A 144,179-nucleotide genomic window follows, 5' to 3' on the forward strand; every position below is an offset into this window, starting at 1 on the left:
ACTTGTACAGGGAGCCCAATCCATACCTCACCTCCAAGACAATCAGGGACCTGGGGTCAGTGGGCACACCGTTCAGGGGACACAGGCACAGGGGAACAGGGACACTGGGAGGACAGCTCTGCACCAGGGGAGGACAGGACCAGGGAACCGACTCTCCAGGAGGTACTCACTAATGTCCTGGGGGCTTACCAACAATCCCAGGACAAGATGGGTCAGATCCTTACCAACATGCAGGAGAACAAGCGGCTGCAGGAGGTACACTATCAGAGGATCAGGGAAGATTTGCAGGCCCTCAACACCACCATGGTCTCCATAGCGGGGGTGCTGGCAGATATGGCCAACATCATGAGGGAAAATACAGCACACCAGCAGGCCCCTACCACTAGCCAGTCTACTAACCAGCCCTCCACTTCTGCTGCAGCTAGTGGTCAGGAGGCCCTGCCACAGGACCCACAGGCCACCAGCACCCCACCCTCTGCAGAAGGTGAACCACCCCCCAAACGTTCCCTGCAACCCAGACAGAAGTCAGAGACACTTACCAAGACCACCGCTAGGAAATGAGACTCTCTTGATTGTCCCCCTTGTGTACCACTCTGTCACCTTGTCCACTCTGAACTGCTTTTGCTCCCCTCCCTATGGCCCCTTGGACACTGGACCTGTGCTACAAACAGACTCGACCAATGCCCTGGACTTACCTCTACCTTCACCCCATTCCATTTCACCTTACCGTCTATAATTTGCACTGCAATGAACACCCCTGAACACAACATGAGTGATAGTGTTTTATGTTATGAAAATGTGCAATTATGGAAACAGTCACATCTAGTGTAAATGATCTGAACACTGTGATAGCACACAAATGAAGACCTGTAGTTGTCTGTAGTCATCACATCAGTATACAGTTGTTATAACACCAACATCTGCAAAATTAGAAGGCATAGGTGACAGTCAGTTGAGATGCAAAGGAAGTGAATGCCATCCTGCTACAGCCAAAAAGAAAACATCAATAGTCAGAGGAATGGCCAGTTACACTGTCTCACCTGTGTGTCATTGGAAGTATTGATCTATAACTGATGTTCTGTTGTCCACATCCTCATTCTGTGCCTCCTCATCTTCACTGTCCTCAGGGTCCACTGCTGCCACAGGGGCATTTCCAGTCTCCTCCTCCTTTAGATAAGGCACATGTTGTCTGAGGGCCAGGTTGTGCAAAATGCAGCATGCCACTACTATCAGGTGAGTAGCACAGGGTTCCACCTGTGAGATGGATGCATCGGAACCTGGCCTTCAGGAGACCGAAGGTCCTTTCAATAATTCTTCTGGTTCGCCCATGTGCATCATTATACTGATTCTCAGCCCCTGTCCTGGCATTCCTCATAGGGGTCAGGAGCCACAATAGGTTTGGGTAGCCAGAGTCACCTGCAAGTATTGAGGGACAAACATTAGCCTTACATGGGTTAACTCTTGAAGGCATACACTGACAGACATTGGGCGGGGACTCAGGCTCACCTATTAGCCACACCCTGTGCCTCTGTAGTGCCTCTGTAGTTGTGCCGTCACATTTGGGATGCTGCTATTCCTCAGGACGAAGGTGGCATGCACTGACCCAGGATATTTGACAGTGACGTGGGAGCTGTACATGTCAGCCAGGCACACCATTTGCACATTGAGTGAGTGAAAACACCTCCGATTCCTGAACAACTGTTCATTGTGGCGGGGGGGGGCAAACGCTATATGTGTTCCGTCAATCGCCCCAATAATATTAGGTATATGTCCCATTGCATAGAATCCTGCCTTCAGAGTGGCCAAACCTTCCACCTGGGGGAAAGCAATGTAGCTGCACATGTGTCTGACCAAGGCAGACAAAACCCTTGCCAGCATGATTGAGAATATTGGCTGTGACATTCCTGCTGCCAAGCCACTGTCGCTTGGAAAGAACCAGCTGTCAGGAAATGGAGCACAGATAGAAATTGCACAAGAGGGGGGATCCCAGTGGGATGACGGATAGCTGTTATCAGATCAGGCTCCAATTGAGCACACAGCTATGTTTGTCCACAAGGGGTCTGTACATAGGGTCTTGTCTCCTCCTCCTATTCATCCGCAGTGGTAGGTATCTAAGGGACACAAGAGTGAGTAGGGTGTCACAGTTTGAACAATGGAACTGCCACCTCAGTGTACATTTTGCATTAATGTGTTGGCACTATGGGAATGGCAATGTATGTGCAAATCATAGCAAAGACGCAGTTCTCGACTATCTGAATATTGTCCACCACCATAAAATGGCGACTCCTGTCCGGTATGTAGGGACAGGTGGAAGTGAGGTAACGCCGCCAACATTGGGTGTCATGGCGGAAGGCAGTATTGCACTGCCGTGCTATTCCTCATTGGCTAATATGGGGCTCTATGGAGTACAGTGGCCAATGGGGATCACCAGCGGCGGTGACGGTGTACACCGCCACGGACGTGACCGCCATTTTCTGTCTATGACCTCACTTGATTCCTGACTTTCCACAGGACAACACCTATACTGAGTTTGCTGCTGTGACCTGTGTCTGTATCCTGCCATGGCCCCTTGTGACTGGGGAAAGGGCCCCTGCCTTCACTTCGGAGGAGTTGGAGCGCTTGGTAGATGGGGTCCTACCCCAGTATGGACAGCTGTTTGGGCCTCCAGACCAACAGGTGAGTACACCATGGGCACGATGCATGTGACAAGGTTGCATGCAGATGTGTGTGCAAGCATTGTGTTATTTAGGGAGTGGTATGTCTGGTGATAGTGTACATGGTGGGCGCCAGGTGATGTGTGTGCCAATGGAAATGGGATTTGTGGGCAATATGTGTGACAGGCTAGATTGTATGTGTAATGTTGTCCTCCTGTCTGTATTACCTCTGCATGTCAGCGCCCATCAGAAGAAGGGATTGTGGTGTGCCATCGCCAAGGACATGCGAACCCTGGGGGTCTACAGCAGGCGGAGCACCCACTGTAGGAAAAGGTGGGAGGACATGAGACGCTGGGCCCGGAAGACCACGGAAGGCCAGCTGGGGATGGCCTCCCAACAAGGGCAGGGTGCTTGTCGGAACCTGACCCCCCTGTTGGCCTGCATACTGGCGGTGGCCTACCCAGAGCTGTATGGGCACTTGAGGGCATCACAGCAGCCACAAGGGGGTGAGTACAGTGGGCCTTACAACTATAATTGGTAGGTGGCATGGGATCCAGGTGGTAGGTGTCAGTTAGTGGGTGTACTTTAATGCCAGGTCAGACATTGCAGCGTGATCCAGCTCAAGGGTAATGGGTGTATTGCAAAATCTGGTAACCTAGCTAGGTTGCATTCCATGTCAGACAGGGCTTAGTGGGTCCCAGGAGGGGTGCAGTTGGCGGTGTTTGGCCCTCATCTTGCTGTGGTACCTAGCCAATGGTACTCAATCCTGATCCCTGTGTGTGACGGTAATGTGTATACCATCTGTGGTACTGGTGCTGTAATTGACCCAGTGCTCCCTTTCTCGCCCCCTTTTTTCTTCTGTCATCCTGTCCATGTGTGCATTAGCATCATCTGGCAGAGGAGCAGGAGCACCGGCGTCAGTGGGATCTGCATTCCACAAGACCCAGGAGGCAGAGTCCACTGACGCTGAGGGAACCAGTGGGACCGAGGGCGAAGGGAGCACCACGGCAGAGACAGGAGGTGACAACACTGACTCTGATTCCTCCTCCGATGGAAGCTCTCTGGTGGTGGCGGACACCTCTGTGACCACCCCAGCTACAGGTACAGCCACCCACCCTGTACCAGTGCTGCCCTCCCAGTTGCCCCTCACCGAGTTTGCCGTGCCCGCTCACCCAGGAGGGTGGGCATCTCCTTCGCCCCAGGCACCTCAGGCCCTGCCCCAGTCAGCCCTGCTGCCCTCACTAAGGAGGCTATTGACCTCCTGAGATCCATCTCTGTAGGGCAGTCAACCACTGTGAATGCCATCCAGGGGCTGGCATCCCAGATGCGGCAATGTAGTGCATTCCTGGAGGGCATCCTTTGTGGGTTGGTGGCCCAGCAGAGATCGTTTCAGGCTCTGGCCCCCTGTCTGATGGCAGCCATCGTCCCTGTTCCTACCGTCCCCCCTCCAAATGCCACTTTCCAGTCCCAGTCTCCTCAACCCCAACCCATCCCATGCACACATACAGACAAGCATGCACACGAAACACCACACAAGAGTGGCACAGACAAACACAGGCAGCACACTTCAGGCCACTAGCACTCACACAAACACTAGACAGTTGCACACACAACATCCACTGCCTCCACTGCCTCCCCCTCCTCCTCCCTCACAGTCACATCTGCACTCACACCTGCATGCCCTGCATCAACAGCCACCACCACCATCACCACACCAAGCAGCACACACACCTCACTTGCAGATACCTCCACAACAGTCATCCATGCGTCCCGTGTCCTCTCCCACCCTGTCTTTCCCCCCTCCTAAGGGATATAAACACACACACTCAGACTCCCAACAGCCATCCACCTCACATCAGCACACTGCCTATGCACCTGCACCCAAGTCCAGCAGATGTATACCTCCAACAACCACTCCCTCAACCTCCACTCCCATCCCTCCTCCCTCATCCCGCCCCACCATCCCTAAGAAGCTTTTTCTTGCCCAACTTGACCTCTTTCCTCCTCCTCCACCCCCCATCCTGCCCATAAGAGCAGGGTCCCAACGACCCGCCCCAGCACCTCAGCCAAACAGTCCATGGGGACAGTGGAGGCACCTCCTAGTCGTGGAGGCAAGAAAGGGAAGGATCCCACTCCACCACCCAGGAAAGGGAAGGTTCCTACTCCGCCAACTAAGAGAGGCAAGAGGCCCATACCAACAGCAGTGGGCAAGGAGCCCTCACCTCCAGCAGAGGCTGGCAGGGTAACACCTCCAACAGCAGTGGGCAAGGAGCCCTCACCTCCAGCAGAGGATGGCAGGGTAACACCTTCAACAGCAGTGGGCAAGGAGTCCTCACATCCAGCTGGGACACAGCAGCCCTTACCTCCAGCTGGGACACAGCACCCCTCAACTCCAGCTGAGACACAGCAGCCCTCACCTCCAGCAGAGGGCATGTAGCCCACCCTCCAGGGACTGTTTTACAAGGAGCCCCCTCCAGAACCAGTGGGCAAGTTACCCACCTCAGGGACTGCAACCTTGCCCTCCCCAGCAAAGGAAGATGGGCATGGATCCCCCTACAGAACCAGTGGGCAAGTTCCCCACCTCAGGGACTGCGACCTTGCACTCCCCAGCAAAGGAAAATGAGCATGGAGCCCTCTCCAGACCCAGTGGGCAGGTTCCCCACTTCAGCTGAGGTGCCCCCCATCCCTCTTCCCCCTGAGGTGTCTGCCCATTTCAAACATGATGCCCCTGCACAGTGTAGTGCAGATATTGTCAGGGAACAAGTTGTGGCTTGGATTGTGCCCTGTGGCCATGTGGGCCTTTTGTACTTTGGACTGGCCATTGGCCCTTTCTAAACATTTACTCCAATTTCTTGTATCACATGGACAATATGGTGGCAGTTGGCATCAAATTACAATATTAGTTATACCTATATGTTGTCCTTGCATTATTATGACGTGGGTCCTGTGACATTGGTTTTCCTCTGCAGCTGATTGTGTGTATGGTATGTGTGAATGGTGTGCGTTGTGCATGTGTGTGTCACTTTCCTTTTCCTCCCTCCCTCCCTTGTGTGCCCAGCAGCTGTACTTACCATCGTCGTCTTCGTTAGCGTTGGTGTTGCAGGTGGAGCATGGCGTAGAAGAGTATCGGAAGACTTGAAGTTCCGGTTCCATGGCGGCGTTGATCTTCTCTGTGTCTCTGATGTTGAGTCTTTCGTCTTCTGTGCAGTGTTTCTGCCAGGCTTTTGATGGCGTTGGTACCGCCCGGGAAATTGTGGCTGTTTGCTATGTCATAATATGTTGGGCGGTACCTTGGCTTCCGCCTGGCTATTGATGGCTGCCGCCGTGGTCAGTGGTGTTAACACCCTGGCGGTTGGTGTGGTACATTGGCTGTCTATGGGAGTTATCACTGCCATGGTCATAATTTGGCGGTAATTACCGCCAGCCTGATGGCTGTATTAGCACCACTTTAACAGTCACCGCCTCTGGCATAATGACCACCATAGTTGCCCCCCTCACAGAGCTCACCTCCAAAAAACTGCCCAGAAAAATCAACTGGAAAGTGAGTTGTCAAGAGGTCTTTGACACTCTGAAGAAAGCTATGTGCTCTGCTCCAGTTCGACAAGCACCAGACTATTCCAGGGAATTCCTAGTCCAGACAGATGCTTTAGAGATGGGAATAGAAGCAGTCCTCTCCCAAAGGAATGATGATGGACATGGCCAGCCAGCAAAAAGCATATTAAAGGTGACTGTCCATTGACTCCTATGGTGCGTAATTCCGGATAGAAAGACTAACTTTATTAAAACTTTGAAAATTGATATCTCAAAAAGTACTTAACGTAGCTTAAAGATCTTGGTCTTAAAATGTATATAAAAGTCTGAAGTATTTTTTATAAATTCTGGTCTTGAGTTATTCATTGAGTGTGTGTGGTGCATGATTGGATTTGTGAGTACAGCAAGTACCTAGCACATAACCTGGATTAGCCTAACTGCTCGACCAGCTACCATACAAATTGGAGCATTAGATGGTCTAATTGTGACCTCTGGAAACCAACGTGTGGTTGCCTGGACCCCTCGCACAGTGTGCCTAGTTTTGGACACTACATAGAGGGCCAGCCTCCTACACTGAGGGTCCCACTAGGACTCCCCCTGTTGGTTGAGTCCTCCTGGACCCTGCTGGTCCCCTGCAGCTCCACTTTTGCTTCAACACGACTTCTGCCTTTGCCAAGGCTTGATGGTGGCTTTTCCACATCACTGCCAGACTGCACTCTTCCCTCCGGTGTGGGATGTCGACTACAATCTCCGGGAACTCTTCACCTGCTCCAGTGCTGGATTCCTGACCGTCTTCGTCTCACCGTCAACCAACTCCTGCATCCACACCTGGGTGAGTAGTAGCTCGTACTCCTCCTGGACTCTTCTGTGCCTTCTGGACTTGGTCCCCTTCTTCCACAGGTCTTCCTCTTCAGGAATCCTCTGCTGGTTTCTTGCAGTCTTGTCTGAGTGTTGCATTTTCTTACTTTTGGGTGGTTTGGGGAAAATCTAATAATGTACTCCTTTCCTTCTGGTCACTAGGGGGCACTGTGGTACTTACCTTTGGGGTCTCCTAGTACCATCAGCTCCCCTCTACACATTTAATTTACCTAGGTGAGGGTCCTGTGTCCTCATTCCATTTTTTAGTATATGGTTTGGGCTCCCCCTAGGGTCACTATTGTGTATTTGCATTTGCACTGTTTCTATCACTTTCTATGCCTATTGCTGATAACTAGTGTATATATTTAGGGGCATATTTATACTTTTTGGTGCAAAACTGTACTAATGCAGTTTTGCACCAAAAAGTTTAGCACCAGCTTGCGCCATTCCTGAGCACAAGCCGGGTGCCATATTTATGGAATGGCGCAAGCCGATGCAAAGGGTGGGCTAGCATTAAAAAAATGATGTTAGCTGGGTGGGTCTGGCGGTATGGGAGAAGGAGGTTTTGCACCAAAAAATGACGCTAGGCTGGTTAGAGTAAAAAAGATGACTCTAACCATCCTAACGTCATTTTCATGATGCAAAACCATCCATACCACATGACTCCTGTCTTAGAAAAGACAGGAGTCATGCCCACCAGCCCAATGGCCAGCACAGGGACCAGTGTCCCCTGGGCATGGCCATTGCACCCTGTGCCATGCAGGGGCCCCCACTTTGGGCCTCCGATGGCACTTTTTTTAAAAGTACCTATACTGACCCTACTTACCTGGGATGGGGCCCCCCATCCTCCGGTGTCCTTCTTGTTTGTGTGAGGGGTGATCCTGGGGCTTGAGGAGGGCACCTGTGGGCCCATTCCATGGTGTTTAACCAGAGAAATGGGTCCACAGGTCCCTTAACACCTGGTCTGAACCAGGTGTTATTTAGCCTCTCCTCCCACCCGTGTGTCATTTTAGCACAGGGGATAAATATGGGGCTATTGGGTTAGCACTGTTTTTTAGATGGAAACACCTACCTTGCATCTCAGTGACGCATGGTAGGTTCACACATCTAAAAAATGGTGCAAACTCTAATATTTTGATGTTAGACTGGTCTAATGTCAAAATCTAAATATGGAGTTCGTTTTGCGCCAAATTTGTGTAAAAAAAAAAATGACGCAAATTCAGCGCAAATGGGGTATAAATATACCCCTTAGTGTTTTACTTTCCTCCTATTGAAGGGTTGCCTCTCTAGTACTTTTTGGTATTGTGTCACTAAAATAAAGTACCTTTATTTTCGTAACACTGAGTGTTTTCTTTCATGTGTGTGAGTGCTGTGTGACTACAGTGGAACTGCATGAGCTTTGCATGTCTCCTAGATAAGCCTTGGCTGCTCATCCACTGCTACCTCTAGAGAGCTTGGCTTCTAGACACTGCCTACACTACACTAATAGGGGATACCTGGACCTGGCATAAGTTGTAAGTACCTCAGGTACCACCCACACACACGCGGTCAGCGTCCTACATGTGGTTGCTCCGGAATCCAGATTGGGATGGGTCCAAGATTTTGTGTGTCTCATCATGTTTCAATGTCCACAGAGGACCATACCTCATCTGGAGTGGACTATCATCCTGCTTCAGGACCTGGAATTGTCATCAACTTCCAGAAATCAATACTGATTCCATCCCATTGTCTGGACTTTCTGGGATTCCAGATAAATACTCAATTGATTCTTCCACCTCAGAAGGTGAAGAATATCAAGAGAGTTGAGATCAGTTTTGTCCAGGACAACCACATCCTTTAGATATATAGCCCGCCTAGCAGGTCTCCTGGCATTGTCTATACAAGTGATATTTCCGGGACCACTCCACTACCAGGCCCTCCAGTGCCTAAAAATCCAGCATTTGAACAGGGGCCCTTCCTATTTTCAGAAAAGTTCTCTATCAGAGGATGTCAAAACAGAAATCTCTTAGTGGTTAGAACACATGGAGGCTTGAAATGTCAGTGCCATCTTTGGCTCCACTCCAGAGATCATAATAGAATCGGAAGCTAGACAGTGAGACTGGGGAGCCCAGTACGGGCAGATCTCCATGGGTGGTCGGTGGTCCTCAACAAAACTGGACCTACACATCAACTGCCTAGAGCTTCTGCCGGTTCATTTGCGGTTCGCGGTTTTGCAGCTGGGAAAGCAAAGTGTTGCATTCTACTCCGCATGGACATTTCAGCAGTCGTCTACGTGAACAAACTGGGTGGGACCAAGTCCAACCTTTTGGTAGAGATAGCCAAAGTTTGTTGGCACTTCTGACTGCAGAACCACATCTCTGTGACCGCTGCATATCTTCCAGGTCAGCGCAATATAATACCAGACTGGCAGTATCTCCACCTTTGAGTCTTTAGCAACTGGAGACTTCATTCAAAAGTCTTTCACGCGCTGCTTTGCAGATGTGGGCCCGGTGAGATAGATCTGTTCGCTTTTTCACCTGAACTGTCAACCAACAACGTACTTCAGTTGGAGACTGGATCCGGAGGCTTACACAATGGATGCATTTCTTCAAGACTGGCATCTGTTCCAAGCCTATGCCTTTTCCCCGTTCATGATGATACCCAAGGTATTGGCTCAGCTGAGACGTCAAAAGTGAAGATGATTTTAGTGACTCCCCTATGGAGAGCACAGGCCTGGTTTCCAAATGTACTGGAGCTAGCCTGTGCCCCTCCAGTTCTTCTTCCACTGCGTTGAAACCTTTTGTTAGATCCAGGGGGTCTTCATCATCCGTTGATCCAGACAGGTCAACTGTCATTGATAGCATGGCAGGTTTCGGTAAAAGGTGGAGCATCCCAGGGCTTTTTCGAAAGGCTCAAGAATACATTAGTCATGTATGGTCTTCAGGGACCCATAAGAGATTTGCCTCTGCATGGAAACGTTGGTGCAGTTCACGGGGTACAGATCCTGTTAGAACAGATTGCAGCATGATTTTAAATTTTCTTTCTTCACTCGCTACATCAGGCATGGCCTATAGATCGCTAAACAATTTCTGGTCAGCCATTTCAGCTGGGCACTCCTTTATAGATGGTAGTCGACAAATGCCCCTTGTATGCAAATTACTCAGAGGCATCCAGATGTTACATCCTCCCCAGCCAAAATATTCAACTTTATGGGATGTGATTATAGCCCTCAGATTTTTAGATTCTTGGCCTAGCAGTAAAAACCTATCTAGGAAACAGTTATAAGCCAAGTTAACCATGTTGCTGTATCTCATCTCATGGAAGAGAATAACGAATTTGAGCCCGATTCAGAAGATACCAAAGCTCCATAACCACACTCTTAGCAGCCACCAATGACATACGCATCATCCTGGACCACAGAGGCACTGCCGTACTCATCCTCCTCGACCTCTCTGCCGCATTTGACATCGTCTCCCACTTCACCCTCTGCGACAGACTGCATGACGCTGGCATCCGAGACAAAGCCCTGAACTGGATCAGGTCTTTCCTCACCAGAAGAACACAGAGGGTCAGATTACCACCGTTCACTTCAGAACCTAAAGACACTTGCTGCAGAGTGCCCCAAGGATCCTCACTCAGCTGGACACTTTTCAGCGTCTACATGACCTTGCTTGTTAAGATCAACAAACAACACGAGCTAAACATAGTCTCCGATGCCAAAGACACCCATCTGATCCTCTCCCTGTCCGAGGACTCTGCTCAAGCCAAGAGGAAATTCCACAACAGGATGAGAGCAGTCACCTCCTGGATGCAGGCCAGCTGCTTCAAGCTCAACTTGGACAAGACAGAGATCCTTGTGATTGGTTCTACTCCTTCTGCCTGGAACGAATCCTGGTGGCCCACCGCTCTGGGTAATGCCCCACCCCCACTGAACATGCGCACAACCTGGGCATCATCCTGGACTCCTCTTTATCGATGACCCCCGCCAAGTTAACATTGTCTCTTCATCAAGCCTCCATCTCCTGCGGAAAATCTTCAAATTGATTCCCTCCGACACGAGGAAGACAGTCACCCACGCACTCATCACCACCAAACTGGACTACAGCAATGTACTCTATGCCGGCATCCCCAAGAATCAAGACTACAAAGAGTCCAGAATGCAGCAGCCAGACTCATCCTGGACATCCCCCGACACAGCTGAATCTCCTGCAACCTCTGAGACCTTGTAGGAAGTTGGCTCTGTATATACTATCTCATAGTGAGAGATAGTGTGCACAGAGTCCAAGGTTCCCCTTAGAGGTTGATAGTGGTAAAATTAGATAATACTAATGCTCTATTTTGTGGTAGTGTGGTCGAGTAGTAGGCTTATCAGAGGATGGTCTTAAGCATTTGAAGGTGCAAGGAAGCTGCCTCCGGTTGGAAGAAGCTTGGAGTTCTGCAAGAAAGAAGAGGACTAGGAACTTCTCCTTTGGAAGACGGATGTCCCACGTCGCGATGAAGCTTGCAGAGGTGTTCCCACGCAGAAATACTGCAAACACACCTTAATAGCTGCAAGGGTCGCGGTAGAGGTTTTTGGGTGCTGCTGAGGACCAGGAAGGACCAGGATGTCGCCTTTTGGAGGAGGAGACAGAGGGGGCGCTCAGCAACTCAGAGATCCCTCACAGAAGCAGGCAGCACCCGCAGAAGTACCCCAACAGGCACTTGGAAGAATAGTGAACCGGAGTCCACGTGAAGTTACAAAAGGGGGTCCCACGACGTCGGAGGACAACTCAGAAGGTTGTGCACTGCAGGACGGAGTGCTGGGGACCCAGGCTAGGCTGTGCACGAAGGAAATCCTGGAAGAGTGCACAGGAGCCGGAGCAGCTGCAAATCACGCGGTACACAGCTTTGCAGTCTAGCGTGGGGAGGCAAGGACTTACCTCCACCAAACTTGGACTGAAGATTCACTGGACTGTCGGAGTCACTTGGACAGAGTTGCTGTGTTCCAGGGACCACGCTCGTCAGGATGAGAGGGGACCCAGATGACCAGTGATGCAGTCTTTTGGTTCCTGCGTTAGCAGGGGGAAGATTCCGTCGACCCACAGGAGATTTCTTCGGAGCTTCTGGTGCAGGGTGAAGGCAGGCTAGCCCCAGAGCATGCACCACCTGGAAACAGTCGAGAAAGCCAGCAGGATTAGGCACTACAATGTTGCTGGTAGTCGTCTTGCTATTTTGTTGCAGTTTTGCAGGCGTCCTGAGCAGTCAGCGGTCGATCCTTTGGTAGAAGGTGAAGAGGGAGATGCAGAGGAACTCTGGTGAGCTCTTGCATTCGTTATCTGAAGAATTCCCCAAAGAAGAGACCCTAAATAGCCAGAAAAGGAGGTTTGGCTACCAAGTTAGGAGGATTGGCTACCAAGAGAGGAAAGAGCCTATCGGAAGGAGCCTCTGACGTCACCTGCTGGCACTGGCCACTCAGAGCAGTCCAGTGTGCCCCCAACACCTCTGTTTCCAAGATGGCAGAGGTCTGGGACACACTGGAGGAGCTCTGGGCACCTCCCCTGGGAGGTACTGGTCAGGGGAGTGGTCACTCCCCTTTCCTTTGTCCAGTTTCGCGCCAGAGCAGGGCTGGGGGATTCCTGAACCGGTGTAGACTGGCTTATGCAGAGATGGGCAATATCTGTGCCCATCAAAGCATTTCCAGAGGCTGGGGGAGGCTACTCCTCCCCAGCCCTTCACACCTATTTCCAAAGGGAGAGGGTGTAATACCCTCTCTCAGAGGAAATACTTTGTTCTGCCTTCATGGGCCAGGGCTGCCTGGACCCCAGGAGGGCAGAAACCTGTCTGAGGGGTTGGCAGCAGCAGCAGCTGAAGTGGAGACCCCGGAAAGGCAGTTTGGCAGTACCCGGATTCTCTGCTAGAGACCGGGGGATCATGGAATTGCCCCCCCAATACCAGAATGGTATTGGGGTGACAATTCCATGATCTTAGACATGTTACATGGCCATTTTCGGAGTTACCATTGTGACGCTATACATAGGTAGTGACCTATGTATAGTGCACTCGTGTAATGGTGTCCCCGCACTCACAAAGTCCAGGGAATTTGCCCTGAACGATGTGGGGCACCTTGGATAGTGCCAGGGTGCCCACACACTAAGTAACTTTGCACCCAACCTTCACCAGGTGAAGGTTAGACACATAGGTGACTTATAAGTTACTTATGTGCAGTGGTAAATGGCTGTGAAATAACGTGGACGTTATTTCACGCAGGCTGCAGTGGCAGGCCTGTGTATGAATTGTCAGAGCTCCCTATGGGTGGCAAAAGAAATGCTGCAGCCCATAGGGATCCCCTGAAACCCCAATACCCTGGGATCCTCAGTACCATATACAAGGGAATTAAATGGGTGTACCAGTATGCCAATGTGAATTGGTAAATTAAGTCACTAGCCTGTTAGTGACAAATTTGGAATGCAGAGAGAGCATAACCACTGAGGTTCTGGTTAGCAGAGCCTCAGTGAGACAGTTAGGCATCACACAGGGAACACATACAGGGCACATACTATGAGCACTGGGGCCCTGCCTGGCAGGGTCCCAGTGACACATGGACTAAAACAACATACATACGGTGAAATATGGGGGTAACATGCCAGGCAAGATGGTACTTTCCTACACCGCGGACTTCAGGACTGACATGAAAGGTCAATTATTGATTGCACTGCATAAGCCCTTTCGTCCAGTGACATCAGCTACTTTGTCACGATGGATCAAATGGGTACTGGCTGAAGTTAATATCCATATTTCTAAATTTGGGGCACAGTCGGCAAGAGGTGCTATGGCTTCTAAATCTTTTTCCTTAGGATCTCGGATGGAGGACATTTTGAAAGCCACTGACTGGCCTCTGAGTCTACCTTTAAGACATTTTATTACAAACCTATGATAGATGTATCTTCAGTAGTAATGGGTCAATCAATCAAGGCATTTATAGAGCGTGCTACTCACCCGTGAGGGTCTCAAGGCGCTACGGGGGGGGTTACTGCTGCTCGAAGAGCCAGGTCTTGAGGCGCTTCCTGAAGGCGAGGTGGTCCTGGGTATTCCTGATGTGGACAGGAAGGGAGTTCCATGTCTTGGCTGCCAGGTAGGAGAAGGATTTACCTCCAGCGGTGGTTCTGCGGATGCGAGGGATGGTGGCGAGAGCGAGGCTAGTTGAGCGAAGTTGACGGTTGGGAGTGTAGAAGGCGAGGTGACTGTTGAGGTATTCGGGGCCCTTATTGTGGAGGGCTTTGTGTGCGTGGGTGAGGAGCCTGAAGGTGATCCTTTTGTTGACGGGGAGCCAGTGCAGGTGTTTCAGGTGGGTGGATATGTGACTGTGGCGTGGTACGTTGAGGATGAGGCGTGCAGAGGCGTTTTGTATGCGCTGAAGACGTTTCTGAAGTTTTGCGGTGGTTCCTGCGTATAGGATGTTCCCGTAGTCCAGGCGGCTTGTGACCAGGGCGTGGGTAACAGTTTTTCTGGTATCGGCGGGGATCCAGTGGAAGATCTTTCGGAGCATTCGAAGGGTGTGGAAGCAAGAAGACGAGACGGCGTTGACTTGCTTGGTTATGGTGAGAAGGGAGTCCAGGATGAATCCGAGGTTGCGTGCGTGGTCTGAGGGGGTTGGTGCGGTACCCAGGGATGTGGGCCACCACCAGGCGGACGGGGAGTTTCCAAGGATGAGGACCTCCGTCTTGTCTGAGTTCAGTTTCAGGCGGCTGAGCTTCATCCATTGTGCGACGTCTTTCATTCCATTCTGCAGGTTGGCTTTGGCGGTGGCTGGGTCTTTGGTGAGGGAGAGTATCAGCTGGGTGTCGTCGGCGTAGGAGATGATGTTGAAGTTGTGTTTGCGAGCGATGTTGGCGAGGTGGCTCATGTAGATATTGAAGAGAGTAGGGCTGAGCGAGGAGCCTTGTGGGACGCCGCAGATGATCTCGGTGGGTTCTGAGCGGAAGGGCGGGAGGTAGACTCTTTGGGTTCGGTCCGAGAGGAACAAGATGATCCAGTTCAGGGCCTGTCCTTGGATACCAGTGGAGCGGAGGCGGGTTATTAGGGTGCGGTGGCAGACGGTGTCGAAGGCAGCCGAGAGGTCAAGGAGGATGAGGGCGGTTGTTTCTCCATTGTCCATCAGGGTTCTGATGTCGTCTGTGACTGCGATGAGGGCTGTTTCCGCGCTGTGGTTGGCCCGAAATCCAGACTGGGATGGGTCGAGCAAGTTGTTGTCTTCGAGGAAGTTGGTCAGTTGCTTGTTGACGGCCTTCTCGATGACCTTGGCCGGGAAGGGGAGGAGCGAGATGGGGCGGAAGTTCTTCAGGTCGTTGGGGTGCGCCGTAGGTTTTTTCAGGAGAGCGTTGACTTCTGCGTGTTTCCAGCTCTCGGGGAAGGTGGCAGATGCAAAGGAGCTGTTGATGATGCTCTGGAGGTAGGGGGCGATGATGGCGTCGGCTTTGTTGAAGATGTGATGGGGGCACGGGTCCGAGGGGGCGCCGGAGTGGATGGTGTTCATGGTGGTTCTAGTCTCTTCGGAGCTGATGGGGGTCCAGGCGTTGAGGGTGATAGTTGGGGCTGTGAGTTCAGTGGTGGTCGGCGGGATCTGGGGTCCGAAGCTGTTGTGTAGGTCGGTGATTTTTCGGTGGAAGAAAGTAGCGAGGGAGTTGCAGAGTTCTTGTGAGGGCGTGATGGTGTTGGAGCTGGTGCTGGTGCTGGGCTTGGAGAGCTCTTTGACGATGTTGAAGAATTCTTTGCTGTTGTGGGTGTTCTTGTCCAGTCTCTCTTTGAAAGATGCCCTTTTGGTGGAGCGAATCAGCTGGTGGTGTTCACGGGTGGCGATCTTGAGGGCTGACATGTTCTCTGCAGTGTGTTCTTTGCGCCAGGTTTTTTCGAGGGTGCGGCAGGTTTTCTTGGATTCTTTGAGGGCGTCTGTGAACTAAGGAGGTTTCCTGATGTCGGTCTGTCTTGGGAGGTTTCTGTGGGGGGCGAGGTTGTCGGCGTAGTTGGTGATCCACTGTGTAAGGCTGAGGGCTGCGTTGTTGGCGTCAGGGATGATGGTAGGTTGGTTATGGTTGAGAGTGGAGAGTAGCTGTTCTGTGGAGATTTTGTTCCAGGGTCTGTGGGTGATTAGTTGTGTGCGAAGGTGGTGGGTCTTGTGTCTGAAGGTGAAGTGGACGCATCTGTGGTCGGTCCAGTGTATCTCGGAGGAGTGGTTGAAGGATACGTGGTTGCTGGCGGAGAAGATGGGGTCGAGCGTGTGGCCGGCGGTGTGGGTGGGGGTGTTCACCAGTTGCTTGAGTCCGAGGTTGGCGAGGTTGTCGATCAAGGTGGCAGTGTTGGTGTTGTTGTTCTTCTCCAGGTGGAAGTTCAGGTCCCCGAGGAGGATGTAGTCAGGCGAGGCTAGGGCGTGCGGGGTGATGAAGTCTGTGATGGGTTTGCTGAATAGGGTGCGTGGGCCAAGGGGCCTGTAGACGAGAGTGCCTCTGAGGGTGGTCCTGGGGTCAGTGTGGATCTGGCAGTGCATGTGTTCAGCGGCGAGGAGGGTGTCTTCGGTGGAGGTGGTGACATTGATGGAGCTTTTGTAGATGATGGCGATTCCTCCTCCGATTTGGTTGGCGCGGTCTTTCCTGGCGATCTTGTAGCCGTCTGGGATGGCTAGGGCGATGTCGGGAGCCGATGAGGCGTTCATCCAGGTTTCTGTGATGAAGGCGATGTCAGGTGCGGTTGAGTCCAAGAGGTCCCATAGTTCAATGGCGTGCTTGTGGACAGAGCGTGCGTTGAGGAGGATGCACTGGAGGTGGTTGTTGGAGCGTGGGCCGGTGGACGGATTGCAGGCGCGGTGGAAGGTATACTTGCAGGTTTGACAGGCGAAGGGTCCATGAGTGCGTTTGGGGCTGGCTTGGTAGCAGGTGGTAGTTCGTCCGGGGTTCAGTGCGTGGAGGGAGGCGGCGTCGTATCTGAGCTGGGGGTTTTGGGAGCGCTGGGGGCCAGGGGTTCTGGCGCTGGGCGCGGACGGGCGCAGACGTGCTTGCCTTTGGCGCGCCCGCACAGCGGCCGCCATAAAAGGGAAGGGGGGGGAGGAGGGGTCAGCTGGGAGGCGGGAGGGAGAGTAGCGAATGGGAGCAGGGGGGGCGGGACGCACGGGACGCAGCGGCAGGAAAGCGGGAAGGTTGGAGGCGGGAGAGCGGGGGCAGGGAAGCGTCAGGAGAGCGGAACGGGAGGGAAAAAAGAAAGGGCACAACAGGAAAGGCAGAGGAGAGAAACAAAGCGCAACAGGAGAGGCAAAGGAGAAAAGCAGAGTCACAACAGGAGAGGCAAAGGAGAAAAGCAGAGTCACAACAGGAAAGGCAGAGGAGAGAAACAAAGCGCAACAGGAGAGGCAAAGGAGAAAAGCGGAGTCACAACAGGAGAGGCAAAGGAGAAAAGCGGAGTCACAACAGGAAAGGCAGAGGAGAGAAACAAAGCGCAACAGGAGAGGCAAAGGAGTCAGCTTTAAACAAGCATAATCTGAGTCTCCGGTCCTGACATAGAATAAAACATTTTCTAGTATTTGCAACAAAGTATTTTCAATTCTATTAAGGTCACTGAGGCGAAGATTATCCCGCCCAGATAATATAACCCCTGATTCCATATGTTATACTACAATGGACAATGAAATTAAATGTATTGATGTTTTATGTGTTGCCCTCCCTAATCCTGTGAAATTGATAAATGATTTAGATGAGTACAAAACAGTGTTTATGGCTCAGTATTTTCCTCCTTATAGGGCAAGGTGACAAGTGATCAGAACACGAGTAATCTGTGTTCAAAACCTGGTGCTTCTATGTCATCTGGGCAAGATGACAATGATTGGAACATCATCGGTTTGCCCTGGGTTCTGGGAATCGATTGGAACTTGGTGACTTTTGTCTTCTTTTCAGGAGTTTCTGAGTTTAGGAACTGGTGACTATACGTTCTTAAAGTTGGGGGGGTGTTCCCCATTTCGAGTTCTAGACTTGTTTGATTTTGGTTGGTTATTGTCTCTAGCGAGCAAAGAAAGAGGAAAAGTCAGGATCAGCTGTGTGGTTGGTCATGTGACTGAGGAGTTTTATTGGGAAATTTAGTGTTTATTAAACTTTATTGTGATTGGCTGCCGAAAAAATAAAGCACAGAAAGAAAAGCATAATCCTCACCTTCGTGTCTGTAAGGGTGTGAAGAAGACGCCAGTAAATCAGGAAATGTTCTTTAAAAAGAAACAGGTTTATTCTCAGAGACGTAGGACCCACGACAGCAGGGGCACGACCATCCGATCCGAGGGTCCTACGCCAACTGTCAGGCTTCAGAACCTCGAACACAGATTGCCAAGCAGAGCTGCCTGGAAAAGAACACAAAATCAAAAGAAAACATTACGCGTGAGACATTGCGCGTGAGGAAGAACGGTGAATGTGAAGAACATCAAACATAACGAGTGTTTAAAATACAAATAGGAATACATAACATATTACATCACCTCCCTCTCATAACAACACAAAAAAAAAAAAGTAAATTCATTATGAACTCATCAAATCTAGAAGGCATTTTGATGGTACGTTTGTGCTTTGTATTTTGTTCTTTTTCTCCACATTCCCTTGTGCTAAACTCTACCTCAGTCTCTTGAGTTATAGCATTGTCGGTTTGTACGACAGTACTTGTCGAAGTATCTGGAAAGGTCTGTTCCGAAGTAGATGGCATGGGGTCAACCCGCACACAATTTCCATTGATAAGAAAGTCTGATGAATTCGAGCTATTAGCACATGAAGGAATGCCCGAATCTGGCTCAGAGTAAACTTTACTAAATATTTCAGTTTGTTGTTTAGATACTGGAACAACGTTGTTCTTATTCCACCATCCCTTCCCTTCTAACAAAAGAGAATTTTTGTTAACCTTGATGACTTTGACAGGTAAAGAGAACTTGGATTCCCCTTTCAATGTTTTATAAGGTTTTTTGATTGGAACAAAGTCCTGAGCAGCTATATTAATATCTTTAACATTGTGCCTGAGGTCATAATTTTCTTTCTGTACCAACTGTTTCTTTGCAACCGTAGATCTTAATTTATCCAAGTCTATCAAACAATAATTTCCTTCCTTATGCTTCCTGTTCTGTAAGAGCCATGAGGGAGTCAAATTGGTCGTAGCTTCCCTCCCTCTGAGAAGTAAGAAAGGAGTAAGTTCCGTAGTAGAATGAGGGGTGGTATGGTATGCCCAGATCTTTTCCTGGAGGAAATGAGCAACATCAATGTTCATGGCAATAGCTGTTTGTATACCTTCTTTTAAGATGCGGTTGGCCCTCTCTACCAAACCATTAGATGAGGGACTATAGAGTGCCACTTGTGAGTGTCTAACACCAAATTTCTTGAAAAAAACTTCCATTTTATGAGATGAAAAATGCACTCCATTGTCAGAAACAATAGTAGTAGGAGTGCCTTCATCATGGAAAAGTTTCTCCAGGAACTTCATAACAGATTCAGAGTCAGCTGACTCAACAAAAGAGTAATATATCCACTTTGAATAGTAGTCAATAAGTACAATGAGAAACTTCATTTCTCTGGGTAAAATAAGGAAAGGACCAGAACAATCGATGGCTAAGTTATCCCACGCTTTCTTTGGAAAAGGAACGGGATGCAACGGTTTGGCAGTACTCCTCCAATGTTTGTCTGATACAACACAATGTTCACAATTATCAATAAAATGTTCAACTTGATCATATAAACCAGGCCACCAATAAGACATTTTCAATTTCTTAAGTGTGGCGGAAACTCCTAGGTGACCTGCAGGAGCAATTTTGATAATTTTATGGCGTAGATCAAAAGGTGGAATGAATAGGTTTCCCCTCATGCAAACCTCATTATTGTATGACAATTCCCCTGACACTTGTTTGAAAGACCTCATGACTTTATCAAGTGTTTTCTCTGCGGGCCAACCACATTTGATGAAATAAGCTACACAAGACAATGTTTTGTCTGAAAGCATGGCTGCCTTCCATTCATCCATAGTGACATTCCCGGCACAAGCTGAAACAGCCTCTATTAAACCAATTACACACTCATCCTCCTGACAATCCAGCTCATTACCAGAATTCTCCAGTGGCATGCGAGACAGACAATCAGCCCGAACATTCAAGCCTCCTTGGATGTACTTGACACTTAAGTTGTATTCCTGTAATTTGGATAGGATGCGCACTAAGCGGGCAGAAGCCTTTCCCAAGCCATTACCACTAAGTAAATAAACCAACGGTTTGTGATCAGTGAATACGTCACATTTCCTGCCCCATATATAAGTTTTAAACTTTTCAACAGACCACGCACAAGCAAGGGCTTCCCTTTCTATGGTACTATAGTTTTTCTCTGCATCAGAAAGAGATCGAGAAGCAAACGCAACAGTATTCTCCCTACCATTGACAATCTGCCCAAAAACAGCTCCTAAACCTTTTAGACTGGCGTCTACTGTTATAAAAGACTCACCACCAGATATAAAAGGTTTAAGTGATGGTGCTGATAACACTAAATCTTAGATTTTTTGGAAAGTAGTATGCACCTTGGTATCCCAGACAAATATCTGTCCTTTCTTGAGTAAAGACCTCAATGGTTGTACAATCAAAGCATACCCGGACACAAAACGGGCATAGTATTCGCAGAGACCCAGGAAAGAGCGTAAGGCATCTTTATCACAGGGTGGAGAAGCATTTTTAATAGCTTCTAGATTACAAAGTTTAGGTCTTATTCCTTCCGCTGAGATGGTGTGGCCAAGATACTCTGGGGCATATTTATACTCCGTTTGCGCCGAATGTGCGTCAAAAATTTTGACGCACATTCAGCGCAAACGTTGCCCCATATTTAAACCCTGACGCCCGAGCCGGCGCAAAAGGAAAATGGCGCTATGTGCGTCAGTTTCTGGAAGCGGCACCCCGCCCTGCGTTAATGACATGCAGGGTAGGCGTTCCCGTCCAAAAAACGGCGCACACAGCGGTGCGTCGTATTTATGGTTCCGGGCAAAAATGACTCCCGGGCCGTAGGCGGCGCAAAAAAATGACGCAAAGCACGAATAGCGTGAAATTTTAACGCCTGGGTCAGGGCAGGCGTTAAAATGGGGCAAACACACCTGTACTTAATCAGAACACACAGAACAAACAACAGAGCAGCAGAGCAGCTACAGGGAGACATGGAGGTGCTTTTTCTTCAGCGTGCACGTAGACGCAGAGCCCTGCAGTAACAACAGCAGCTACAACAACAACAGCAGGGACCCCAAAGACAGCGCAGAAGGCAGGAGAGGATATTCCGCCCAAGAACAACCCTGCATGGCCTCAGGGAACGGGACATCATCCAGAGGTACCGGTTGAACTGGCAGGCCATTCAGCAGCTGCTGAGAAATATTGAACAGCAGTTGGCCCCCACTTTAGTGACTCCCCGCACTATCCCAACAGAAACAAAGCTGCTTGCCGTACTTCACCTGCTGGCAAGTGGCTCGTTTCAGACAACTGGTGCCCTGGTTGGTGGAATATCACAACCATCATTCTCTGCATTCCTGCCAAAAGTACTGGATGCCATCATTCGCCTGACACCCCGCCACATCTGCTTCCCTAACACACTGCAGAAGCAGCAGGAAACTAAACAGGGGTTCTACGCCATCAGTGGCTTCCCGCACGTCCTTGGTGCAATCGACTGCACATACGTACGCCTTGTGCCACCTGCTGCAACAGAACACCTCTACCGCAACAGGAAGCACACACATTCAATCAACGTGCAGGCCATAGTCGATCACCAAGGACTGATCACCAACATTGTGGCTAAATATCCTGGGAGTGTACATGACGCATTCATCTTCCGTCACTGCACCATCAACCAACACTTCCAGGATGGACGATATGGCAATGGACTACTTGTTGGTAAGGACAAAAACCAAACTCATATACACACTGAACAGAAACCCTCTAGGACAAACAACACATACACCACAATAGCAACACCTAGCCAGGAACACACTGAGGTACTCACATCACTAGCCATGTTTCAGAAGTCACCATTGAACCTGTCACACATTGGAATTTACTCTACAGCTTAATGTGAAGACATTAATGACTGTGGTTGCCTAAATGTCACCTTGCAAATTGGAAGTCACACAATAACCTGTACACTAATACAATGCATAGGTTTAAAGGTATGGGATGGCCTGGGTATGTTCATATGAACGTTTCAAATACACTTTCATGTTTCAACTCTGCATGGAACTATCATCACACCCCCAGTGAGGACACACGGACACCTGTATCACAAGTCACAATGCTAGGGAGGGCACACTGTACTGGAAAAACCAATACATCCTGCTGACAAACAGTTAGCCAACAAATACTTGCTCAGCCAAGGAAAAAAACTCAATGCAAAAGTTTTCACCAACAACCATAGGTTGTCACATTAGTACACAAAAGAGTCACAGACAACACAAGACAACTACTGCCATCAAAGATCCGTACAACAGTGCCTCCTACATCTAATTGATCCCATTCTGTGTTTCTCTTTCAGCTGATCAGGGGTATGGCATCCAGCCTTGGATAATGACACCATTTGGGAACCCAAATACTGCTGCTGAGCGGGCATACAATGACACCCACAAGAGGACACGCAGCATTGTGGAGCGGACCTTTGGGATCCTAAAGTCAAGGTTCCGCTGCCTTGACATAACTGGCGGTAGCCTACTCTATTCCCAAGAGATGGTCTGTAAGATCATACTCACTTGTGCCATATTGCACAATATATGTGTAAAAAGGAATATTCCCCTCCTTGAACTGGACCCAGACATGCCTGAGGATGACGAACAGGAGGATGCTGGCCTGCAACAGGAGGGGGAACAACCTAACACGGCAGCAGGAGTGCGTAGGCGCCAACAGCTTGTCAATATTTTTTTTTCTTAATGTATCATAATAACTTGTATTCCACACTTGTAAATAAACACAGATAACAAACACCACATCATGCTTTGGCCTATGCATTTGTGACCACCTTTAGTTTGAAATTGCTGAAGAAGAATTTCGTCTCATTGAGCAATAATGCTATAACAATCATGACAACCAAAATTAACATCACAAATGTATGCACAGAGGGTAGGATGTGACATGATACATTACCATACACAGAGGCCAACAGGAGTACAAATGTGGCAATTACACATGCCGGATCCAAACACCTGAGACAGTCTCTCACCCAGCCCAAAAATTTAGATCATTTGAAAGTCACATCACACGTGTTCAGAGACAGGGTGGGACCATCCATGTGTACGTGACCATGTCATCAATGGCTTCTCTCAAGTGTGTGATATGAGCAATACACAATTGGAACAACATTAGCTGCCACTAACTCAGGAGGAGACCATGAAGTCACAGTGACAACATACACCCAGACAGGTGATAGTGGATCCACATTCCAACACACATGTACACATATGTCATACAATCAACCTAATATTTGAAAGTAGACCATCACAGTTGTGTCCCAGTTTGAACCTAGTAGGAAGAATGTAACATGCCACTAAACCAGTTAATGCAGAAAGGGACACAGACAACAACTAAATAATTTTCATCAGCACATCAGGAACGCTGAGAGTCTTGCAAACATAGTCATTGGAAAATGGTATGCAAGTTTGCTCCAAATCATCATTACTGCAAACGTCAAATGGGCTAATGAGATGAATGAATGGTCAACAGTCATTCATACCATATGGCCTTACATTAGCCTGCTGCTGCAGGTTTGCCATAAGATAATAAATAAAACCCATGGATACAGTAGCTATTCTGGATGGTCAAATCCTAGGGTGCTGGGGGCCTAAGTCCACCTCTACCGCCCCCCAAACATACTAGAATTTTGTACTTGTGAACTAAACACATGCATAAGGCACATGTGTGGGCTACATGTCAAAAGTCCAACACAAATCAGAAACACAAAATCATAATGGGACATGGTTAGCCCCATAAAAACTGTAAGTGACTATTGCACTCCCTGTTAGGACTACAGATAAAAGCATCACCATCATAATTGTGGACACATTTTGGAGAAGGAATACATCATGGTATCCCATCCATCATTTCAAAATAGACATCAGCAATTACCCAAAATATGTTGACAAATATGGTCAATACATTATTTAACGTATCCTAAACATTACAGTGTGAATGCCTTCTATACATACAACAACGGACATGTGTCATATCCAACCACAAATGTGTATCACATAGCACCGTTTGACCATGACAAATCACCTTCCCCAAGTTAAAAACATGAAGACATAATAAAAGAATTTGGTCAAAATTCTACGCATACAGCATGGGCGTCATAATTTGTTCACGTACATGAGTGCACAGAATGCAGAGTCAAATATAAATGTATCCAAAAGTTTCACATATTTAGCCATCAAAGTATAATTTACATCATATATTTTTTTGACTCAGCATCATGTGCACTCTTGTATGTGGAAAAAAATGACGCCCATGATGTATGCGTGTTAAAATTGATGCAACATGGACAATATGTTGGTCATCTCATGTACATTCAAAAATTATTAATATTCATATCATATTTTTTGACTCAGCATCATGTGCACTACTGTACGTGGAAAAAAATGACGCCCATGATGTATGCGTGGTAAAATTGACGCAACATGGACAATATGTTGGTCATCTCATGTACATAAAAAAATTAATAATATTCATATCATATTTTTTGACTCAGCATCATGTGCACTACTGTACGTGGAAAAAAATGACGCCCATGATGTATGCGTGGTAAAATTGACGCAACATGGACAATATGTTGGTCATCTCATGTACATAAAAAAATTAATAATATTCATATCATATTTTTTGACTCAGCATCATGTGCACTACTGTACGTGGAAAAAAATGACGCCCATGATGTATGCGTGGTAAAATTGACGCAACATGGACAATATGTTGGTCATCTCATGTACATTAAAAAATTATTAATATTCATATCATATTTTTTGACTCAGCATCATGTGCAATGTTATGCGTCAAAAAAAATGACGCACAATTGTGTATGCGTGAAAATATGACGCATAACGGGAAAATAAAAACGGCGGCCATTTTCTGCAGGAAGTGATGTAATAGGATATCCTGTTTACAAAATCTGTACTGGGAGTTAACTTTCACTTTCACTTTGCAGTCTCAGATTTATCTAGACTGTGTGGTTGTGTGAAAGGTGTTGTCCTGTGTTTTACTGCTTTTGTGTCCTGTGTACCTTGTATTTTGTCTTTTTGTGAATCTATTCTTGTTGCATAACATTGTCTCAGTCTGTTTAGTCGAGTTTTGTCTATTCCTGTTTTTGTTTCTATTGTCTGTGGGATTCTGTTGTGGGTAGCATAGTTTTTGGGGTTAGTTGGGCTATTTTTCTCCTTTTTCATTTTCATTCACACCTCTACCTTTCCCCATTTCCCACTTTTACTTTCTTATTTCATTTGTCAATTACTCTTGCTGTCAATATGTCAGGTAGGCCTCGCCTGTCCAGGATGGGTGAGGATGAATTGGGGGGATTCATATGGCTAGTTTGCCATTTCCTCCCACTGATGCTGGAGGCTGGGGGCCGTGTGATACAGGGGTATCACACGGAGGCAAGGAAAATCCGGTGGGAGAAGGTGCGCCATCACCTGGTCCGGGTCTACGGGAGCATGCGCAATGTCCATCAATTGAAGCACCGCTCGGCAGATCTGATAACCAGGGAACAGGACCTGCTGGACCACCTGGGAATCAGGATTGGTGGCCATGTTGGTAAGTACAAATCAATTACATGGGAATAATAGAAATCGGTGTGGGAACATGTGATGATTGTTACCCAATCTGCTAGATAAGTAGCTGACTGTGTGTAATGCTAGGGAAACCTAGGCCCATGTTTATACACATATATCCCCATTTTTTCACCACATTTTCACGCAAAAACAGCAGCAACTTACAACATATATCTGTATTTTGCAAGTTTGCCCCCTCTCTGCGTGACAAAATGATGCAAATGCTGCCCTACAAAGGTATACATATGTGCCCTAATGTGTATTTGTTGCACAATGTGTATGAAGACCAATGCTAGCAGTCAGATGGCTCATTTTTTCAACACATACCAGATGCCTGTAGCTGTATGTAATGTAGTGTTGCATTTGTGTCAGACAAGAAACACGTTAACGGCTCTATTTGTACTCTACAGGTCATAATAGCCAGTGAGTAAGTCATGTAGAAACAACATACCTACATATGTAGACGCCATAGCTAGACAGAAAATTTGAAACCCATGATGATGCTATACATGTGTGTTGCCTTCACGTCACATGAAGTTAGATATGTTGTCCACAGATATGTCACATGTGTGTGTGGTTGCTGTGTGTTGAACATGTCCACCTAGCCTGTTTGATTGTGAGTAGTCATGCAGTCCTCATTGAACCAGTTTTGGGATGTCTCTCTGGGATGCACATGCTGAGATGTATGGATAACATTATAGTTGGGGCATACTAACGGAGGGTTAACTTGGACGACACCTGACTGTCCTGGCCACTGCATGTGTGTAGTAGGGTGTGTAACTGTAGCAGGAGACTCATCCAATGTTAATGTTGAATACAAAGTCATCCATGCAGTATGAGCATGTGGGAAAGTGTATCATTACCATGTCATATTCACACAGTGTCATTGTAACTGAAATTATTTGTCAGTTCACCCAGTCTGAGTAAATTCTTCCTTTCATGCTTTACAGGTGGACCAGCTCCGTACACTGTGGGAGAGGTGGCACATTTTGAGGACCCCGATACCTACAGTGAGTGTCGCCTGAGTGCTATTTTCATTGTTTGGTAATGATGGACTACTGTGTGCTCAAGAGAATTCATGATTTGATGCGCTGGCCGTTCATTGGCATTGTTGTTTTAGTGTGATATCAAATAGGACTTCTGTTTCTGTAAAGCAATACCTAGCCATCTCTCAGATTGAGGGGCTGTAGGTCATTCCAGTTGGGCCGCAATGGGGAATGGGATGACTCATTTGGAATACACTGGTCAATGTAAGACTTGGTCGGGGACTTGGCATGAACTGAGTCTGCATATCAGACTGACAGTCTCCCACATAGCTTAGGCACATGGCTTTGAGGACAAGTGCTTCTTCCTAGTTGAGGATGGACTGTGTACACTGTAGGTTGGATCTTCCGGGGGCATGTACTTCCACAAGGTGAACTAGAAGTGTGTGTGATTTGAGTGCAATGGCCTAGGTGTTCTGTCGAATCATGAGAATGGGTGTTCTACCTCCTCTGTGTGTGTTGTAAAACATGCCTCACTGATAGTATGTCATGTTGGCCTAAGTCATATCATTTTGACATGTGTGGACCTTGGATGTGACAATGTTTGGCTGACTCCAACGTGTTGCTAGCCATTCATAGGTGTTGTGTGTGAAGGAACATACTTGTTGAACTTTCCATACACTCCTGGGTGTGCATTGAACATGGGATTGTTGGTTGTTCTTCCCACACCACCCTCAAAGACTGGGATGTTAATGTGAAACAGGGTACCTAGGACTGTAGCAACCAGTATGTTACACGTACTTGACACCTTTTTTGAGTTAGTACCTAGGGCCAGATGTTGCAAACTGTTTACAAGTTGCAAATGTCATAAATTTCTGTTTGTGAGTTGCAAACGTCCGTTTCCTATTCCGAAATGTATTTGGTGATTATGAACATATTTGCAAAATGCTTTTCCCAATCCAAAATATGAAGGGGTTTTCCAGACCTATTTGCAACTCACAGTGGTATGCAATTCCATTTGCAACCGAGTACGTGGTTGCAAAGTGAGTCGCAGTTATCATACACTTGAAGTGGATGGTAACCCGCTTGCTAACTGGAAGGGGTCCCCATTGTAACCCTTCACCTTTGTGAGTGGACCTAAATAATCCTGTACAAAACAGCCAGTGGTCCAAGGGACCACAAACTGACGTGAAATTATCCAAGATTGAAGTTGTTGTAATTTATTTCTAAGTGCAGCTCATTTTCCTTTCAGGTAAACGGCCTACACTTGGGGAAAAATAACCTGCTTTATTTAAAAGCAGTCACGGCCATGGAGGTCTGCTATTCCCAGCAGGCCTCCATCCCCGTGAGTGCCCATAGTCGCTAAGGTGGCGCAACTTGGAACCCACATCATTGATGTTAATGAGGTGGGTCTTAGCGACCCCATAGCGACTCGCAGACGGTGTCAGAGACACCGTTCTGCATTGCAAATTGCTAGTCGCAGTTTCCAACTTCCTACATCTGGCCCCTAGTGTAGACATTTGGTTATGGCCCATGGGTTCAATCTTAGCACACAACTAATTCCAAATGGCATTGAGTGAGGAGTGTGATTGTTATCACATAACATATGTAGTGAAGTCAGTATGCGGAAGAGGTGCTGCCATGATGTCAAATGCCTTAGGTATGATTTGGATGAGTAGTTTAGGGTGATGTCATCCATCATGTAGAGACATGGATATGCTAGGTGTGATATGCCCTTATGTATGCATGCTTCACATGTACTTCCTCTGAGCCCTTCCGTGAACTATGTTGTGACAATTGCTGCAACAAATACATTTCTAGTAATGTACAAATAACCCATTGTGCTATTCCACCCAATGCAAATCCAAAGGTAAATATTTGCCTTTTCTCTTCACAGCTGCAAACATGAGTGCCGCAGATCGCAACCATTTCGAGCACCGTGCCATGAGATACAGGCACATCCTGCAGGTGCAGTGTGGGTATCGGAGGATGGGCCGCAAGTACCATTCTGATCGGGCCTCCGGGGCGTGGTGGGCCACACCACAGGCTCCCCCGACATTGCCACCAACAACCACCAACAGCACATCCACCAGGTCTGCCCAAGTGGACCCAGCAACGTCTGCAGCAATGGACCCTGCATCTTCCTCCAGACCTGGACCCAGCCGTGTGGTGGTAGCAGGACTGTCCCGTGGCCAACCAACTCCTGCCACAACATCTACCTCCGCCGGCACGCAAACCAGCACAGACCCTCCTGTGGACCCAGCTGCCTTCCTGGCATTGACCAGAAAATTGGACAAGTTAGTGAAAAAGGTGGACAACCTGAGTGAGGACATGAGTTACATCAAAAAGAGGGTCCGCTCCATCAGGCGCACACTACGGAGGGCAAACCTGTAGCACGTTTGTCCTCTTGAACTTTTACCCCTCCCCTCTCACCTCTTTCCTATTTTCTACTGTTAGTTGGGTTTTGGGGATTAGTATTAGGATAAGTATAGGTAATTAGCTTAGTTAGTGTTAGGGAAGAGGGTGGGGGGTCCTTATTCTTTCTATCTTATTTTTTTGTGTGGGTGGGTGGGTGGCGGGCAATGTTGGGATTCATGTTTAAAAAAAAAATACAAAAAAGAAAGAAAAATTCCGAAAATTACAAAAAAATATATGTTTGTTTAGGATAGTATAGTATGTATGTAGGTTAGTTAGTGTTGTCCTGCATGTGTCCTGTCTCATAATGGTGGGTGGAGGGTTGATGTTTAGATCGTTTCGTTACATGTGTAGAGTAAGTTTAGCTTAGGTTAGTTAGGGACAGTTGTGGGTTATTAGTAGTCAGGTTAGATTAGTGTAGGTTTACCTTTCCCTTAGTTGCCTCTTGTATTACTCGATTTAAATAAATATATAGTTAACCCTTTACATGATGCGCTAGGTGCTACTTTATCATGGCCTTGACATCAGTGTAGCAGAATGTTTTAGTATGACATTTGTGTCCTATGCTCACCATCCCCAGGAAATGGAGGTTTAACATCCCAGCTACCCGTGTGCTAACTTGTTAAGTATCCACCATTTGGGCGACCCACCATTAGTAGTGTGCATTGATCACCAAGGTTTTGTTTTGGTATGTATCCTACTTCACAAAGAGTGCTTCCAGACTTGTTAATGTGGGTAAATTGATAGGTCGGACAGCAGTGTGAAGTTCAGGGAGATCTTTGTAGATGAGGAGTTGTTCACACTCTTGTATTGTTGCTTTCATTGCTGACCTACATCATGTGTGTACTGATTCAGCTTGACTTTCCTTCATGGACGCATAGTCCGTAAGGGTGATTGATGCAGTGTAATTTGTTCATGATTCCTTACATTATGCGGCATTAATTCTTATTTAAGTATTGCATGGTGCCTACATTTCTCAGCCACCATTTGTTCTCTGGAATAGCGATAGATGGTGCATCATTCTGTCCAACACAGCATGATTGTGTGTGCTTAGTTCCTTCATCAGTGATTTTACTCAGTATGGTAAGGCTATGTAGTGCTTTTCTCTTATTTTAGTTTCTAAGCACTAACATAACACAACAGAAATGCACTTCTGAGTTCAAAGAAGACTTTTATTGTTATTTTATTCTTCCCCAACCACAATGTTTATGAATGAATGACGAATTAGTAGCTTTCAAGTCCGCGTTAATCAAACAAAATATATCAGTTTGCAATATACACAGCAGGTTATATTTATAAGATATTGTATGCAAAGCAAAACAAATACTTCACCGTGTGGGAACTATTCACAGCTTCATCTTTCTAAGGTCTGCAAGCTGAGGACCCCTGTCAACCGCGAGAAAGAGAGATTCATCTACCCACACGGGATTGCTGGCAGCCTGCGCCAAGCTCCAGCACGAGGTCCGGCAGATTCGAATCTGACTCTCTGCAGCCTGTTACATTCGTTACAAAGGTGTGCCCCCTCCTCTCAGACCTGGGAAACTGAGCAAGCCTTTTGGAGACTGGCCAGGTCTCCAAGACTACTCCTGTTCCCAAGCTCAAGGGAAGAGAAACGACGCCCATGTACTCTCTCTTATCAGGTCTAGTCTACTGTGAGAGCAAAACATCTTGGTTCTCTGGTGCAAAAACACAGCTTGGAAAAATACAGAACTCCACGTTAAAGGCAATGGGCAGCTAACCTAAATATCAAATGCAATGTCATGTTAAAGGCAATAGGCAGCTAACCTAAATATCAAATGCAATGTCTAGTGTCATGTCAAAGCCAATAGGCATCTAAGCTGAATACAAAATGCAATATATAATATCATGTCAAAGTCAATAGGCAGCGGAGCTGAATACAAAATGCAATGTATAATATCATGTCAAAGCCAATAGGCAGCGGAGCTGAATACAAAGTGTAATATATGATATCATGTCAAAGCCAATAGGCAGCGGAGCTGAATACAAAATGTAATATATGATATCATGTCAAAGCCAATAGGCAGAATATCTAATAGCATGTCAAAGTCAATAGGCAGCTAAACTGAATACATCATGTCAAAGCCAATAGGAATGCAATGTCAAAGCCAATAGGCGGCTAGACTGGATACAGCATGTCAAAGCCAATAGGCAGAATACAGAATGTAATGGCTAATGCAATGTCAAAGCCCATAGGCGGCTCAACTGAATACAGAAAGTAATGGCTAATGCCATGTCAAAGCCAATAGGCGGCTAAACTGAACAAAACATACCATGTGCTACTGGTGAACATTGAGCAACTAATATGCGCAGTGGTGAAACACAAAGTCATTGGTCAAAACAAACTTTATCAAATGGCAGGACATTCCGCCCTTTGACCAATGAATTTTTGTTTCACATATCTCATATTTCAAACAAAAAAAAAAAAACATCAGCACAAAAAAAAACATTATGATCAAAGCAATCCCTGTAAAGCAATAGAAGTGAATTAACACATTGATTTCATAACCTTTCACATCAGATACATCTACATAGAAAAGACTGGGCAATTTTTTTTTTTTTTTTTCTGAATGAGTCTCTAATTCAACAGTGTTAGCAATTTGATGTGGCATGAGTTCTGCTCATGTAAAGGTGCACGGTCCACCTGAAAGGTTTTCTGGAAGGTAAGCAAAAGTCAGAGTTCCATACGAGAGGGGAAAAAAAAAAAAAAACACAGCAAACAAGTTGAACTTGAACTGTAGGCGCAGTTTGCGCAAAATGGATCCATGGTGCTGGCACTTTACTCAGCCAGGTTCAGGTTGGGGATTCGGTCCCTTCCCCGACCCCACACGCACACACCGGAAGGGGGACCACACAGCGCACTCAGGGACAGTGGCGAAACGTGGTAGGATCTGCAAAAGAAACAAGTATGACTTTTCTTGCAAATAACATTTTTCATTTAAACTGCACCCTTTCTCTTTCTTTCCCTGTTTTATTATCAGGACGTTTTTGGGGCCCTTTGTTATATTTTCTGCAGGTTCTGGAGGATCACTTGGGGCGTCAGCCCACACATCAGCACTGAGGTTTTTATCTGCTGCACCACAGCTTCCCTTTTCTTGCACTGTCAGAAGGGCTGGGGCAGACTCCTTCTTTACCAAACCTCCATTCACTGCATTTTTGTCAAGTTGGGCCATTCTGTCTCCAATTTGTATGAATGAATCAGATTCTTTTCTAGGTATCAGCATAATTTCGATTTTTCCTTGGTAATTTGCAGCAATCACTTTCCCTAAAACCTGATCAATTTGCCATTTCTGTTCTGGTAACTTTCCTCTCCCCAACTGCTCTGTGACTGCTTGCATGACAGATTGCTTTTGTGCGTGCTGCACAGTTTTTATCAAATCTAGGGGAATGGGCATCTCTCTCATCTCTGCCCACCTGTAAGTGGCCTTTTCACATTTCTGGGGCACCCACATAGCCATCCCCACTAAGGCAGAATTCTGGGTGAACACTTCTCTCTCTGCATTTTTCTCATTAACATCTGCAAGGTAATTGAACCAGTTAGGTGCTAAAACATTATCAAAGAACCAAAAATCAGCATAAAAATGACACATCTCACGTAGCTCTTGCTTTAAAATCTGACACACATTATACAACGCTGTTTCTTCTACTGTGCCAGAAAGCAACATTTCAGTCAATGAATCATTAGTAAAACAAACATGCTTTTTATCTTCAGTAGACACAAATTCAAATGGTGCACACAACTTCATTGGTAATTCTTTTATCTGTGGTACTCTAGCCCTGTCTTGCAAGTACCAGATCCATTGTATGATTCTAGCTAGGGGCAGTATTTTCTTCCCTTGTTCTTGAATTACATGTACATAAGTATTTCCTTCTTGCACTGCGCAGAAACCTAAAGTCTGCATTATTTCATTTGCCAAATCACAAGCGCGCAGCTGCATATTATTTTTCACAGTGACCATATACAAAAGTGTTAGGATTTCACTCAAATGAGGGCTATTCTTTTTCCAAAAATCAAACAAGCTAATGAAACTCGCAGTGTCTTGCTCTAAAATCCTTCGTTTGCAACGGTAACTCATAAATCACATTCTGGTCTCTCTCCTCCCTGTTATCAGTTAAGGAATGCATTTTGGCTGCCAAAAACCCTGGCTCACACGGAAACTCAGTGCAGCTCGGAGCTGTCTTAACCCCCTCATTACTGGAATGGGACAAGAAAGATTCTTCAAAAACAGCCCTTTTATAACTTTCAGTCGGGCTAATTTGCTCACGTAAATTCCTATTTTCATGTTCCAACTTCCTACATTTCTCCTGCATTTCTCTGTAAGCAGATAAAGGTATCCAGACCTTTCTGTCATCATTACTTCCAAAACACACGTTTTCTACATATATACAACGGGAATTATTTCTCAAAACAACATCAGGCATTTTATCTACACATGTATTTTCTTCTGTAATTCCCCAAACAGAAAACAATTCACAGTTTTTCTTAGCACCATCAGGCAGTTCATCAACACATGTATTCTCAGACATGGTCTGCCGTGCTACTGTGATTCCCCAAACAGAAAACAATTTCTGTAATTCTCCAAACAACAAAAAAACAATTACACTTTTAAAGTGTGCACTTAGAAATCTACTAACTCGTCAAACCCCTTTAATCACCTCTTAATGACCGACCCCACGACTCCAGGTACCAATTGTAGTGCTTTCCTCTTATTTAGTTTCTAAGCACTAACATAACACAACAGAAATGCACTTCTGAGGTCAAAGAAGACTTTTATTGTTGTTATATGAATGACGAATTAGTAGCTTTCAAGTCCGCGTTAATCAAACAAAATATATCAGTTTGCAATATACACAGCAGGTTATATTTATAAGATATTGTATGCAAAGCAAAACAAATACTTCACCGTGTGGGAACTATTCACAGCTTCATCTTTCTAAGGTCTGCAAGCTGAGGACCCCTGTCAACCGCGAGAAAGAGAGATTCATCTACCCACACGGGATTGCTGGCAGCCTGCGCCAAGCTCCAGCACGAGGTCCGGCAGATTCGAATCTGACTCTCTGCAGCCTGTTACATTCGTTACAAAGGTGTGCCCCCTCCTCTCAGACCTGGGAAACTGAGCAAGCCTTTTGGAGACTGGCCAGGTCTCCAAGACTACTCCTGTTCCCAAGCTCAAGGGAAGAGAAACGACGCCCATGTACTCTCTCTTATCAGGTCTAGTCTACTGTGAGAGCAAAACATCTTGGTTCTCTGGTGCAAAAACACAGCTTGGAAAAATACAGAACTCCACGTTAAAGGCAATGGGCAGCTAACCTAAATATCAAATGCAATGTCATGTTAAAGGCAATAGGCAGCTAACCTAAATATCAAATGCAATGTCTAGTGTCATGTCAAAGCCAATAGGCATCTAAGCTGAATACAAAATGCAATATATAATATCATGTCAAAGTCAATAGGCAGCGGAGCTGAATACAAAATGCAATGTATAATATCATGTCAAAGCCAATAGGCAGCGGAGCTGAATACAAAGTGTAATATATGATATCATGTCAAAGCCAATAGGCAGCGGAGCTGAATACAAAATGTAATATATGATATCATGTCAAAGCCAATAGGCAGAATATCTAATAGCATGTCAAAGTCAATAGGCAGCTAAACTGAATACATCATGTCAAAGCCAATAGGAATGCAATGTCAAAGCCAATAGGCGGCTAGACTGGATACAGCATGTCAAAGCCAATAGGCAGAATACAGAATGTAATGGCTAATGCAATGTCAAAGCCCATAGGCGGCTCAACTGAATACAGAAAGTAATGGCTAATGCCATGTCAAAGCCAATAGGCGGCTAAACTGAACAAAACATACCATGTGCTACTGGTGAACATTGAGCAACTAATATGCGCAGTGGTGAAACACAAAGTCATTGGTCAAAACAAACTTTATCAAATGGCAGGACATTCCGCCCTTTGACCAATGAATTTTTGTTTCACATATCTCATATTTCAAACAAAAAAAAAAAAACATCAGCACAAAAAAAAACATTATGATCAAAGCAATCCCTGTAAAGCAATAGAAGTGAATTAACACATTGATTTCATAACCTTTCACATCAGATACATCTACATAGAAAAGACTGGGCAATTTTTTTTTTTTTTTTTTCTGAATGAGTCTCTAATTCAACAGTGTTAGCAATTTGATGTGGCATGAGTTCTGCTCATGTAAAGGTGCACGGTCCACCTGAAAGGTTTTCTGGAAGGTAAGCAAAAGTCAGAGTTCCATACGAGAGGGGAAAAAAAAAAAAAAACACAGCAAACAAGTTGAACTTGAACTGTAGGCGCAGTTTGCGCAAAATGGATCCATGGTGCTGGCACTTTACTCAGCCAGGTTCAGGTTGGGGATTCGGTCCCTTCCCCGACCCCACACGCACACACCGGAAGGGGGACCACACAGCGCACTCAGGGACAGTGGCGAAACGTGGTAGGATCTGCAAAAGAAACAAGTATGACTTTTCTTGCAAATAACATTTTTCATTTAAACTGCACCCTTTCTCTTTCTTTCCCTGTTTTATTATCAGGACGTTTTTGGGGCCCTTTGTTATATTTTCTGCAGGTTCTGGAGGATCACTTGGGGCGTCAGCCCACACATCAGCACTGAGGTTTTTATCTGCTGCACCACAGCTTCCCTTTTCTTGCACTGTCAGAAGGGCTGGGGCAGACTCCTTCTTTACCAAACCTCCATTCACTGCATTTTTGTCAAGTTGGGCCATTCTGTCTCCAATTTGTATGAATGAATCAGATTCTTTTCTAGGTATCAGCATAATTTCGATTTTTCCTTGGTAATTTGCAGCAATCACTTTCCCTAAAACCTGATCAATTTGCCATTTCTGTTCTGGTAACTTTCCTCTCCCCAACTGCTCTGTGACTGCTTGCATGACAGATTGCTTTTGTGCGTGCTGCACAGTTTTTATCAAATCTAGGGGAATGGGCATCTCTCTCATCTCTGCCCACCTGTAAGTGGCCTTTTCACATTTCTGGGGCACCCACATAGCCATCCCCACTAAGGCAGAATTCTGGGTGAACACTTCTCTCTCTGCATTTTTCTCATTAACATCTGCAAGGTAATTGAACCAGTTAGGTGCTAAAACATTATCAAAGAACCAAAAATCAGCATAAAAATGACACATCTCACGTAGCTCTTGCTTTAAAATCTGACACACATTATACAACGCTGTTTCTTCTACTGTGCCAGAAAGCAACATTTCAGTCAATGAATCATTAGTAAAACAAACATGCTTTTTATCTTCAGTAGACACAAATTCAAATGGTGCACACAACTTCATTGGTAATTCTTTTATCTGTGGTACTCTAGCCCTGTCTTGCAAGTACCAGATCCATTGTATGATTCTAGCTAGGGGCAGTATTTTCTTCCCTTGTTCTTGAATTACATGTACATAAGTATTTCCTTCTTGCACTGCGCAGAAACCTAAAGTCTGCATTATTTCATTTGCCAAATCACAAGCGCGCAGCTGCATATTATTTTTCACAGTGACCATATACAAAAGTGTTAGGATTTCACTCAAATGAGGGCTATTCTTTTTCCAAAAATCAAACAAGCTAATGAAACTCGCAGTGTCTTGCTCTAAAATCCTTCGTTTGCAACGGTAACTCATAAATCACATTCTGGTCTCTCTCCTCCCTGTTATCAGTTAAGGAATGCATTTTGGCTGCCAAAAACCCTGGCTCACACGGAAACTCAGTGCAGCTCGGAGCTGTCTTAACCCCCTCATTACTGGAATGGGACAAGAAAGATTCTTCAAAAACAGCCCTTTTATAACTTTCAGTCGGGCTAATTTGCTCACGTAAATTCCTATTTTCATGTTCCAACTTCCTACATTTCTCCTGCATTTCTCTGTAAGCAGATAAAGGTATCCAGACCTTTCTGTCATCATTACTTCCAAAACACACGTTTTCTACATATATACAACGGGAATTATTTCTCAAAACAACATCAGGCATTTTATCTACACATGTATTTTCTTCTGTAATTCCCCAAACAGAAAACAATTCACAGTTTTTCTTAGCACCATCAGGCAGTTCATCAACACATGTATTCTCAGACATGGTCTGCCGTGCTACTGTGATTCCCCAAACAGAAAACAATTTCTGTAATTCTCCAAACAACAAAAAAACAATTACACTTTTAAAGTGTGCACTTAGAAATCTACTAACTCGTCAAACCCCTTTAATCACCTCTTAATGACCGACCCCACGACTCCAGGTACCAATTGTAGTGCTTTCCTCTTATTTAGTTTCTAAGCACTAACATAACACAACAGAAATGCACTTCTGAGGTCAAAGAAGACTTTTATTGTTGTTATATGAATGACGAATTAGTAGCTTTCAAGTCCGCGTTAATCAAACAAAATATATCAGTTTGCAATATACACAGCAGGTTATATTTATAAGATATTGTATGCAAAGCAAAACAAATACTTCACCGTGTGGGAACTATTCACAGCTTCATCTTTCTAAGGTCTGCAAGCTGAGGACCCCTGTCAACCGCGAGAAAGAGAGATTCATCTACCCACACGGGATTGCTGGCAGCCTGCGCCAAGCTCCAGCACGAGGTCCGGCAGATTCGAATCTGACTCTCTGCAGCCTGTTACATTCGTTACAAAGGTGTGCCCCCTCCTCTCAGACCTGGGAAACTGAGCAAGCCTTTTGGAGACTGGCCAGGTCTCCAAGACTACTCCTGTTCCCAAGCTCAAGGGAAGAGAAACGACGCCCATGTACTCTCTCTTATCAGGTCTAGTCTACTGTGAGAGCAAAACATCTTGGTTCTCTGGTGCAAAAACACAGCTTGGAAAAATACAGAACTCCACGTTAAAGGCAATGGGCAGCTAACCTAAATATCAAATGCAATGTCATGTTAAAGGCAATAGGCAGCTAACCTAAATATCAAATGCAATGTCTAGTGTCATGTCAAAGCCAATAGGCATCTAAGCTGAATACAAAATGCAATATATAATATCATGTCAAAGTCAATAGGCAGCGGAGCTGAATACAAAATGCAATGTATAATATCATGTCAAAGCCAATAGGCAGCGGAGCTGAATACAAAGTGTAATATATGATATCATGTCAAAGCCAATAGGCAGCGGAGCTGAATACAAAATGTAATATATGATATCATGTCAAAGCCAATAGGCAGAATATCTAATAGCATGTCAAAGTCAATAGGCAGCTAAACTGAATACATCATGTCAAAGCCAATAGGAATGCAATGTCAAAGCCAATAGGCGGCTAGACTGGATACAGCATGTCAAAGCCAATAGGCAGAATACAGAATGTAATGGCTAATGCAATGTCAAAGCCCATAGGCGGCTCAACTGAATACAGAAAGTAATGGCTAATGCCATGTCAAAGCCAATAGGCGGCTAAACTGAACAAAACATACCATGTGCTACTGGTGAACATTGAGCAACTAATATGCGCAGTGGTGAAACACAAAGTCATTGGTCAAAACAAACTTTATCAAATGGCAGGACAGGCTATGATGCAATCCTGGCCACTGCACAGATGTTTCAGTATACATGAAATCAGGACAGTAGTATAGAGAATCAACATGGTTGCCACACAGCCACTTTGGAGTTAGGTGCTGCACAGTTGAAGTGTGAAATGACACAGAGACACAATAGGTGTGCAAGTGCTATTTATTTATGGGTGGTGTAGTGCAAATTGTCCATTCACCATATTTGCTGAGTCCGTTCTGGTGCATTCTTACATGGTGATCCTACAGAAGGGGTGTGGATGATGCTCATGACATGCTGGGGTGATGTCACAGACAGTGCAGAGGGACAGGAATTGGCAAATAGTAGGAGAGAGACATTCACTGGCAATGGGGACAAGTCATACAGTGGATTGCCAAACAGTCATTGAGTGTAGTTGTAGTGAGACTGGCCTTTGACAAAACATAGGACCTTGGTCAGAGTAGGCCATGGTGCAGGGACTAGGGCTTCCGGGTACTCTTCCGTGTGAATGTTATCTGTTCCATGTCTTCTTCTTCTGATGTGTGTGTTGCCTGGTGTGTCCTTGTTGGTGTTGGTTGTGAAGGGGCAACACACACCTCAGTGTTAGAAGACATGGAGGCAGACATCCCGGGGGCTGCTCCCTGTGGAGTTATGAAGGGCAGTACTGCAGCAAGGAGGGCCTGCTGGTTTTTCAGAATGGCAGCCACATCACGATGGTAGGCAGCCAGGTCGGCCCGAGGGGTTCTATGTTGCATTCGTGCACACGTTGACTGGCTTGCAGTTGTAGTTGTTGTGTCAACTGGATGACAGCTGTGCAGATTTCCTTCTGTGTTTTTAAAAGTTCCTGCAAGAGCGATGTTCGGGCTTGCATAGCAGCTGCCTGATCAGCAGTAGACATCATGCACGAACGCACCCCCTCAAGGCTGGCTGCCATAGTTTGCATCCCCACCCGCACCTCCTTGGCCAGCTCCCGCTGTACCCCAACGACGGTTCTTTCGAAGCTGGTGCCAGTGTCGTCAGAGTCCTCAGCTGTGTTGGAGCTGGCAGGTCTTACAATTGGGGTGGCGGGTGGTTCTCCTGTGGTGGCTGCTTCTTCTGTGCTCCTCCTTGTGACTGAAGGTGGGGTTTGGAGGCTTTCAAGGACCATTTGAATGGTCTCCTGTGGGATGTTTATGGGCTCGTCATCCATGTCTTCAGGGAACTCAGGGACAGGCATATCGGCAGGAGATCCGTGTTCCTCTGCAATGAAACAGGGTACAATTAGTGTGTCTGTGTTGTGACAATTTTGACTAAGATACAAGCCTTTGGATGCCTTAACTTTGTGCTCTGTGTTTGTCTTGGTATCTGCTGTCCGTCATAGGGCATTGTTGTAGGCCTATGGCCCACCTGTGTGTCACATGTATGATATGGAGCTATCAGACATGTCTGCCTGATCGCCTCTAGGTGTTGCTTTGTAATTATTTAGGAATAGGCGTGTTTTTGTCCTACTCCTCCCTCGGTGTTTTACTATTGTTATGGAGGGACATTTTGTTGGGTGGGCTCTCATTATCCTACATGTGATTACTGGCTTTCTAGGCAGCAGGATAGCTAATGGTGTGGTGGACTAAGTCTGACCCACTTGTAAATAACTCTGTCACCCTGATATTTCTTTTTGCTCAGACTAACTAGCAGTGCCTCTGGTCTCCCACAGCAAAGGAATGTTTAGACATCCGAGCGCATGACATTTTTGAAACTTTTCAGGGAAGTCGTGGTCACTCAGATCCTACACAATTGTCTCTTTTCCGGTATGTTCCCTTACACAAATGACAAAGACAGTATTTGTTTAATATGAGGTTTCATTGTACAACTGACTTGTTGATATTTAGGTGTGAGCCACAATAACCCAAACAATACACACTGTTAGAATTGAAATAGTCTGCAGGAGAGTAATACATTAGTACACAGCTATCATGGTGCCTAACAGTTTCTACTCTCCCTCTGCTTGTTCTATGTATAGCACAGCATGTTACGTTTGGAGCTTGCCTGTCGGAATCACTGGGGAGACATCATCCCTCATATCAGAGGAATGGCCTGTGATCTGGTTGTGCATCAGCAGCAAGGCAGGCAGCATCTAGTTGTGTTTCTCTGTTTGGAAACTCCCTCATGCGTGTCTTGGGACAAGGAAGTGATTTTATAAGTCATATGTCATTGTGATGACAAAGTTTCCCTACGCAGGAATGCCAAATCTTAACCCCTACCACATCTATCAGCAATGTACCAGACTGTATCCTTGACTGGGGCACAGAGTGAATATGTTCTGGCAAACTCCAGTGCAGAAGTAGGCAAAACAGTGTGATTTGACTAATTAACAACACCCTAGGACTGGCTATTTGCTATATTAACTGATAGGAAGGCCAATGAGAAGCATTTAGTGCAAAGTGCTCTGAGGCTCTTAGATGTGAGCAAATGAGTAAAAGTACATTCAGGGTAAGGTGCACAAAGGCCTACAACCTGAGGCTAATGCGCAATGTATACGTTACACTTGCCACAATACACTTTGACTGACTGTGGGTGTTGTGACTGCCCTGCCAGCACACTTGCCTCTCAGGACCTGCCCCATACACTTTTTATTCACATTGCATGAACTGTACATGTTACGTGGCATTACCTATGCATGTTAATGTTAGGATGTGGTATGGATGTAAACATTGTTGATGTTTGAAGATGATGTTGGGTCATGTGTGTTTAATTGGATTGGCCTGTTTATCGTATGTAGGTCCTATTTGGTTGTCAGACTTTGCAGGTGTGTTTCAGTGACCAGTTGCCTGTGTCCCCTCCTCAGGTGTTGTCTGAGCAGTATGACATTAGTGATGTAGCCTTGTTAGCCAGGCACGTGAGGGACCCTGACGTATGCAGCATGTGTGTGTCGTTAGTGCTGTGTGGCTCCTATTGCTGTTTACTTTGGCTTATGTATGTGTCAGGTATGGACATTCGGCATTTGAGTGTACTGGTGCCTTTGTCTTATTTCTATGAATTGTTGCGGATGTCATCCTCACCCCCTAATTTGGGTATGTATATTCCATGGGGAGGTTCCTGCCATTTGGTACTGTAGCTGCACAGAGATGAGAGGTGTTATTGTAAGCTGTTGTGGCAGTTACATTGCAGTTGTTGTTTTGGCTACTGGATTACTGATAGGGACCTAGTTGATGTGGGATAGATTTTACAAAACAAGTGCCTGGATGTGAGTTTGAGGTAGTTGCCTTCCCACCTGTCGCTGCTTTCCCTTGGCTTTATTGTTGTCATTACAGGATGTCCCCATGGGACTGTTGTTGTTGCTGTATTTTGTCGTGCCCCAGCTTCAGTCTGTGCTGGGCATGCCCCCCTGCTGTGCCCCTTTACCCATGCCGGTTCATATATGTGCAGACTTACATGCATTGTGTAGTAGGTATTTCCCCCCCTGTTACAGTCTACATTATTGCAATTTAATTCCCCATGCGACTTACCCTGCATGTGCGTTGTGTCGTGGTAGTCTGCGCTGTCCTGTCCTTGAATCCCTGTGACGATCTCCTCCGGGATGACGGCTGCGACCATCTCCTCCATGTGGTCCAGGGCCTCCTGTTGTGCTGGACTCCCCCCTCCAGTCTGCATTGCTGCCTTCCTGTTCCTGGCCATTTTCTCTTTTGTCCTACGTTTGCAGTCATGCCAGCGTTTCTTACACTCAGTGACTGTGCGGCGTTCTTCAGCCACACTGTTGATCTTGTCCACTATTTGTTTCCATATGGCCTCTCTCCTACTGAGTGGCAATTTAGAGGAGATGAAAAGTTGGTGCTGGTGTTCCGTCACCTCTTTCACCAGGATTTCCTGCTCCTCTTCACTGAAGCGACACTTTCTTTTTTTCCTGAAAATGTCCTGGTTCCTGTATGGATCCTCCTGGCTGGTTCCTGGTCTGCTGTAATCCTCCTGGGGTCTGTAGTGGCATCTGGGATCCATTTTGGCTCTCCTCTGCTGAAGGGCAGTTTTCGCGCAAAAATTTAACGCAATAGCGTGAAAAAAAACAGTGCTTTCCGGATTGCGCTGTCGTAAATCGACCCAAAGTGATGTGCGTCGCCTTTACGTTGGTTTCCTTTACGACGGAACGCCGCTGTGTGCGTCACGAAATAATGACTCCCACCTGTTGGTTGCGCCGCCGTACGTCAAAGTATAAATTTGACGCCCGCACGGCGCTTCAAAATGGTGTTAGACGGCGCTCATTTTTTTGACGCAAAACTGCGTTAGCGCAGTTTTGCGTCAAAAAGTATAAATATGGCCCTCTATTGTTCAGCTAGAATCCTGCACTTATCCGCTTTGACAGTCATACCATGAGATTGCAGAATGTCGAAAACTTTGCCTAAAAGAACAACATGCTCTTCTGATGTGACACTGTGAACTAAAATATCATCCTGGAAAGCTACCACATTATTCATCCCACTGAACAAAGAATCCATAATTTTTTGGAAAACGGAGGCTGCGGGCGCCAGGCCAAATGGAAGTCTGTGATATTTATACGCCCCAAAAGGAGTGATAAAAGTAGTGAGCGCTTGAGATTCCTCACTTAAGGGTATCTGATGATATGCTGAATGTAGGTTAATGGTAGAAAAATACTTTGAATTCCCTATACTAGCTATGAGCTCCTGTATGTGGGGTAGGGGATGACAATCTACTAATATGTTTTTGTTGAGTGACCTCAAATCAACACATAATCTCAAGTCCTCTGATCTTTTCTTTGTGAGAACAATAGGTGAAACCCACTCAGAGGAATCTGTGGGAGTAATTATGCCTTCAAACATTAATTTGTCCAAAAGCTCTTTCAACTGTTCTCTAATACTTAAGGGTACTGGCCTGACTTTGTGAACCACAGGTAGAGCTTCTTTCTTCAACTTAATACTATGTTCAAATCCTTTTACGTTTCCCACTTTGTCCTCAAATACCTTAGAAAATTTCAGTTTAAGATCACTGAAAACTGACTCTGAAGATACCACTGACAAAACAGAAGTGGAGCTCGTCGGTAAGTTAGCTAACATAATGGGTGTACAATGACCCGGGCGTAGTATAATACCAAGCTTAGCTAAATCCCTCCAACCAACAATATCTCTGCCTTTGATAGCTACATAGATTTTAGTATGTATTAATCTTCCTAAAATAGACAGATTTGACCAAAGATACCCCAATAAGTCTATATCCTGATCACCAAAAGCCTTTGGATTAATATCCGGACACTGCAACTTAGGAGGATCTTGCCATAATGCATAATAAGTCCTGTCAGCAATGATGGTCACAGGTGCCCCAGAGTCTGCTATGATCATTAATTGCTTCTCGCCTATACTGGCCTCACAAAGGGGTCCTTTGATTTTCCCTTCGTCAAAACTTTGATCCTTGTGTGTACCAACAGTCAACACAACATTAGAGAGTCTATTCATGCATTCGGAAATGTAATTCTCTGATTCTGTAGTGTAAACATTACTGACACGCATTTTGGATGTATTGGTACTGGGGCTTAATTTAAATTTACCCATTCTGCATACTTTTTGGAAATGGCCAATTTTTCTACACTTCAGACATCTTTTGTTCAGAGCAGGACAGGAAGAGCAATTCCCTAAATGATTATAAGACCCACATCTAAAACAGACAGGCATGCTCATATTTTTACCGAAATTTTTCTTACTTCTCTGGGATTTGTCAGAAACAGTGCAGACAGTATCTTCCTCTACCAGCGAGCTAACACCCATGTGATGATTCAAACTAGATAGAGCTTTGGAAGATACAATGGACCTTTCAATACTTTTTGCAATATCTATGGTCTCTATTAAGGTCGGGTTTCAGCACGCTAGAAGGCGTTCCTGTATTTTTTTTTTAAAACAGTAGAAAACAAATTGATCTCTGATGTAAAGATCAACATTGGCACCAAAATCACATTTGGCTGCAAGAACACGCAATGTAGCCACATACTCCTCTACTGACACATCAGCAGCCTGCTTGCACATGGCAAAGTTAAACCTCTCTAATAAAACGCTGGACTCATCTGCATACTGCTTCATCATTCTAGCTTTACCCTCTTCATACTCATTCCACAACATACCATCGGAAAGGGGAGGAGAAACGGGTGGCAAATTGTCAAAGACACGTTGCCCTGCTACCCCCAAGCGATTAAATAACAGGGACATTTTCCTTGCAGGAGAGAACGCATGGGCATCAATGGCTACAAGGTAGTTCTCAAATATTCTTAACCACTCTGACCACTTCAACTCTGGCTTCCCATTTTTTGGTAAGAAGGACGGAGGTTGGACAACATTTTGATAGGAAGCCATCGCAGGAATATTTGATAAATCTAAAACACAGGCGTGCTATATTTACATAAAACACCAGTTGCACCACTGGACAAAAGGCAACAAACTAAGACATTTGTAAATGCTACCTAAAAAGTCTGTGTGAATGATATCAAACCAAGAGAAAACTAGAACTCTAGCTGTTTAAATAATAGGACACAGAATACAACTGATGACAACTAAAATAAAAACAAATTTTCTACGTGCCAGCAACAAGTAAAAAAAAAAAAAAAACGAAATTTCCCCATTTCTAGCAATGACAGACGGCAAAACTAAATTTCCCCATTTCTAGCAATGACACAGACGGCAGGCAATACAAGTAACACTTTCACAAAATAACAGAAGAGTTTAAGTGCAGTTGCTATGAAAACATTGTCTTCTAGGTAAGTGACTCAGAACGTGGAGAAACGTAGGAAAAGCGTAGAGATTCAGTGCCTGTGATACCAGGCTCACTTCTCCTGCAGTCTAGTCGTTGACAACCGATGACGCGCGACAGCACATTCATGCAAGTTGTTCCGGTGCCAAGACGCGCGCAGTTTGAATATTAATGCGGAAGATCATGAGCAGGACGACGTGCGCACGCAGAAACCTGGAGGAGCCTATTCCCTGTTAACATCAACTGCACCTTCAAAGCGAAGCTGAAAGACGTCCGCGCTTCCTCCCACGACAGTTCACAGGGTGGAGCCAGCTTTTGCCTTGCGCTAACTGCGCTAACGCTCCGGTGGACAAAAATCTCCAGAAGATCCGCTACGCTCCTCTGAGGTATGCCTTGCGCCAGCTGCGCTAACGCTCCGGTCGGCAAAATCTCAAGGAGACCAGGAGACAAGTACCCTCACGCTCTGAGAAGCCTCTGCGCTCCGGTCAGCAAAATACAGAAGGAGCATATAAGTCGGTGGGTCCCAAATGCGACCTCTTCGCCCCACTCCTGGTACCAAAGAATGTAAGGGTGTGAAGAAGACGCCAGTAAATCAGGAAATGTTCTTTAAAAAGAAACAGGTTTATTCTCAGAGAAGTAGGACCCACGACAGCAGGGTCACGACCATCCGATCCGAGGGTCCGACGCCAACTGTCAGGCTTCAGAACCTCGAACACGGATTGCCAAGCAGAGCTGCCTGGAAAAGAACACAAAATCAACAGGAAACATTGCGCGTGAGGAAGAACGGTGAATGCGAAGAACATCAAACATAACGAGTGTTTAAAATACAAATAGGAATACATAACATATTACAGTGTCCCTAATAGATTTGAAAATTATTTGTCGCGAATGCTAGAAAATGCTACATTACACATGGGCAATTCCAAATATTTTAGGTGGGCTGAGCTTCCAGGCAGGGTGGACAGCATCCACCCTTCACAAAAAAGCCTATGCAGCTTTATTATGCTTGAGACCTAACTGGTGGCTGCCGTCATCAAGGACAATAATGGCCACAGCGCCTGACCTAAGTAGGGCACGATTGTTGTCAAAATGTACGTTTGTGCGAACACCACTTGCCCCTATATGAATTGCACAATGGATAGTTCATCTATGCATTAAAACACTTACAAAGAGTACGATTTTCGGAGCCTCTAATGCCAAACACAAGAGAGGTTTTCACTTCAAAATGGCGTTGCTCGTCGCTATATATTGGCTTATGGTGCAAAGAGCACCCTGCGACGTAACTCGAGTCCTATGTCTGTGTTTATTGCTCGTGTTACTTTACAAAGATGGTGTATAGGGTGATGTCACCATAGATGTTGGTGGGTAACTTCCTGTTTGAAGATTCACTATACATTTCTGTGGTTGCCGGTCTTGGAGATGTCGCTAGAGACAGTCCCAAAGGATCTTCGGCACCTACGTGCCTGCCTGCTCTGTTCGTTGGTAAAGGTAAGGCTTTAACCCAGCAACCAACACTGCTCCTCCAAATCCAGCAAACCACCTGTGCCTGCATTCGAATTCCCCCGTCACGAATCCGTACATTTCAGCGTTTTGGAAAATCAAAGGGAGATTTAGAGGGAAAAACGGTTTCATGTACTAATTCATTTCCTCCTCACGTCACATTCCATGATATTGGATGGAGAAACGGACAGAGAAAAGTAAAATAACAAAACGTTTAGCTGTACAATTGGGATACTTCGCACGGTAACCCACCGGCAGCGCACAGAATGATAGGAGCACACGCCGACTCTAGTTAGTTTCTTTATTAACCTCACGCACGTGACTCCACTACTGTTTATCGCCTTTTCCACGTTAAGGGTCAAACCCTAAACACAAGAGGCAGGAGGTGTTTATTTCTTGGTACGCACCCAGCCCAAACAAGGACTCTACAGTGCTGGGCTCAGACTCATCACCCCGACGCAGCCACTGCCAGATACCCCTCAGTAGCCACGCCGCGTCCAGTCTGTAGCGACCTTCCATTGCCACTTCAGTTAGGCCAGATGACTGGCTGGCATGGCAACTTGCATTTTCCAGTGTAGGGTTTTCCGCTTACATATCTTTGTATTGAGGAGTGTTATTCCTATTGGCTTACTTAACATGAACAAGGCCTAAAGTGCCAAGAATGTAATAGGTTAGAGAAAGACTCAGGATTGTAAATTTGGTTCCTGTGTAATATGAGGTTATCTAGTAACTTAACACCCCAGGGGAGTGTTCAGTTCTAGAGTGCAAACGTATTTAAAGCGCCCATCCACTACCAGATCCACCACATACCACTGCCCTTCGAATAATCACAGAGCTCACCTTAGTGCTGCTTATAGTTGTCAACAGTGTAGTGAAGGCATTTTATTTGTGTTTTTGGGCACGTTATTTTAGCAAATAGGCCTGCTGTTTGTGCCCTTTAACCTAGCTACATTTCATTTTATTCTTTTAGAAACAATCTCGTTTGTGGACATTTCTAAGCGCAACTTTCTTTCACTCTATGCTTTGTTCGCAGCTGCAACAATATAGGGTTGCCGGCAAAAAGTGGTGTTTCGCGTCACTAACATTTCACAGAAACATATGTATTTTTATATGGGGGCACTTTTCTCAGAACACTAGCAGTTTTATCATATAGCATCTCTCTGACCCTTGTATGAAATGTAATTAGGCTAAAGGGCACAAGCAGCAGGCCTATTTGCTAAAATAGTTCTGTGAGCCTGCCTTGGAGGTGACCCTCAGAAAGATATCCCAAAGTGCCGATCTCTGTAGCTGCCTTAACACAGGAAGAACTGGCTACACTTCCCAAGAGAGACAGGCAAAGATCCTGGATCTGGCACTGGAAGGAGGGGGTTTGGGTTAGGAGCGTTGATGTTTTTCAGAGCCTAGATGGTGATTATTATTATTATTATTTTTTTATGGGACAGAACTGTCCCCGCACCTCTCCAACAAACCCAAGAACCTCTTCAGAGCCAGGCCAGATGCTTCATCTTAGCAATACCACTGCTGCCAAAAACTCATCTACCCTAGAATGTCGCCCACGTGCCAACCCCTATGCTATCTTCAAAAGTCCAGGAGCCAGGCTTTCAGCGCATTTCCCAAAATAGCCCTCCATTTAAAAACAAAAAAAACATCCCTTGTAAGTCAACATACCACGTCGTACTTCTCCAATCAACAGAACAATCGTAGTAACTCCAGCAGAAGGCGCAAGTCACCCAGCAGACTCAACACAAACCAGTCAAACATGTTATCCACTGATTGTGTCTTGGGCCTTAATTCTGTATAGGGCTCTGCTGAGTTTAAGCTGGTTAATGCTATATAAATCTCATGCATACATCCCCATAAATGGCCGAGCAAAGTCAGAGCCAATTCCACTGGAAAGCTGTCAGCCACCCATTTACCCAGACATTTTCCGGTGTGCCATGATAGAGCTAACAAATCCACCAGACTCTCTTCTACATCCACTCCCCACCAAGAGCCGTCTAAACAACAAGCCTTCCTTCAAGTATGAAGCATGCAATAGTGTCCCATGTAGCTACCCTAGTCCCCCCACCCCTCGGTACTGGGTCACTCACAATCTCCCCTCTAAAACTAGCATGAACAAAAAATGACAGCCTTTCTATTCTGTCGCAACACTGCACAAACGTTCATGTTATCCAGAAATCCACAGTCTGTTTCCTTACACCAGTGCAAATTAGTGGATCACATTCACAGTATAGGCCAGACACCAACAAGTTCCTAGGCATACTACAGCAGCACCACCAAGTCAACCTTCAGTGAATTGCCATCACACAAGCCCTTCACCGTACATGATCAGCACTCTAGCTACTGTCTCTGTCCGTGTATTTGGCATCTTTGTTAGTGCCCATGCATCCCGCATAATGCATCTCTTCCATGAACAACCATAAACCCAGCACTGTTTAATCCAAAATTAATTTGGCTGTTTCCATTGGCAGAACTACGTTTTTTAGATTTGTATAGTGCACGTTCTGCCATTGTTTTTACCTATCTTTCAGTAGTCTGGTGATTCTGTGCATATTTCACTGGTAACGGTTACAAACAGGAGTGTCTTATTTATTGAGCTGTTGGTGTGCGATCTTTGGTATAAAAGGGCTAAAACAAGAAGACTTTGCCAATTGTTTATGACTCATCTAAGTTGGTTGGCATGCCCAGAGCATGTAGTGTGGCTCTTTTTAGGGTAGAGTGCTCTAGCCTGCTGTAATCTCTCTGTGGGCTTTTAACCACGCCCATCAGTTTTGCTGGGTTGTGGGCTTAGCTTTTAAAATTCGCTTGATTTCACTTGTGAAAGGCATGCATACGTCATGCCTTTTCCGCTGTTCAGCTCTCCTCAAGTGCTCCAGCCAACTACTGAAAACATACGAGGCTCCATATTTTCAGCATCGTTTCTGGACTACTTTTTCTTTTTATTTGCTTCGCAGCGCGATCTCCCTGGGCAGTAGCCATGCACTTTGCATGACATCAACCCTGATACATGGATAATTGCACTTTTGCTGATATGTTTGACTGCAAGCAGACTTATGTTTTCTTTTGTGTGTGTCTCCTTCATCCTCATGATGGCTGTCTGCTAAATTATCTAAAACTGTACTACTATTCATTTTCGTTTTTGGGGCAATAAAAGTCCGGTTAGGACTTTACCACTCTAATAGCTCTAAGTCGAGCAAATGCAAGACCCATTGCATTGTAAATGCTTGTTTTGTTTTGTTACACTGATACAATACAGTCCAAAAGGACTATATATAGTGCTATGTATGTTGGAAGTTCTGTCCACATTGTTCTTTTGGCTGTTGCTGTGTGTTGGTTTTGGTGAGAAATGCTGTTGAGTATGTTTATAGCTAAGTATATGGCATACTGGTTCTGTGTTGGATGTACATAAGGTCTTCAGTGTAATGTTTTTGTTGGTTTGTTTCTTTGTGATTAGTGGTGCTGTGTGCCACTCGATGGGTGTCTATGATACACTTGGGATATATTTAGGTGTACAAACAGTGTTCTGGTTAATAGAATCTTTTGAGCATCTTGGCTCGTGTTGCCACTTGTGCTGCAGCATTAATTACTGTACTCGATGTACCTACAAAGGAGAAACTTATCCAGAAGGGAATCGCATTGTGTGTGTTTAAGCAAGGTGGCGTACTCCCAGTAAGGCAAGTAATCCAGTGACATGAACCGAAACTATCAATTTTTAGGGTCAAGCGCTCTGTTGTAATCTCTCTTTGGGCTTGTAACCAGGCTCATGTTATGCCTGTCACTATCATTGGTTCGTGGACTTGCCTTTTAAAATCAGCTGGCCTTCATTAGTGAAAGGCATGCATACGTCATGCCTTTTCCGGTGTTTAGCCCTCCTCGAGCGCACCGGGCAACTACTGAAAACTTACGAAGCTTTATGTTTTCAGCCTGGTTTCTGCAATACTTAATCTTTTTATTTTCAACGCTGCGCGATCACGCATGGTTTTACATAGCATGATCGCGCTCCGTGTTTTTTTTTTTTTTTTTTTTCTTCAATTTGTGTGGCAAGAAAAGTCCGTTTAGGAGTTTACAATGCTAATAGCTCTAACTTGAGCAATTGCGAGACCCGTTGCATTGCAAATACTTGTTTTTAAGGATGTGGTGTTGCCTACTGAGAGCAGCTTAGTTCCTTTTATCTAGAATACAATCTTTTGTTGGTGTAACTTCCACTTTTGTGCTTCTTATAGGCTCATAGCCGTTTTAAACACTGACACAAAATAGTAAAAAAACATTTAACTAATATTTTTCAGCATTTGATGCCAAGATTGGCAGGTTTGGACCATGCCACCTTTATTAAAAATAGAAAGAGGAGTGACTGCGACAGTTGCATGGCCCAAATGATAGAGGTCAGTAGAAAGAGCCTTCATGCTTTACTTTTACTATATGCGGGGAAAGCATTAGATCAGGGAGTTTCTGGAAGCCGTCCTTGACAACATAGGTTTTGGAGTGAGAATAAGGGAGTGGATCCTTGCAGGATAGAAATGCCAGATGATCACTATCCAGAAAAATGCATAGAAGTCCCCCCCCCAACCTCCCTGTCGAGTGGGGTACTAGGTGGGAGTACCTATACTCTCTCCCCTTCAATTTGCCTTGGTGGTGGGGCCATTGCTGAATATGAGGTTTGTGACCTTGGCCGAGATTCAGTGAAGTGCTAGTGAAGAACACAATCTCTGCATTTTCATTGACTATTTCTTTGCTGGGCCCACATATCTCCCGGACACTGTTTGTAGAGAAACTTGCCTCATTTGAGAGCTTCTGTGTCTTCAGAGTCAGTGAGCAAAATTAATAATTCTGAACTTGACAGTCCTACCAGACATAGCAACTAGACAACAATCCCTTTCTAATTTTCTCTAATTCTGAAGCTAACCAACTGATTGGAAGACAGCTGAAGGGGCATTTGACCTCTACTCTGAAATCAGATTTGTGAAGATGTGAGATGATGGCAGCCAGTCTAAATCTCCTGTTTCGGCATGTATACATATTTTAAAAATGAACTTTCCATCAGGGGTCCTGTATATCTTCTGATCACTCCCCATTAATATCCCCAATCCATGTATACAGGCTATGCACAAGCATTTGAGAGAATTTGTTTGGGATGAGGGGAGAGCATGAATTGTTAAAAATTCTTATGTCCTCTATATCTGGGTGGGTAAGGGAGAGTGGCTTGCCCCGATTTCCTGCAGTATTACAGGGCAGTATACCTCTGCATTTTCCTTTACGGGAAAGTGAGAATAAATGTCTCGTCATGGACTTGGTATTGGGCTGGTCTCTGTGAGACTTGGCTTGGCTGAGGAAGGGACAGTGCTGTAGGAAGCTGGCTCTGTATATAGTATATCAAAATGAGATATAGTGTGCACAGAGTCAAAGGGGTCCCCAAGAGGCTTGACAGAGGCCATAATAGATAATACTAATGTTCTATTTGTGGTAGTGTGGTCGAGCAGTTAGGCTTATCGGAGGGTAATGTTAAGCATTTGTTGTACACACACAAGCAATATGTGAAAACACACACTCAATGATTTAACTCCAGGCCAAAAGGTTTTTATATAGAAAAATATTCTTTTGTTATTTTATTTTTAGAACCACAAGATTCATTTAGCAGGTAAGTACATTAAATGAAAGGTACTTTGCATAGTAATAGTTGAGACTTTGAATATGTTCAATATTGTACACAGTTTTCATTAAAATGGCAAAAAGATATTTTAAAAGTGGACACTGCAATTTTCAAAAGTTCCTGGGGGAAGTAAGTACAGTACTGTTTCAGAGGCAAGTACCACACCTACAGGTTCAATCTCCTGGGTATAGGTAGTCCACCCTTAGGGTTTCAAGGCAACACCAAACACCCAGCAACACAGGGCCGATTGGGTGCAGAGGTCAAACAGGAGCCAAAATAACATGGGCGCCTATGGAGATAGGGGGTACTCCAGTTCCAGTCTGCTGGCAGGTAAGTAACTGCGTTCGCGGAGGGCAGACAAGAAGGATTTGGAGGAGTACTGGAGGGGCCCCAAGTAGACACAAAAACCACACCCTCAGCAGCACTGGGGCGGATGGGTGCAGTTTGCCACAGGGCGTCGGGTTCCCAATAGAACTCTATGGAGGGACCCGGGAGTCACTGAGGCGCTGCAGGCAGGGCACAGGGTGTCCTCTCGGGCAAGCCACCGACTGGGCAAAGGTGAAGGCCGCCTGCTTTTCATTGCTGCACCGGTGGTCGGTTTCTCACGGGCCTGGGGGCTGCAGCTGCAGTACTTCTTCCAGACATCCGATATCTTCATCCCAGGCAGTCACGGTCAGGGGGGTCCTCGGAATTCCCTCTGCAGGTGTCGTCGTAGGGGTGCAGGGAGGTCAGCACAGGGTGGACACGTCGTTGTAGTCGCCTGGGGGTCCTCTGGATAGTTGGTTTCTCTGGACATGGGCGGGGATGTTGGGTGCAGAGTGTTGGGGACTCACACTTCTGGAGTGAGGTGGGAGTCCATTTAAAGATGGTTACCTTTTTCTTGGTTGGAGAGGTCTGTGGTCCACAGGAGTTCTTGAACCTTTTTAGGTGCAGGGCAGTCCTCTGAGTTGGCAGAGGTCACTGGGCCTAGAGAATGCGTCGCTGTGGTGCAGGTTCTTGGAAGTAGGAGACCGGCCGGTAGGGCTGGGGCCAAAGCAGTTGTCGTCTTCCTTCTTCTCCGCCAGGTTTTTCAGGTCAGCAGGCCTTCTTCTTTGTAGGTCATCAGGAATCTAAAATCCTGGGTTCAGGTTCGCCCCTAAATACTGAATTTAGGGGTGTGTTAGGGTCACAGGGCAGTAGCCAACGGTTACTGTCCTTGAGGGTGGCTACACCCTCCTTGTGCTCCCTCCCTTTGGGGAGGGGAGCACATCCCTATCCCTATTGAGCTAAATCCTCCAAAACAAGATGGAGGATTTTCCAAGGAGGGGGTCACTTCAGCTCTGGTCACCTTAGGGGTGGACCTGGCTGAGGGGGTGACTCCTCCTTGTTTGTCTCCAGGGGAACGGGCATCTCCACTAGTTGGAGTGCCCGGGGCATTGTAACACCAGGCTTCAGCCTTTGAGGCACACCGCCAGGTGTTACAGTTCCTGCAGGGTAAGGTGTGAAGCACCTCCACCCAGGACATGCTTTGTTTCGGACCAGAGTGCAGAAAGGCACTCACCCCATGTGGTCAGTAACTCGTCTGGAATTGGCAGGCTGGCACAGACCGGTCAGTCGCACACTAACGGTAGGGATAACATACAGGGGGCATCTCTAAGATGCCCACTGTGTGCATTTCTCAGTAAATCCCACACTGGCATCAGTGTGGGTTTATTGTGCTGAGAAGTTTGATACCGAGCCTCCTACTATTCAGTGTAGCCATTATGGTGGTGTGTTGTTCGTTTTTCACAAACTCCCAAACCATATACTCGGTATGACTACCCTGTACTTTCAATGTCTAAGAATTGACTTGGATACTGTAGGGGCATAGTGCTCATGCAGCTATGCCCTCACCTATGGTATAGTGCACCCTGCCTTAGGTCTGTAACGCCTGCTAGAGGGCTGACTTACCTATGCCACAGGCAGTGGGTTGTGGGCATGGCACTCTGAGGGGAGTGCCATGTTGACTTGTCTTTTCTTCTCACCAGCCCACACAAGCTGCAAAGCAGTGTGTATGCACTGAGTGAGGGGTCCCTGAGGGTGGCTTAATACATGCTGCAGCCCTTTTGGACCTTCCTTGGCCACAGGGCTCTTGGTACCAGGGGTACCTTTTACAAGGGACTTAACTGTGTGCCAGGGCTGTGCCAATTTTGGAAACAAAGGTACAGTTTTAGGGAAAGAACACTGCTGCTGGGGCCTGGTTAGCAGGGTCCCAGTACACTTCCAATCAAAGCTGGCATCAACAAAAGGCAAAAAGTTAGGGGGTAACCATGCCAACCGTGGTATTTTCCTACAAGCGCTGAGAGATGCTTACTTGTCACATAATGCAAACTGTTCTGGATGTGTGGGACCAGATTCTGCAAACATCCCTCTTCACCCCAATTCTAACTTCACCCCAGCAATAAAGGGAGACTACTTTCAGCCCTGGGGTAGGAGTGTAGGATTCTTGCCGACTTATTTCACTAGTGTCATATAAAATCATTTGGACAGAGTAAAACTGGTTACGCTACACCTGAAATGGATAGGCTGTCATAGCGCTATCTCTCATACTAGGTTCTTTTTTCCCCTTGACATGAAAGTGGCCTCTAGACCACAAGCCTACTTTGGGTGGGGGGGGGAAACTCTCCTATTTCTGCTGTTCACAACTTATTTCCAGTGCCTACTAGACATTGCAGTGGAGCAAACCAATAAATAGCCCTTGACAGAGCTCTCACCAATGAAGTATGGGTGCGCTATGTTTTCACATCCACGAGCCATACAGAATTATACTGCTGGGAGTTGACGTATGAAATAATGTAGCAATGGTACTTGACTATAGTGAGCTTATGTGACACATTTCTTCCCACACCGGACGTTTGCTGGTAATATTTTGATAACAGGAGTCTCTTCTCCATATTTGGTGGCCCTTCTGTGTCATTCAGCCGTTTTGGAAGAATGTTCTTGGTCATTTCAAGATTGTCCTGGGGTTCTCCATTCCAACGGATCTGACAGTTACCGTCCTGGGCTTACAATCTGAATTACTGGAAGGAGTGAAATTATTGATGAGAAACCTGTGCATGGCAGGGCACGAGTTATAGTTATCTTAGAGCACCAGTTTTATATAGTGTCTTGAGATAAGTATAATTATAACTGTTTTATTTCTCTGGTTTTATGCATGTAAAATCTGATCCTAACTGTCCTTGTGACCTATGTATTTTTTTCAGTGAATATAGAGTGTGTGTGTATATATATATATATATATATATATATATATATATATATATATATATATATATATATATATATATATATGCACAATACCTTGAAATGGAGAAATGATAGTGAGCATGCTGAAATGAATGTAATTTGAAAAACGTAACCCATTGGAGGACTATAATGTTGAACTCAGTAGTACTAAGACCAGCATGCACTACATTAGGCATAGGTAAAATAAAACATGGACAGACCTGTATAATTAAGAGGCCACGAGAAAAAGGGAATCTCATTTGCACCTGTGATCAAGGACTGAAACACAGGTTTTACTGCTGTTGTGATTTGAAATTAAAGGTTAAAGATTGAAAAGTATCTGCACCGCGAGAGTGACTCTTTTCTGAGATAGATAGATACACACACACACACACACGTTTTTGTTTTCAAGGTATGTAGATGTGGAGTTAAGGATAGTAATTCTTTACATCTCTGTGCACCTACCTTTCAATATGTTGTCCCTTGATAACATTTTTAAAGGAATTCTGACCCGTTGGTATTTGTGATTCGATGTTCCGTACTACAATCCTTCCCAAGACTCATCATAGAATTTATTGACATTTGGTGATGTCTGGAACAGTACTGGATGTTTGCAATAAGCTGAGTTGTATACTAAAAACGGACATTTTGCTGACAGAACTGATGTAAGGGGAAAAAGGGTGGCCGGGTGAACAAAATAAGTTTAAAAGCAAAAAAAATTGATGGCTGTGGAGGATAATGACAATTTTCCTAGCTATTGTAATAGAAGGTTTTAACACTATTATGGACACAGGTGAGGATTAGGCTTATTCTTTCTTCACTTTATCAACCAGCAGCCCTTAAACACAAATCTAATACTTTTCAATAACAACTACATACCCGGCGAAGTATAGGGAATGGCAGTAGTTGAATAGGTCAACCAGTCCCCGATGAGTGTGCCCTTCAAGATCTTCTGATGACGCTCCTTCCTTCTCTTTCTTCCTGTGACCACAGCCAAGGTAAGTGAGATTAAATCTTGTTTACTGAATCCGTCCCTAAGGGAAAACCTACATGGATGAATGTCTCAATTCTCTAAAGGTATATCTACATACATTAGGCCTAAAGGTATTCGTTAAGAGACAAGTTTGCAACATAGGAGCAAAACCATTAGCCAGTAAAATACACAGTTGCTTGTAATTCATTGAGTCTCACATGGAAGCTAAAATGATAACGGGAGAGAACAGTTTAGTAGGGCGGGCACAGGTATATAATCTGAAGTGTGTACTAATCCTCGCCTTAGTGTCCTTAAGAGTTTAAACTTTCCATTATGAAAGCTAGGACATTTTTTCATTCTGTGTTGGGTCATGAGGCAAGGATTAGGCTAGTTCAAAGCTTCTCTACTACAAGCATTGCCAGGTTCTGAACTGGTTTAAAATAGCACTTCTTTAAAAGTAGAATCCAAACACCACTCCACTGCCTTTAGAATATCCTCTATGTACACCTAAAGCTTTAGAGGCCATGGACCCCATGATAGAGTGAGCCCTAAATGTGGAAGTGTCTACTCCAGCTTCTTGCATGGCCCACCAAACCCACCTGGCAATGGTGGAGGGGGAAACCGCCGTATGGGATCTCGTGACAGCATTTAGCAGCTCTCTCTCTCCCCTTGGTGACAGAGCTACTCTGTCATGGCCTCATAGGCTTTTATTGCTTTGGCAACACACAATTTTGGGGATTCTGTGAACATAGGATATTAAACCATTCTTAAGTTGCATTTTGTTCACCTCAGGATATAAAAAGTCACTCCTTCCGAAGTGAATAGCCTACCTGTTGCATACAAAGCTCTTGTCCGAAACTCTGCTGCAAAATACAAGATGCTGCAGGGTAGCCAGTTTTTCTGACATTGTTTTCGGGACAGATACTTATTCGAAGGCCAGGAGCTGAAGAGGCATAAAACATTATTAATGACCCAACTCGTATAATATCTAGGCTCTGGAGTTTGCATACGAAAGGGTGCTCCTCTACTGGGTAGTCGTCTGCAGGAGAGTGGCCTGCCGATATAGCAGAGCAGAAGGTGTTGATAGGTCTATATGCCAGACTGGCTGATGCCAACAAAGCCAGGATAAACAGGATATGGACACTGTCTGCCCCCACAGGATCAGCCTGTCATTGATGACACAAACCCATCCATCGAGTCCAGGCCGAGCGATAGTGTTGGAAAATGGCCCACTTTGAGGGGTCACCCCAAACTTTTTGCCTTCCTCCTCTTTTTCTGACCTAGTTTTTGTTGGTTTTAAGACTCTTGGTACTTCACTACTGCTAACCAGTGCTAAAGTGCGTGTGCTCTCTTCCTAAAACATGGTAACATTGGCTCATGCCCGATTGGCATATTTAAGTTACTTGTAAGTCCCTAGTAAAGGTCACTGCATGTGCCCAGAGCCTGTAAATTAGATGCTACTAGTGGGCCTGCAGCACTGATTGTGCCATCTACATAGGTAGCCCCTTAACCATGCCTCAGGTCTGCCACTGCCAGGCCTGTATGTGCAGTTTCACTACCACTTTGACTTGGCATTTAAAACTACTTGCCAAGCCTTAAACTCCTCTTTTATTACATGTCACCCCTAACATAAGCCCTAGGTAACCCATAGAGCAGGGTGCTACGTAAGTAAAAGGCAGGTCATGTACTTACATGTTTTGCATGTCCTGGTAGTGAAAATCAACAGTGAGGCCTGCTCCTCTAATAGGCCAGCATTAGAACTGCTATTCTATACTTTTAAATGGTAGATTCTGATCTGAAAGGAGTAGTCCTGTTATGTTTAGTATGGCCAGAATGGTAATAGAAAATCCTGCTTATTGGTGAAGTTGTATTTAAGATTGCTATTTTAGAAATGACACTTTTAGAAAGTGGGCATTTCTCTACACTTCACTGCCTTCTGTGCCTTATAGTCTGTCTCCAGTCCACGCCTGGGTTGTGCTGGTTGACAGCTCCCATTGTGCATTCCACCCAAGGAGCCATAAACAAAGGACGCTTAGTCGCATCTGCATACTGAATGGGTCTTCCTGGGCAGGAAGGGTGGAGGGGCTCTCACTTACATTTTAAAGGCCAGTGGCATGACCCCACATAAAGGACTGATAACTCCCCACATTAATCCTGGCAGACAGGGCTGGGTTAAAAGGGGAACTTGTGCACTTCACAACCATACATATATATGGTCTCTGAACCCCTGGATTTACCCCTGGACTCTGTCAGAGGGACTACCTGGCTTCCCAAAGGACTCATCTTAACTGGTTTGCTTTGAAGGACTTCTGCCCGCTGGAAGGACTTTGCCTTCCCCACAAGTGCTCTCCAAGGGCTTGGATTGAGCTTGCCTCCTGTTATGAAGTCTCCGGGCCACAAACACTTAATCAAAGAGAAGAAAATCCCCATATGTTGAAAAATGTATGCAGTGCCTGCAGAAATTGAAGTGGTGCCTGCCTCGCAGGTGAAAAATCACTGCATTGCCTAATATATTGACGCATCGCCTCCTTCTTCGTAACAGCGCGTCAGGGATTTTCAACGCATCGTCCCACTTCGCAGTTAGGAAACAAGACTGTTCTCCTGAAAAGCGACTCCTCCCCCTGCAGCATGGAAAGAAATGCCACATTGTCTGTGCTGTGCGGGAACATCTGATGCAGCACCTTAGTTTTCAGCGCATTTCCTGGGAACCCAGGCTGCGCTCCTGTAAATCGACACATTGCCTTGCAGCGTAGAAAAAAGCAACGCGTCTGTGCCCGGCCGGAAAATTGGAATCGGTGCCTTATTTTTCACTCTCTCTCCTCATCCTTTGTGGCCCCGTGCGCCGTTATTTTTTATGCATCTCGGGTACTATGTGTTGAAAGGATACAACCAATGATTCTTAAGGTTTGAGACTCATTTAAACCTTTAAAAAGTGAAATCCTGACTTGTGCATCTTGCTTTTGTTGTTTTGGTCTTATTTAATGCAGATAAATATTTATTTTCCTAAACTGGTCTGGAGTATTTTTATGTTTTTTTTTCACTTACTGTATGAGTTATTGCACAAATACTTTACACATTGCCTTCTAAGTTAAGCCTGCCTGCTCTATGCCAAGCTACCAGTGGGTGAGCATAGGAGAATTTGGATTGTGTTTTGACTTACCCTGACTGGGACTGTGGTCCCTACATTTACAAGGGTGTATAAATCTGCCAACTAGAGACCCAATTTCTAATAGCTAGCGTTTATTGGTGCCTTCTGACTAGGCGAGCAGGGAGGCAGCCTCTTGTGTAATGCCCTGGACTTTTCAACGTTTCAGGTAATCCCTCAGCCCATGAGGTGATGAGCCTTCCATGACTAGGAGGTGAGGGTTCCCACTGTAGGATCCAAAAGTATATCGGGAACTCGGGATAGACGGACTGGAAAATCCCAAGAAAGTTCCATCAGAACTGGAAACCAAACTTGAGACCGCCAGACCAGGTTAACAGTCACCAGGTTCGCCATTTGTCTCCAAACCTGTGTTGATACTTGCTGATCATTGCATGATCGGGATCCCCAACCTGACCCGTTTGCGTCCGATACTATCACTAGATCTGGTCGGTAGCTGAATTGTCCATGCTGTTCCAGGCTTCCATGTGGGAACTCCACCATTAGAGTTCCTCCCTTGCTTCCTCGGAAAGGGGAATGGACTGAGAATACGTGAGACCTCAGTGTAGATGAGAGGATTTGAAGTGTTGTAAGGCCCGATAGTACAAAGGACCTGGGAATATGGCTTTTATATGGACTAGGACAGAAGACCCACGATTTGGGCGAGGTGCCGTAGAGAGATGGTGGGTCTGACCAGGGTCAGTCTGATTTCGTGTCTGAATTTGGATAGCGTCCAAGATGGTCGACTCAGCGTGGCTTGGACAGAATCTACCATGAAGCCCACAAATTGGAAAGTTTGACACAGAACTAGAGATGACTTCATTTCATTGATCACGAAGCCCAAAGATTCCAGCAGTTTGAAGGTGGTTCGCCAATTGTACTAGAAATTGGTCCATAAGGAGAATGTCATTGAGGTGTATAATGAGCTGAATACCTCGTTTACCCAATTGCGCAAGAAATGCGATAGTCTGCCACCAAGTTTGATCCATGAGAGGGGTTGTACACTCACCTTGGGAAGTGTTAAAGGAGCTGTTCCCCCTGGAACTGTTTCTGGTGCCTCAATGACAAGGCTATCTCCTGGTGGGGTAAAAGTTTTTTAAGTGGGAGGGGTTTTGCCTTTGCCCCCGATGTGGACCTGATCCTCTAGAGGCTTGTTAGCTGGATGCACGCCCCCTTCTGCGGCAGGCTGGGGCAAAAACACAGGGTGTAAAAAATCCCTTGATGGATGTTTGGGCCTGATCCAGGGAATAGAAAGTGTTAATGAATCTGCCTAACTCTCACCTAAATGGGTCACTGAAGAGGCCCGATTTGGTAATGGGGCCTACCTCGGACAGCGACAGTTCCCCCAGTTTAGTCTAGCTTCATTAAAAGTGACTAGTGTCGCTCCATGGAAATTGCACTATTGGCATTCCCCAGGAAGATTATTGCTCGTTGAGCCCAGCCTGACAAGTCCTCTGGAGAGATCAGGGATCTGGATGACTTAGCATCTTTGGTCATGTCTAGGATTTTAGATAAGGGCCCTTATAACATCTAGAGGCTTATCCTTACATGAACGTCAGGATCAATGTATCTTCTTTTTGTGGCTCCTTACAAATTTGGCATGAAAGGTGGTCATTCTGGCATTGATTTCCCGGGGTCAATGCAACTTTGTCTCCAATGAGGGCCGAGGACATCCTGCCTTGAAGCAGTTGAGGACTTCTTTATCAAGGGGCTTGTGTAGGTGACTTGCTGCATACGAAGGCACCTTGGGGGCTGGGGACTACTCCACTGAGCGCGGATGTAGCCAGTCATCTGGGGTCAACATATCTGAGCCTAGGTCTTGTTTGGAGTCAGGCGCAGGAGTCTGGATTTGCCTATGCTTCATGTTTTCATGTTTACATTTGATTTTTAAAGGCTGCTGGTTCATTAAGTGAAGATAGAATAAGCCTCGTCCTCGCCTCCAGTCCCGAATTTGTGTATTTTCATAAAGCAACATGCTGACATTACCTAGCCGGCAATACAACATATTCCAAGTTTGTAATTGAATAGTGTTTATTACTGATTTGGTTTCATTTTTTGTTGTTATAACATTTTCCTTAGTCCCAGATGACACGTCACTCTCCCTCCCAGGGATCGAGAGAGAGATCCCCTGCCATTGACCGTCAATCTCCCTTAGGCCTAGTATGAAAGGAGTATAGCAATTATTGACTTAATGGTTGCACAGTTTTGAGTGCACCCCTATAAAGAAGCAGCGGGCTGAATATCCAAGTGAACAGCAATTTGTTGTAGGAGAAAAGAGAAAACCCTTCTTGCCACCAGACCGCCACACACCATGGTTCAGCAAAATCATCCGTGCATCGTGTGCAAGGCCATTGATGACCTCCAGCATAACCTCAATTAAGGAAGACCTAACGATATAACAACAAAACGGTGTTAATGTGATAATGTAGACTGTGAAGCCTTAGGCTGTACTTTTGAAAACAGGAAAAAACACTGAGCATCTTGCGTGGATTTACAGCATGATAAAAAATGTAAGAGCTGCTTTCAGTAGCCCCATGCTTAATCTCAGGTATGTGTTTTCATGGGAGTGACTAAGGTAGGACTTTCGAATTAGAGGAAACTAACATTGCCTCTTCATGCTCATAGAGTATCGGGTGTAATTCAGATCGTAGGTGTGCGGTGATTGTATTGTATGTATTTCTTTCTGTTGGGGAAACAAATGTATATATTCATTTAATTTATGAAACTTTACTTTTCAGACCATTGACCAGTTTGAGTACGATGGATGTGATAACTGCAACGCCTACATCCAAATGAAAGGCAACCGTGAGCTTGTGTATGAATGCACTAGCTCCTCCTTCGATGGGTAAGTGCAAAACAGTGTGCTGCCACAGCAGTCCTGTCACTGACCAATTCCATCGATGACAGTTTGATTTCTTTTTCAGTTGTGGCACTGCTGGTATTTCACGTTCTTGTCGCACTATTTTGGGATTTCTTGTTTGTGGTGGAAGTGACAAGGTGTTGTGGTGCGGGTAGGATGTTAGGTCCTGTGGCATACCGCTGTGTTGACAAAGAAGCTTGTGGCACACCATGAGGTAGCTTATGGCATAGGTAGGTACCAAGGTCACTAAAACAGCGTTTGTTACTTCTGGGATAAGTGGGTATTGTGTCATGGCAGGGTATAGTGATTGCACAGAGCAATCCAAGTCTGGTGCTGTGCAGGATTTGCTTTGAGTCGGATGGATAGGTGTTCCAAAAACGGTCTCTATGCACTAAAGAGAGAATGCTAATTAACAACAGGAAACAGAACTTTTTCAGTGTATTCATAATATGAAGCAAAATAGTTTCAGATTTGTGTAATGATACAAGAGTTGCGCAATTATGCTTTAAAAATATCTAAAGCTATGCACAAGCATGGGAGAAAGTTCTTGCAGGGGCATATTTGTTGTAAAGACAGTGGGAATACTGCCGAATAGCTTCATGAACTATGCAGGCATCTGTTAAATAATTATTTTTATGCACGAGCGCAAAGCGCTTCGTCCATTCTGTAATCTCTCTTTGGGCTTCAAACCACGCCCATGGCACGTCAGTCACTCACATTAGTTCGTAGGCTTGCCTTTTAAAATCCGCTTGCTATCATTCGTGAAAGGCATGCATACGTCATGCCTTTTCCGGTGTTTAGCCCACCTACACAGCACCGGTAAACTACTGAAAACATCAGAGGCTCGATGTTTTCAGCCTGGGGTCCGGACTACTATATCTGTTTATTTTTCACGCAGCGCGATCGCGCTGCATTATATATAGTGCGATCGCTCTGGGTTTTTTTTTTTTTTTTTTTTTTTTTTTTTCTTTCTGTAATCAGCTAATTTTTTCCTGTGGCCATTGTGCTTTCTAGAAGCTGCAGGCAAGTGGCTGGTCTGATTTGGTCTGAACCGGTGCAAAGATTGAACCACTTAGGCGAGGTAACGTGTTGCACGGTCCCACAGCATTTACTGCTTGAAGGGACAATTTTGCTGGTTCTGCCTGTTGATACAGTCTAGTACAGCCAGATCCAGTCTTTGATCACATAGCACCCAGGGAAAACCAAATTTGGTGCACCTTCTGAGTTAGGAAGGCCCGTGCCTCGCCGCTTTCACTGCTCCTGACCCTGTTTTTCCCCCGTGCTACTGCAGATGATCTTGGCAAGGGGCACACGCCAGCCTGGTCCTGGCTGATTACCTTAGTATTGACCTGCCTGCGGGCACACCTCCCCCCACTTTCGCTCACCTGAACCAACTATTAACATGCCATAGTGGAGGTGAGAGGCCACGGAAGGGGCGAGTGAGATTGAGGGTGCTTCTCTGCCCTCTTTCCTCCCCCGTGCTGCTCTGTCTTGTGGTATACTTCTCTGCCTCTGCCCCGGATCTCTGTGTTGCTCTGTCTCACTGTGTGCTCCTGAGTCTAACTCCTCCCCCCAAATTACACCTCTCAATATTGCTCGTCACGCCGTGTGCTTCTCTGCCCCTCCAGTGTTGTTTACGTGCTCCTGTTGCTTCCCACATTTCTGTGAGGTTCCGTGTGTTGCTTTCACTCTGTGTGCTTCTCTGCTGCTCCTGTGTTTTTTACGTCCTTGTGTTGCTTTCCGTGTCTCTGTGGTTCTGTGCTCTCCCCGTGCTGCTGTCTCATGTGCTTCTCTTCCCCACCACCTGCATCCCCTGTTGTGCTTCTCCTTACCATCAGGGATGATGTGAAGCATGGCCAACACCCGTAGGCAAAGCTGATAGGTCCCAAAGGCAGGACATATTGGCTTTGCCACTGTTTGTTATTAGGTCTGGCTGGTCAGTGATGCTGTCTTAACCGATTTCCCTTTTTTAAATATACATTATGGGGGCTCTGGCACCACACACAGAAGTATTACTCTCTCACTGCTGGCTTTTTGGTGCATCATTCAACCTCCTGTGGAGTGCTTGCACTACAATGCATGAGAGACTTTTGTACATTTCAGATGTTCAAATCATCACACATTAAATTATTTATCCCAAAGAAGAGTTATATCCAGAACATCATGGTGTTCTTTTTGCATTTTTCCCACTGCAGATGCCTTTTCTTAAATATTTTAGTAAGAACTCAAAGCCAGTATTACCTTTGCCAGTGCTTGTCTTTTTTTTTTTTTTTTTTTTTTTTTTTAAGGATTTAGCTTTCTTTTTTGGCAAAGGTATCTGTGGCACATAAAGATAAAGCAAAATAGCAAAGATAACTTAATTTGGTCTAATGGAGAAATTGTGACTTTTAATACAGATCGCTGATAATCCAACTGGCTATGCTTCACAACCCCAGAATATTTTTGTGTAAAAATAAAAACATGCATGAGCATTTAGGTAGATTTCCAGAGCGCTGCAATATTCTAACTTTTTATTTACTCCATTTTGAGATGCCATAGAATTGATTTGTCCCGAACTGGGAATTTTCAGCTCCTAATAAAATATTCAGTATTTACTGTAACCTATGTTTATGGGTGAGCGCAAAGCACTCAGTCCCGTGTTGTAATCTCTCTTTGGGCTTCAAACTACACCCATGTCATGTCAGTGTCTTTCATTGGTTTGTGAGCTTGCCTCTTGAAATCTGCTTGCTTTCATTAGTGAAAGGCATGCATACGTCATGCCTTTTCCAGTGTTTAGCCCTCCTCGAGTGCAGCGACCAAGTACTGAAAACCTAAGAGGCTCCACGTTTTCGTCCGGTTTCTGGACTACTTTTTCCTCTTTTTTTCACAGCACGATCTTGCTGGGCAGAAGTCGAGCGCTTTGCATGACATCGACCCTGTTACATAGTTAATTGCACTTTTGCCGGTTACATGGATAATTGCACTTTTGCCGATGGGTTTCACTACGAGTGAACTTTTATTTCCCTTTGTGTGTCTGCTTTACACTGATGATGGCCGTCAGCTCGCTTATGTGAAGCTTTTACTTTTCATTTTATATGGCAAGAGAAGTCCAGTAAATGTGTTATTTTCATTTTCAATTTATGTGGCAAGAAAAGACCGGTTAGGAGTTTACAATGCTAATTGCTCTAGCTCAAGCAAGCGTGCGATCTGTTGCATTGCAAATGCTTGTTTCCATTTGTAGCTAATGGAGTGCTTGGAGGTAATGGAGTTAGAAGGCAGGCCTAAGTGGACTACGTTGCGTAATCTAAACCTGAATGTATTAAGGCGTTTACAAGCCACATTTGAAGTGAAAGAGAACAACATTGAATAATGTTTTGTATTATTAGCAAGTAATAGAAGCATGATCTGATGGTATCTGTTCTAGAGGTTGTAGGAGGCTGGCCTGACTTGTAATGGTACCAGAGGTACTTACACCTTGTGCCAGGTCCAGTTATCCCTTATTAGTGTAGAAGAGGTGTTTCTAGCAGCCTCAGACTGATAGAATGTAGCTATGGCAAAGCAGCTTAGGCTGAACTAGGAGACATGTAAAGCTCCTACTATACCACTGGTGTCATATGCACAATATCATAAGAAAACACAATACACAGAATTACTAAAAATAAAGGTACTTTATTTTTATGACAATATGCCAAAAGTATATCAGTGAGTACCCTCAGTATGAGGATAGGTTATATACACAAGATATATGTACACAAACCAAAATTAGGTAAGTAATAGCAAGAAAAGTATTGAAAGCTGTGTAGAATTACAGTAGATTGCAATAGGAGCACATAGGTATAGGGGCAACACAAACCATATACTCCAAAAGTGGAATGCGAACCACGAATGGACCCCAAACCTTATCGTTATCTGGTGAGATCCCCAAAGCAGAGACCCTAAATAGCCAGAAAAGGAGGTTTAGTTACCTAGGAAGGAGGATTGGCTACCAATGGGGGTAAGAGCCTATCGGAAGGAGGCTCTGACGTCACCTGCTGGCACTGGCCACTCAGAGCAGTCCAGTGTGCCCCCTGCACCTCTGTTTCCAAGATGGCAGAGGTCTGGGACACACTGGAGTAGCTCTGGACACCTCCCCTGGGAGGTGCAGGTCAGGGGAGTGGTCACTCCCCTTTCCTTTGTCCAGTTTCGCACCAGAGCAGGGCTGGGGGATCCCTGAACCGGTGTGGACTGGCTTATGCAGAGATGGGCACCATCTGTGCCCATCAAAGCATTTCCAGAGGCTGGGGGAGGCTACTCCTCCCCAGCCCTCACACCTATTTCCAAAGGGAGAGGATGTTACACCCTCTCTGAGGAAGTCCTTTGTTCTGCCTTCCTGGGCCAGGGCTGCCTGGACCCCAGGAGGGCAGAAACCTGTCTGAGGGGTTGGCAGCAGCTGCAGTGGAGACCCCGGAAAGGCAGTTTGGCAGTACCCGGGTACTGTGCTGGAGACACAGGGATCATGGAATTGTCACCCCAATACCAGAATGGTATTGGGGTGACAATTCCATGATCTTAGACATGTTACATGGCCATGTTCGGAGTTACCATTGTGAAACTATACATAGTTATTGACCTATGTATAGTGCACGTGTGTAATGGTGTCCCTGCACTCACAAAGTCCGGGGAATTTGCCCTGAACGAAGTGGGGGCACCTTGGCTAGTGCCAGGGTTCCCACACACTAAGTAACTTTGCACCCAACTTTCACCAGGTGAAGGTTAGACATATAGGTGACTTATAAGTTACTTAAGTGCAGTGGTAAATGGCTGTGAAATAACGTGGACGTTATTTCACGTAGGCTGCACTGGCAGGCCTGTGTAAGAATTGTCAGAGCTCCCTTTGTGTGGCAAAAGAAATGCTGCAGCCCATAGGGATCTCCCAATACCCTGGGTACCTCAGTACCATATACTAGGGAATTATATGGGTGTACCAGTATGCCAATGTGAATTGATAAATTTAGTCACTAGCCTGTTAGTGACAAATTAGAAAGCAGAGAGAGCATAACCACTGAGGTTCTGGTTAGCAGAGCCTCAGTGAGACAGTTAGGCATCACACAGGGAACACATACAGGGCACATACTTATGAGCACTGGGGCCCTGCCTGGCAGGGTCCCAGTGACACATAGACTAAAACAACATATATGCAGTGAAATCTGGGGGTAACATGCCAGGCAAGATGGTACTTTCCTACAGAGGTAAACTGGCATCAAGAAGAACTCTGTTTCTAACAACCCTACTTGAGTAAAAAGACAAGGCTACAGATTTCACCCGCTTATTGGGGAGGTTTTCAGTCTCCATTATTTCTGATTTTAAGAGATTCAGTTATAACTGATTTTATTAGTCCATTTTCTTACAATGTTTAGGGCCAAGGTAAGTTCCCAATTTGCCACACCTTCTCTGGTTCTGTTAGTATATTGAGCCTAATTGCAGTGTTTCGGTAGCATTTTAAATTGTGGTGTGTTCTAACTGTGTTTCTTTCTTTACAGCGTAGTCGCGATGATGACTTCTGAAGACAGCTGGGTTGCTAAATGGCAAAGGATTGGTGAGTTTTTCAGAGATTGAGCAACTTCATTGAGAATATCTCTGTGCCCTATGAAGCAGAGAATTGGTGGCTTCTGATACAAATATAGCTTTTCCTATATATGAAGCAGAGATTGTGGTGCTTTGGAGAAGGTAGCGGATTGCCAGTTACCTTTGATGTGAATTGTGGCGGACCTCTGACATGGCGAGGAGGAATTATTCAGAGATCCCACCAGTAAAGGAACAAATTAAAGGCTTTCTGGGGGCAGGGTTTTCATTTTACTAATGATGCAGTGAATTAATATCTGTTTAATGGTACTTAAAGATCTCACCTATGGTGTTTAGAATGAATGGTTTCTGAAGGAATGGAGGCAGGTTTTTGCAGCTCTCATCCTTGGAGCAGAAAGTGGGTGATTTACGAGGATGGGGAGTTCAGAGATTTCTCTTGAAAGAGAGAAGAAAAAGCTACTGGCACACAGCATCAGTTCTTTTTCATATGTTTCTGCCTCAGATTAATTCCTTCAAGATTGCTTCTTTATACCGGTATGGGTGGAAGTGTGGGATACTGTACCATACTTTAAACCTCACTTACGAAATACCCCCTAACCCGCCCTTCACACAAAACAAGCTCTTTGGAAAGAGAGCTCCATGTCTTTAAATTTATGTGCCCTATCTTTAGTGAGCACCCCAGTTTAAACTATCTTTTAATTTTGTGACTACAGCCGAGTCCGAAAAGCCCTGCTGCCGATGGAGTAGTGAGTTACAAGTTTCGGGGCCCTTCTAGATAATGTTCATTCTAGTTAGAATGTACGACTACCTTTGTTCTGGAGCACATGTGCCACAGGATATCAAGAGTGGCATGGCATCTTACATGTTTTGTCCATCTAAGGAATAAAGCAGATTCAGCTTGCCATGAAAAATATGTAGACACTACACAGCAGATATAGGAGGCTTACAAAAGAAAAATTTGTAGGCTGCATAGAATGAAAATCTGCAGCATTCTGTTTGAACACATAATGGAGTGTCTCTTAGTACGTGTGCAAAACATTAAATCATTAACCCTTTCGTTGCTGGGCCTTTTTCTCTCTAGAATGCTAAGCCCTTTTTGTGCTGTTTAGGGTAGTTTGTGCTTAGGCCTCTAACTTTTCCACATAAGGTAAACCACACCAAACTTACTTTTTTTTTCTCCAATTTTCCAACATGCTGGGGATTCCAAAGCTACCCAGGGTTTTGGGGGAATTCCCCTGGAGAGAACTGACAATTGGTGCTTTCAACCTTCTTCTAGTTTGTGGTGGAAAACAAGGAGGGGAAAAAACCGTCAGTGATCCCGGAAAACTATAGATTTTAGAAAAGTAGACAAAATACTGAATTCAGAAATGGCTCATTTTTGTAGCTACCTCAAGGTTTTCTCAGGGAAACTAACCGGTGAAATAAAAAACATTGAGTGAGTAGGAAAAATGTCCCTTCGTGACAGCGGTTTCATTTGTAACTTCTAGTCACAATGGCTGATTTACAAAAGCAATATTCCATTACTAGATCTTTCTGGTTACAGGGTATATAGGTTTTTTGGCTTGTAGATTCTACAAGAACCTGAGGTACCCAGTGCCAGTAACTGAACTGAACCTTATTGTTTTCTTCATTGTGCACCAGGTATAGAGCAATTCTTATGGTTAAATATAAGGAGTGAAAAATGGATAGCAAGGTAACCTATGTATTTCTGAAATAGGCACCAGATAGTTTCTTAGGGGCTAAATGCCCATCTACTTTGTGGGTACCCATACTATGAATATGATTCAAAGGGCATTTTTCAAAATGTCTGGCTTATGTTTGGAAGGCACAAATGCAATTAATAATAACAAATGTGTTAATGTTCTGTATTCCCACATGTTTCCTGATAAGAAGGGTACCTCTTTTGTCTGGGTAGGCCTAATGCCAGTGCCAGGAAAGGCCCCAAAACAGAACATGGACATGTAACATTTTTTTTACTGAAAACTGACTTTATTTTCCCCCAATGTGGCTAGCTGTGGATTTTGGGCCCTAGCTCAATAGTCATCTATGGAAACATGGACATTTTTTAAAGCTAGACACCTGGGGGAAATCCAGGATGGGATAACTTGCATGGCTTGCATCAAGTTTTTGTACCCAGAAACCCTTACAAACCTCTAACTTTGATTAAAAAAAAAAAAAAAAAAAAAAAAACTCAACTTTCTGTGATGGAAAGTTCTGGAATCTACGGAGAACAGTACATTCCCTACCATCAACCATTCCTCTAAGTCACTTGATCACATTGATTTCTCACTTCTGTAGGTAGGCCTAGTGCCCACAAAAGGATAGGCTCCAAAATAAAATGGGGCGACATCAACATTTGCTGTTGCAAAAAATGATTTGGTTTGGCAGTGGGGATAGTGGCGTTTTTTGGATGGCGATCGACAGCCACCCAGGGAAACCTACAGAACCCAAATGTTTCTGAAAACTAGACACCCAGGGAAGGCCAGGATGGTGTGCCTTGCGTGGATCATACAAAGTTTGCTTACCAACAGTGCCCTGCAAACCTCAGACTTTGCTTAAAATTGCGCATGTATTTCTGTGACATAAATTTCTGGAATCCACTTAATTCCTACCACCCAGCATTCCCACTTGTCCAGATAAAAATGCTACCCCAATTGCGTGGCTGGACCTAGTGCACGCACCAGACACACATTAAGCCAAGGTGAATGGAATTGTCGCAGAGTGACTCTCATTGACCCTGGTTTGATTTGTGCCTGTCAGGCAGGGCATTGTGAACCCTTGTTGGGCATCATGTGAAGTACGGGGACACAGCCTGCCAACCATGCTAAAGGCCATACCAAGCAACTAGCCATATGGCAAGTAGGGCACAATACCATGTGTTTTTTACGCAACTTATGGTTTGCAAGTCCGAGATCTAGATTACAGTCCTGACTCTAAATTGCGAATTTCAGTTTTTTTCACTTTTCATTTGAAACCATAACTGCACTATACCTGTGTTTTTTTTTTGTTTTTTTTAATGAATTTCTGAGGATCATTTAAACACATGTTAAGTATTTATAACCAAAGCTAACCTTAACTTCACTTTGACCTTTGTTTTTTCAATGAACATATAGATTTTTATTTTGCACAACTCTTCAAGATTGCCTCTTTTTATAAGTATCCTATTGTGTGTCCCTTATATTTACACATCGAGAAGCCATTGTTGCTACAGTATGTCTGCTGCATCAATTTTAGAGACGCTACTGTTGCTGCATAATTGACAGTCTGCTCCATAATTTGCAGATTTGAAAACAAATGTTTCTAGCTCAAACAGACCAAGGTTACTTTGAAAAAAGTGCCACCCTTTTCAATGGTTAACTGGTCACCTTAAATTTGCTATTTCAGTACTTGGGTGTTAAACTAGTACTAGTGAGGTGAGACATTCCCCAGATAGCATTAATGTGTGTTAGAATGACAAATCCGAAAAATAATGCAACCGTCTTATATCTGCCAATGTATTGCGAACTTTGCCATTTTTAAGCATAATTCAGTCACCCCTTAAGCATAATATGGTACCTTACTGCCACCCATTTCCAGTTTCCCCGCAAATACCTGTCTTGAAGGTTAATGACTTTTGGAAAGGGAATGTTGTGTATCCTGCTTCGCAGAGGACAGAAGGTATTGTGGGTGTGCCAAGGGGATCAACATCTGAACACCAGATACATTTCCCACTTTAAAGACCGTGAAGGGCCTTACTAAAAAATAAAAAAATAAAAATAAAAAATCCCATGCATTCAGTAGGGAGGTCACCTGCTTTTTAACATCTTAATTGTGCAGTAGTGACAGAGCCAATATCCACTGAAGCCACGCCGGACTCCTGAACAGGCTGTGCCTAGTCTCTGCACGCCATGCTGAGTGTACGAAATAGTAAAGAAGATGGTAGTATTAAGGGGAAGTATAACCATTGCCTCAGCAGCTAAGCATGAATAGTCGTTTACGCATACTTGTAACCAAATCACCACTATCACATTAGATACGACCCCTGTAACAATAATTTGACCGGTGGTAAGGCACACCTGCGACTTTATCCCACGCGGGGGCGCTGCCTCCTAGTGTGGCGCTAAAAGCACCCATTAAAGAAACAGGCAGTTCGAGTTGGTTATCCTGTAAGGGATCGGAGGATCTGTACTTGTCTGCGCTGTGCTTTGCGTGGGGCCAAGTTAAACTGCATTTCTATGATGTGTTCTGTGGATGAGGTGGTTGCTTTGCTACTGCCAGTATTGTATTGTTTCTGTGTTTTGAGGATGGTACTGAGTTGTTGCCTGTGCTGTATTGTAATTGTGTGGTGCCCTTGCCTTTTTGTGTGATCGATGTTTTCAGTGCTAGTAAAATTGCGCTGGCTGTGCTGCATTATCTGCCTTTTACTGTTGCAAAATGCAGGCAGCATTGCCTCATAATTGCGTCCTCCTGTGATGCATATGTCCTTGACAAAATAGTTTGGTGCTCCTCGGTGTGATGCCATTGATACTTTGTGAGATCAATAAGGTTGTGAACCCAGTGATAAGATCAACATTAATTGGGAAAACCCCATCTATTGCAAGCTACTGGACTCGCACGAAGCTCTTCATTGAGGACATTTCACTCAAAAGGGCGCAGGATATTAGTCTGCTTATTCCATGTAGAAACTCTTGCTTTGGCATCGAAATCCCAATGAAGAGTTTAGAATTATTTAGCGTTGTAAACATCATAGTGACCATTTAAGCATCCACTTCGACAGCTTCGGCCTGTGTCTGAATTATCGAGTGAAATCTACATGCATTGGAGATGCAAATGGTCACAGGAAATGCATTTGTTAGCAGCTCGCTACGGTCGAGGGTTTGCCACATTTTATGTTTGCGATCAGTGATGGAACATTCTTAAACGTTCAAGGATCCGACTGCTCGTGGAATTTGGCTGTGGCTAAGTTGGATCAAGTCTCTTTGAAAGTGTTGTACTGTGCTTTCCTGCCTCCGGCTTGAAACTCGCTTATGTTTTCCTCCAAGTACAGACACCTTATGAATGTGTCCCCCTAAGTGGAGTTCACGTTATTATGGACTATTAGGCTTTCGGCAGAGTGCTGGACAGTGCTGTGGATGGATGTACTTTAAAGTTTGCCCCCATAACGGAAGCTTACTTCTTCCCCTCCGACCAGGCAGTCTGGGGACTGACGTAGATGGCAGTTCTTAACTTGTTAAAGGGCTGGAGGTGTTTTATCTGGCTGCACACAGAGGAGACTAAGAACTGGTAGACCATCCACCGTTACCTTTTCCAGGTGGGATCCAAAAGTGAAGGAATGGATCCACCCCTCTCCCATGTCTGCTTAGGAAAAAAGAGAATCCAATTTACCCTGTTTGGGACCCCACATCCTCCCCGGGAGGCAATATGAAGCTCCTTGTGCGAATACTCCATTCTACCTTAACTTTGTGATTTGATTCTGGGACTGGGGGCTCCTTGGCAAATCCTCTTTAATTTTCTACCACTTGGAATTTCAGCACATATATGGGCAGTTGCATTTCTGATTTGTAAGTTCTTATATATGGTCACTGGAGAAAACGGAGGTTAAAGTGGCGTTATAGTTCTGTGTTGAAATAACACAAAAACTAACATTGAAAAACCAAAAGAACGCAAACTCACCAGATAAAGCTAGCGCTCGCGCTGTGCACTTCTTATGACCCCACATATTTCATCATTCAAGAAATGTTAAATGAATTATTCTATAAACCACTAGATCATTAAAAAAAAAAAAAAGTAGTAAAGCCCCCATTATCATGTACTGCAAAAGTTGACCGTATGTACATGACTACCTGTACAAAATGCAAATGGTGTGGTCATGGAGCCAAGTGTGATTCAGTGTGGTAAAAGTTATATAGGTCACACTTTAGCGACCAGTAATAATTTAAGTATAAAAAGCAAGGTAGATGCTGAGCGCAACAAGTATAAGTAAAACTCATGTTTCAAATAGGTAGCGACTTAAGTCAAAGGCCTCTTAAGAAAAATAAGCGAGAAAAAGTAAACATTGTTCACCGGTGGATTTCTGTGTGCATTCTGATGTTTAAACGAATGTCATGAAGTGCTATCAACACTTTATATAGAAAGTGTAGACATACAAGGTTCATATATTTGTCTAGAATTTCAGTAAATATTTTCAGACATTATACATTGTTGAAGAATGTATAATGTTTTAATGACTCACAAACTCTTTTTAAGTTAGTCTGATTGTAACCTTTGATCTTATGCTGTACACAATTCTACTTATTTTAGGGATGTGTAGTGTATTTTTATAAACTAGAGAGGGTTACCCATATTCTATGTTGGATGAGGTATTTAACAGGTACATCTCATTATGGTAAAAAATGAACAAAGCCTCTTACCGGTATGCAGTGTTCAATAAATTGATCGCATTAATGTGTATAAAAACATTGTTTCTTACACATCTTAATAGCATGAAAAAAGTATAATAGCTGCTAAATATGGGAGATTTCACCGATATGCCTCATGTCTTACATGTTGGGAAATGTTTACAGCCTTTGGCACTACAAAGATATTGGAAAATTGTGTCTAATGTGTAGCTTGCTGAATACCTTGTAGTATGAAAAGCATATAGCAAACTGTCCCATTCATTGGATGGTGTCATCAATGATGTAATGAGTCCTATTATTTGAGGTCATAAGCAGTGCATGGCAGAAGCTCAAAATATAGTTGGCTCAGTAAACTAGAACTGGTGAATTTCAATATTTTAGTTTTTTTCTAATATTAGCTTTTGTGTTATTTCAACATCTAACTCTATTATCACCATCTTTTGTTCTTTTTAGTGAATTGTAGGTTTTTTAAAAAACATAAGATGCTGTTATCATACATAAATATGACTTCATTGTAAGCAATTTTTTTTCAATGATTTTATTTTTAAACAAAAATCCTATTCGTCATACTCCCCTGCTGAGCACAACTTTTGGCCGGCCAGACCCCCTGTGCCTGAAAAACAATCCTAGCACGGGGTTGGCTTCTGGGTCTAGTCTTCAGCCACACCCTGCTCCAAGCCCCCACTGCATATGGCCTTATGTCATGCACAGGGTAGAGTTGGCCGCATCTGTATGTGTGTATTTATATATTAAAAAAAATAAAATAAAATATGCAGTACTCCAGTGATACCACCACACAAGCTTCATCCCATGGTACGTTGGCACTGTGTGAGCTTCACCCAACTAAGCTTGCACAGCCCCACAGTAGCATGGAGGTGGAGTTTGTGCCTCGGTACTGCTGGAGGACCGTACTGGATTCCACAGGGGTGCGACATAAGCTGTGACGCAAAAAACATCTTTATTTTGGCCCCATTATGGAGACTACTTAAAAAGGAGGTCAGAGTGCCCATGCTCCGCAATAGCAGCTGCAGCACATTTCTTCAAATGCCAGCCAATCAGATTGCTGAGTGCAATTGGACTGGTACTACTAGTCCAGTGATACTGAAAATCAAACTGGATAAAAAAAATCTCTCAACCAATCAGAGGCCCCGTTTATTTTTATTTATTTTTTATTTAAATTTATACTACCATGGTACCAGCCGTCCAGATAGCATTGTAATTTTAACCCCTTCATGACCAGATTTACACCAAATAATGAAAAGTCCGGTTTCTGAGTAAAGATCAAACTTCTTGCTATAAATATGGTTTAGTTCCGCTCGTCTGTTTTTATCTATAGCTCTTCCCAAAATTTCCTATGAGAGAACATTTTAGGATTTCACCCCGACCTCTTTTCGTGTTTTTTTTTTTTCTTTTTTTCTTTCTCCCCCCCCCCCCCCCCCCCCCCCCCCCCTTGACTGGTCACCCCAAAACTTTCTAGGAAGTTACTGGTGGATGAACTTGTGTTTTGAGAGTTTTGTGAAGATTCATGAAACTGCTCATCTATGAATGAACTGGCAATCTACATTTATTTTCTGATGTGATTCTGTGACATCAGGGCTCGAGAAAATCATAATGTTACTAGACCTGCAGGTCAAGTAACTTAATCTACTCGACCTAACTGTAATGTACTTGACCCGTAAACGGGTCTCAAATTGTGTGATCCTAGGCAGATAGTTTAGAGTCACCTTTTTCTTCATTCTCACTTATGATTGCACCTTCAAATATGTGAGCTCATCATTTCTGCAGTACCAAAAAAATGTAAAAGTACTAAAGTTTGCTGCATGCATCTCAAGAATCTAGCCCAGATACCCATGCCGTCTAGCCCACATAACCTAGGACTACTTTTAGTTTGCTAACAACATTGCAATAAGGCAAATATATTACTAAACCATGATGCAGTAACATATTCTCATCTGCACAAAGTAACTTTCCAAGAAATGTCTAAAAACCTCTCCACGAACTTGCAGCTTTACTGATGAAACTATATAGTGTTTTAACAATCTTTGAAAATTGGGTTTCAGGAAACTTATCCTTTGCACATCATCACGTTAAGTAAAGTATTCTGATTTGTTTTCACCCTATTAAAATTTTTTTTTTTCATCACACAAATATAAAAAAGGGCTTTCATAACTACTGAAATATATTTTGAAATGTTTGCTCAGTTGACTTAGTCATTTAAATGTGGTGTGTTAGGAAAAACCTGATACCCTAAATGCCTTTATTTTACATTCTAAGCAGCAGGTCACACAGTTCACCTTACAATGTCCTGGAACTCTGCAGTCAGAAGGAAAAGTAATTGTAATACAAAAACTGACGTTCGACCTCTGTCTGTGAACACAGAGCAAATGTGACATAAGAACAAGATTTAAAGGCATCTTTTATGGCCCGCCACTTTTCAACTGAACAGAACACCAAATCGCCAGAAGGGATGAGTAAGTATTAACAAGCATTTGCAATGCAACGGGTCTCGCGTTTGCTCATGTTAGAGCTGATAGCGTTGTAAACTCATATCCCGACTTTTCACCTATCGGCAAAAGTGTATTTATGCACGTAACCCGAAAAAGTGCAATTAACTATGTAAAGCGTTCGACTTCTGCCAAGCGAAATCGCGCTAGTAAATTAGAGAAAAAGTAGTCCACAAGCCGGACAGAAAACAGTGAGTCTTTCATGTTTTCTGTACTTGGTCGATGCGCTCGAGGAGGGCTAGCCACCAGATAAGGCATGACCTATGCATGCCTTAGACTAATGAAAGCAAGCAGATTTTAATAGGCAAGCCCACGAACCAATGAAAAACACGGACGTGACGTCGACAGGGCTCCGAGCCCTTTTCTAAACACTAAAGCGTCTCGCTGCGATACGCGTGCGCGAGCGTATGCAACGAAGGCTCGACCCTAAAAATAGCTCGACCTGATCAAATAAGACCTGCCAATGCGAGTGGTCGAGTGGATTTTTCTGGCTCTGGACATATACATTTTTCTTAACGCACTACTACATTGATGACACCTTGAATGCTTGCCCTCGCTACCCCTTGACACTCCCAAGATGGTAACCTGTGCATTTTTGAGTAGCTTAAAAGAACTTGGACAATCGAGAAGGATGATTGACTGACAAAATTGACACTAATATCTCCCTGTTTTCTCTCTACACCACTGCCAAAGTATCTAAGAGTCTGTCTCCTTTATGCCCCGTTTTTGCTGGAGCCAATATCTGCTTCCGTTTGTCCCTCACCATCTCTTCTCACTTGTAACATAGTAAAAACTGTACACCATTAAAATTTGTTAGAAAAATATGTATTAGTACACAATATTATATTGCTTTTGAGCGGTAGCAAAGGGTAAAACAAACCTACTCTCATCTCTTACCCATCTGCTTAGTGTTATGCCCGTGCCTCTGTCTGGGCTTCCCTTTTTACCAAGTCAGTCTGGAGTGCTGATGATGCTTGGGTTGTCAGTATGTGAAGTGGAGTGGTGCTGACAGTGTAAACTCTGGAGGGTCTGAGCCGAAAGGTGTTCTGTCATTGGTAGAGTATTCTTTCCGCTATTTTACTGCTTCCCTCTGACACTGGTGATGTGTTGGTCTTAATCACCCGTCTAGTGTCTGTCATCAGATGGCCTTCTGATTGACCCGTACCTCCAGGAGGCTTCAATGTTTAAGGCAGGCAATGTTGGCTTAAGTAAAAGAACGCTTACTGCTTCTATCCAAAGTAAGCTGATGGGCATTGACAACTGTGGTCACAGAGGAGCAGCAAAGGCACCTATGATTAAATGTATTGTGCCTTCTGCAGTGCAGTAGTGTAAACCGGGCACTTATATGAAAGAGCCAAATAACCGCGTGGGAGGTTGGTGAAAATACGTAGACTGATGTTAGCATCACTATAAGCAATGTGCAGGATTCGGGCTGATTCATGAAGGCATGTGATTACTTTTTATTACATTTAGATTCCTAAGTACCTGCTTTTTGTGTACACAGTCCTTTTCACTAGTAGGTATGTGTCGCAGAATTGTAGCAGGAGTATAAGTAGTTATTTCAGGGTGGGTGGTGTGCTGGTGGAGAGACTACGTGTAGTCTGTAGCATTGGTTGTAGAGGTGCTTTGCTTTGACTGCTCTGCAACCTTTAACCAAAGAGTGGTGAGTGTGACAGTTATTACTTCTGTAAGTGGATCATTGGAATTGTGACTAATTAAGCATATGAACAACATTTTCCTAAAGTACAGAATGAGATGAAACGTGTTTTTTTTGTTTTTGTTTTTTTGTTACTGAAGAGTGGTCAGTGTACATTAAGCACATTGTTGGCTACACCCTCCCCCTCCCTCCAGTACTAATAGCTTTGAAAGTTTACTAAGAAGGGGGTAAGGAACGCGTCAATGCACGTTTGGCTGAGCTGTTACTTGCAGGTGTAGCAGCGTTCTTTCTTGGTCTGTGAGCCCACCTTGTGGGCACTGCTGTTATTGTAGTTGCTTTTTTTTCTGCTATGAACGTAGGACTAATTCAGTGATTAAAGTAGTTGGTAACATGAAGTAGTGTTATTAAAGTCTGTTTGATCTGCTTCTGTGTATCTCCCAACCTGTTTAGTCGCCATAGAATGCTGTCCCTTAGAATATCTGTTCTACGTTCTTTCTCTTACACAAGTTAAGGCCTTGCCTCTTCTCTACTTTCTAAGCCCACAACATAAGCCAGCATGCTATTCACCTAATTAAATCAGAACTTTCCTTTATTCGCTGTATCATTTCCCCATTTATATTGCTCTTGCAGTAAAAGCCCCAAAATACCACACACATGGTTTGTGATTTCACTGTAGTTTGATTCTGTTACAGCTAGGATATGGTGTTTGCCACCTCTTTCCCAAGCCAGGACTCTGCAGTGGTGCCTAAAAAGGTAAAACTGCAATAATTGTCTTGTGCCTCACTGTGCATACTTAATCTGCTGGTGCATCGCCTGGTACATAATGGATATGTCTTGGGGCCTTACAGTGTTTATTGGCACGGCTTGTCCAATGATTGAGCCTGCAGTTCAGCTTTGGCTGGATTTTGGTTGGACTTACCAGTGGTAGACTGCTTTCAGAACGTAAGGCAGTGTCCACCATCCAAAAAAGAAGACACATGAGTACTTTGACGTTTTAGCTTGGATTCGGTGCTGCTCAATGCTCTGACAATAAAGAGGAGGCTCAATCAGCTGTCGAAGAAAACTAGCCAAACAGGTACTTAATGACAGGATTGGTGCAACATCATCAAACCAACGCTTCTCTCCATACTTGTATGCCTCCTCCAGAAGAGTGTCAAAAATTTGGACAGCATTGATTTTTTTAAAACCAGTTTGCCACCTTTGAGAACCAGGTTTGTTAAAAGGACATCTAGCAGGACCTGCAGAAGTGTGCCTTGACTTCACCGGTGGCAGTAGATGAAATAAATATTCCACCTCCGAGACACTGTCCTACTATTCTGCTTCTATACTGTATATTGAAAGTCTGTACAGCTATGTTCCTTCCAATATTGCGCTGTCCAGATTCAGTGCTAATATTTTGGTGATCTGGGCTTGGCGATAATGCTAAGGAAGCTAATCTTGAGCATTGGTTTGTCTCTAGGACTCAGGCGATTCAAGTGCTCATACTGAATAAGGTGTATTTGTGACAGCAATGTTGAAGTTGGAAAAAAATGTCTGTAAAAGGACTGTTTTTATTTTTTAATTTTTAATTTGCTTTGTGTGAATTGTTGATCCCGTGCAAGTTCACATGACTAGAAGACATGTATTTGTGTGACCAGCTCAAGTTTCACAAATTTAAACCTACAGTTCAAGAAAGGTTATGGGCAACAGAAAACCAACATTAGCAGAAGTTTAAAAAAAAAGTTTCTCAAGAGATGGGGAAGGGCCTTTGAGTCCTTAAGTCCTTAAGTATTGTGGAGAAGGGGCAGTGTGGTGGTAAGCATAACATGACACGTGGGGTGCAGCAAGAGTCCCGAAGCAAAGTAATATGCAAGAACGATCATTCAGACAGCAGGTTAGCTAGTCAGTGTTTAAGATGTGGTTTCCAGTGCCTTCTTGTTATATTGTGCTGAAAGTGTGGCTTGTGAGAGCCTTATGTCAGAGTTTGTCACAAGTTTGTATTGCTCAAGGAATGCTCCAGCAGCAGGTAAGATCTGATGTTACTAGTGATGACTGATACCAGTGAAAATGGAGTCTTCTTCAAGATGTAATGTGTAGCTCTACAGTGAAATTTAATGTGATGTTGGATTCAGGTGTCATCTTTTGCGTTGTTGTTATATGGTACTTTTGCGAGACCGAAACAGGGAAATCTGGTTCAGTTTCAGGATGCAGATGCTAATCCTGGTAACTGTAATGCTTGGCACATTGATTTCGTTCGTTACTTCAAGGCTGAATTTTCAAGGGATGGATCACCTTTGGGAACGGATATGCAGCATGTAATGCTAGGGGCGGCTCCTCTGCTAAGGTGGAGGAGCTTCGCCCCGCTGGATTTTCAAAAAAATAAAATGATAATAATGTATGCTACTTTATCATTTTATTTTTCCTTATACTAAGGGGAAGGGTTTGGATGGGGGGAGTCGGCATGAGGAGGGCTATGCACCCCCTGCCAAAACTCCCCCAGGACCCCCCATACCCACCCATCTAGTCATGCTTCGCCCCCACTGGTAGTGATTTTATTAGTTTGCATGCATCCCTCTGACTGCCTGTCTCTCAATTTGAGTGCCACGGAAATAAATTATTTAATCAGAGGTGAAGAAAACTATGGCATTGGTGGGATTCCTGTAGGTTCTTGTGATTTTTTTTTTTTTTTTTTTTTCATTTGGGGCCGGTGAGGGAGTAGGAAGGAGCGTGCTTGTGACCTGCTCTGACCATAAACCTTTGATGCACTTGTTGATGGCACGGGATGTGAGTGCTAGAGATTACTTAGCCTGACTGCATTTTAATACACTTAGCATTAGCCCGACTGAGTTACTTTCCATTGTTCGCTTCAAATAAGCTCTCACCACACATCGTGACACAGAAGCATATTATGTTTGCACAGCATCAGCTTCTTGTTCGATTGTCAGCAGAATAGGAGACCGGAGCTTCAGGGTCGTTTGCTACAGACACCAAGATAGAGATGATATGTGCACCTAGATCATGCATATTATCCACACTGGTGCTGGCTGGATTGTTCCACCATGTTTTGGTCTTGTTTTGGGCTTGACCATTTGAGTTGGAGAGGCCTTCACCCCAGAAGTATCCAGAAAGAAGTCAGATATAGGACTGCAAGTAGCTGCTCTTCTTGGTCTGAGTTCGAACATATGGAACAGAAGCAGTGTTCAGCTGAGCTCCACTGCCAGAAATAATGTTTTTAATTGAAAGAATAGCCACATACCTGTTCCCTCCTTCCTTTGTGCCACCTAAGACTATTAAAACACAGAGGCAAACTGTGTGCACATCTCTGCACGTATAAAGAGCGACAATCCAAATGTTCTCCTTTAGGCACCGTTAGTTTACTACATGCTCTCAGAGTAGTGATGAGTGAGGTGTACAATTTAATAAATATACTCATGGCCACTGTAATTGTTCTGCTGCAGTGTTTTCCAAATATTTATAGATTTGCCATGTTTGCCACATAATCCATCTTTTTCTGCATATTCTGAAGTTTCTAACACAAACATGTTGTTTCTAGCTCCCTGTGTCATTGGAAAATGTGTTGCCATTTAAGTTCCAGGTATTGTTCCCAGCAGGAGCAACATGTCACCTGATTGTTGGTGTGAAGAGAAGAGTGCTGTAAGGAATGTGAAGCTGAGACGATGTGAAGGGGGTTGAATAGGTGTTGGTAAATGGTTGAAAATTGTGTGCAGTTGTGTTCTTGTGAGATCGAACAGTTTTTGGACACCAGGTAAAATTGCCAATTGTGCACTTGTAGCATCCTCTGTTTAATTCATTGGTGGCGACTTAAGTGATCAAGGACTGCCTCTACCTGAGTTAGCTACCAAGTTTGATATGTTTGTTCTTGCTGATAAATGTGAGCGTGTCTAGTGTTATACATAGTCTCTTGAATGCAACTGTTTGAGATGATAAAGTATGTCTCTGCCATGAAGATATTTCCACCATTGTTGAATCTGCTAGAAAAGTATGAAGTTGACAGAATACACATGATAGATCATATGTGTAGCAGGCAAAGCCAGTGTGTCAGACCCTGCAGCTACTGGGCCGCAACCACAGCATTTGAGGCTGTGTGTATCACAGGGTCTGTCCTATTATAGCTCTGCAGACTGGTCTAAGAACAATCCTTTCCACAATTAACTTTCAGTAATAGGGAGGACAAGCAGTTAGTGGCTTCCTAGGGAGGTTAGTGTGGTTACTCAGGTTCAAGAATCAATATCTCTTGCCGATAAGTACAATAAGATCAGTGCCCAGCACAATGCTTCTCTTTATCAATAATACAAGCAAGTTATTACACAGAAACTATAGAATTCCACTACACAATCTATAATCAATGAATACCTGTTCACAGGTGTGAGTCTGACTGCTGTAGAAGCTTCTGATGACTAATCCTCCACCTGCCACATATAGGTCCTACTGTCTCTGTCCCCCAGGTTCAGTGTTAGAGGCAGATCAGTTCAGGCAGCTTTTTCATAGCCACCCCATCCTTCCCCACCGCCCTAACCTTAAATCTAGTCTTAGCACTCTGTCCCTCCGGCCTAAGCCTGTTCAGTCTCCCACCAGTTTTTGTAGTAGCAGCACTGGACCGAGTTTGGCCATCCAGTATCAGCAGGATTCACAGGTAACAGGAGACTCCAGGTGGCCCAAGGCAGACTTCTCGAGGGCTGCACAGCCAGCTCTGCAATTTGTCCCTCAGACATGGCAGAACCTGGGGCTTCTGATAGGGTCCCTTCTGATAGGGTCCCTCTTCCAGGCAGCAGACTGAGCTTGTGGCTCACTCCGGAGGGTACTTAATTCACAACACAGCTCACTCCAATAATTCGGGGAGTACCTTGTGCTTCTTTTGAGACTTTATCCTTGGATTATGCCTCCATGTACACAAGTACAGACTGGCTTTGAATGCGATTACTGCAATGGTTAGCTTTTCGGTCAGGCTAGGAGTGAACTATGAAGGGAAATCATTTACATCCTCACAGATGGGTTCAGCGAGGAAATTTGTAGATGATCTCGTTATGGTGGCCTCAACTTTGAATGTAAGTGTTTTACTATTCAGTTGATTTTTGAAGTGAGGTTGGGATTGATGACTGCTCAATAGGTGCCCTCCGCATGGAGAGTTTATTTTTGCTGGGTTAATATTTTTTTAATCTTTTTTCTTAAGCATCTTCTGCCCTCCTTTAGCAGATAGGCCTGTTGTATACTTAGGAGTTTTGATGGCCGTGCGTGCCTGAATATTTAATTTCTCTAACCAGTGTGATGCTTTTACGACAGGTACGTTGAGAATCTGAATTTTTCAATTGTTTTTTTTTTTTTATATTTGGAATTCTTTGTGCAATGCTTTGTTTCACAATGTGATTTTAATGAAATTACCTAATACTAAATGTTTGCATCTAGAACTCTGTATGTTGCTTATTAAAAGGAGCACTTTTGAGCAGCTATTCTATGTATGCTGTCCTCTTATTGAACACTGCCTCTGTCAAAATTTGTCGTAACATTGAACTTTTTGTAATCAGGCCTGTGAGGGCTGACTGGACCTCAGTATTTAAGCCTCGGGAGAACAAGTAGTTTAGGATACCGACACATAGATAGGCATTTTTAGAGAAAGCTTTAGCAGTTTTTGCCAGCTTAATCTTAAACCAAGCATTTGCATCCCAATAGGTCTCCCATTTCCTTGAGTTAGCTATTTGTTATGTTATGTTATTTTTATTTGTACCGCGCACAGCTGCCCCAGCAAAGGGGCGTCCCGGCGCTTTGAGAAGGTAAACACAACACAGCACTAAAAGCGGGCAAAAGAAAACAAAACACAACAGATAAGCTTAGACAAATAAAAAGGTCTTAATAGCCCGCCTAAACTGAAGGAGCTCATCAATGGCCCGGATTTGTGGAGGAAGAGAATTCCACCAACTCGCTGCCAGGACTCGAAAGGAGCGGCCCCCAATTCTGCTCAGCTTAAAGCGCGGAACCACTGCTAAGTTCTGGCCTAACGATCTAAGAGTGCGAGAGGGAACATAAGGAATCAGCAATTTCTCCATAATTTGCGGGGAAGTACCCTTTAAGATTTTAAATGCAAAACAGAGAACCTTAAATCTAATCCTCTGCTGCACAGGGAGCCAGTGGAGAGAGCGCAGAGTATTGGACACCGAACATCGCCTGGGGAGACCAGTCACCAGTCGGGCCGCAGCGTTTTGAACCCGCTGGAGCCGCCGAAATTCTGACTGGTTTATCCCCGCCAGTAGGGAGTTGGCATAGTCCAACCTAGACAGCACTGATGCTTGAACCACCAGCTGTCTTGTAGGTGCATCAAAGAATTTGAGGATAGGTCGAAGTCCTCTGATGATGCCATAGCAAGAAGCTGCCACCTTCTTGGTATGACAGATGAAACTCAGAGAAGAATCAAACCATACCCCCAAGTTTTTTATCTCTGCCGCTGGGAGGGGAGTCACACCCAACTCCGAAGGCCACCATTTATCATCCCACAAAACCACCGGTTTACCAACCACCATAATCTCCGTCTTTTTGGTGTTTAACTGGAGACAGTTGGATTTCATCCAGTTAGCCACTTCCCGCAGACCATCACAAAACCTGGGAGCCTCCAGGTCTGAGTCCCTACTCAGTGTGACCGCCAGCTGCGTATCATCTGCGTAGGATACCATGGTTAGGCCCCACCGCTTGACGACCGCAGCCAACGGTCTCATATACAGATTGAAAAGGGTGGGACTCAGTGAAGACCCCTGTGGGACTCCCTGGTCTAACGGGTAGAGTGACGACTTACTGGGCGGGATCGCCACCTGGAATGACCTATCCATAAGGAAGGAACGAAACCAGTGCAAGGCGGAGCCAGAAACGCCCACCTCCTCAAGACGCCGAATTAGAATTCCGTGCGAGACCGTGTCGAAGGCGGCACTAAGATCTAATAACAGTGCCGCCGTCCGACCGGAATCCATCACGGAGCGCAGATGCTCGACCATCGAGAGGAGGGCCGTCTCCGTACTATGACCCGCGTGGAACCCGTTCTGGGTAGGATCAAGAATGTTAAACCTACCAAGGTGGTCTGTAAGAGTGGCATTCACATGGGCCTCTGCTATTTTCGTGGCCCAAGGAAGAAGGGAGATAGTGCGGTAGCTTTCAGGTTTAAGGGGGTCAAGGGTCGCCTTCTTCAGAATTGGCGTAACTACTGCCTGCTTCCATCTAACGGGAACCACTCCAGAAGAAAGAGACAGGTTGATCAAGGACAGTACCGGGGCGCGGCAAACCGGTGCCAGAGTCTTAAGTTGGGCCGGTTTCAACGGGTCAGCCGGAGAGCCAGACTTAATTTTGGCGCTGAGATAGTCAAACTTCTCCAGAGATAAGGGGGGTAAGATGGAAAGACATTCCCCCTCACCTAAGGTGCGACCAACCTGCTCTAGCATCAGGGAACCCGTTGGGAAAGTGCGATAGATGGCTTGCACTTTTTCATGAAAGAAAGAGGCCAAACCCTCACAATGTGAATCCGAACATATTTCCCCTGCAATTACTCTCTTCGCCATCAGGTCCTTTAATACTTTAAAAATAAGTTTTGATGGATTGGTAGAATTCTGAAACTGTTGAGCATAAAAGGAGGCACGAGTTTGACACACTGCCCTGTGATAAATCTTGATTTTAGCAAGATAACATATTTTCAGATCAGAGTCATATGACTTCCTCCATAATCTTTCGGCCTGTCTACAGACCCTCTTAAGAGATGCCAAGGAAGTGTCATACCAAGGGCTCGGCTCCTTCCGGTGACACTTAGACCAACACATAGGAATCAGAGAATCGAGGGCACCAGAAATCCACTCACAGAAGGAGTCGTATCCACAATCGACCTCGGTGAGCGGACCTAAAGGAGCCTTCTCGAGCTGATGATAAAAATCCTCCAGACTTAATTTGTTCCAGTGTCGTTTAAGAACAAATCTATCCTGAGATACAAAAGGAGAGTCAGACGGAGAGCATGCCATTTTCACCAGCATGTGGTCTGTCCAGACCAACTGAGAGGAACCAAGAACTCTGAGACCTTCTAAATTTGTGAAGAACGGGTCAAGAATATGACCACCTTTATGTGTGGGGAAGGTGATCATCTGCGAGAGCTGTAAAGCCTCAAGATCCGCCAAAAAGCTCCTAATAGTAGGTAAGGAAGGACAGTCCAAATGGAGATTAAGATCTCCCACAACATTAAAATTTGCGCATCCTAGTGCCTCTATGCTAATATACTCAGGAAGAGCAGCCCTAAAAACAGAATCACAGCCCGGAGGCCGGTAAATTAATAACCCAGAGAAGGTAAACTGATGACTAAACGCTATTTTAAATAGGGCACCCTCACACCCCAAAAGTTCAGCGGCTTTCCACTGACAGGGATAACACCGTTTGGTGACCATCGCAATACCTCCACCTCTAGTCGTACGATTTAAAGTAAAAATAGCATATTCTGGGGGAAAAGCTAAGTTAGTTATCGAGGAGTCAGAGTCCTGGAGCCACGTTTCCGTCAGAAAAAGCACATCCGGCGAACCATCAGCAAGAAGGTCGTAAATCTCCTGATAGTGCTTTACCACAGATCTGACGTTTAAGCTCCAGATACTCAAGTCCTATCCTCTTTACAGCAGGCCCTAAGGAGCGTATAAGGGAGGGGGGTTCCAGTGACCATACACCGCACCTACAGTGATATGGGCCACACAACGGGCCTACAGGCGAACACTCGCAACGTGTACATTGACCCCGAAGGGCCAGTAAATCGGACCTACTATAGGCTCTCAAACGAACAGTCATGATTACCAGGTCCAGAGTTCTGCCACGAGCCGCGCTTCCTTAGCGCGGACGGGCGCAGACGGGCAGGACTCTGGCACGACTCCGGCACAGCGAAGGCACGCCCGCTGCGCGTATCCGCTGCGCGTTGGGGGAAGCTTTAAATAGGCATCCCTCCACTCAGCCGGAGCGCTAGACCGCTCGTCAGCAACCCCACCCAGAGTGATCACCACTCCAAGATGGCGCCCAAAGTGACCACCACTCCAAGATGGCGCCCAAAGTGACCACCACTCCAAGATGGCACCCAAAATCAATACCCCAGAGACCGGACCCGCCAAACAGCGGTGGGAGAACCGATTAGAGTGCAGGTAAGGGGGTTACAATAAGTCCTATAAAATCAGGGCAATAAACAGTAAAATTGTAATTGCATTGTAAAATCAGAACTGGACTTTTCTTACCACATAAATTGGTCAACCCTGTCTGCCTTCTCTTTTCCCGACATGTTTGGTTGTCACTGGCAGCTACTGACATCAGCAATCACAAGCTGTTGAGGAGAGATGAGAAGATGACTGCACTAACTCCAGTTGTGTTAATGTCTTAACAGAAATTGGAAAATAAGGCTGGAAAAGTATTTTATTTTTATTTTAACAGAATGAAAAGTCTTGCAAGCATTCTTGCCTCTCATTTCAACGAGTAGAGCACCCTGAGAAGATGTATGGCTCCAACAAAAGATGAGCAATGCCCTCAGTGCAGTGTCATGAGTAATGGCAGTGAGGGGCCCTGGAGAGAGACTCCAGATGCAGGGCTAAGCAAGCTTTGCATCATTGCTTCTAGGGTTGGCTACGTTCTACCAGGAAGGCCATATTGTGGCTTTTGTGAGCGGTGAGCTAATTGACAGGGTGTTCAGTCTGTAAAATAAGCTTAATTTAGGAGCCAGAGGTAAACAAGGGCAGCACTGGAATAAAGCCAAAACAAATGTCAGCGACATGGGAGGAACGGAATGCTGCAATAAAATGCAGGCAGCTACCAGCCTAAAACACCCACATTGAAAGAGGAGCACCAAAGAAATGACAAAAATAGTCAGTCACAGCAAGAGATAAACCAAAGTGGAATAACACAGTAGTTGGTAACTGTTTGTTTTTTAACAGAAAAAGGAGTGAGAAAAAGGCAGAACTGACCACTAGCAAGCAAGAATTTTTAAAGGACACTGCAACCAACAAATGAAATTGCTTCAAGCCATAAGAAGTATACTAAAAGTATACATGAGGTCGAACGCTTACGCTCAACCTAAAAATAGAGGACAATATAGTGCAGTTTATAGGACATTAACTTGTAACTTTGTTTCTAAAATAAAAGGTTTCACTAGAACAGCTTAGAAAGTAGTCCGACATTTACTAGAACACTGGTTTCTCTGAAATATGACTGTCTGTCCAAACGCTACTTAGCTTTGAAGAAAGCCTAATGCCCTGTCAGGAAACCCACTGATTGCCCTGTGGGCCCGTTCAGTTCTGGAGCCAGACTACATACTCACACCCAGCTTGGCACACATCCATATAGAGTGAATAATGGTGAAAAAAGATAGCGGCAAAGAGGCTTGTTGTGACATTCTAGCATGTTCAGAGACCATCATACCGTGGCGATGATTTTTTCACTTCTATGATAGCTACAAAATAAGAAACAGATTTAATTGCAGCTGTTAGTATGCTTTTAGGAGCAGGGGCACTACCTGTATTTCTGCAAAATGCTGATTATTTAGTGAATTGTTTCTTTGTGGATGCTTTTTATAAGCAGGCAATGACTTTGTTTTCTCACTCGACTGTTTTTGCCGACCTGGAAATACGCAATGTCTAGGCCAAGAAAACATTTCTCATTTGTTTGCGTAGAGCACATGGTAGACACAAACCGCATCAGTTGATAGCTGCGGTTACATCTGCAAGTGCGGTGTCCTGCTTTCACCTCATCATCTGCATCACCAAACAATAAAAAGCGCCCTGGCCGCCGTGAGCGCAAAGGAGACACAGAAAAGGGAAAATTCAAATAAAACAGTTGACATAAGTGAGCCGATTTAAAGCGCCACGGCTGCCATGAGCGTGAAGGAGACACATAAAAGAAAAAAAAGTTCACTCGCAGTCAAACATATCAGCAAACGTGCAATTATCCTTGTAACACGGTCAGTCTCCGAAGCAAAACCACCCAAAGGAGGGACAAACCCAAAGCATTTAACAATGATAAAGGATTTTTGAAAGACAAGCCCACGAACGATTGAAAGTGATGGGCATGAGGTGAGCGTGGTTAAAAGCCCACAATGATATCAATAAGTTGGTAAAGAAGTGCTTGTGCGCTGTTCTGCTCAACCTAAAAAATAAATAAATGCATAATAAAACTACACACACATGCAAGGATGTATGTTGTCTTCGTCCGCTCGCCTATTCAAGTATCAATCACATTTTGATTCCACATACCACAGCACACTGCATCCGGTCTGCCTTCTTTAGCTATTTGCATCCTGCCATGAGAATGACTTAATTTTGTTCAATCACATGTTGCAGCCTCTTGAAAAGAAGTGGACTTCGTTGCTATGGGTGGTGTGCCGGGGCTGCTGGCCTTTATTTTTATTTTTTCTTTCTGCACATTGCATCTGTTTACAGGGGGGAAAAAAATGAAATATGGCAAGCGTGCCAGAGTCAGGCCTATTGATATGTAAATATTTGGTTTTAAGCTCCTCTGAAGATCTTAAAAGATTCAGTAGGGGGGGGGGGGGGGGGTTAACCCCACTACAGCGTCCTACTGCAATTTCACTTGTTTCTACTGTGCTGGGAAGAACCCCCTACACTAGACTGTCCTAGCACTCATGGTGGCCCCTGCGGGCATTGAGACTTTTCTGGTGCTGTTGCCACTCTCAGCCCCCTAGCTATCCTGGGCAGAAGAGGTACCATACCAACGCACAGACTCTTGCTGCACTGGTTTGCCTGTCCTGCGCCACTCTTGTCCAGAGCCCCCCTCCATAGGACACCTCTGGTAGAATTACTTCAGCTGGCAAGTGACCCTTGAGCCGGATTCTCTGGCTGATATGTGATGTCTCCCCATACTCTGCAACTGTGAACTCGAAGACCTTCCACCCCTGCACAGGCTCCTGACAGCCTCTGCTGACCCGGGGCACCTCCCCCACTCATCTCGTCAATGACACGCGGTCCATCACGATGCCGCACTCCAAATCCTCCCCAATGGGGGAAAGCATCAACGGGAGATGCCAAACCGTCCCACAGTGGTTTGATCCCTGCAACGGACAGCCCTGCCCCTACCCTGATCTTGCAGGAATCTGGCGCTCTTTCTGCAGGAGATACGTGCTAAGATCGACTCCCTCAAAACAGACTTCAAAACCTGCCTCAGAGACTTATGTAGTGATGCATCCAAACTGGGAGACAGTTGATGACCTAGAGTGCACCATAACACATGGTTTTAAGACCGATGCTTTAGCGGCGAATCGTGGCTCTCAGAGAATAGCAGATTGAGTGCTAAACAAAAAAAACTGGAGAATGGAAATCATCACAAAAACATCCACATCAGGAGGGTGCCCAGGGAAGCGGAGGGAGAAGACATCGCTGCACATGATTGGAGGAAACATGGAGCTCTTTCTCCCCACCCCCACCCCATCACCACCATTCCCTTGGGTTGGATAGAGCGCACAGAGGGGCTTCAGCACCTGGACGCCCAACACAGTATCTGACATTCAACCAGGGTCCACTTCATGGAAAAAGAGGACATACTACGGGCCTCCAGTTGCAAGCAGACCACACAATTCAACTGTAGCCACACTCTGCAGGAGAAGAATCTTCAAAATTGTAATAGACCGGTTTAAGGAGCTGAACATCCGCTACCAAATGGGGCCATCCTTCTGCTTTGCTGCTCACATGGAAGAGCAAGTGGCGCTCCTTGCGCTTGCTGGGGCTGGGACAGACACCTGATGACACTCCCTCCACGTTGGGCCATACAGCACAAGACAAAATCCATCCTGCATCGTCTGTGGTGAAGCTCCGTCAACCCAATAAACGTCAAACTGAGGAAACCTCACATTAGACTAAATGCGATATTATTCAGCATCTTAAAAATATGGGTAAGAGCTCCTCACCCCCCTCCTTCTATTCAGGCTCCCCGTAATGTCTGATCCCTGTTCTTGATAGACTGGCGGTGTCGGGGTGGAGAACGAGTGCCACTCCTGTGCGAACTCTTGATTCTTCTGTAGGAAGCTGGCCTGGTGTGTGATGAGCACCTATGGTGTTATCACCTTATACCAGGTCCAGGTATCCCCTGTTAGTGAAGTGTAGGCAGTGTCTAGGATGCCAGGGCTCTCTAGAGTTAGCTGTGGATGAGCAGCCAAGACTTATCTAGGAGACATTCAAAGTGTATGCAATACCATTATAGTCACAACGCACTTACACACATGAAAGAAATACACTGTGTTACAAAAATAAAGTTACTTTATTATGGTAACACAAGTACTAAAATACTCTATAGGCAATACTCCAACTGGAGGTAAGTAAACACATTATTATATACACATTACCAATCAGTAAATAGCATAGCAAGCAAGAGGCATTGGTAAAAGCAATAGCAAATTGTGAGGGCTCTAGGGGAGGGCAAAACCATATACTAAAAAAGTGGAATGTTAAAGGCAGTCAACCCCACCTCTCTCCCCCATCCCCCCCAAATCTAAGGAAGTTAAATCAGTAGAGGGGAGCTGGAATAACTAGGCTAGGAACCCCAGAAGGTGAGTACCAGAGTGACCCCCAAGGTCCAAGAGAGAAGATGGAAGTACCTGGTTTTCTCCAGAACCAACAGGAGGACTTTGGAAAAGGATTGCGCTAGACCCAGGCAAGACTGGAAGGAACCCACAGGTGGATCCTGACAGAAGGGGGCCTGCAAGGGAAGGGGGCCAAGTCCAGTTCAAGTTAGTGTCCGGTTGTGGCAGGAGCCACTACCCACCCTTCTGTGGATGCAGGACCAGGTAGATGGTGGATGAAAAAGGTCAGCAGTGCAACACATACCCTGAGGAGTCATCCCAGAAATGATTCAAGTGATGTCTCACATCGGCGGTCAGGGTGCAGGTCAATGGGGCTGGAAAACCACCAACAAGCCTTGCCAAATGCAAGAGTCTGAGAAGGTTTGCAAGGCTGAAGAGGACCAGCAATGTCCAGGGGACTCTACCAAAAGAGGGGAGTCCAGGGTGACCCTTCGCAACTGGAAGAGTCACAAGAAGAGAAGGCAGCCCCCACAGGAAAACCACTGGCAAGAAAGAGGCATAGGTGTTGAGGTTAGACCCACTCAGCACACCTGAAGAGGAGTCCAATGTTGCTGAAGAAGCAGGCAGGAGATTGTGCTTTGCAGGAGGGAGTGCTGGAGGCCGGGGCTCCACGGAGCCTGAAGATCCCTTGGAGGAGGAACAAACAAGCCTTGGTAACTGCAAGAGTCTCATGCACAGGGGGTACTGTCCTAGGAGCGGCAAGGGCTTACCGTCTCCCAAGTTGGACAACTGGTAGAGAGGACTAAGGACACCACTCCATACCACCACCTGTCATGCAGGATCCACACAGCTCTGGAGGAGAGAAGGTCCACGTAGTTGTTCATGGTAGCAGTTGGTGCCTGCGGATGCAGCGGAGTGACTCCTTCACTCCAAGGGAGATTCCTTCTTTCTTCTTGTGCTGGCTGGAGACTCATCGCCCTCAGAGGATTCACAGCCAGGGAAATGTTGCAGTTGTAGGAAGGAACCGGAGAAACCATCTTGCAGAGCTGAGTCATCGCTGAAGTTGCAAATTGTCGGTTCCTGGATGGTCCTGGTCCAGTTCCAACAAGATGGAGCAAACGATGCAGAGGAGTCCTCCTGGAATCTTGCACGTCAAATCTGAGGAACCTCCCAAGAGGGAGACCCAAAATAGTCCAGGAAGGGGGATTTCTCCTAGCAGGGTGACTACCTATCATGAGGGGTCTGTGATGTCACCTGCCTGACCTGGCCACTCAGATGCTCCCAGGGGCTTCTGCCCACCTTGGATTCAAGATGGCATAATCAAGTGGCCACCTGGAGGAGCTCTGGGCACCACCCCTGGGGTGGTGATGGACAGGGGAGTAGTCACTCCCCATTCAATTGTCCAGTTTTGTGCCAGAGCAGGGACCGGGGGTCCCTGGACTGGTGCAAACCGGTTTATGTAAGAAGGGCACCAAATGTGCCCTTCAAAGCATACTGATGGCTTGGGGAGGTTACCCCTCCATGTAACACCTATGTTCGGTGGCATGTGTAGCTGCAGATACACATGCTGTGCATAGTCCACCGTCTGGTGTTGGGCTCGGAGTGTTACAAGTTGTTTTTCTTCGAAGAAGTCTTTTCGAGTCACGAGACCGAGGGACTCCTCCCACCTCGGTTCCATTGCGCGTGGGCGTCGACTCCATCTTAGATTGTTTTCTTTCCGCCGTCTGGTTCGGACGTGTTCCTTTTCGCTCCGTGTTTCGGGTCGGAAAGTTAGTCAGAATCTCGGAAAATTCGTCGGTATTGTTTAGTTCGGTATCGGGGTAGTTAGAACCAATCGACACCGAATCTTGAAGAGCTTCGGGAGCCCTTTGGGGTAATTTCGAGCATCCGTCGGGGCCTGGTCGGCCCGACCGCGTGCAACATCGTGACTGATGGAACGGACCCCGTTCCGATTCTGTCCTAAATGCCATAATAAGTATCCTTATACGGATCAACATTTGGTCTGTAACTTGTGCCTGTCCCCCGAGCACAAGCAGGATACGTGCGAAGCCTGTCGCGCGTTTCGGTCGAGGAAAACGCTCGGAGACCGAAGAGCCAGGAGGTTGCAGATGGCGTCCACGCCGACAGGACAACAACGGTTCGAGGAGGAGGAAGAAGAATCTTTCTCCATCCACGAGTCGGATTCCGAAGAATTCGACGTCGAAGAACAACCAACCGTGAGTAAGACGTCGAAACAAACATCACACGAAAAGACTGACAAAGCCCAGGGGACGCCACCGCCAACAGGCCATGGCTTAACCCGGAAAGTAGGTGACCGTCCAACGGCACCGAAAAAGGGCGAGCTGCTGTCGAAGTCATCCGACTCCGGTCGAGATACAGGCACGCAGCACTCTCGGGACCGAGAGAGTGACGCAGAAAAAATTTGGCACCGACACAGCGGCACCGAAGTTGGTCGGCACCGAGAGGGCACGACGCCGAAAAGACAAAAGATCTTGTCGGAGCCGAAAAAATCAAAGGACACGGTTTCGGTGCCGAAACGCCCGGCAACCGAACCGAAAACTGGTTCCTACTCAGAGGAACAGGGACTGTCCTCTCAACTAAAAAAACACAGATTTGAGGAGGAATTACAACCAATTCAGCCAGATCACACGCAAAAGCGGATCTTTATTCAAAAGGATACAGGGAAGATTGGCACTCTTCCCCCAATCAAAAGGAAAAGGAAACTTAACTTCCAGCAAGGAGACAAGCAACCACAAGCAAAGGTGGTAAAGAAGGTAACTCCACCACCCTCTCCACCACCATCAACTCATGCATCACCGGCACAAACTCCACCATTAACACACTCACCAGCTCATACCACAATGAGCCAGGATGATCAGGATGCATGGGACCTCTACGACGCTCCAGTATCGGACAATAGCCCAGAGTCGTACCCAACTAAACCGTCACCACCTGAGGACAGTACATCATATGCACAGGTGGTAGCTAGGGCAGCCGAATTCCATAATGTCTCGCTACATTCGGAGCCTATTGAGGATGACTTCCTCTTTAACACCCTGTCCTCCACCCATAGCCATTATCAAAGCCTTCCCATGCTTCCAGGAATGCTAAGGCACTCGAAACAAATATTTCCAGAGCCAGTTAAAAGCAGAGCCATAACTCCAAGGGTGGAGAAAAAATACAAGGCTCCGCCCACAGACCCGGTCTTTCTTACATCACAACTGACACCAGACTCAGTAGTTGTGGGGGCGGCTCGTAAAAGAGGAAACTCGCATACATCAGGCGACTCTCCACCTCCGGACAAGGAGAGCCGCAAATTTGATGCAGCGGGAAAAAGGGTTGCAGCACAAGCGGCAAATCAGTGGCGCATCGCCAACTCGCAAGCACTCCTGGCGAGATACGACAGGGCTCATTGGGATGAGATGCAACATCTCATCGAACACCTCCCCAAAGAGTTCCAGAAACGAGCGCAACAGGTGGTGGAAGAGGGACAAAGTATCTCGAACAATCAGATACGGTCTTCCATGGATGCAGCGGATACAGCTGCAAGGACAATAAATACTTCAGTCACCATAAGGAGGCACGCATGGCTGCGCACATCTGGGTTCAAACCCGAAATACAACAGGCTGTGCTCAATATGCCGTTTAATGAACAGCAATTGTTTGGGCCGGAGGTCGACATTGCAATTGAAAAATTTAAAAAGGACACTGATACAGCCAAAGCCATGGGCGCACTCTACTCCCCGCAGGGCAGAGGCACATTTGGCACATTTCGTAAAACAACTTTTAGGGGAGGGTTTCGAGGTCAACCCACAGAAACCAGCACCTCACAAACAAGACCACCAACCTACCAGGGACAATATCAAAGGGGAGGTTTTCGGGGACAATACAGAGGGGGCCAATTCCCAAGAAACCAGGGAAAATTTCAAGGTCCCAAAACCCCTCAAAATAAACAGTGACTCACAAGTCACACAACCCCTTCACACAACACCAGTGGGGGGAAGACTAAGCCAGTTCTACACATCTTGGGAGGAAATAACAACAGACACTTGGGTCTTAGCAATTATCCAACATGGTTATTGCATAGAATTTCTCCAACTCCCTCCGAACATCCCACCGAAAACACACTATGTCAAAACAGCATATAGACCTTCTAGGACTAGAAGTTCAGGCATTGCTGCAAAAGGACGCAATAGAACTGGTACCACGTCATCAAAAGAACACAGGAGTTTACTCACTGTACTTTCTAATACCAAAAAAAGACAAAACTCTAAGACCAATACTAGATCTCAGAACACTAAACACCTACATCAAATCAGACCACTTTCACATGGTCACATTACAAGACGTAATCCCACTGCTCAAACAGCAAGACTACATGACAACATTAGATCTAAAAGATGCGTATTTCCATATACCGATACATCCTTCGCAAAGGAAATACCTAAGGTTCGTATTCAAAGGAATACATTACCAGTTCAAAGTGTTGCCATTCGGAATAACAACTGCGCCAAGAGTCTTTACAAAATGCCTGGCAGTAGTAGCTGCACATATCAGAAGGCAGCAAATACATGTGTTCCCATACCTAGACGATTGGTTAATCAACACCAATACGCTAAAACGGTGTTCACAACACACAAAATGTCATAGAAACCCTACACAACCTAGGTTTCTCAATCAACTACGCAAAGTCACACCTGCAGCCGTGTCAAACACAGCAATACTTAGGAGCAACAATCAACACAGCAAAAGGGATTGCTACTCCAAGTCCACAAAGAGTACAAACATTTCACAATGTAATACAAACCTTGTATCCAAAACAAAGAGTACAAGTCAAAATAATACTGAAACTACTAGGCATGATGTCTTCATGCATAGCCATTGTCCCAAACGCAAGATTGCACATGCGGCCCTTACAACAGTGCCTAGCATCACAGTGGTCACAGGCACAGGGTCAACTTCTAGATCTGGTGTTGGTAGACCGCCAAACATACATCTCGCTTCTATGGTGGAACAGTACAAATTTAAACAAAGGGCGGCCTTTCCAAGACCCAGTGCCAACATACGTTATAACAACGGATGCTTCCATGACAGGGTGGGGAGCACACCTCAATCAACAAAGCATCCAAGGACAATGGGACATACATCAAAGAAAGTTTCACATAAATCACTTAGAACTGTTAGCAGTATTTCTAGCGTTGAAAGCATTCCAACCCATGATAACTCACAAATACATTCTTGTCAAAACAGACAACATGACGACAATGTATTATTTAAACAAACAGGGGGGGACACACTCGACACAGTTGTGTCTCCTAACACAAAAAATATGGCATTGGTCAATTCACAACCATATTCGCCTAATAGCACAATTTATTCCAGGGATCCAGAACCAACTAGCAGACAATCTCTCTCGGGATCACCAACAAATCCACGAATGGGAGATTCACCCCCAAATACTGAACACTTACTTTCAAATTTGGGGAACACCTCAAATAGATCTCTTTGCAACAAAAGAAAATGCAAAATGCCAAAACTTCGCATCCAGGTACCCACACAGGTACTCCCAAGGCAATGCTCTATGGATGAATTGGTCAGGGATATTTGCGTACGCTTTTCCCCCTCTCCCTCTCCTTCCATATCTAGTAAACAGATTGAGTCAAAACAAACTCAAACTCACTCATACTAATAGCACCAACATGGGCAAGACAACCTTGGTATACAACACTACTAGACCTGTCAGTAGTACCTCATGTCAAACTACCCAACAGACCAGATCTGTTAACACAACACAAACAACAGATCAGGCATCCAAACCCAGCATCGCTGAATCTAGCAATTTGGCTCCTGAAATCCTAGAATTTGGACACTTAGACCTCACACAAGAATGCATGGAGGTCATAAAACAAGCTAGAAAACCTTCCACTAGACACTGCTATGCAAGTAAATGGAAAAGATTTGTTTATTACTGCCATAATGAGCAAATTCATCCATTGCATGCGTCTCCAAAAGATGTAGTAGGATATTTACTACATTTGCAAAAATCCAATCTAGCTTTCTCTTCCATAAAGATACATCTCGCCGCAATATCTGCTTACCTGCAGATTACTCATTCAACTTCCCTGTTTAGAATACCTGTCATTAAAGCGTTTATGGAAGGCCTAAAGAGAATTATACCACCAAGAACACCACCTGTTCCTTCATGGAACCTCAACATTGTCTTAACAAGGCTCATGGGTCCACCTTTCGAACCCATGCATTCTTGTGAAATGCAATACTTAACGTGGAAAGTTGCATTTCTCATTGCCATCACATCTCTAAGAAGAGTAAGTGAAATACAGGCGTTTACCATACAAGAACCATTTATTCAAATACACAAGAATAAAGTAGTTCTAAGAACAAATCCAAAATTCTTACCAAAGGTTATCTCACCATTCCACTTAAATCAAACAGTAGAATTACCAGTGTTCTTCCCACAGCCAGATTCAATAGCTGAAAGAGCACTACATACATTAGACATCAAAAGAGCACTAATGTACTACATTGACAGAACAAAAGTAATTAGAAAGACAAAAGAACTATTTATTGCCTTTCAAAAACCTCATACAGGAAATCCAATTTCAAAACAAGGTATTGCCAGATGGATAGTTAGGTGCATCCAAACCTGCTATCTTAAAGCAAAGAGAGAGCTGCCTATTACACCAAAGGCACACTCAACCAGAAAAAAAGGTGCTACTATGGCCTTTCTAGGAAATATTCCAATGAACGAAATATGTAAGGCAGCAACATGGTCTACGCCTCATACATTTACTAAACACTACTGTGTAGACGTGTTATCTGCACAACAAGCCACAGTAGGACAAGCCGTACTAAGAACTTTATTTCAAACTACTTCCACTCCTACAGGCTGAACCACCGCTTTTGGGGAGATAACTGCTTACTAGTCTATGCACAGCATGTGTATCTGCAGCTACACATGCCACCGAACGGAAAATGTCACTTACCCAGTGTACATCTGTTCGTGGCATTAGTCGCTGCAGATTCACATGCGCCCACCCGACTCCCTGGGAGCCTGTAGCCGTTTGGAAGTATATCTTCGACATTTGTAAATATATTACTTTAACCTTCATTTGGTACATACGTATTCATTACATTGCATGGGCACTATTACTAGCATACACAACTCCTACCTCACCCTCTGCGGGGAAAACAATCTAAGATGGAGTCGACGCCCATGCGCAATGGAACCGAGGTGGGAGGAGTCCCTCGGTCTCGTGACTCGAAAAGACTTCTTCGAAGAAAAACAACTTGTAACACTCCGAGCCCAACACCAGACGGCGGACTATGCACAGCATGTGAATCTGCAGCGACTAATGCCACGAACAGATGTACACTGGGTAAGTGACATTTTCCTTACCTCCCTCTCCTACAGGAAATCCTTTGTTCTGCCTGAGCTTGTTAAGCAGCAGGAGGGCAGAAACCTGTCTGAAGGGTGGCAGCAGCGCAGGCTGCCCGGAAAACCCCAGAAGACTAGTAGGAGTAATGCTGGAGTCCTCTAAGGAGCCCCCATAGTGCATGGAATCATACAATCAATACTGGCAACAGTATTTGGGTATGATTGACATGTTTGATACCAAACCTGCCCAGGTTTGGAGTTACCATTATGTAGCTGGACATACGGACATAGGTCGTGAGTGACCTGTGTCCAGTACACGGATAAAATGGCTTCCCTGCATTTACTAAGTCCAGTGAAATGGAGCTGGAGTTCTTAGGGGTACCTCCGCTCCTGCAGAGGTGCCCTCACACAATGGGTACCTGCACCCTGCCCTCTGGGCTAAGAGGACCTGCCATAAGGGTGACTTACAGTGACTTGGTGCAGCGACCTGTAGTGAAAGGGTGCATACACCTTTTCACGCAGGCTGCAGTGGCAGGCCTGCAGACACATTTTCTGATTGCTCCCATGGGTGGCACAATACATGCTGCAGCCCATGGGGGATCCCTGATGCCCCAGTGCCCTGGGTACCTAAGTACCATATACTAGGAACTTGTATGTCAACTGTGGGGTGTGCAAAGTCCTGAGCAACCAAATTTAGAGGGAGAGAGCACAGTCACTGGGGTTCTGGTTAGCACACTTACAGCAGACAAAAGTGGGGGTAACCATGCGAAAAAGGGTACTTTTCTACAGCCTAGGTATTTGAGAGCCTGGAGGAGTATGGCCCTGCGCTGTAGTGCTACCCTGCACTTGTTGGCCCTTCCTGGCAGCCCGCCTTACCCAGCTCGCGTCCCAAGAGTGACTCCTTGTTAGAGATCAGCACAACTCTATGCCGATCTTTGCAGAAAGTGGACCATTTGATTGGGCCCAGTTGGCCCCTTTTGTTGTGGTCATGTTACATATGCCTCTTTATTTTATTTCTTTTTTTCCAAACACTGTAATGGACCCTCACTCCCCCTGCTGAGGGCTGCTCTTAATACTCCTACGCTCCCCAGTGGGACATCACTCCATTCCCCTCTAGGCTTCACTGTGCTACATCACAGGGTACGGGACGGGTGGGAGGAGGGAACCATTTGCTGCCCCACCTTTCACACATGCTTCCATGCTTATTCTGGCTCCCAGCCGCGTTCCTACTCATTTTTGTGTTAGATGACAGCACTGCCAAATACAAAACTCTTATCCCTCAATCCCTGGGGACTTAACTCTTCAAACAAACGCAGACAGACATGGAGATACATAACTCAGCACAGCCCTGATATTGTCCTGCTTCAAGAGAGACACCTGCTGGGGGCCTTGACCCATAGAATGTCACACCTGTGCTACCTGGTACGTTACTGGGCCTCCACAGACACTAAAACACTTGGGGTGGGAATCCTCTGTAAATCTGGTTTCTGCTCCTCTGTTCCTAAAGTGGTGAGGGATTAGGAGGGTTGCTTCCTTAAACTCCACCTACAGTGGAAGGGAAGGCCCCTAACCATTCTTAACGTATATGCCCCTAATTTAGTGCAAGAACCCCTATCTTGGAAAGGTTTTGAGGGAACAGTTGGCGGGGAAACTGTGTGATGTGATTGTTGTGGGTGATCTCAGCTTGGTCTGGGACCCGAAATTGGACAGGACTTCTGACATACCAAGGTGTGGGGGTTATGTCTGCACAGAGCAAACGAGAAATTACTGATTTAGGCCTCATGGATGCACCAGTCCTGACGAGAGGAATTATTCCTTTTATTCCCATTTGCACTTTCAGATCATGCCCATGTAGACCTTATGGGGAACAAGGATGGGTAATCACGAACGAGATAAACAAAGAATATTCCGAGGCCACTACCAGGCACACTACCAAAGTAATAGTATTCCACCCCCACCCACACACACACACAGGAGGATTTATGCTTACTTGCAGTCTTGCGACTTGGACCCCCTGCCGACAGCACACTCGGAACTCCTTGGAGGTCCCCTTACCTAGGAGGAACTCTGGGCGGCCGTGAAGAGTTTACCCCTGGGGAAAACCCCTGGCCCAGATGGGCTGCCTGTTACCTTCTATCATCTGTTCCTCACAGAACTCTAGGCCAAACTTCTAACTCCTTCTTTTTTTTTAACTCCTTTACACATGATACTGATCTCACGCCATCCGTGATGTCAGCAGATATAGCCCTCATTCTCAAACTCTGTAAAGATCTGGCTCAGTGCACCTCTCATCACTCTTCTCAACACTGATGCCAAATCATTCACCAGAATATTAGTGACTAGAATGAACAAATATCTCCTGGGACTTATCGAGCTGGGTCAGGTAGACTTGGTTCATGGCATACAGAGTACGGACAATGTTCGCTGGGTTGCACATTTAGTGAAGAATGGTAACACTGCATACCAGCGTGCTTGATTTCACTCGATACGGAGATGGCTTTCAATAGAGTAAGCTGGCCTTTCCTTCAGGTGGTTCGACGCAGGGTGGGGCTGAGTCCCAAGAAGGTATCTAAAATCATGGCATCATCATGCAGCCCCTACCGCAACAGTACGCCTCAACGGGCAACAGTCTCTGGCGCTTTCCATCAGCCAGGGCACGCGCCAGGGGTGCCCTTTGTTGCCCTTTCTGTTGGCCCTGGTGGTGGAGCCACTGGTGATCACCACTCGCTGATCTGCTGGCATGATGGGGTGCCGTTTGGGAAAGGAACACAAGATCAGCTTGTTTTCAGATGACCTGTTGCTTAATCTGATTCGCCCCAGAGTCTTCCTTCCCACCCTGGCCAATTGTCTACGAACCTACGAAGAAGTATCAGGCTTCAAAATCTACATATCAAAATCACTTGCACTCAATCACACCACCCCTACTCAGGAACTTCCTGTTATCCAAGAACTGGTGCCATTCCAGTGGGTGCTGGACAAAATCAAATATCTGGGCCTCCACTTCACTCCCACTATGGAGACTTGACTGGGACAAATGGGCCTCTGCTTCGTCGTGACATTGTGGCAGATCTCAGACGATGGAGGCCACAACATATCTTTTGTTGGGTCGAATTAATGTTATAAAGATGAATGTGCTCCTCGAGTTTTATATCTGTTTCAAACATTACCCACCCCAATCCCACAGGGTGACATCCAGAAACTCCAGCAAGATGTCTGATCTTTCATTTGGAATGGTGGGCAGCCATAGATAGCGAACGCCGTACTGATGCTACCTCGTGATAAGGGAGGACTGGCATGTCCAGACCTCCTGTGCTACTACTGGGCTGCAAACGTGCGCAACATATCGGAGTGGATGGTGCAAACCAGCAAAAAGCAATGGTTCCATATGGGCCATGCGGTAGCTTCTAGACCCTTATAGGATCTGGCTTGGTTACCCAAATCAGTGCAACCACGCAGCGCTTCATTATCTACACCTATCAGAATGGTAATGATATTTTGGGCGAAACTAGCCCTCAAAATTGGTCTTGCCACATTCCCATCTCCTAATACCCCCTATAGCACGCAACCCTGACTTCCCTCCGGCCCTCTCGTCCAAGGCATTTTCTGACTGGAATGAGGGTGACTGTAATACACTCCGCAACCTTTTCACTGGAGCCTCAATGAAATCCTTTGAATAATGCAAACAGGACTACAGACTAACAAAGGGCGAGGATGCATTACTATCAGCTGCAACACTAGGCCCTTCACCGCCTGACATATCCTTAGATTATCTGGCAATATACCCCCTTTGAAAAGCTCGTAGGGACATATGCAGGCTCCAGAGGCCTCATCTCTAACATATACCACACTCTACAACGTACTCACGCATATCAGAACTCTTAGTACACCACCGCGACAGCAGGGATCACGCCCAAGCAATGGGAGACCGTTTGGCAAGACATTTCCTTCAGGGAAATGGCCTACAAGCTGATGTTTCAATGGTATTATGTCCTGACAAGCCTAGCCAAAATGTATCCTGGTACTTTACCTCAGTGCTGGCAATGCAACCTGACTTTGGGGACTTCTGGACTTCATGTGGTGTCATTATTATCTTTTGGAAAGAATATTGGGCCATATCAAATCTGTCCTAGGCTACCCACTCCCCTTTAATTACCTCACAGTGATCCTGGGCATCTGTCCCTCTGCCCTACGCTCAATAACGCACTCTTACTGGAAACCCGCCAGTTACATGCTTCATGCGTCACAACAGTTAGTAGCTATTTCATGGAGCAACCAACTGCCACTGGCTATAGCACAGCGGTATTTCTTGCTTATGGCACATTCTTGCAATGGAACTCATTTCCCAGTGTCTCTCACGCTTAGAGGCCTAATTTCAAAATGTATGGCAACCACTTATTTAGTATTTTACCTGCCTTGAGTACATTTGCTTCAACCCACCACGACTGCGGGCTTTGCAGCTTTTTGATTGATCAATCTCCTTCTCTGCAACCCTGCCCCCTCTGTTCCCCTCCACATCCCTTGCACTGCACCATGTCTCGCCTACTGTGCACTTCACCGCTCCTGCACTCTATACTACACGTACATCGGACTGCCTACTTATAATGATCTTATGAAGGTATGTATTGTTTGATTTCTGTTCTATGTTCTTGGTGTTTGCGTTGTCCAAGCTTACCACAGAGTAGATATGTATCACTTTACAGCTTTGCTGTTCTGTAATTTGACATGCTCTTAAGAACTACGGAATATCTGCGTGATGACCGCATTGAGACTTGTACCTTTTGACATAGCTTCTATTTAAACGCATGCTTGGATTGTTACCCGTTTTAAGAAAAATGTTAATAAAAAAATCCTGAGGGAAAAAAAAAAAGATGCACTAGCAGAGAGACTGTAAGGGACCTGTGTTCTATGGTGGGAAGGGCCTCTACGCGGTGCTGCTAAAGGGGAAAAAAAACGTAACCTTTCTGTTTGAAAGTGTGTGGTTTAACCCCATATACATCAGTAACAGGATGCTCTGAAAGTTCTTCTAAACAGAAACTATAATCACCGAAAATCCAACTGAGCAGCTGAGAAATGAAATATCATCAGGACAGTGGAAAAAAAATAGAAGAACAAGCCTTGGCAAAGCCAATAGGCAGTGCTTATTTGAAAATATAAATATTACCACTAATAAAAATAAAACCTAGTCATTGTAGGAAGCTGGCTCTGTATATACTTTACCAAAATGACATAGTGTGCACAGGGTACAGGGCTTCCCCAGAGGCTAAAGTAGATAATACTAATGCTCTCTAGTGGTACTGTGGTCAGCACCAAACACACACTCAGCGGCGCAGGGGCGGCCGGGTGCAGGTTGCTAACACAGCATCGGGCTCTTAATGCTCACCTATAGGGGGCCCCGGGGGGCATGTAGATGTTGCAGGCTGGATCCAGGGGGTCGGTTCCAGAAAACCACGGGCTGGCCACTTACTGGACATTGCTGCACTGGAGTTTGGATTCCCCAAGGCCAGGGGGCTGCAGGTGCGCAGAGTACCTTTCGGCGACTGGTATCTTTGGCTAGTTCTGTTGCGGTCAGGTGGGGTCCTCCAGATTCAGGCTGCAGGCGGCGTTGTGTTGGACAGGAAGGGTCAACCCAAGGTAGACACTCTCTCAGAATCACCTGGGGACCAGCTCTAGTCAGTTCGGGCCCCCTGTACTCTGGCTGTGGGCGTCTGGTGCAGTGTGGGCAGGACTCAGATCCGGGGCACTTCTAGAGTCCTTGGATGGAGTTTCTTCTTGGACAGTGCTGATGTCCAAGGGAGTTCTTGGTCCTCTGTGATGCGGGCAGTATCTGGAGGCTTTTCAGAGGTCGCTGGTCCTGCAGGATGTTTCGCTTTCTTCTTGCAGGGCTTTTGAAGCTGGAGACAGGCAGTACGGCTGGGGCCAAGTCAGTTTCCATCTTCAATCTTCTCTGCTGAGGTTTTGCTTGGCAGTCCTTCTTTCTTTTTGTAAGGTCGCCAGGAATTTGACGAACTGGGTTCAAGGGAGCTCTTAAATCCTGGATTTGGTGGTGGGGGAGGGGGGGCTACACCCTTCTGTGTCCACTCCCTTTGGTGAGGGGGCCACAGACCTCTCCCTATTGGTCCCTGTTGTCCGAACCGAGATGGAGGATTTTGCAAGGGGGGGGGGGGGGGTCACCTCAGCTCTGGACACCTTAGGGGTGGTCACGCCTCCTTGTTTTCCCTAACTTTCCTGCCAGACTTGACGCCAAAAGTGGGGCTTTGTCTGGGGGGACAGGCAACTCCACTAGCTGGAGTGCCCTGTGGCCCTGTAACAAGAGGCCTAAGTCTTTGAGGCTCACCGCCAGGTATTAAAGTTCCTGCAGGGGGGAGGTGCAAAGCACCTCCACCCAGGACAGGCTTTGAATCTGGCCACCGAGAGCACAAAAGCTCTCCCATGTGGTCAAAGACATGTCTGGGAGTGGCAGGCTGGCACAGACTGGTCAGTCCTGCTCTAACAGTTTGGCTAAGATGCTATCTGGGTGCATTTTTCAATAAATCCAAGACTGGCATTAGTGTGGGTATATTGTGCTGAGTAGTTTGATACCAAACCTCCTAGTATTCAGTGAAGCCATTATGGAGCTGTGGAGTGTGTAATGACAAACTCCCAGACCATATACTCAGTATGGCTGCACTGCACTTACAATGAATAAAAATTGACTTAGACACTGTAGGGGTATATTGTTCATGTAGCTATACCCTCACCTGTGGTATAGTGAACCCTGCCTTAGGGCTGTAAAGCCTTCTAGAGGAGAGACTTACCTATGCCGCAGGCAGTGGTTTGTGGGGATGGCACCCCTCTCAGGGTGCCATGTCGACTTTCCCTTCCACCCCCCCCAGCACTCTCAGGTGGCAGTGTGCATGTTCTAGGTGAGGTGTCCAGGGTGGCATAATACATGCTGCAGCCCTGGGGGACCTTCCCAGGACCTTTTTAAAAGGGACTTAACTTAGTGCCAGTTGTGGCAACAATGGTACTGTTTTAGGGAAAGAACACTGGTGCTGGGGCTTGGTTAGCAAGATCCCAGCACACTCTGTCAAGTTGGCATCAATATCAGACAAAAAGTGGGCTGGAACCATGCCAACAAGGGCACTTCCTACATTCATCAAAAAGTTTCTCAGGAGGTCTGCATGGTACTCTGACTTAAAGCTACAGGAGGAGCAACCTACTGCTGAAAGAGTAGGGGTGTGGGCCTTACCTTCCTCACTTTTTGGAAGTATTCTGTCCATAGCTTCTGACTGCCTCAGACTGCTGACCAGCTTTCAGCTTAACTGTCAGCCATACCATACAGCAGCATGCATACTGTCGAGCATGGAGAGCAGTAGTCCTCTCACAGTCATTGTGATTTGCAGAAATTGAATTAGGGCTTTTAGTACACTGAATGTTGAAAAAATCCCAGTATTGTATGTTCTATTTCTACGACCTGTGTGGAAGCACAAAACTGTGGCAGTACAAAACGGTCCGCCGTCTACCATTGTCCTCTTTATAAAATCAGCGACAGAACAGGAGTGCCAAATTATTCAAGTCCCAGTAAGTAAATGCCAAGCGGTGTGCACAAATTTAACACTCCTAATAGATCTGATGTTTCTGTTTCATGTTATTTACTTTGCCAGTGTTTGTGTACTGTGGAGGGAGTGCAGACAAAAGCATATGGAAAAAATGGATTCTATATAAAATAGGTTTGCTTCCTTTTTTGTAGCTGCTGTGCTACTCACCAGCTGATTTCTAAACACGGTTGCCACCTGAAAACAGTAAAACAATAATAGAGCTGGTAAAATGCCATTCCGTTCTGAAATCCAGGACCCTTGCTTCTAAATCGGTCTTGCAACAAATGAAGCAGCGGGATTAAAAAAAAAAAAAAGGTTTTTTTTTTTTGTTGCATTTAATCTATACAAAAATGCACACAAGACGCAATGCATGTTAACAAGTGCAAGTACCTATTACACACCTTAGTTGATTTACATTGAGGAGCTTCACAGAGTGGATAATATCACATATACCGAGTTGCTGAATGAACATACATATGCATAACTCAAAACCTCACTTGGTAATTATATCTCCCATACAATATTGCTCTGTATACAGTCGTGTTTCTGTGCCTCCCGGGTCTGATTATGTCCGAGTCTCTGCTCATTCAGAGTCCAACATTGCTCTCCAGGCCGCCAAATCCTCTGCAGCTCTTTTATCAGTGCTAGAAAACTGCAGGTGTTGTTCCTCAGCCACTCCCCACTCAAGGATATCTCTGACCATAGCAGGATTAATTCCATCCGTGAGATATAGGCTGGGGTTGGCAGGAGAATGGTGTGGAAGACAGCTACATACAGAATACCATCCGCGAAACTGGGTACGAAGGGCCAGATTGGCCTACTTTATCTGTGAATGTTGGGGAGGAGGTGGGTCTCCCTAGAAGCTAGGATTTTTTTTTTAGAAAGAAAAACCGACCTAACACTCTAGCTCTAGGCTCTAGCTAAGTTAGTTAACGAAGTTTGAAGAATAGAAGCCCTCTATAATAATTTTGAACATAGGTTTTTCAAAGAGCTGCTAAACAGAGAGAGGGTGGGAAGGTGCAGTTTTTCTGTTTTAATAATCTCGGCGACTCTGACTCAATCTGAGTTTCTTTCTTTTTGCCACTTCAGGTACGTTTAAACCAGGCGTGTATGCGGTGTCTGTTACTGGCCGTCTGCCACAGGGTAAGTTTCCTGTTCACGTGTTTTTCTTTACTCTGCATTTAGGCTGTAATACTGGCCACTAATTCTGCGGCTGGTAGTAGGTAGGTTCCAGCTTACTGCCGGGCATTTAATTCACAGTTGGGAAGTAACGACCAGCATCTCACAGTAGGCACATTCGCCGTGGTATCTGTCCGTAGGTGATTACAAGTATTGGCAGAGCCAGTTGGCTCCTCTGTTTGGTTTGACAATGCAATGCAGAGACTGTATGCCTTGATAGTGTTTTTGCCGATGCTCTCAAATCGGGGAAAAGATGGTGATAAAGGATTATTATGGATGCTGAACCTCAGTGGCAAAAAAGACCCTATGATGTACATGCGCAAGCATTGTACTTGTGAGTATGCATAGACACTACAGCAGTAGTCACGTGTTGGCATGCATGCATCATTACTCATGTGCGTAAAGGTGTCATGACGCAGTGGCCTTAGGAAAGAATTCCTCAAAGGTGGTGACCAGAAAGATTCCGCTCAGTCACCCTGGGATTCCTTTTGTGCATTTCGATGCAGGCGCTTACCTGGGCTGCCCAGTGATTAGAGCCTGAGGCTGAGATAGTGAACTCACCGGGGATTTTACAGCCCCTGAGAACCAGAGTGAGAGACGTTAGAGACACCTATGTCCGAGCGGGCCACCTGACTCCGACAGATGCCATCGTTGCAGTTGGGCCCCCGCTTGGAAGAGCTATGAGAGTCCACACTACATAGAAACAGCGAGGGCCGGTAGGACATGGGCATCAGGATCCTGCGGGCTGTGCTAGCGGAGGCCCGCATTGCACGATCTGCAGGTGCTGGAGGTGTTGAGGTAGCGCGTGCAGCCTGGACCTGGGCATCGCAGACGTCGGACAGAGATTAAGACTACTGGGAGTGAGAACGGGGCAGGCCTAGCTGCAGCCATTTTCTCATGACATCTGGTTGGGGATCACCATCTGCCTCATTAGCTGCTTGGGCCTGTTTAGGAACATTTCACCAGTGAATAAGGAAAGGCGTGGCTGAATTAAACATGACGCTGCTTGTAAGGACATTGCAATGATTTCAGCAAGCTTGGAGGTGGGGAGGGGGGCTCGCTTCAGTGAAACGGATTACAGTTTGTCAAAAGCTTTATGGGGCCGAGCCTGGGGTGCGAGGGGGAGAGTTCTGTTTAATACCTTTAGGGGACGTGTTGGTGTTCCTCCCAAGTTGTGTAATGCAGAAATTTTATTGACACCAAAGGAAGGAACCTTGACAGGGAATTGTGCCTCATCGCCCCACCATACACTTAAACTCTGATGTAAAATGTTTTAATAATAGACTGGTGTAGGAAGTTGGCTCTGTATGTACTATTTCAAAGTAAGAAATAGCGTGCACAGAGTCCAAGGGTTCCCCTTAGAGGTAAGATAGTGGCAAAAAAAGATAATTCTAATGCTCTATTTTGTGGTAGTGTGGTCGAGCAGTAGGCTTATCAGAGGGTAGTGTTAAGCATTTGTTGTACACAAACAGGCAATAAATGAGGAACACACACTCAAAGACAATTCCAGGCCAATAGGTTTTTATATAGAAAAATATATGTTCGATGGCATCTGTCGCTGTAGATACGCATGTTTTGCATAGCTCGCCATCTGGTGTTGGGCCGGAGTGTTACAAGTTGTTTTTCTTCGAAGAAGTCTTTCGAGTCACGGGACCGAGTGACTCCTCCTTTTGTCTCCATTGCGCATGGGCGTCGACTCCATCTTCGATTTGTTTTTTTTCCGCCATCGGGTTCAGACGTGTTCCTGTCGCTCCGAGTTTCGGAACGGAAAGATAGCTAATTTCGGAAGATTTTCGTCGGTATTGTTGCGTTCGGGATCGGCGTAGTTAGATTCAACACCGCGTCTAAGATCGAAGAGCTCCGGTGCCCTTCGGGGTAATCTTTTCGATCCCCCGTCGGGGCCTGGTCGACCCGACCGCGTGCAGAAGAACGCCGATGGAACGGACCCCGTTCCGTTTCTGTCCCAAATGCCACAATAAATACCCCTATACAGACCAACACTTGGTCTGCAACCTGTGCCTGTCACCTGAGCACAGTGAAGACACCTGCGAGGCCTGTCGTGCGTTCCGGTCCCGAAAAACACTCCGAGACCGTCGAGCCAGAAGACTTCAGATGGCATCCGCGCCGACAGCCAACCGGGAGTTCGAGGACCAAGAAGAGGAGGGAACCTTTTCGATCCAAGAATCGGACTCCGAAGGATTCGACGATACACAAACCGTGAGTAAGACGTCGAAAACCACTCAGAAGAAGATTTACAAGGCCCAGGGGACGCCACTGCCACCAGGCCATGGCTCGACCCATAAATTCGGTGACCGACCGTCGGCACCGAAAAAGGCCCAAACAGTGCCGAGATCGTCCGACTCCGGTCGAGACACCGGCACGCAGCCTTCTCGGGACCGAGAAAGTGCTGGAGACAAGCATCGACACCGAGATACCGGTGTAGACACGGCTCGACGCCGAGACAGCGGCACCGAAGATCGACGCCGAGAGGTTTCGGCCCCGAAAATGAAAAAAGTCACCTCGGAGCCGAAAAAAGATGCAGACAGGGTTTCGGTGCCAAAACAAACTGCAACCGACCCAGTTTCAGGCTCTTATACAGAAGAGCACTCGCTAACCTCCCAAATGCAAAAGCATAGGTTTGAGGAAGAGCTACACTCAACTGATGTAGACCATACGCAAAAGCGTATTTTCATACAGCAGGGGACAGGAAAAATAAGCACCCTTCCCCCTATTAGAAGAAAGAGAAGATTGGAGTTCCAAACTGAACAAACACCACAAACAAAAGTGGTGAAAAAAGTTACCCCACCACCCTCTCCTCCACCTGTGATTAATGTCTCACCACCACAAACTCCATCACATTCCCCAGCTCACACCACCATGAGCCAGGGTGACCAAGATCAAGACGCATGGGACTTATACGACGCCCCAGTGTCAGATAACAGTCCGGAGGCATACCCTACGAAGCCATCTCCACCAGAGGACAGCACTGCGTATTCTCAAGTGGTGGCTAGAGCAGCACAATTTCACAATGTAAGCCTCCACTCAGAACAGGTCGAGGATGACTTTTTATTCAACACACTCTCCTCCACCCACAGCTCCTACCAAAGCCTGCCTATGCTCCCTGGTATGCTCCGGCACGCAAAAGAAATCTTTAAGGAGCCGGTCAAAAGTAGGGCAATCACACCAAGAGTGGAAAAAAAGTATAAGGCGCCTCCTACAGACCCGGCTTTCATCACTACACAGCTGCCACCAGACTCTGTCGTTGTAGGAGCAGCTAGGAAAAGGGCCAACTCCCACACATCTGGAGATGCACCACCCCCAGATAAAGAAAGCCGCAAGTTCGATGCAGCTGGTAAGAGTCGCAGCACAAGCTGCAAACCAGTGGCGCATCGCTAACTCCCAGGCACTACTTGCGCGCTATGACAGAGCCCATTGGGATGAGATGCAACATCTCATTGACCATCTGCCCAAGGACCTACAAAATAGGGCAAAACAAGTGGTTGAGGAGGGACAGACCATTTCCAACAACCAAATCCGCTCCTCCATGGACGCTGCAGATACAGCTGCACGGACAATTAATACATCTGTAACTATCAGAAGGCATGCATGGCTCCGAACGTCTGGATTTAAACCAGAGATTCAGCAAGCAGTTCTCAATATGCCTTTTAACGAAAAAGAACTGTTCGGTCCAGAAGTGGACACAGCGATTGAGAAACTCAAAAAAGACACGGACACTGCTAAAGCCATGGGCGCACTCTACTCCCCGCAGAGCAGAGGGAATTACAGCACATTCCGTAAAACACCCTTTAGAGGGGGGTTTCGGGGTCAGAGCACACAAGCCAGCACCTCACAGGCAACACCGTCCAGTTACCAGGGACAGTACAGAGGAGGTTTTCGGGGACAATATAGAGGAGGGCAATTCCCTAGGAATAGAGGAAAATTTCAAAGCCCCAAAACCCCTACTACTAAGCAGTGACTCACGTCACTCACCCCCTCCACACAACACCAGTGGGGGGAAGAATAAGTCATTATTACAAAGCATGGGAGGAAATCACTACAGACACTTGGGTTCTAGCAATTATCCAACATGGTTATTGCATAGAATTTCTACAATTCCCTCCAAACATACCACCAAAAGCACAAAATTTGACAAAACATCATTCCAATCTCCTGGAGATAGAAGTGCAGGCACTATTGCAAAAGAATGCAATCGAATTAGTGCCAAACACACAAATAAACACAGGAGTTTACTCACTGTACTTTCTGATACCAAAGAAGGACAAAACGCTGAGACCAATCCTAGACCTCAGAATAGTGAACACATTCATCAAATCAGGCCACTTTCACATGGTCACACTACAAGAAGTATTACCATTGCTAAAACTACACGACTACATGTCCACTTTAGACCTCAAGGACGCGTATTTCCATATACCAATACACCCGTCGCACAGGAAATACCTAAGGTTTGTATTCAAAGGAATACATTACCAATTCAAGGTACTGCCTTTCGGATTAACAACCGCACCAAGAGTCTTTACCAAATGTCTAGCGGTAGTCGCTGCACACATCAGAAGGCAGCAAATACATGTGTTCCCATATCTAGACGACTGGCTAATCAAGGCCCATTCGTTAATAGAGTGCTCAAATCACACAAATCAGATCATACAAACCCTCTTCAAACTAGGGTTCACCGTCAACTTCACGAAATCCAACATTCTGCCGTGCAAGGTACAACAATACCTAGGAGCCATAATAGACACAACAAAAGGAGTAGCCACTCCAAGTCCCCAAAGAATTCAAAATTTCAACACCATCATACAACGCATGTATCCAACACAAAAGATACAAGCAAAGATGATATTACAACTCCTAGGCATGATGTCTTCATGCATAGCCATTGTCCCAAACGCAAGACTGCACATGAGGCCCCTACAACAGTGCCTAGCATCACAGTGGTCTCAAGCACAGGGTCATCTTCTAGATCTGGTGTTAATAGACCGCCAAACTTACCTCTCGCTTCTGTGGTGGAACAACATAAATTTAAACAAAGGGCGGCCTTTCCAAGACCCAGTGCCACAATACGTAATAACAACAGATGCTTCCATGACAGGGTGGGGAGCACACCTCGATCAACACAGCATACAAGGACAATGGAACGTACATCAAACAAAACTGCATATAAATCACCTAGAACTTCTAGCAGTTTTTCAAGCACTAAAAGCTTTCCAACCAATAATAGTTCACAAATACATTCTCGTCAAGACAGACAACATGACAACAATGTATTATCTAAACAAGCAAGGGGGGACGCACTCCACGCAGTTAAGCCTGCTAGCACAAAAAATTTGGCGTTGGGCAATTCACAACCAAATTCGCCTAATAGCACAATTTATACCAGGGATCCAAAATCAACTGGCAGACAACCTCTCTCGAGATCACCAACAGGTCCACGAATGGGAAATTCACCCCCAAATTCTGAACACCTATTTCAAACTCTGGGGAACACCTCAAATAGACTTGTTTGCGACGAAGGAGAACGCAAAATGCCAAAACTTCGCATCCAGATACCCACACAAACAGTCCCAAGGCAATGCCCTATGGATGAACTGGTCAGGGATATTTGCTTACGCTTTTCCTCCTCTCCCTCTCCTTCCTTACCTGGTAAACAAACTCAGTCAAAACAAACTCAAACTCATATTAATAGCACCAACTTGGGCAAGGCAACCCTGGTACACAACGCTGCTAGACCTATCCGTAGTACCCTACATCAAATTGCCCAACAGGCCAGATCTGTTGACACAACACAACCAAAAGATCAGACACCCAGATCCAGCATCGCTGAATCTAGCAATCTGGCTCCTGAAATCCTAGAATTCGGGCACTTACAACTTACCCAAGAATGTATGGAAGTCATAAAGCAAGCCAGAAGGCCATCCACCAGGCACTGCTATGCAAGTAAATGGAAGAGGTTTGTTTGCTACTTCCATATTAATCAAATACAACCATTACACACAACTCCAGAACATGTAGTGGGTTACTTGCTTCACTTACAAAAATCTAACCTGGCTTTCTCTTCCATTAAAATACACCTTGCAGCAATATCTGCATACCTGCAGACTACCTATTCAACTTCCCTATATAAGATACCAGTCATTAAAGCATTCATGGAGGGCCTTAGGAGAATTATACCACCAAGAACACCACCTGTTCCTTCATGGAACCTAAATGTTGTCCTAACTAGACTTATGGGTCCACCTTTTGAACCCATGCACTCCTGCGAAATACAGTTCCTAACCTGGAAGGTTGCATTTCTCATCGCCATTACTTCCCTAAGAAGAGTAAGCGAGATTCAGGCGTTTACAATACAAGAACCTTTTATACAACTACACAAGAATAAGGTCGTCCTAAGGACTAATCCTACATTTTTGCCAAAGGTTATTTCACCGTTCCATCTAAATCAAACAGTGGAACTTCCAGTGTTCTTTCCACAGCCAGATACCGTAGCTGAAAGGGCACTACATACATTAGATGTCAAAAGAGCATTAATGTATTACATTGACAGAACAAAGAACATCAGAAAGACTAAACAACGATTTATTGCATTTCAAAAACCTCATGCAGGAAACCCAATATCAAAACAAGGTATAGCCAGATGGATAGTTAAATGCATCCAAATCTGCTACCTTAAAGCTAAACGACAGCTGCCCATTACACCAAGGGCACACTCAACCAGAAAGAAAGGTGCTACCATGGCCTTTCTAGGAAACATCCCAATGCAAGAAATATGTAAGGCAGCCACATGGTCTACGCCTCACACATTCACCAAGCACCACTGTGTAGACGTGTTATCCGCACAACAAGCCACAGTAGGTCAAGCCGTATTAAGAACATTATTTCAAACTACTTCCACTCCTACAGGCTGAGCCACCGCTTTTGGGGAGATAACTGCTTACTAGTCTATGCAAAACATGCGTATCTACAGCGACAGATGCCATTGAACTGAAAATGTCACTTACCCAGTGTACATCTGTTCGTGGCATCAGTCGCTGTAGATTCGCATGTGCCCACCCGCCTCCCCGGGAGCCTGTAGCAGTTTGGAAGTTACCTTCAACTATTTGTATATGTATCATCTCAACCTTAAATAGGTACATACTTAGTCACTCCATTGCATGGGCACTATTACTACAATTCAACTCCTACCTCACCCTCTGCGGGGGAAAAACAATCGAAGATGGAGTCGACGCCCATGCGCAATGGAGACAAAAGGAGGAGTCACTCGGTCCCGTGACTCGAAAGACTTCTTCGAAGAAAAACAACTTGTAACACTCCGGCCCAACACCAGATGGCGAGCTATGCAAAACATGCGAATCTACAGCGACTGATGCCACGAACAGATGTACACTGGGTAAGTGACATTTTCATTTCTTAGTTTATTTTAAGAACCACAGGTTCAAGATTTACAAACAAGACTTTAAATGAAAGGTATTTCACTCAGGTATCTTAGGAACTTTGAAATATCACAATAGCATGTACAGTTTTGTCAAAAATGGCAATCAGCTATTTTAAAAGTGGATACTGCAAAAATTCTTCTTAAGGGAAGTGAATCTGGATCTTGGCCGAACAGCACGAGTTCACTTTAGTCAACGTGGGTTTGATGTTCTATGCGGACTTGAATGAAGCAGCATGGCCAATGATGTAGCACATTTGCAAACATGGATGGCTTTACTTTTTTTGTTGCACATTTAATTGTAATTTCTAAAAGAACTCGCATTTATCTCCCTTCATTAAGTCGTGCTCCCTATGTTAAAGTGTCTCTCTACCTTTCTGTTTTTCTCTCTCATCCAGGGATTGTCCGAGAGCTGAAGAGCCGCGGTGTTGTGTACAAATCTAGAGACACTGCTATAAAGACCTTGTAGAAAGCGGACACTCTTCCAAGCACTAGCTTGCATCCACGTTCTCCTTCACACAGCCGGAGTGATCTCATTGACAAGGCCTCTGGTGTGCTTTTTTTCTTCTATTTTTTTTTTTTTTTTTTTTTTTGGAGGAAAGGATAATGTTTCCCTGGAACTGTAGAAAATGTTTGTGAATTCCTTGTATATATGTATTAAAGTGCTTTTCCATACATGAATTTCTCTGTCAACTTTTCAGTTCCTTTCACTTAAAGTATCCCTTAGCACGATTCTCAAATTCTCGTGAGGAAGGGTAAGTGATGATTTTGTGAGCAAACAAAATCACATGGTGCTCATTTTTAGGTCTGGCCTCGTACAGGTATGCATAATGCTTACATTAGGGGGCTTTGGGGCAGCACTCGATCCATTGCTCTTTTTAACTGACATTCACATTTTGCTTCCTCCCACTACAACTTGTAGCATGCGGCAATAGGACAACCAATTGCTGTGTTGCCATGAGAGTAATGGCATTTTGTAGGAGCACATGTGCATCCACATTAAGTAAGTGCATTCACTGCCAGGACTGGTTGACTTACACTTTACCAGTTTTTTTCCCTTTCAATTCTTTATAACTTTAAAAAAAATTATCCTTATGTGTTTAAACTGAGGGTGATGCCAGTGCTTAATTTGTGAAAGAATGAGTGCTGGTGCCCAGGGCTCTGCTCAAAAGACCTCTGCTGGTGCAGATGAATGATGGCACGCCAAATACCAATGCTGTGCAGTCCTTATCCCACCTAATGCTTTTTTAACCCACTACCAGCAACTCCCTGTCTTTTCGTTTCACTTGTGCAGGTTTCCTGCTTTTTCCCATTGTGAGGTTCTTTCAGTCTTTCTGTTCCTCGGTCTTTCCACTTTTCCCTTGTTTGCTCTCGATACGTGTCTGACACGAAAACATAAGTCCCGGTCCTAAAAAAATGAGTGCTTGTGGCCCCCATCAAATGAAGCACTGGATGGTTCACAAAATCATTTATAAATATGGGAAGTGGTACAACGGGAGTACTCTCTTCCATCCATGCCTTTGGGAATCTGCCCCAGAACGTCCAACATCTTCTTGGTAGAAATGTAAAGAGGGGCAGTTCTTTCAATTTATGCTACTTGTATGTGAATATTCCCGTGTTCTTCCCATTTTTAAGAGGCCAATTCCTAAAAGCATGAAAGAGCAACTAAAAATGTATTAAAGGAGTACTTTAAAATGCCTCTATGAATATGCTCCTGCGTCTTCAGGTTACAATAATTGTAACCATTAGTCCCTCTTTTGCGCTAGTAAGAATCTTATTTTCGTTTGATGTGCGTTAAAACTAGAAAGGGGTTTTACTACTTAAATTAAACCTGCCTAGTATATTTTATGTTATGGTTTATTTTCAAAGTTAGAACATTCATAAGCATATTCCCATACGTATGGGTGGAGGAATGTATTTTTTTTTTCTTCCTTTTATTCTCATCATGTTTTGGCAATTAAAAAAAAAAACTGCTCCTTCTTCCAAAGTCCTGATATATTGCCTATTTTACTTCGTTTTTATTTATTTTTTAATAGGATTGGTACAAAATCAAGAAATTATAATCTATTTTTTTTCTTTACATATCAAAGGTCGCATCACGACCTAATTCAACAGGTGTCTTCAGTGGAGGCATTCAAAATCCAGTAAATCTGTTCATCTTCCATCACCCTTCACCAACTTCATCCCCATAACTTTAAAGTATAGGAATTGAGCAGGATAGCCTGTGCTCAGGCTAGGCTTGTGATAATATTAGTTATGTGGTTGATAAGAATATAAACTGGGGTCTTTAAGTAACTATGAAGTGTATTGATGTAGAAGTTCATTGGCCAGTAAAAACCGCTCTTAGTAAAAGTGGAATCTGACAGATTTGCTCCTTGTTAAAACTGCCTTTAAGTATTTTTTTCACTGTTGGTTAGTTTGAGATGGGAGCAACATTTTAACTTTCCCCAGAGGGATTGTGTTCTCTTAAATGTTAAACTTCTTGTTCTACAATCCTCCCCAGTGTAGCAGGTGTTCACATGGTGTACACGACTGACCAGGCAAGTAATAAAATACTTTCATTTCTGTTCTAGCAGCTCATAGTTTAGATCAGTGATTCCCAACCTTTTGATTTCTGTGGACCCCCACTTTAACATTGATGGAACCCAGGGGCCCCCACTGAATCATCATGGGAATCCGTGGACCCCCGCCTGAGTCATTACTGGAAGCTGGGGACCTAATTTGTCAATATTTGTTCATATTTTTTAATTTTCTAGGCTCTCGCGGACCCCCTGAGAAGGCTTTGGGGACCCCAAGGGGTCCCCGGACCACAGGTTGGGAACCACTGGTTTAGATCATGCGGTGCATTCCCAGGCAGTTCGGGGGAATAATAGATGCTGTTATTTGTTTACTAGTTTTATTGAAAGCGGTGAGTAGCCTACTCTTTCGTTTATTTTGACAATTTGATTTAATTACAGTTTGAGGAACTGTGTCCTTAAACTTTTAATTATTTGATTTACATTGGTACGTTTAGGTTTCAGGATACCTGCTTCATAATTAAGTACTATGATTTGTTTTAGGCTTAACTGGTTAAAAGGACTCCGGAAAAGGGAGTGTTTTGAGTCATTTTTTGAAAAGGACAAAGTCTGAAGCTATACGCCCACTTCGGTTTAAAGGCGTTTGAGTGCTGTGTTTTTTTATTTTTATTTTTTTAGTTTTTTTTTTTAAGTCTCAGTAAGAAAAGGATTGGTAAAATATTTTCTGCTTTTTGAATTTGCAAGTGAAGCACCCTGCTAGCGCATGCCTCCTGGTGCTGTGCGATTCCTTTGCCAGGCACCCCAAAAAGGTGTCAGCCTTGGAGGCCAGATCTGCAGTTTGAGGCTCCGATCACTGGGTAGTAGAGAAGCCAGGTGCTCAAACATTTCCATTTATTTGGGTGGGGAGTATCGAGAGTTTCATTTTAGGTGTCGCTGTGTGGCCGCAACTGAAAGAGGAACCAGAACTTGCTACTCATTTCACTTTATTTTTTTTAATAATATTTGACATGTTCAAAAATAAACTTCCTGTTCCATCTGCTTTTGAAAAAAAGTTGTCAGTGTTTATATTAGCAACCGTTGTAGAGACACTCGAAGCTTTAGCACAGCCTCTTTTCAGTGACCAGCAGTAAACGGTTCACTCTTCTGAAAGTGACCAACACCGTGAATCAGCTACAGTAAAATACTTGATATATTCACAGAACTCACAATCCTTTGCGGGCCCCAGCTCTCTTTCGGCACCTATTTAACCTCTTGCTTATGTTTCTTTTATTTTTGTTTTTAGTTATTGTAATATGAACAAACAATTACAGTCTTAAATAATTGCTATTGGGATAAACAGTCGACTACCATCGGTACGTAATGAGCACTAAACAATTTGAATCGTTCCCTTTAACCATTTCATCAACTTGGTTGGGGAAGAGGTACCTCCAGCTGTAGCCAGAATGCATGCTTTGCCTAGCACAGGCAATCCTCCTCTGAGAGCCTGTTTCCCAAAACCACTTGCTCGTGGAATTGAGTCGTCGTGGCGTCTGTTGAGGCACAACCAGGAGAAAGACGTTGGGGGACTGCTGGGTATCTTCCAGGCATCCAGTTCAGAATTCCATTTGTGCTTAGGCTGAAATTGTGCCACCTTCAAATTCCTTTTGTGACATGCTGTCCTCTGCCACCTCCTTTGCGGCTGTATATCATTAGGGGACTTCCTATTCGGTGCTTTGCAACACCTTCTCCGTACTGACCAATCTTTACTCTAGCTCGGTCACTGTGGCATTTGTTGAGATGACATTTGGTTGATGTTGGCAATTGAATGTTGCAGCTCATGTAGCCAAGATTGAGACCCTCACTGATAATGTGGTTTCATTCCCTCTGTCTTCACAGCTGTATCAATGTACTTCTGTCACACCTAATAGCAAAATGCCCCTGAGAATAAAAAAAATCCCCATTGCTCCGGTTTCCTTCTTTGGTGGCACTTTTAAATCTGGAGCCCCCATCACAAAGGGGTAGATCTGGTAAACCCACCATAGTGTTCAGGAGCCCACAGATGAGCATTCTGCAGAAGTCCTCCACTAGGCCTGTCTTGGTCCGAGCCTTGTGCACACCTTATCAGTAATCTTCCACTCCTTTCATTGTTACAACAATTGTCAACAATGTTAGGAGCCACACCTGGTGTTCTGTTCACACACAGTGCTAGTAATGCTCATCTCATGATCGTTACGGGGCTACCAGAACCTGCCACATGTAGCCTATACGTGGCTGAGTTTGTTCTTCCATGCTCCATAGAGTGAGTGACACAATCTTTGATAACACTAAGGGCCTGATTACGATCTTGGTAAATGGGATTCTCCGTCACAAATGTGACTGATATCCCGTCCGCTGTATTACAAGTTCCATTATAGCCTATGGAACTTGTAATATGGCGGGCAGGATATCTGTGTGATGGAGTATCCCATCTGGCAAGATCGTAATCAGGCCGTAAGTCACCAAGGATGCATGCCTCACACAGTTTCTGTGATCAGCTGCATTCTGCGCTCCTGCTGCAACCTGTTGGGCAGAAAGTCTTTTCCTCTCAACATGTACTCTGATTTAAGAGCACCCAGACAGCAGCCATTATGGAGACCAGCCTGAGCTCTCAGGCAGTGCATGGTGTCGAGGGACCAGCTAACTCCACCTGCTTCCAAAAACTAAATTTAACAGTGAAATGATTGTATCATTTTATCTACAGTATTTCTTTATTAGGTACTCCCCTCTCTATTATGCCATTGACAATAAATGTAAATGTTAAAACATTTAAAAATATTTGAACTTAATGTTTGCAACTGATACAAGTAGATAATTATCATATTCCAACTAAAATCATATATTTTCATGTATCCAAATTTGAAAAAATATCGCCCTGCCTTTGAAGTGTTAAATGGTGGGAAAAAAAATTGTAGCCTACCCCAGGAATAACGCAGTTTGCTGCACGAATAAAAATCTGCCTACATATTTAAGATGGGTAAAATTGTTTTTCTCAGTACTGTGCATCTTCACTACTCTGGAAATTTCTCCCATCTTTTTTTTCTACTTTGTGGAATAATTTTATGAAAAGTTCACACTTCAGTTTCAGACAGAATCAATTCTCTTCTGAACCTTAATCTCTTTCAACCAGGACAACGTAATACACAAGTATTATTTTTATTTTTAGAGATGCTGAAATGCCACTTCCCACAGCCCAGTCCACCACCTCATCTGCAGGCCTCCCAGACAGAGCAAGGACTTCATTAATGAATTCTCAGACCTCCACACCACCCTTTTGAGTGAATTTTACCTCTTAAAAAAAATAAAAGCCACGAAAAACACAAGACCTCCTTGACCGCCTAAACACACTGAGCACGGAAGAGCATTTCACTCAACCAACACACTCCATATGCCACATTCTCCACCTTCAACATCAACTGCCATCCCATACATTTTTTTTTTTTTTTTTTAAATCCCATACCCCTGGATTTGAACGACCACCTCGCTGTCCGAGCAACACAGACAAGTCCGCTCAAAAGAGAACAAACTTTCATAGCCTTAAAGTTTCTTGTTTGACAACTTAAAGCTCTTATTCCTCTATTGCCCAACCAATTTCACATCTGATGTTGACATCCTTCTTAACAACTTCAACCACTTTCTGGGAAATCACGTAAACACCCACTCTCCATTCTAAAACGCACAAGCCATAACCTTTAGCACCCTAGTACTTCAAAGACATTGGGGACAACAAATACTCCGTCAACTGACAATAAAAAAGATGAAAGAAAAAACAGAAACCCTCCCCAACTGCCCCCCAAAGACTTTAGACCGTTGAAGTCACTTCATGCAACGTGCAGACAAATCATCACATCCGGCAAAAACAAGTACTAGATCAGCACTATCTGTAAAACTGCCAACAAAAGTAGAAAGCTGTTCACAACAGTCCAGCACTGCACTGACCCTGCCTCCCTGATCCTCCTATACCGCTCTCCACAGACTAGTGCAGTGCCATCAACCATTTCTTCAGCGAAAAAGATGATCCAACAGCACATTCACAACACCAGGGCCCAGATTTACAATCTCACAACGTAGCCCCCCCAAAAATTCTGTGCTACGTTGCATGAGTGAGAAAGACAGTGTCATATCTAGAGATATATGGCACTCACTTCCCCTCTCCCTAGACCTGATGCGCAATCAGCTTTCTGAGTGCCAGGCACACACCTTGGCGCTATAGTGCAAGGGTGAGTGTGTGTGCATTGATTATTATTTTTTTGTACTGGAAGGCCCTCCTAGTACAAAATACTAACTTTAAAACGTTTCCAATGTTGGATGTGTGCTGTAAATTACAGCACACATGCAAAATAGTAAGCGTTATGAGAAATAAAAGCATTTCTCTTTAATGCCTGCTTCAAAGGGGTGTTAGTTTTAGGTGCAAAACCCAGTCTACTATTGTGAGTAGATAGCGGTTTGTGCTAAAAAGCATGATTGGTTGTGTGGGAACGCCCATGTACCACCTATGTAACACCCCCCTTGAAGCAGAGTACTTTTAGTGAACTTTCCAGTGCAAAACAAGTTTTGCGCTGAAGAGTAAATTTAACAAACCCAAAAAAATGTTTGCACTGCCCAGAAGAATCCTATCGCCGGCAGAGTTCCTCATGGTTCCTTCTTGTTATTTTCAACCTGTATATGGAGCTACTTAAGGGCTATGAGCCGCTGATAACAGCATCGAACTTCACCATTATGCTGACAATATACAAATCTACTTCAAAGTCTCCTCTGCTGCAGACATTCTACCACACAAACAATGCTTGCACCTCATCCACACCAGTTCATGTTATTTGCCAAGAACAACAAGCAATCCAAACCTGGCTCACTGACAATGACCTAGGCGAATTCAAACCACAACTTTCACTGAATACCATGTTACTTGGATTCAACCTCAACACCAACCTCATCCTCAAAGAACACACTGCCAAGAAAAGAAAGTCCGCCTGCTACCACCTCTCACTCCTAAAGAAAGTAAAACCATTCTTCCAGAAAACTCTTTGAGAACTGAGCCTCAAACCCTTGTACTTTCACATCTGAATGTTGGCAACGCCCTGCTCCATGGCCTCAAACAAAACACTGCCTTCCCCTAAACCCAAGGGCAGCCTACACCACAGCACCTCTCATCCCAGGCCTGAAGAAATCTAACCACATCACTGCTATCCTGTTGGAACACTACGGACTCCTTTTACCTGCATCTTTTACAAAGCCATGACAGCAAGCACCTCTACATGTATAGGACCTATTGGCTTTGCCAGTGGTTTTAGCCATGCTGTACACTTTCCCCAGTGTTAGGCTGTGTGACTAACAAAAACAAAAAAAAGCGCTGCTATGTGGCAGCTGTCGTCTTTGTAGGCACATGCACCACGTATGCATGCACCTACAAAATGACACCAGTAGTTTCTTCTTTTTATTTACAAAGTTGGATATGTGAATAAAATTAGTAGCAACTGCATTTTTAAAATGTAGTTAGTGAATCGAATTGAAGGGCATGGGAAGAAAAGAAGCAACGTGTAGTGTGGAGGAAACAAACTGGTAGGGTGGGTTGAAAAAACAACATGCAAGAGCAATGTGAAGCATTTTGGGGATTAGAGAACAGCATATGGGGAGATGTACACAAGAGCAAGTGCAACATGGGAGGGGTTGGGGAGAGGTGCACAGGTTACAGCTCAACACTGCTGGCAGAAAAGTACACGGGGTGGGGCAAGCTGGAAAACACATACTCATTCAGTGCTTAACCAAACATCAAAAAGTAGTGATTGAAAAGTAGACAGTGGAAGGATACAAGTAATGTGTCCATGCTCCAAGGGAGTGACGCAAACAAGAAGGAATGCCCTCACAAGCTAATGAATAAAATTCAAACAAATTAGAGTGACAGTACAGTCAGTCAATGGTCAAGCTCTAAGCCCACTGTAAAGTGACAAATCTTTTCGCCAACAGACAGCTCGCGATGTCGGGCAAATCTAAAAACAAGCCTGCAGGACTTTTCAATCTGTGCATCCAGGATCTGGAACACCATCACCATATCCAGCAGAACCACCCCAACTGCTCTAATTTAAGACGAGTTGAAGATGCAGATCTTTAAAGACCGCTACTGTACATTAACAGTCCACAAACCAGCTACTTTTCCTCACACCTGTTAACCTTATGGTTGTCTTTGACCCTGGGGCGTGGCCTGAGTGGCAGCAATGGCGTTTGCGTAAAAGGGCTGCTCCGCCGAGGCCTACCAGAAATCCTTCTTTTATTGCCCCGGAGGATTCCCGCGACGGAGTCGGGACGGCGGAACGGTCAGCTGTGGACGGCTGCCTGGTGCCCGAGCCTGGAGGGCGCTGGCCTAGATCGGAGTGCGGCCTGGTGAGAAGACGCAACTGGCCTGAAGAGTGAGCTGCCGGGGCGGTGAAGGGGCGACCCGCACGGCGGATGGCTGGCGGCACAGGACTGGAGCCGATCGGTGACGGCAGGCACCTGGGGGACGGATCAAAAGCTGCGGTAGCGCCGTAAAAGGAAAGTGTGCGGGAAGAGGTGGACTGCAGAAGGGGGCGCAGTGACAGCGGAAAAGCGGACCGCGTGATCGGCAGCTGGAGGAGCGTATCGGGAGCCGATCGGCTGGGCAAGTTCTTGAGTGGCGGCCCTGGGGCTCTGGTACTGCTGCGGAGAGAGTGTTGGAGGTGGAGCGGGTGAGAGGTGGTGGCTCTGGTCAGGGGAAGACGGCTGAGAGGTAGAGAGGGGCTGCGGTTGGAGGCAAGCTTTTGGGGGTGGCCTGCGGGGGCTCCCTGCCCACTGAAGCCTAACCCGGCGCCGTGCTGAATAAAATGGAGCAGAGGTGAGCGTTGGGCTCGAGGAGGTGATGTAGAAAGGTCCCTGACACGGGAAACAAGCTGCACACCTGGAGAGCGAACGCATCGACTTGATTGGACCTGGCGGGATCGCTGACTTGGTGGCCTGAATGGGTGAGGGACTTGGCAGCGGAGCAGGGCCCGAACTGAGGGCAGAGGAACAGGCCACCGCCATAATCCAGCAGTGAAGGCGCGCCACAGGGGCCTGGCCCTTCCTGAAAGACAGAAGGTGCTGCCCAGGTCCCGGAGCACAACCCGAGAAGGGAAAGAAGTGACCAAAGGGGCCGTGCTGCTGGGAGTGAACGACCACGTGGTGAGGAGACGTCCATGGACCACATCTACCCTGAGCAGGTGGAGAAGCAAATAGGCGCGTCTCCTCTGCGATTGTTGTTGGCCTGGAAGGAGAAAGCATCGGAGCCCCTGCGGCCGCATGTCTGCCAAAAACCGCAAGAAGGGACGAACACAAGGGAAAGACCGCGTTGATTACCAGAGTGCTTCAGAAATGGCCAAATTGGTGCCGCAATCCCTACAAATAACTTTGGATAAAATATTAAGGGCCATAGAGGAGTCTAGGACCACCCTCCAATGAGAAATTGGTCAGGTATCAGTGGAACTAGGCCTACTGCGAGCAGACCACCAGAAATTGGCAGATAGAGTCCAAAGCGCAGAGACGAAGCTCATAGACTTGACCCCAGCCCACCAGGAGATACAAGCCACAATTACACAACTAACAGACCGGGTACAAAGACTGGAGCGACGGGCAGAGGATGCTGAAGGAAGAAGTCAGAGAAACAACATGCATATCTTTGGCCTACCAGAGGGAGCTGAGGGAATTGATGCGGTAACCTTCCACGAAAGATGGATGCAGCAGGAGGTCGCACCTGGCCTACTCACCTCATTCTTTGCTTTGGAGAGAGCCCACAAGTACCAGCTAAGCCAGCTGTGCCTGGATGACCCCCACGAACAGTGGTAGCCAAACTGCTACACGACAGGGACATTCTGTTGAAACGGGCCAGGGAAGCAGGGCCCTTCAGGGTGGACAATGGAACAGTCACTCTTTCCAGACTTTACCGCTGAGGTGCAGGCCAAGCGAGCATCCTACGTGGCGGTGAAAAGGGCCATGAGAGATGCGGGAGTACAGTACTCGCTCTTGTTCCCAGCACGTATGAGAGTGATACAGGAGGGGCACAGCTCGTTCTTCCGGACACCGGAGGAGGCCTGGGAGTGGCTGGAAGCGCATAATGCGGAGGGAGGCTCTGGTGCCCCACATGGGGGCACAGCGCAGGCACACGGAAGAGAAACACCGGAATACATCCCGTCTGAGAACCAAACCTACCCCAGAACAGAGGGATCATGACAACCAGCCCTACAGGCAGTGGCATCACTGGGGCTGGGGAATAGGACCGAAGAGGCCAGTGGTGGAGACTCGTATCACCGAACTCACTCCACGGACTCCGATGCCTACCAGTCGGATGAGGCTCTGAGAGTGACCCCGCGGTCAGCCGATGACTTATAGGGAATATAAGGGGTACAGAGATGATCCCACCTTCGGGGCCATGACATGGGCAGGGGCCTGTAGGCGAGCATGGCTCCCCCGCTCGGTTTCTCGACCACCGAATGGCGAGAACACTAAATGATTTAGAGTTATTGTTTTGTTTGTTGAGTGTATATTGGACAACCGCTTGTTGCGGAATTTTCCTGGTGAGAGGGAGTTGGGGGGGGGGGGGGGGGAGGGGGTTTTGTTACATTATATGCGCAGGGAACCAGTAATAATAGAACTTACGTTACAGGCACAGATGAGGCGGGGAGGTGAGACAAGAACTGGTGGTCACCAGGAGAGGGTGATGACCTTGACTGCTCCAACACATACATGCACACGTCCTATAAGCTAATAACCTGGAACATCCAGGGGATGAGGTCGTCTGCTACACGTCATAAGATCGTATCCTACCTAAAGAGACTGGGGTACATATCGCATTGCTCCAGGAGGCGCACCTTACCACCGGGGAGGTGGCTAAATTTACGCGCAGATGGAGGGGGCAACTCTTCGCTACCGCACACTCGGCGTTTGCAAGGGGGTCAATGATTTGGGTCAGAACCGGGGTCCTGTTCGAACCCCTCTCTACGGACTTAGACCCTGACGGTAGATATGTTATTGTGGAGGGCAGGTTACACGGTAGGCCTATAGTGCTGTGTTGTGTGTGTGCCCCTAATCAGGCACAAACTGCATTCTGGCAGACGCTCTCTGGGCGAATGGCCTAGCACTCAGGGGATCGCCTTCTGATCGGGGGAGATTTTAACTGTGTGCTGGACACTAGGCTGGACCGCTCCCCCCCCCCCCCCCCCGCTCCCCTCCTTGCCTAGGGTGGTGGCACATGCAATGGCAGAGAACCTCAAGGAATGGGCAAGACATTGGGGGTTGGAAGATGTATGGCGGTTACAGCACCCACAAATTAGAGACTACTCCTTTTACTCAGGACTCCCACCATTTACACACCAGAATAGATCGCGTGATGAGTTCTGGATCAGTCACCCACAAGATGATCCACTCACTCAGAGTACCTGGGCCAGACATTGTCGGACCATAGCCTGTTACTCATTACCCGGTGGGGATCGGGGGAGAGGTCACCCATCCCGACGTGGAGGCTCCAGCCGAGGGCTCTGGAAGACCCAGAATACAGGGAGGGGCTCCGGTCCCACCTTGTGGAACACATCAGGATTAACAAGGACTCTGCGGGGTCACGCAGTCTGGAATGAGAGACCCTTAAAGTGGTGATGAGGGGGTACTGTCTGGGACAGAAGGTGGGGATTAGGCGGACTCATGTTAATGAGCTGAAACAGACGGAGAGGGAACTTCATGATGGGGAGGTTGAGCAGGGAACAGATCCAGAGGTGCAGCGCAGGCTTCTCAAGGTTAGAGAATCGTTTAATCAGACCCTAGAGAGGATGAGATGCCATGATTATCTGAAGCATATGACTGTCATGCAGGCGGAGGAGGGTAGAGCGGGCAGACTACTGGCATGGTTGGTACGGCCTGAGGGAAGTAGCACCCCAGTAACAAGCGTGTGGGGAGCGTCTGGGGACCATGTTTACACACCATCAGAGATAAATAATGCCTTTAAATCATACTACACGTCCCTGTAGAAGCATCCTGGAGATGATCTATCGCGGTCGTTGGAAAGCTATCTGGAATCGCTCCCGTTGGTCATCCTCGGGGAGGATCGATCACATTTGACGAGGTGAAAACTGCCATTTCATGACTGGCGGCGGGCAAAACACCGGGCACAGATGGGCTCCCCATGGAGTTCTATAAAGCATATGGGGACATCCTGGCCCCAGTGCTGGTTAATCTATATGCTGAGGCCTTTGAGACGGGTGCTCTTCCGGGAACCTTGCGGGAAGTGTTAGTGATCCCACTACCTAAGACAAAGTCACCTGAGGCATCTGTAACTGACTTTCGCCCCCTACCATGCTGAATTGCGATTTCAAAATTTTAAGTAAGGCATTGGCTAATAGGTTGTTACAACATATCATGCATCTCATCCATGAGGACCAGAATGGTTTTATACCCGAACACAGTAGCTCACTAAACCCAAGGTGGCTGTTTACGTTACTGCATCGAACACCTGAGGAGCAGAGCCCGGAGGCTCTGGTCCTGTCCGTAGACCTAGAAAAGGGTTTTGATTCAGTGCGGTGGGATTATCTCAGCACAGTGATGGCCAGAATAGGGATGGGAGAGAAGTGGATAAAATGGGTTGAACTGTTGTACCATCATCCAGTAGCCCGGGTGCATGTGGGAGGAGTGGTGTTGGACCCCTACCCGAGAGGCCGCAGCACTAGACCGGGCTGCCTGCTTTTGCCCTTACTGTTTGTGATTGCTATTGAACCACTGGCAGCACAATTCCGGAAGGCGGGGCAGGGTAGGGGGGTGTCAATGGATCGGGAGGAACACATTATATCACTTTATGCGGATGACCTGCTGACTTACCTACGAAGTGGAGGGACCGGGATACCCTGGGCGCTGGCGTTAATTGAGCGGTTCAGTGCCCGGTCGGGTCTTAGGGTCAACAGGAGAAAAACGTATGTTTTCCCCGCTGGTTGAGGGCACTGGATGCCCACCCACGTGTCCGGATGATCTCTCGTGGGCACCCCGGTGCTTCAAGTATTTGGGTATTCAGATTTACCACGAGTTAAATGATTTACGTGACGGGAACCTAGGAGAAGCACTCCATTCCTTACGATCCTTTGTGGTGTTCTGGCACTCGCTGAGACTCACAATGATGGCCCGAGTGGCCCTGTCTAAAATGGTAATGCTACCACGGCTCCTATACTACTTCACCATGCTACCTCTGACTATCCCGAAGAGCTGGTTCAGGGAACTGAACGCACTCCTTAGGGGACTACTCTGGGATGGGGGATGTCTCTCTCCACCCTGTGCCGACCTACATTGGAAGGGGGGCTGGCGGTCCCACATTTTGAACTGTATTATCTGTCATGCCAACTCCAGTGGATGGTGTGCTGGGTATCCAGGAGACACCGAACGGGATTGAGTGTAGCTAGTGACGAGATACCGCCGGAGTGTCTCATAGCAGGATTGGTGGAGGCTGGAAACCTTCCATCTAGGAGGTCTGGACTACTGAAAGTGGCCAACACCTGTTGGAAAAACTGCCTGAAGCGCACTGGGGTGGCAGTACAATCCTCCCCAGAGCTGCCATTGACTGCTATACCGCTAGGAATGACGAGCTGTGCTCTGACTGGAAACCAGACGAGGGCTTGGACGCAGGTTGGGGTGGCAACACTGGAGACCTCTTCCGCGAGGGGGTTCTATGCACCTTTGCGGGACTAGTTGAAGAGGATGGAATCCTTGAGGGGTCAGTTCCTGACATACCAGACGCTGATCTTTGCAGTTCGCAGACTATGGCCCACAGTAAATGCAGAGCCAGAGACACATGCTCTTCTACATTTGCTATTAACGGGGGGAAAAGGACAGACGCCTGCTTACTAAACTTTACAAGGCCCTTACTGATACTACGTTAAAGTCCTTACAGACTCCGAGGTCGAAATGGGAGGAGACAGCAGGCAGAGAACTGACTGATACAGAGTGGCAGAAAGTGTTAGCATACCCTCGGACTGTGTCTAGAAACACAAGGTTCAGATATATTCAATACAATTATGTTCACAGAACGTACCTCACTCCACATAGAATTAGGGTGATATATGGGGGAGAACCCAGGGATTGCCTCAGATGTCAGATGGCGGATACGGACTTTGGTCACATGGTCTGGGAATGCCCCACCATACAGAGGGGTTGGATGGAAGTGATGGAGGACTTGGGGGGGGACCTTGGGGACACGATTAGACCAAGACCCATTACTATGCCTGGTGGGTTTACATGGCAGACCGGCATCCAAGAAAGTGGGAAATAGGTTCCTGGACCTTGTCCTGGTCCTGTACAGACACCGCATTGCATTGGCATGGAAATCCCAGACTGGTCCGCGGATGGAGGATTGAATGATGTCTCGAGATGGGCTCAGGCCAAACAGCAAGCGCTGCACGGAGAAGAGGCACGGGGATATCGGCGAGACCTATAGCCCCACTGTGGACAGAAATAATAGAGGCTTTGGAAAGCCGGGTGCGAGGGTGAGGTGACATCAGAAAGTGGAGAAACAACAACGCTGGGGTAAGGAGACTGAGGAGATAGATGACTGGGCAGGAAGAGGTTGAGAAGACAGGGGATCTTGGAACATGTGCCAGAGGAACAACCCAGCCCCCGTGGTTGTTGACAATTCCTAGGGCAGGATGAGAGATGCTACTGCTTGCGGGTAGTAGAGAGAACTATATTTGTAGTGAGGGGGGACCCCAGTGAAGGAGGATAGAACCTACGAATGAAGTAGAGGCAGGAAGACGTTTGTGGTGACCACACCAATAGACCGAATTAGATATACTGACAGGACCTACTCCTAAAGTGCCACATTGTAATAACCCGCACATAGTTTGTTTTCCCCTTTTTTTTTTTTTTTTTCTTTTTTTCTCTTTCCTTTTATACTGACAGGACCTAATCCTAAAGTGCCACATTGTAATAACCCGCACATAGTTTGTTTTCCCCCCTTTTTTTTTTTCTTTTGCTCTTTCATTTTTTCTGTTCTACGTAATTGCTTTATTTCTTTATTGAGGTTAAATTAGTTCAGAGTTTAGTTGGCAACACAAACTGCGCTGATGGAAATTGGAAACAAAGTGGCAAGTGTCAATGTTCTGTGCATGTGGTTGGCCTCAATGGTGACCTATGGAATAATGCCATGAATTATTCTGTGCCTATGCTCTGTATAAAACAAGTTTGATTACACGGCATGTAAAGAAGAACATACACGTGTATTTATGACTACTGCCTTCTATGAAAATCCAATAAACTACGTTTTTTTTCTTTTTCTTTTTTAAAAAGGGTTGTCTTTGACCATGTACAATGCTCCACTTCCATTTGGTTAGGTTTACACAAAAGAAATGCCACATACATACGGATATTATGACAAGTAATAGAAACCTGAAATCTGGACCTTAAAAGATGGTATATTTAAGTATTATTTATGAGCCTGCTAAGTATGCTATCATTTTGCAAATTTTAACTTCATGCACTTTACTCGCCAAAGGTAATGTCTGTGCATTTTAGAAATGGGGTCTCTAGTTGGGAGTCAGTTTACACCCTATTTAAGTAGGGACCCCCCACTCTAGTCAGGGCAAGAAAGATACACAGCTCAGATAACACCTGCTTACCCCCTTTGTAGCTTGGTACAAGCAGTCAGGCTTATCTCTGAGGCAATGTGTAAAGTATTTGCACCAACATATACAGTAACACAGTGAAAACACCACAAAAGGACTCAACACCAGTTTAGAAAATAGCCAATATTTGTATGAATCAAACAAGGCCAAAATGACAAAAATCCAACATACACAAGTAACGCTATCACTGTTTAAATTTAAGAGTCTTAATCCATAAGTCAATGGTTGTGTTGTTTTAGCACAAGGTACCTGGCAAGTGTCAAAAATAAAGCCGCAAAGGGAGGTGATGTGTCAGAAAAGTAAGCGATGCGTCAATTTCTTTACTTGCAAGTGAGGCAGTGCGTCAATTCTTTCCCTGTCAGCCAAGCAATGCGTCATCTCTTTCCCGCAAGAGGATGATGCTTTGATTTCTGGACATGCAGCTTCTGGTCCTTGCTACGATGTTGAAGATTTGACGCCCAGCGTTGACCCATGGAAAATTCTGATGCGCTGTGCGAAGGATTTGCGTTGAACAGGTGCTGCGTTGAATTTTCAGCCACGTAACTGGTGCTGCATCAATTTATCCACTGCACACACAGCTGTACGTGGATTTTCTCCTGTTGGTTACCAGCTTCCACTTCTAATGGCCCAGGGACTGGATTTGGCACCACTTAGCAAGTCTGGACTCTCAGCACAAGAGCCCAGGCACTGGCAGATGAAGTCCTAGATGTCCCTAAGACTTCACGACAGGAGGCAAGCTCAGTTCAAGTCCTTGGAGAACCTTAGAAAGCAGGATGTAGAAAGCAAAGTCCAGTCCTTTTACTCCCAGTATCCAGCTCTTCTCCTTGGAAGAATGTCCTCAACCCAGTAGTGTTCTGAACGTGTGGGTTCAGCAGTCCAATACTTATTTCTGCCTTTGAAGTAGACAAACTTCAAAGGAAAGTCTTTGTAGTTCACAAGACCCTGCCTTTTCCTTGCCCTGCCCCTGCCACATGCTAGGGGGTAGTAGACTGTACTGTGTGAGGTCAGGCACAGCCCTTTAAAGTGCAGGTGTCAGCTCCTCTCTCCCACTCTAGCCCAGGAAGACCCATCAGGATATGCAGGACACACCTCAGCTCCTTTTGTGTTACTGTCTAGAGTGAATTCACAACCAGCCCACCTGTCAGTTTGACCCAGTCGTGTTTTCCACAGCCAGGCAGAGGCACAGAATGGTTAAGCAAGAAAATGCCCACTTTCTAAAAGTGGTATTTTCAAACTTACAATCAGAAAAACAACTTTACCAAAAGGTGTATTTTAAAATTGTGGGTTCAAAGACCCCAAACTACTGATCTCTATCTGCTCCCAAAGGGAAGCTGCACTTAAAACATATTTCAAGGCAATCACCATGTTACCCTTTGGGAGAGAGAGGCCTTGAAATAGTGACAACCAAATTTAGCAGTATTTCATTATCAGGACATGTAAAACACAGAAGTACATGTCCTATCTTTTAAATACACTGCACCCTGCCCATGGGGGGCTGCCTTGGGCCTACTTTAGGGGTGGCTTACAACAAAAGGGAAGGTTTGAGCCTGGCAAGTGAGTGTACTTGCCAGGTCGAACTGGCAGTAAAAACTGCACACAGACACTGCAGTGGTAGGTCTGAAGCTTGTTTCAGGGCTACTTATGTGAGTGGCACAATCAGTGCTGCAGGCCCCCTAGTCATTTGATTTACAGGCCCTGGGCGCACACAGTGCACTCTACTAGGAACTTACCAGTAAATCAAATATGGCAATCATGGATAAACCAATCACCAATCCAATTTAGACAGAGGGCACTTGCACTTTAGCACTGGTAACATGCCCAGAATCCTAAAACCAGAAAAACAGATCAGACAAAATGGGAGGAAGAAGGTGAAAAAGTTTGGGCACACCCTGCAAAAAGGGCCATTTCCAACAGTGCAGAACAAAACTACTGATTGAATAATCAAAACAATAATATAATTTGGCAGAAACAGCCAGCCAAGCCCATTTAATTAGGTTTTTACCCTAGAGCACCTGATTCTACTTATCTACTGCTCTGAACTTTATTTGTATTACATTAACTTCTAACTCAGATGCAAATAGTGTACATGTTGTATTGGTTATTGATGGACCTGGCCCTTTCTGCATTTTGTTTAGGCAGGAAAAGGACATCTTTATAAAAGAGGTATTTATAGAATACTAACTTAAAATCCAATTTTACCATTACATAGGGTTTTACATTTCAATTTAAACAGGTGGAAGAAGTATTTGTTTATCTGCCCTCAAACTGAAGGACAAGTTAATTACCTTCGGAAAAGCCTCCTCTGGTAGAGACAATATCTAGGTGCAGATTCCTTACCTTAGAATGTCCCCAGGTGTCAGTCTGGATCCAGAGATTTTTCTCAAACATGTGTGTCATTGGGTATCATCAATCAGCTTCGTTTCCTTCACCAGTGTCGTCCACACCAGATATGACATTGTAGGTCCTATATATGTGCCAACCTGGCGCGCTGTCAGTTTCTCTTCAGGACTTTCCCCACCAGAAGCACATAGCCATAAAGAAAATGACTATTGGTGTGTTGAAATTAAGTACCTGAAAGGGGAGTCCCCGTCCCTAGGAATTAATTTGCTAAGCAGTGAGGATGGGTGTAGAAGGCTGGCTCAGTACAGGGTGCCTCACCTGTAGGTGTACGCCATATGCTGAGTTCAGGCAACCCTTAGTGGTGGTGTCGGTGACTCTAGATAATCAGAGCTCTCAAAGGGGTAGCTGTGGAGAACAGCTAAGGTTTGTACAGGAGGGTGTAAAGCAGTTGCAAATACCACACAGGTCAGTAGGGTGGTGTAACAGCCTATTGGTGTGTCGAAATTAAGTACCTGAAAGGGGAGTCCCCGTCCCTAGGAATTAATTTGCTAAGCAGTGAGGATGGGTGTAGAAGGCGGGCTCAGTACAGGGTGCCTCACCTGTAGTTGTACGCCATATGCTGAGTCCAGGCAACCCTTAGTGGTGGTGTCGGTGACTCTAGATAATCAGAGCTCTCAAAGGGGTAGCTGTGGAGAACAGCTAACGTTTGTCCAGGAGGGTGTAAAGCAGTTGCAAATACCACACACGTCAGTAGGGTGGTGTAACAGAGGAAAGGACCACACCAGTGTTAGAAAAATATATTACATTTATTGTAACACACACTAGAACTAACTTTGGTATATCTCCTAATTGGACATATGAACATACAAAAATATACTTAGCAACAGGTAAGTAATGGCATGAAATACAAAGGGCCCCTATGGTGGGGGCCAAACCATATACAAAAAAATGGAATACGAAAATCACTCCCAAACCGAACTACGAACCAAGGATACTTAGGACTGGGGAAGTACTAAAACCCCAAAGGTAAGTAGGTAGGATTCCCCAGTCACCAGTGTGCAGAGTTGTAACCTCAGGTCAGTATCCATAGGATAACTTGGGGAAGTTGTGTTTGGAGTTTTCGGGCCATACTTATACTTTTTGACGCACAACTGTGGGACCACCATCAAGCCATGGCAAATGCAGGGAAGAGTTGAACGGAGTTTGCAGGAATTGTGGGGACCAGCAAGGTTTAGGTGTCCCAGGCTTGGCAGGTAGGTCCGGGCCAGTCCGCTGCACGCAGGAGAGCCAGCAAGAATTGACGGAGTCCCCCCACAGGACCCTCTGGCAGCAGGTACAGCAAACCTTCAACAGCATAGCAAAGAGGGATGCCTAATGTTACAGGAGTTGCAGATAGGACGTCATTCTTGGAGCTGGAGAATGCTGGAGGCTGGGGCTTATTGGTAGCTAGGAGGTCTTTGGATTGAAGAGCCAGCAAGCCTTGGCAGTGACAAGCAGACACGGTGCACAGGGGTTCCAGCCAAGCAGCTTCTGCGAGGGACCACAGACTTCCTAGTTGCAAGGAAGATATGTCAGACCTCGGGAGAGCCACAAAATTGCCACCTGTGTTGTAGAGCCTCGAAGAGTCCGTGGGACAGCAGGATCCACAAGCCGGTTGTTGAGATGCCTGTGGATTCAGCGGAGTGACTCCTTCACTCAAAGGGAGATTCCTTCTTACTTTCATAAGTGCAGGCAGAGTCCCTGTGACTCTAAAGGATGCACGGCCAGGGGTTTGCAGAAGTCTTTGCAGAACCTGGAGAGAACGTTTCAGTAGGAGCCCTCATACGGTTACAGTCTTGCTCTTGGTTCCAGCGAAGAACAGCTGTGGTTCCTGTGTCCAGGTTGCAGAAGTGTCTTGCAGAGGAGACTTGCAGACGGTTCCTGAAGTCTTGCATATGAATCTTGGGTCCCATCCTCAGGGGAGCTCTTAAGTAATCATTGTGGGAGGCTGGCCTGGCTTATAGTGGGTACATTGCAGTACTTACACCTGTAAAGGAAGGGTCCAAGTCCAAGAGTCACGCAAGTGTCCAGGGCGGGCAGGAGCCCACTAAACCCCGGATGAAGGTGCAAAAGGGCTGCCTCTGGGTGGAAGAATCCAAAGATTCTGCAACAACGGAAGGTGCCAGGAATTTCTACTTTGGGCAGAAGATGTCCCACAGTGTGCTGGAGGATGCAGAGTTGTTTCCACGCAGAAAGACCGCAAACTAACCTTGCTAGCTGCGAGAGTCGCGGTTGAGGGTTTTGGGTGCTGCCAGGGCCCAGGAAGGACCAGGAGGTCGCCCCTTGGAGGAGAAGACAGAGGGGGCGCTCAGCAAAACAGAGAGCCCACGCAGAAGCACCTGAACAGGCGTTCAGAAGATCTGGGGACAACGGTCCACTCAGAACAACAAAAGAGGGTCCCACGATGTCGGAGTCCAACTCAGCGAGTTGGGCAATGCAGGATGGAGTGCTGGGGACCTGGGCTAGTCTGTGCACAAAGGAAGTCTTGCAAAAGTGCACAGAAGCCCTAGCAGCTGCAGTTCATGCAGTACACAGGATTACTGTCTGGTGTGGGGAGGCAAGGATTTACCTCCACCAAATTTGGACAGAAGGGCCACTGGACTGTCGGGGACACTTGGATCCAGCTCCTGTGTTCCAGGGACCACGCTCGTCAAGATGAGAGGGGACCCAGAGGACCGGTGATGCAGAAGTTTGGTGCCTGCGTTGGCAGGGGGAAGATTCCGTCGACCCACAGGAGATTTCTTCTTGGCTTCCAGTGCAGGGTGAAGGCAGACAGCCCTCAGAGCATGCACCACCAGGAAACAGTCGAGAAAGCTGGCAGGATGAGGCACTAGAATGTTGCTGGTAGTCTTCTTGCTACTTTGTTGCGGTTTTGCAGGCGTCCTGGAGCAGTCAGCGGTCGATCCTTGGCAGAAGTCGAAGAGGGAAGTGCAGAGGAACTCTGGTGAGCTCTTGCATTCGTTATCTGGTGAGATACCCACAGGAGAGACCCTAAATAGCCCTCAGAGGAGGACTGGCTACAGAGAAAGGTAAGCACCTATCAGGAAGGGTCTCTGACGCCACTCAGAGCTGTCCATTGTGCCCTCACACCTCTGCATCCAAGATCGCAGAGGTCTGGGACACACTGGAGGAGCTCTGGGCACCTCCCCTGGGAGGTGCTGGTCAGGGGAGTGGTCACTCCCCTTTCCTCTGTCCAGTTTCGTGCCAGAGCAGGGCTGGGGGGGATCCCTGAACTGGTGTAGACTGGCTTATGCAAGGAGGGCACCATCTGTGCCCTTCAAAGCATTTCTAGAGGCCAGGAGAGGCTACTCCTCCCAGGCCCCTCACACCTATTTCCAAAGGGAGAGGGTGTAACACCCTCTCTCAGAGTAAATCCTTTGTTCTGCCTTCCTGGGACTGGGCTGCCCAGGCCCCAGTGGGGCAGAAACCTGTCTGAGGGTTGGCAGCAGTGGTAGCTGCAGAGAAAACCCCAGAAAGTTAGTTTGGCAGTACCCGGGCTCTATGCTGGAGACCCGGTGATGCATGGAATTGTCACCCCAATACCAGAATGGTATTGGGGTGACAATTCCATGATCCTAGACATGTTACATGGCCATGTTCGGAGTTACCATTGTGACACTACATATAGGTATTGACCTATATGTAGTGCACACGTGTAATGGTGTCCCCGCACTCACAAAGTCTGGGGAATTTGCCCTGAACAATGTCGGGGCACCTTGGCTAGTGCCAGGGTGCCCACACACTAAGTAACCTTGCACCTAACCTTCACTGAGTGAGGGTTAGACATATAGGTGACTTATAAGTTACTTAAGTGCAGTGTAAAATGGCTGTGAAATAATGTGGTCGTTATTTCACTCAGGCTGCAGTGGCAGTCCTGGGTAAGAATTGTCTGAGCTCCCTATGGGTGGCAAAAGAAATGCTGCAGCCCATAAGGATCTCCTGGAACCCATACCCTGGGTACCTAGGTACCATATACTAGGGAATTATAAGGGTATTCCAGTGTGCCAATCAGAATTGATAAAATAAGTCACTAGCCTGCAGTGACAATTTTAAAAGCAGAGAGAGCATAAACACTGAGGTTCTGGTTAGCAGAGCCTCAGTGATACAGTTAGGCACCACACAGGGAACACATACAGGGCAGACTTTATGAGCACTGGGGTCCTGGCTAGCAGGATCCCAGTGACACAGGCAAAAACAAACATACATACAGTAAAAATCAGGGTAACATGCCAGGCAAGATGGTACTTTCCTACAATCATCAATACACAATGACCCATATTTATACTTTTTTAGCACCGCACTTGCGGCACTTTATGACGCAAAAGCGGCGCAAACTTGCAAAATACAATTGTATTTTGCGCCGTTTTTGCGTCATAAAGTGGCGCAAATGCAGCGCTAAAAAAGTATAAATATGGGCCTAAAGGTGTGGGGGGGTGTAACTGGAAGGAACTGGACTATTACACCCAGTTCAAGAGGCGCTATTTTTTTTTTTTTTTTTTTATCATTACTGGGCTCCTGACCCTGCGAAGCCCCACCCGGAGTCTCGCAGCTCAGCTTGTGTCGTTTGTAGACGCCACAAGCTGCGCCTTATTAATGATTTAGTTAATGACTAATTGGCACCAGCCGGGCCCTTAAATTCTCAGCGCTCGCTTATAGCACTATTCGAGTGGCTGGATAACGGACCATAGGTGCTTACACTGGGTAAACCCTTTGGAGTGGTAAGTTTTTCAAACTCTTTCCCCCTGACTGGGGGGGCCCCCCCTTTGACTTCTGTAACGTTAAGACTGTGGTTTTTCCCATAACATAAAGCATTTTTTGACCTATAAGCCTTTTTGTGCTCTGTGACTTCCTCATAGATTTACTGAACAATTATTTCCTAACCAAGCGTTATGTATATAAGTCCTTTTTACTTCATTAAGACGAGTTCCTCATTAATACTCATTGCCTGCCATGATCTCCTTCTAGTTTTTTGCCTCTTTAGCTTTTGTGCTCTGTCTTCTCAAACAGAGTTTGACTATAAAGGGTACCCCCCTCCTCTGTTACTTTCCAGACCAGAGGCAATCCGCCTTTTCTCGCAGGGTAAGTCCATCTAACTGGGCTCCCCTGCTTGCTGTTATATTGCATGTGTGTGTGACATTCACAGCATGTTTTTGTCACCCTTCTGTGCTGTGTGTTTTTGATTGAAGTGGCACCTCGATTTCACCACTGTTTTTATCTTCCCCATAGGCCCCCCATAGAACAAAATGTCCAGGTAGGCTTAACATTTACTCCCTTTATTTTCCAGGCATGCTCCCATGCTCTTTTTTCCTATAGGGATCCTCGACCCTGACGAATGTCCCAGACTTTCCAACTCTTTGTGTGGGCAGAAACATGTTGGTCCCTCATTTTTAGACTCTGTGAGTCATTATTCTCAACAGAGTCCTTACCACAGTTTTTACTCTTACCTACAAACACTTATATTAAATTATTTCCAATTGAAACAGGTGATTTGTAAGGTAATTTTATTTCATTTACCAATTCCTTATCTGGATCCCTGTAATATCCAGTCAGATTTAATTTCAGCATTCCCTCGGCAGTTAACAACGAGGTTGAGTCTGCCCAGGTAGTATCATCTTACTTGGGTGGGGCTAGGTGGTCAAATGATGAAGCATGACACTATAATGTGTGTGAGACCACCTAGTCCGTAAAGGGAACTCCCTCAAAAAGACACAGCCCCTTCTTACACTCATCTCTACCTGGTAAATATGTGCTTAATTAGCGCCTCTTGAACTGGGCGTAATAGTCCAGTTCCTTCGAGTTACACCCTCCCCCCACACACCTTTAGTGTATTGATGATTCTGTAGTCTAATCGGGAGCAAGTGTGGGGTTGAACCACTCCCGACACTCTCTTTTTGTGTTTCAAGAGCTCTTAAGTAACCCAGGAGGGGGGTTGGACACTTACTGCAGTGATGACCTATCAGAGGGGGTCAGGAACGTCACCCAGCTGGAGTAACCAGTCAAATGCTCCCAGGGGCCTCCACTCATCTTATTTCCAAGATGGCAGAATCAAGTGGCCAACTGGCAGAGCTCTGTGCACCTCCCAAGGGGAGGAGCTCGACAGGGGGGAGGTCACTCCCCTGTCCTTTGTGTGGTTTTACGCCAGAGCGAGAACTGGGGGTTCCTGCACTGGTGCAAACCAGTTTATGCAAGGAAGGCACCAAATGTGCCCTTCAAAGTAGTCTGGTTGCGCTTAGACACACCTGTTTTTAAAGAAGAGGTGGCCACACCCCTATCTTACAGGAAATCCTTTGTTGTGCCTTCCCCTGCCTAAGTTAAACTCAATAGCAGGACAGAAGAACAGTGTCGGGTTGGCAGCAGCACAAACTGGCATGCAGACCCTGCATGGCTGTACAGGCAGACTTTGGGGATCCCCTAGGGAACCCCCAGAGTACATGGTATCATGCAACTAGCACTGGAATCGGTGTATTTGCATGATTTCAACATGTTTGATACCAAACATGCCTATGTTCTGTGAAGCCATTATGTTGTTGGAGAACTCGTGTTGACCATTGTCTACTACATACTTTAAGATGGCTTCCCCACACTTACAAAGCTCAGGAAATTGAGTATGGGGTTTGTAGGGGAGCACCTCTGCTCATGCAGGGGTGCCCTCACACTTGAAACCATGCTTCCTGCTCTGGGCTGATGGGCCTATGTAGGAAGTTGGCTCTGTATATACTATCTCAAAGTGAGAGATAGTGTGCACAGAGTCAAAGGGTTCCCCTTAGGGGTTAATAGTGGCAAAATTAGATAATTCTAATGCTCTATTTTGTGGTAGTGTGGTCAAGCAGTAGGCTTATCGGAGGGTAGTGCTAAGCATTTGTTGTACACACAGGCAATAAATGAGGAACACACACTCAAAGACTTAACTCCAGGCCAAAACCTTTTATATAGAAAAATCTATTTTCTTAATTTATTTTAGAACCACAAGATTCAAGATTTGAGGTAAGTACATAAAATGCAAGGTACTTCACATAGGTAAGTATAGGACTTTGATTTAAAACAGTAGTACACACCAGTGGTGGCCCGTCCTTTAGGGAGGAGGGGCCACGCCCCCCCCACCTTTTGCCCCTCATGATGAGTGTCTGTCAGGCTGAACAAAGGTCAGCCTGACAGACACTCTCCATGTTCAGCTCAGGCAGCCAGGAGCAGACATGCGCGACTTACGCATACTCCTGGCTGCCTGAGCTGAACTTTGCTAAGGAGGTCACAGCTCCTATGGGCGTGACCTCCTCGGCTCAGCAAAGGTGCCTCGAGGCCCTCCCAGGGGTGACGAGGAAAGCGTCACCAATTGACACTCTCCCTGGGCCCTTGAAGCCCTGAAGTGCCCAGGGCGAGTGTCAATCAGTGACACTTTGTCACAGAATGGGGTGGGGTCAGCAATCTCACTGACCCCATCCCACTCTGTGACGAACCTAAGACTGCTGCCTTCCCTCATTGGCTGACCTAAGGCAGCAGTCCCAACCCTCCTGGGACCTGGAGGCTGAAGGTAAGTGTGTGTGTCTGTGTGTGTGTGTGTGTGTGTGTGTGTGTGTGTGTGTGTGTGTGTGTGATGTTTTAAATTGAATGTTTGGTGCGCACGTGCATGTTTGAATAGTATGAGTGTTGTTAATGGATGTGCGTGCGTGTTTGTGTGTGAAAGAATGAGTGTGTGTGTGTGTGTGTGTTTCCCGTCCGCCCTCCTCCTAAAGCTGCCGGCCGCCACTGGTACACACAAATGGCAATAAGCTATTTTGAAAGTGGACACTGCAAAAATCAACAGTTCCTGCGGTAGGTAAGTTTGGTTAATTTTCTCAGTTAAGTAAAGCACTTACACAGTCAGTCTCCTGGGAATAGGCAGCCCACCGTTGGGGGTTCAAGGCAACCCCAAAGCCACTGCACCAGTAACACAGTGCCGGTCAGGTGCAGTGGTCAAAGGGGTGCCCAAAACACATAGGCGCCTATGAAGAACAGGAGTGCTTCGGTCCTAGTCTGCTTACAGGTAAGTACCTGCATCCTCGGGGAGCAGACCAGGTGGGTTTTGTAGAGCGGGGGGGGGGACACAAAGAAGCACACAAAACACACCCTCAGCGGCACAGGGGCATCCGGGTGCAGTAGGCAAAGTAGGCATGGGGTTTGCTATAGAAAGCAATGGGGGGACCCAGGGGTCACTTAGCCGAAGCAGGCAGGGCACAGGGGGCTTCTGGGGGTGGTACTCCTGTTGCAGGACCACTGGGTGGTTACTTTTCCCTTTCTTGCCACCAACTGGGCTAGGATGAGTGCTGCCTGCTGGTCAGTCCTGCACTGATAGGTACTTCCTCTCAGTCCTGGGGGCTGCGGGTGCAGTGCTTGGTCCAGGCAACGGTTCCTTTGTGACCAAGCAGTCGCGGTCAGGGGAAGCCTCTGGATCCTCTCTGCAGACGTCACTGTGGGGGTGCAGGGAGGTCGCCCTAGGGTGCCCACGTGGCGTAGTCACCTGGCAGCCCTCTCTGCGGTGTTGGTTCTCCTGAACTCGAGCCGTGGCGTTGGGTGCAGAGTGTGAAGTCTCATGCTTCTGGCGGGAAGAGAGAGTTCTTTGAAAGTAGTTTTCAGGTTTTGAACAGTGCCACTGCTCTCTGGAGTTTCTTGGCCCTTTAGGTTCAGGGCAGTCATCTGAGTCCTCAGAAGTCGCTGGTCCCTGTTGGATGCATCGCTGTGCAGGTTCTTTGAGTCTGTAGACAGACCGGTAGGGCTAGGGCCAAGTCAGTTGGTGTCTCCGTCCTCTCTGCGGGGCTTTCAGGTCAGCAGTCCTCCTTCTTTCTTCAGGTTGCAGGAATCTGATTTCCTGGGTTCAGGGTCACCCCTAGATACTAAATTTAGGGGTGTATTTAGGTCTGGGGGGCAGTAGTCAACGGCTACTATCCTTGAGGGTGGCTACACCCTCCTTGTGCCTCCTCCCTGAGGGGAGGGGGGCACATCCCTATTTCTATTGGGGGAATCCTCCAAAATCAAGATGGAGGATTTCTAAAGACAGGGGTCACCTCAGCTCAGGACACCTTAGGGGCTGTCCTGACTGGTGGGTGACTCCTCCTTGTTTTTCTCATTATCTCCCCTGGACTTGCCACCAAAAGTGGGGTATGTGTCCAGGGGGCGGGCATCTCCACTAGCTGGAATGCCCTGGGGCATTGTAACACGAAGCCTGAACCTTTGAGGCGCACTGCTAGGTGTTACAGTTCCTGCAAGGGGAAGGTGTGAAGCACCTCCACCCAGTGCAGGCTTTGTTTCTGGCCCTAGAGAGCACAAAGGCCCTCACCCCAGGGGGTCAGTAACTCGTCTCAGTGGCAGGCTGGCACAGACAAGTCAGTCCTGCACTGAAGGATTGGGGTAAAATACAGGGGGCATCTTTAAGATGCCCTCTGTGTGCATTTTTTTAATAAACCCAGCACTGGCATCAGTGTGGGTTTATTATTCGGAGAAGTTTGATACCAAACTTCCCAGTATTCACTGTAGCCATTATGGAGCTGTGGAGTTCGTTTTGACAAACTCCCAGACCATATATACTTAATATGGCCACACTGTACTTACAATGTCTAAGAATAGAC

At 45.9% G+C, this 144,179-nt stretch overlaps 1 protein-coding gene across 1 annotated transcript; it reads left to right on the top strand.

The window, feature by feature from the left end:
- Positions 1–46,811: 46,811 nt before the first annotated feature.
- SUPT4H1 (SPT4 homolog, DSIF elongation factor subunit) lies at positions 46,812–116,717 on the top strand. Its single transcript, XM_069226864.1, has 5 exons — positions 46,812–46,971; positions 62,727–62,833; positions 68,347–68,402; positions 108,497–108,550; positions 116,435–116,717. The coding sequence occupies exons 1-5, from the start codon at positions 46,903–46,905 to the stop codon at positions 116,503–116,505; spliced, it is 357 nt and encodes a 118-aa protein (XP_069082965.1). The 5' UTR covers positions 46,812–46,902; the 3' UTR covers positions 116,506–116,717.
- The last annotated feature ends 27,462 nt before the right edge of the window (positions 116,718–144,179 follow it).

The sequence above is a fragment of the Pleurodeles waltl genome, chromosome 3_2 (genome assembly GCF_031143425.1).
Source record: "Pleurodeles waltl isolate 20211129_DDA chromosome 3_2, aPleWal1.hap1.20221129, whole genome shotgun sequence".
Taxonomy (NCBI): domain Eukaryota; kingdom Metazoa; phylum Chordata; class Amphibia; order Caudata; family Salamandridae; genus Pleurodeles; species Pleurodeles waltl.

Coding starts and splice junctions, on each gene's coding strand:
- SUPT4H1 (XM_069226864.1), top strand. CDS start 46,903: ATGTCGCTAGAGACAGTCCCAAAGGATCTTCGGCACCTACGTGCCTGC. Junction 62,834..68,346: donor ACTAGCTCCTCCTTCGATGG/GTAAGTGCAAAA, acceptor CTTTCTTTACAG/CGTAGTCGCGATGATGACTT. Junction 68,403..108,496: donor TGCTAAATGGCAAAGGATTG/GTGAGTTTTTCA, acceptor TTGCCACTTCAG/GTACGTTTAAACCAGGCGTG.